Source organism: Pinus tabuliformis, chromosome 8 (assembly GCF_031772625.1).
Source record: "Pinus tabuliformis cultivar Carrire ecotype Pingquan chromosome 8, CPIR1, whole genome shotgun sequence".
In the NCBI taxonomy this organism is placed as follows: domain Eukaryota; kingdom Viridiplantae; phylum Streptophyta; class Pinopsida; order Pinales; family Pinaceae; genus Pinus; species Pinus tabuliformis.
In genome coordinates this window covers 38940578-39084756 of record NC_142294.1, presented here as the reverse complement: position 1 = coordinate 39084756, position 144179 = coordinate 38940578, and the positions used below count along the sequence as shown (strand labels likewise).

The 144179-nt window shown below is 40.1% G+C and overlaps 1 protein-coding gene across 6 annotated transcripts; it reads left to right on the top strand.

Moving 5' to 3' along the window:
- Window positions 1-24592: 24592 nt before the first annotated feature.
- LOC149234019 (nascent polypeptide-associated complex subunit beta-like) lies at window positions 24593-137558 on the top strand. Of its 6 annotated transcripts, none has more exons than XM_089371719.1 (7): window positions 107242-107369; window positions 108283-108345; window positions 136019-136086; window positions 136342-136490; window positions 136715-136771; window positions 136980-137018; window positions 137249-137558. In XM_089371719.1, the coding sequence occupies exons 3-7, from the start codon at window positions 136019-136021 to the stop codon at window positions 137401-137403; spliced, it is 468 nt and encodes a 155-aa protein (XP_089227845.1). In that variant the 5' UTR covers window positions 107242-107369; window positions 108283-108345; the 3' UTR covers window positions 137404-137558. The 6 variants fall into 6 exon arrangements, with proteins under 6 accessions (XP_089227846.1, XP_089227842.1, XP_089227845.1 ...); XM_089371717.1 differs by lacking the exon at window positions 108283-108345 and adding an exon at window positions 107527-107559 and having other exon boundaries at window positions 107247-107369; XM_089371718.1 differs by lacking the exon at window positions 108283-108345 and adding an exon at window positions 107527-107589 and having other exon boundaries at window positions 107247-107369.
- Window positions 137559-144179: the final 6621 nt, after the last annotated feature.

Here is a 144179-nt window from a genome sequence, read left to right as displayed (position 1 = left end):
GAGACGTGTTAAGTACAAGAAATGTTCTTCTTCAACAGAAGTAGTTGGTAATAATTCAATTGCCAGTTTCCATGTCGTAGATGAGCTGGAAAGGAGTAAAATCAGTTGAAGTTTTTGCTATGGTACGGTATGCCAACAAGGTTGGATAAAGCATTAGATGCCAATCTCGTTTATGAGTCCCGATAATCCGTTTAATCATGGTGGCTAAAACCTTGTTAACAGCTTCCACTTGGCCATTTGCCTGTGGATAATATGGACTAGAATAGTCATGACACAGTCCTAGCTTCATGGTAAGATCAGTCATCATATAGATTCGAAAATGGATACCATGGCTTGTGACGATGGCTTGTGGAACTCTGAACTCATAAATTACATTATTGAACACAAAAATGGATGTTGTTTCACCATCATCCTTATATGTGGGAATCACCTCGACCCATTTCGTAAAATAATCTATCTCAAGGATAATGTACCCAAGCCCTCGAGCTGAGTGAGGGTTACATGTAATACAGTCTTTGAACATAGAAGACCATAAATACCCTACGTGCATGATCTTTTGAGTAGTGGAAAACTCTGACATATGAATGCCACAAGCTATAGAATGGCAGCATTTAATGCCTTTTCGGCTTCTCCATGAGTTAAACATCATTGGAAAATAGAATCAGCACCACAACAATAAAGTGTATCGTCAACAATATTATATTGCTGGAATTGATACCAGATACGACAACGATCAGTTCAACTCAGTTTTGGCCGAAATGTCTAGGTCTAAAGATAAATGACGATATCTCCATACCTGGGATCTAAAGCATTGATTAGAAAGAGGAATTCATCTCGAAAAGAATCCTCTGCCACATTTTTTGTTTCAGCACAGGGAAAATCACACAATAATTCAGTAAATACTAATTATTTCTTATATTTCAATCTAATGAATTCTACATTGAGTTCTTGTAGGATGACTATCCATTTGGAATACTTCCCCCCAACAATTGTCTAGTAAGAATGTAAACCATGGGGTTTCAATTGGAAATCACAGTAGTTTGGTGCAATAGAATGTAGTGACAGCAACGTTGGACAACTTGAACAACTGCTAATGCCAATTTCTCCACATGTGCATATTTTGCTTCAGATTTGGTCAAATTACGACTTAAGTAATATATCACATCTCTTCGCTCGATTCATCTTCTTGAACTAGAACCATGCCAATGGTGGCATCGAACGAAGCTAAGTATAAAAAGTAATCTCGGTGATAATCGAGAGGATGCAACAACATTGTATGGGTCAATGATATTTAAGTGCATCAAATGCCTTTTGAGCCACATCATCCCAAACAAATGAGATGCCCTTTTTCAAAATTGATTAAAACCTTTAGTCAAATAGGCGTAGTTCTAGTTAAATCGACGTAGAAAATTTGCCTTCACTTGCAAACTTTGGAGTTGGCGAAGATTGGAAGGAGGAGGCGGATTCATAATAGCCTCAAACTTCAATAGATCAACACAAATGCCTTCCTTTGAAATGAAAAAATCCTAGCAATCGAGCAGATTGCACATAGAAAAAACACTTATGTGGATTCAAGTGAATATTGTAATGACAACATCTGATAAAGATTATTGTCCAATGCATTGGATGGTCTTCATGTCTTAGTGAATGAGCTGGAAAGCCATCCAAATAAGGTTGTACAATATGCTTGATATTGTGAAATGCATAAGACATTCCCGTTGAAAAGTTGCACCAACGTTCTTCAAACCGAATGAGAGTTTTAGATAGGAAAAAGTCCCACATGGGAAGATGAATGTGGTTTTATGTTGACCAACTGGGAGTATGTTGATTTGATTGAGGCCAAAAAATCCAACCATAAATGAAAACATTTCATTTCTGGCACATTCGTCAATGATTTGATCGATATATGGAGTAGAATAATTGTCTTCTAGACAAGCCTTATTGATATCCCTGTAAACGAAGCATACTATAATGGTTCCATGTTTCTTGTTAACAGGTACGATATTGGACACCCAATTAGTTAAGGGAACCAAGTAGATGAAACATGCTTTGAGCAGTTTATCGACCTCATCTTTAATCGCAACATATTTTCATGGATGCATCGGACGTAATCATTGCTTGATAGGTTTGTCATCCTGGTAAGTGTTGGGTAGCAGAAGCCCCGCGCAATGGTCAGGGGGCACGAAGCCGGACATTTTGGGTAAAGTTAGGGTAAAGACTCCGCTGAACTCGTGGAGCGCGAATTGTAATAGGTTGAGTCAAAGGGTAGTCCACCCGAAAATAATGTAAAGAAATATAAATAGAGTCGGCCCGCACAAGGGTCACGGGCCAGGGGAGGGTATCAATAGAGCGAGGCTCTATGAGGGAAAGGTAGAGTTTTGATAAGTATGAAATGTAATGGGTACTTGAAGTAGAGAGATTGAAAGCGTCTATAAGTCTGAGTCAAGGGATAAGGGTAGCAGGTAGAGGTTCTGCAGTTGTGTGTGCAAAGGCCTGGAAATTCCGCAGCTGTGTTCGCGGACCCCTCCAGATGAGGGCACAGGGTGGATCTAGATGTATGAAAGATAAAGTGGAAATAAAGATAAGTTTCTTCTGAAATCCTGTGTTTCTTCTGGGCTGTCATAACATCTGTTTGATTTAATCTGTTTATGGCTTAAATGAATGTAAATCTGGGATCATTTTTATGCGCAAATCAGCTGTGTTGATCAAATGTTTTCTTAAAGGCCTTGATAATTGGTAACTACTTCATCTAATAAGAGAAGCGCACTAATAAGAAAGAGATAATCGAGTTGGATCTGTGTGAAAACCAAGCAACGCAGAGCTGTAAATCAGTACGCGAAACCTCTAGACCCCACCTAGACATCCCTAGGGTGCGGAAACCTAGTTCCAGCACCCTCCCCTGCTACCTCAGGTGAGACATCAGTCCACGCTCCGCGGGCTATTGTTGAAAGGGCCAGTAGCTGCGGGATTTGTTGGGCTAAATAATTCTTCTGAACCTGGGTCAGGCCCATATAAGCCAACAAATGGTTCCGTTGCTGGGACATGGGATCTGCCTAAGGGGTGTCTAATGTGGGAACATTGGAATCCTACAAAGAAAGAACTCGAAGATTGGTGGGATCTGAAGCTCCACGAGTTCACAGTTCAGGAGAATAGGAACTTGTGGATATCAGAGGAACAGTGGTTGGATCGCTATATATTCACGGACATACATGAGATCTTCTTTGTAACATTCCCGATAGAATTGTATGAGTGGATCGCAAAGTTAGTTGATAGTGTGGGAAGGTGTAGATTGGACCAGCCCATAGTGTGGACTCCAGAATTGGTGCGAAGGCTAGAAGCCATCGAAGATAGACTTGCACACGTGGTAGACCACTAGTTAGATCAGATCATAGGGGGATTTATCACTGAATTCGCGATAGATACAACCGTAAGTTACAGCAAAGCAGAAAGGCACTTTCTCCAAGGACCGCGAGGTAGGTACATCAAATCATTGAATACTTCGATTAAGATGTTGTTGTGCAAAAAACAAATTCTGCGCGTGTATTGATGTCTGGGGTAACGTGGAGTGGAAAGGGTTATCAAAGAACAGGAGAAGTAGAGAACAGCCCATTGATTTCTGTCTCACGGGAAAGCGAGGAGGATCTCACTAGGTTCTTGCCAAGAAGTGCAGTCTGGTTGATTAAAGAACGCTTCCCACTAATACCACCTCCGTCTTCACCTGCGTCGAGTCCATCCACACCAACACCCTTGCCACCTCCTCCACCAAAAGCTGGGATGGCGACCGCAGTCAAGTTACCGAGATTTCAAGGAGTAGGGAATGAAGAGCCAAGTCGATTCTGGTTTGTGATAAAATCTGTATGGGACGCGCAAGGCATAATAGATGAAAACATTAAAAAGGCTAGCTGGTCAGTGCACTACAGGACCGCGCGCTGACATGGTACATAAAATACTCAACCAACCATCTGAATGAGGGATTAGTGACGATCCAAGACACATTGAATAAAGACTTTGGCCGACCAAAGTCTGAAGCCCAGTCGGTCATTGGATTCAAATAGATAGCAATGTTACCTAGTGAAACTCCGTGGGATCTGGACTAGAGATTAAAAATTACTATTCGTGAAGCGAACATGACCTTAACAGATGGGCAACATTGCGCGTGGTTTGTGGCATCCTTGACGCCCCATTTAAGGATGGCTTTATCACAACATAAGATCTCAACCCAAGCCAAGGCACTGGAGACAGCAATGAGGTTACACGCGACCCCAATACCAGACCCGGGGTTGGGAGTTCAGAAAATCGATGCGCAACTTCAAAACTTGAGCCTGGAATTACAGAGTCTGAAGCAAGGAAGAATGTCCCAACCAGACAAATGATTGGAGATAGGCTGTATTAAATGTAAAAGCCAAACGCACGACAAGGACCATTGTCCGGTTTTCTCAAACTATCTGGTAGGAGGAGGTCCGATGTTGTTAAAAGTAGAAGTACAAGCAGGACCAAGTATGACGCAGACGCTTTGGTGCACGATTTGCCAAGAGGGAGGGAAGCATGCGACAGATAACTGCCACCTATTACAGAAGTACACACAGACCTCACAATAGTTTTATTGTAACTTTTGTCGATTGGTGGGACACAATGAACGAACATGTTGAAGTTATGACTTAATGCTAGAAAGAACCCCAGCCTACCGGATGCAGGCTGAAGTGCAGGGAGGATTTCAAGGACATGGTCGGGGAACGATATGGGGGGCTAGAAGGGGCCAAGGACAGTTAATTTGTTATAATTTTGGTGCACAGGGACACTACGCTCGCCACTGCGCTAACCCAACCAGGATCTCATGTCCCTACTGTGAGCAATTTGAGCACGAAATGGTGGACTGTCAAACCTTAATTGCCCAGTTGAGCGAAAAAAGAGTACTTGATCCGGATTTAAACAGGAACGCAACAAATTACAGAGGTAACCATATACACAAAGATGCAGCGGAAATAATACTTCATTTCATTAATGGAAAATACTGAAAAATGCTTACAAACAGAAATGGCAATAAACTAGCTAGGGCGATGGTAGCTTATCTCTGAGAAGAGATGTGATGGCTACATGCCTCTGAACTGTGTTACAATGAGGCTCGAAGGCCTATTTATTGTTGAGAAACAATGGAAAACCCTTAACATTCCAAAACCTAACCCTAGGAGATGAAACGCCAAACTGTGGGCCCCGTTTGGGTAAATTGGTACATCAACTTCCCAGGGTCGTAACTTTGGCATACGATCTCCGTTTGACGCGTACAATAGCTCGTTAGAAAGATCTATCCGAGCACTACCACTTTGGGAAGGCCAACATCGGTCCAATTTCCCAAAAAACGTCGTTTAGGGCCTCAAAACGGCTCCAGAAGTTCAGGACCCGAAAAACTGCTAAAAATAATAAGTTGTGCTACAATTAAGGAAACTGAAAATGCTGAGAAAGACAATGGTGGGGGTCCAGGTGGACTTGGCAGGTGGCCACCAATATCCACCTGGATCATTCCTCCCCCCTTAGGAAGCAATGGTCCCCATTGCGTTGAGCTCCTCCATGAGATGAGGAAACTTCTGCTGAACTTGTTCCCTGGTGAGCCACTTGCCCTGCTGAAGGAGTTGGCCCGCTTTGACAACTCGATACAGTTGGATATCCTGTTGGCGAGTGTTCTTGATCTGTGTGTCCATGATCCGATCAGTTGCAGCTTGTTCCATGCAATCTGGATTTAATTCTGTGGGTTTGAGCTGTTCTGCAATGTCGGATGTGTCTAGCAATGGTGGAAAGTATGGCCGAAGGCGGTCCACATTAAATACTGGGTGCAGGCCAAGGAATGGGGGAATGCTGAGCTCAAATGCATTGTCTCCCATAGCCTTAGTAATGGTGTAAGGACCATATCGGAGTGGTCTCAATTTTCGATAGGCTCCAGTAAGGCGTTCCTTTTGCAAATGCAACCAGACTTTGTCGCCCACCTGAAACTTGTGTGGCACCGGATGTTGATCATGTCGCTGCTTGTACTTGGCATTTGATTTCTCAAGAATGTCATGGACCTGCTGGCGAATATGTTGGATGCGCTCAATGAAGCTGGTGGCCTTATCTGTTTCGAACTGGACATGAGCTGAATTCATGTGAGTAGCTGCAAGTGGCATGGCCACATCAATGGGGCATAGTGGCTGGAATCCCAAACCCACCTGAAAAGGGCTATGGCCAGTGGAGCTGTGAAGAACTCGGTTGTAGCTGTGCTGAACGTAGGGGAGGCTCTCGTCCCATGTGCGTGGATGCTTTGAGTTATACATGCGCAGAATGTGCACAATCATCCTATTGACAACCTCTGTCTGGCCATCAGTTTGAGGATGGAAGGCTGTGGACTTCGTGAGTTTGGTGTCAAGCATTGACCAGAGACTGGACCAAAAGGTGCTGAGAAACCGACTGTCCCGATCTGAGATGATAGACTGTGGGATCCCAAAGTGCACCCACACTCGTTCAAAGAAGAGTTTAGCAGTGGCTTCTGCTGTGATATTCTTCTTGCAGGCCATCATAATGGCCATCTTTGAGAACCTGTCGACGACCACAAAAACACAGTCATTTCCATGCTTAGTGGAAGGAAGGCCTGACATGTAATCCATGGAGATGGATTCCCAAGGTCGACTAGGGGTAGGCAACGGGGTATAGAGGCCTTGCTTCTTAATGGTCGGTTTGGCAATGGCACAGGCAGTACATGATCGGATGTACTTCCCAACATCCTGTCGAAGATTCGGCCAATAGAAATAGTTTTGCAGTACTGCCACTATTTTCTCGACCCCGAAATGCCCAGCAGCCCGACTGTAGTGTGCTTCCCAAATCATCTTGGCACGCTCGCTTAAAGGAACACAGAGGTGACCGAGGTGGCATAATAGGGCATCCTGGAGGTGAAAATCTGCAACCTGCCGACCCTCCAAGAGTGTCTGGTATGTGTGGTCGAATTCTGGGTCGCTTTTGTAGAGAAGTGGCCAATCAGAAGTCTCATGCCCGCAAGAGTTGAGCACGGTGGTTAGTGCCATGATCGGTGGTCGACTGAGGCAATCTGCAACATTATTGGTGCTGCCCTTTTTATACTTGATATTCAAGTGAAACTGTTGCAAGTATGTAGACCACTTCTGATGGCGATCATTCTGCAATTTCCCTTGGGTCTGTATGAACTGCAGAGGTCGGTGGTCTGTGTGGATGATTGTTTCCTTCCCCAAAATGTAATGCTTCCATTGTCGGCAGGCCTGTACAATGGAATACATCTCTTTATCATAAGTGGGGTACTTCCGGACTGTGTCTGAAAGTGTTTCACTGTGATATGCCACTGGATGTCCATGTTGAGTAAGGATTGCCCCAATAGCATAGTCAGAGGCATCTGTCTCGACCTCAAATGGTTGTTGTAAATCTGGTAACGCGAGCACTGGTGCTGTGCAGAGGCGATCCTTCAACTCCCTGAATGCCTTCTGTTGAGATTCAGACCAAAAGAATTTTGCTTTCGCCCCGCCCTTGGTGACTTGACTCAAGGGCCAAGAAATATGAGAAAATCCTAACACAAACCTGCGGTAGAAGTTGGCAAGACCTAGAAAGCTGCGGAGCTCTGTTAGAGTGGTTGGAGAGGGCCAATCTCGAATGACTTGGACCTTGGCTGGATCGACATGCACCCCCTGTTCATCAATGATGTATCCCAGATACTGAACCTCGGTCATGCCAAAAGTGCATTTCTCCAAATTGGCACATAGCTTGTGTTGCCGCAGTGTTTGGAGAACCTGTCGGATGTGGTGGAGGTGCTCTTCCCAACTCTGGCTGAAGATCAGAATGTCATCCAAGTATACTACTACAAAGGAGTTGGTGAATGGCCGCAAGATGTCATCCATTAGCCTCATAAAGGTTGCAGGAGCATTCGTCAACCCGAAAGGCATGACCAACCATTCGAAGAGGCCCTCCTTGGACTTGAAGGCAGTCTTCCACACATCTGAGGGTTCAATTGGTACCTGGTGATATCATGACTTCAGATCGATCTTGCTGAAATATTTCGCCCCCTTTAGTTGGTCTAGGAGGTCATCAATCCGCGGGATCGGGTACCTATTACGGACAGTGATCTTGTTCAGCGCCCGATAGTCAATACAGAGTCTCCACGTCCCATCCTTCTTCTGTACCAACACTATCGGGCTCCCACAGGGCGAAGAACTCGGACGGATGTGACCTTTCTGCAGGAGCTCCTGAATTTGCCTCTTGATTTCATTGTTCTCCAGAACGGAGCGCCGATAAATTGGTCCATTGGGTAGCGGCGCACCTGGGGTCAGATCGATGGAGTGCTTGACTTGACAGTGCAGAGGAACCCCTGCCGGGGAGGTGAAGATGTCTTCGTACTCCTCCACAATCTTGTCCATCTGTAGCTGCTGTGCAGAGGGACCCCGTTTGGAGGCCGCGGCCACTGTCTTCTTCTTCCCTTGAGGGCGTATCATCAGGAAAACAAATTTCCTGGTTTTGGAAATGATCTTACTGCATTGTTTTGCAGTAATCAAAGAGATGGCGGCAGGTGGTGCTACCTCTGGTATCCTGAACAACTTATTTCCCAATGTAATAATAACAACACGGGGCCTTGATTCATACACAGCATGTCGCTTCCACAAGTATGGTTGTCCTAGTAATACATCACAAACTTCAAGGGGAGCAATGTCACACAATACCTCATCCGTGAAGGGCTTGATGTTGTATGGAAGGCGACACTGTTGGCTCACGCGAAGATCTCGCCCTTGGTGAAGCCACCCAATGGTGTATGGTTGTGGATGTGCTGTGGTCGGTAAGCCCAACCGCTTCACGACCTCTGCCGAAATGAGGTTCTTTTGACTCCCGCTATCAACAATGAACTGTATCGGGAAGCCCTTTACCCACATCTGGGAGTGGAAGAGACGCTCCTCCTCCTCTGGATCTTCGGGTTCATTTTTCTGGATCTTTGCAGTAGCAACAGTGGCGCTGGGATCCGCATCAATGATCTGCTTCCCTTTTTCATACCCCTTATCGGGTTCTGACTCAGAGTCGAAACATGCATCTGATTCTGAAACCTTTAGCTCAGCCACCAGTGACTGCTTGGCCCGACACTCACTTGTGTTGTGAGTGGAGCTCTTATGGAACTCGCACCATTTTCCAGTGTCCTTTCTCGGCTTCGCGGCGTTGCTCTTTGCTTGCATCTTCGGCTGGTTGTCTTGGGCTGTCCCGCCTTGGCTTTGTCCTTTGTTCTGTGGTTTAGGGGCACCTTTCCCCTGCTTTGGATTCGCAGATCCAAAGTCTCGCTTCTTTTGTTTAAACTTCTGTTCGACCTTGACGGCATACCGGTATGCTGCGCCGAGCGAGGGGATGTTTAGGAACTGTATTTCTTCCTGGATGTACTTGTGCAGGCAGCCACGGTATTTGAGTATCAAATGTTGCTCTGAATCCTTGATACCCAACTTTGTGCGAAGGGTATGGAAAAGATTGGTGAACTCCGGCACGTCTTGGTCCCTTCCCTGCCGCAGCGTGGTCCACTTTATGTATTCATCCTCATAGCTTCCGACAGGGTAGTACTGCTCCTTGATGGCATCCCGGAACGAATCCCAGGTGGGTGCGGCTGAAAATAGTGAACCAGTACTTTCATCCTTCTGCTCGCAGTAGGTTTCCCACCAGTCCTTGACGTGGGGGGCTGCTTTGAGAAGAGCAAAAACAATCTTTTCCCGACTCGAGAATTCATGAACAGAAAAATAACCCTCTAGCAGATTTAACCACTTATCTACGGCATCGGCGTCTATCTGACCCTCGAATATGGGGATTTCAAAATTAACTTGTACCTTAAAGGGTGTGGCGTTTCCAGAGGAGCTGCTGGAAGCCGATGCGCCGCTTCTGGGTAGCCGCTGAAGGATCTGCGCAAAGCTGTCCATCATCGCGTTCCGTTGTCGCTCGAGCGCTTCTTCGAGCAAGATTTTGATGGGATCTCCTGCCCCCTCGTCTTTCTTCTCGTCCGCCATGGGAGGCCGTCGGGATTTGCGAGGCTGGTCTTGCAAAGGTTCAACCAGTTCAAGCCCTAACTCCTTATATCCCGACCTTGTTGGGGACATGCAAAGAAAAACAGAGAAAAAGCAGACCGCTCTAATACCACTGATCCGGATTTAAACAGGAACGCAACAAATTACAGAGGTAACCATATACACAAAGATGCAGCGGAAATAATACTTCATTTCATTAATGGAAAATACTGAAAAATGCTTACAAACAGAAATGGCAATAAACTAGCTAGGGCGATGGTAGCTTATCTCTGAGAAGAGATGTGATGGCTACATGCCTCTGAACTGTGTTACAATGAGGCTCGAAGGCCTATTTATTGTTGAGAAACAATGGAAAACCCTTAACATTCCAAAACCTAACCCTAGGAGATGAAACGCCAAACTGTGGGCCCCGTTTGGGTAAATTGGTACATCAACTTCCCAGGGTCGTAACTTTGGCATACGATCTCCGTTTGACGCGTACAATAGCTCGTTAGAAAGATCTATCCGAGCACTACCACTTTGGGAAGGCCAACATCAGTCCATGGACCCATGTTGCCCCCAGATTTCCCAAAAAACGTCGTTTAGGGCCTCAAAACGGCTCCAGAAGTTCAGGACCCGAAAAACTGCTAAAAATAGTAAGTTGTGCTACAATTAAGGAAACTGAAAATGCTGAGAAAGACAATGGTGGGGGTCCAGGTGGACTTGGCAGGTGGCCACCAATATCCACCTGGATCAGTACTCCAACCTCCACCAACCCAGAATATCCAGATGATGCGCGTAGAACCTCGCGAAGAGGACCCTAGTATAAATATGGTTCTAAGAAGCGGCGTAACGGTAGGAGGAGATGAAAGCGGGAAAAGGTGCGACACAACCATGCATGAACATAGCACTGGGTCAAAACAAGGGAAGATACAGCCAAGAGAAGCTCAGCAAGGCTTCGCGGAGGTATCTACACCAGGTAGGAGGGATCAAATGGAGTCAGGAATGGACTCTTCCATGATCACTACCTTTCTTGAAACTTGCATGAAGTTGCTACGTGATCGTAACGTCATGCAAGGATTGCAAGAGCTGATCACTAGGTGTGCCGGATCTAGTGAACTCCAGGATGTCTGGAAGATAGGAAGACATGCTATGCACACCGGACGAGAGATGAGACTGATAGCACAAATTGGTGACTATGAAATGGATCAAGTCATCCTGGATTTGGGCTCAGATGTGAACATATTACCCAAACAAACTTGGGAGTGTATGGGCAAGCCCGCACTACAATGGTCACCGATTCAATTACGAATGGCCAACCAACAAAAGATCTTGCCAATGGGTCGATTGCAAGGAGTGATGGTGGATATTGATGGTGTGTGTTAGCTCTGCTACATGTTGCCATTATTCGAGGAGCCGAAGTAAGGTCGGTCCTCAGTTTTGCTTAGAAGAGGCTTGTACTGGTTATCCTCATCTTCCCCTTCACCTCACTCATTCTCTTTGCACCTTCATTTCCTGGGCTTATTGTTAAAAATTACATAAAAGAACTTTTGCTTTTAAGCCTGAACGCTAAGTTTAAAACCTCATAACGCCGCTCCCACACGACCCTACGCCTCCTTAACCCATCGTCGCCTGTTGATCATAGTCATCGATCACCGCATCCTGATCCAACAATTGCCCGCCACATTCAAAGAAAACCTGCTCGGTTGAACCTCCATCGTCCGATCACCTCCGTCATGATCAGATGACGATCGCTCGTCCCGCATCCGCAAACCAACCACGCGATAACACGCGATGAAAAGCAGTTTTCTCGCCCCTCTGCTACCACACATCGCCCTCCAAGTGGGATCGCTCGCCCTTGTACAGTTACCACCCGACGATCCACCGCCGAAACCACTTTCCCGCCCGCTAACTCCCGCGCATCTCCTTCATCCAATAGCAGTTGGATCTACCCGACTAAGATCCAATGGCCTGTGATCACCCCACTCCCATCTCCTCTGATATCCCTATTGGCTCATCTCCGCCGTCTGTCCGCCCGATCCAATGACCGATATTGCTCTGCCACCCGAAAGGACGAAGATAATCAATTTTCAGTACCAGATGCATTTCCTCCTCAACAACTACATTCGACGGACAACATGGCTGATAAGGAAAAGGACAGAGCCGAGCAGGTAAATGCATTCATCAGTTATGGGACTTCATCCCATATAACACTCCACCTACCCGAGAAGGACAGCAAAGCACCCGAGAAGATCAAATCATTCACTAAAGCAGGCAAATTGCACCAAAGACTCCATCAGGCAATTAAAGCATTTGGTGGTCAATTATGACCTCCTCATACTTAGAATGGCCGAGTGCCTTTGTATTCAAACTCTATATATACCCAAAAAATAGATGTAATCAGGGTTGATGGTTATTTCTTTGATGTAAAGTTCAACTTCTGGAGACTGTAACTACTTTGATACTTGCAACGTCTCGTCTTCATTTTCAGCTAATACAAGCTTCTTTTGATGTTAATTGCTCACTTTCCATTTCTATTATGTTCCACGCTGTGCCTATTATGCAGTTTTCCTGAAATCTTGATGTTAGCACTAGAGGAGCTGTCATCCTACCTCTGTGTTAAAATCTTGCATGTATCAGTGAATGTGTTAATCAGGGTTCTTTTCACTCAGTGACAGAGAGTTGTCATCCTGTCTATGCACTAGGGAATTAGATTTGCAGACCTCTTTACTGGTTGCAGCGGGCCATCACATGGTCTTGTGCATCTGCTGGTGTGGTCAGTATTCCCCATAATCACCCAATCCTTAAACTGTCAGTAATTGGTGGTCTAAAGCCTTGTAATCTGGGGGTGTTTACACATGTCTAGAGTTAAGCATAGTAGAAGTGGTTATCTGGCTTGAACAAGCATCATTCCTTCCATTCAGCCATTTCCAACATTAAGTTGAATTTGTAATTTTCCCGAGCATCTCTAAGCTACAACCTAGGAGAGTTTCTTGGGGTGATAACATAAATTGGCATCGTTGTCGGGGAGAGGAGGTTGAAGCTCAGCTTCCCTGGGAGAATGACACAGTTCCATGCTTTGATGATAGACAAAGTCTGGACACATTTATGGTTGTAATCATCTATCTGGCGACTCTACTGGAGGACCAACCTTTAGCAACTCCACATTACAGTTCTGGCTCAGTTTGTGAGGCATACCCAGAGAAATCCTCAGAAATCACCAGCTCACCCAGTGCTTGACCCTGAGAAGATTGCTAAGCAAAAGAAAACTTCACAGAAAGGAGCATCAGGATCAGGAAAACCTAAGAAATCTTATGCATCTCTGAAAGAGAATATTATAGCTAAGGATATACAATTTGAAGATTTAGAGCCTAGCATTGTTAGTAAAGAAATACCTTCAAAGATTCATAAATCTCTTGTTCAGCCAGTTCCCCTTTGGATCTCAGTCCAAATAAAGCCTCCCATATAGTCCATCATATTCCTTTGTGTCTGTCATCAATATCATTACTTCCTACCATTCAATCTTCCAGTATCCTTCCACTTACCCCAGTCATGGCAGGCCAACAAGCTCCCACAAAGATGGAAAGAATCATAGCTGCTAGGTATGGACCCCTGTTCTTGCATGTTCCTTTGAATGCCATGCCTGCATGAGAATATCAGAAATATATGCCCAAGTTCACTGGTACAGAGGGAGTAAAAGTTGAAGAACACCTTGAATCTTTTTATAGTTATGCTAATAACCTGGATATCAGTGAGGATGATGTGTGGATGAGAGTATTTGTCCAAAGCCTTGATGGAGAGGCTAGAAAATGGTTCAGAGAATCGCCCCATAGGTCCATAGCAGACATTGAAGCATTGGATGATGCATTACTGAAGCAATGGGGAGATAGAAAAGATCTGCTCTATTACCATACAGAGTTTGGAAACGTAAAGAGGGAAAATGGGGAATCATTGCCTGATTTTAACAAAAGATTTAACCGTATGTATAGTAAGATGCCAGCTGAAGTAAAGCCTACCCCCACCTCTGCCAATCTCACTTATGCTAATGCTTTTGACTCAGATTTTTGCCTTCTTTTGAGAGAAAGAAGATGTGCCACTCTAGCTAATATGCAAGATGCAGCACTGGAAGTGGAATCAAATATTATGGCTGTAGAAAAGCTTAAAAGTCATGCTGATAGAAGAAGACAGAGAGGTGAGGCTTCTTCTTCCTCTGCTTCATCTTCAGAACCCAAATTAGATAAGATGACTAAAATGATAGAGTCATTAGCTGCTGAGATATCTAAGCTGAAAGTTGAGCAGACCTCTGGAAAAGCAAGGCTTCCAAACACATTTGCTCCAAGAAATCAAAATCTATTTAGAAGAGCAAATGAACAGTTGCAAATCATTCAAAGGGGTAAAGAAGTAGATGAAGAAGGCTCAGAGCATCCAGTGGCATTTTTCAGCAAAACATTAAGGTATGCGGAGCTAAAGTATGATATCATTGAAAAACAGGCTTATGCTCTTATCAAGTCTCTGAAAGCTTTCAAAATTTGCATTCTACACTCCAAGATAATTGCATATGTACCCTCTGCTGCAATAAAAGATGTTCTAATGCAGCCTAATGCTGATGGAAGAAGGGCTAAATGGATTGCAAAACTTATTGAATTTAACATAGAATTGAAGCCCACCAAATTGGTTAGAGGTCAGGGCCTTGCCAAATTATTGGCTGAAGAAAATTGCAGAATATTGGACATAAATCTCATGGGCACAATTTCAGAAAATGGTCAAACAGAAGAAGAAGCAGCTGAACCAGGGAAAAGACAGTCATTGGCAGAAAATCTAGCTTCCTGCAACTGGTACTCTGTAATAGCTCGATTTTCGCTGAAGCTAGAAGTTCCTCCAGGCTTTAGTTCAAGCCAAGCCAGAACTATCAATCTTAGGGCAACCAAATATTGCATTCATGAAAATCTACTCTACTGGAGGGATCCCTCTGGAATTATTTTGAGGTGTCTGGACAAAGAACAATCCATAGAAGTCATGTAGCAGTTCCATTCCAGCATATGTGGAGGACATCATTATTGGAAAACTACAACCCACAAGATTCTCAGAGCTGGGTACTATTGGCCCACTTTATTTTCTAATGTCTTTTCATTTGTTAAATCCTGTGACAGGTGCCAAAGATTTGAAGGGAAATAGTAATTGAAGTCCCTGCCCTTGAAACCAATACATGCAAATGGCCCTTTTCAGCAGTGGGGTTTGGATTTCATTGGAGAAATCAATCCACATTCTAGTGGCCAGCACAGATGGATCTTAGTAGCCATTGATTACTTCACTAAATGGATTGAAGCAATCCCTTCCAGAAAGGTTGATCATCATGTGGTCATGAGGTTCTTGATAGAGAATATCTTCACCAGATTTGGGTGCCCACATAAAATAATCACAGACAATGTAGTAACCTTCAGGGCAAAATAATTGGTGGACATGTGTGACTCAATGGGCATTAAGCTGGTTCATTCCACCTCATATTACCCTCAAGGCAATGGTCTAGCAGAATCTTCCAACAAAAGCCTGATAAGGATAATTAAAAAGCTATTGGAAGATAACAAAAAGATTAGGATTCTAAGCTCAAATATACACTGTGAGGCGACAGAGTAACCACCAAGAAATCCACAGGGAATTCTCCTTTCAAGCTGGTATATGGCACTGAGGCTATATTCCCAATTCAGTTAACCCTCCCTGTGGCAAAGTTCCTACAAGAAGAGCAGAATGAGGAAGAGGACATGGCAAAAAGGATCACTGATTTAGCAGAGGTACATCAGATCAGAGAACAGTTGGTTGAGAAGTCAGCAGCACATCAGCAAAGAATCAAGGAAGTTTTTGACAGAAGAGCCAAAATAGATAATTTCCAGGTTGGAGATTTGGTTCTGAAGTGGGATGCACTGAAAGAGAAGAAAGGCAACCATGGGAAGTTTGATTCTTTTTGGACAGGGCCTTTTATCATCTCTCAGATCCAAGGGAACAATACTTTCATACTACAAAGTATGGGAGGAGAAGTAGTTTTTGATGGCCCAGTTAATGGGCGGTTTTTGAAAATTTATGTGGTTTAAGGTCTTCTAGCCTTAAGGTTGTAAATATGTTATTTTATTAGTCTTTAGTATAAGATCAATTAGACTCCATGCCCAATGTAACACTAGGAAATTTTGCAAATTGGTTTTCACAGGAAAGGCATTGATCTGCAAGTTCTTGAGACCTCACAAGGAGGATCTCATCCCCAGAAGGAGCCAGTGTTAGCTCTACTACATGTTGTCGTTATTCAAGGAGCCGAAGTAATGTCGGTCCTCAGTTTTGCTCAGAAGAGGCCTGTACTAGTTATCCTCACCTTCCCCTTCACCTCCTTAACCCATCGTCACCTTTTGATCATAGTTTTCGATCACTGCATACCAATCCAAAGGTTCCCCGCCACATTCAACAAAAACCTGCTCGATTGAACCTCCACCGTCCGATCACCTCCGTCACGATCGGACGGTGATTGCTCCTCCCGCATCCACAAACCAACCACGCGACAACGCACGACGAAAAGTGGTTTTCCTGCCCCTCTGCTGCCACGCGTCACCCTCTGAGTGGGATCGCTTGCCCTTGTACGATTACCACCCGATGATCCATGGCAGTGCGATAAATACTGCCTGCCGCTGAAACCGTTTTCCCGCCTGCTAACTCTCACACATCTCCTCCATCCGATAGCCATTGGATCTACCCAACCGAGATCCAACAGCCTGTGATCACCTCGCTCCTGCCTCCTCCGATATCCCTATTAGCTCATCTCCGATGTCTATCCACCCAATCCAATGACCGATATTGCTCCGCCACCCGACTACTCTGCCCACTGTGCAATCCACGTACTGTAACCATTCTATGCTCCCGAAAGGATGAAGATAATCAATTTTCGGTACCAGATGCATTTCCTCCTCAACAACTATGTTCCACATACAACATGGCCGAGAAGGAAAAGGACAGAGCCGAGCAGGTAAATGCATTCATCAGTTATGGGACTTCATCCCATATAACACTCCACCTGCCCAAGAAGGACAACAGAGCACCCAAGAAGATAAAATCATTCACTGAAGCAGGCAAATTGCACCAAAGACTCCATCAGGAAGTTAAAGCAGTTGGTGGTCAATTATGATCTCCTCATACTTAGAATGGTCGAGTGCCTTTGTATTCAAACTCTATATATACCCAGAAAACAAATGTAATCAGGGTTGATGGTTGTTGCTTTGATGTAAAGTTCAACTTCTGGAGACTATAACTACTTTGATACTTGCAGCCTCTCATCTTCATTTTCAGCTAATACAAGCTTCTTTTGTTGTTAATTGCTCACTTTCCATTTCTATTATGTTCTAGGCTATGCCTGTTATGCAGTTTTCCTGAAATCTTGATGTTAGCATTAGAGGAGCTGTCATCCTACCTCTGTGTTAAAATCTTGCATGTATTAGTGAATGTGTTAATCAAGTTTCTTTTCACTCGGTGACAGAGAGTTATCATCTTGCCTATGCACTAGGGAATTAGATTTGCAGACCTCTTTACTGGTTGCAGCCGACCATCACATGGTCTTGTGCATCTGCTGGTGTGGTCAGTATTCTCCATAATCACCCAATCCTTAAACTGTGAGTAATTGGTGGTCTAAAGCCTTATAGTCTGGGGGTGTTCACGCATGTCTAGAGTTAAGCATAGTAGAAGTGGTTATCTGGCTTGAACAAGCATCATTCCTTCGATTCAGCCATTTCCAACATTAATTTGAGTTTGTAATGTTCCCGAGCATCTCCGAGCTACAACCTAGGAGAGTTTCTTGGGGTGATAACAATGTGAGTACCCCGGCTGATTTTGAGGTCATAGAGATTGTCGTTGACAGCAATCCCTACCCTGCACTGCTCGGAATTGATTGGGCCACCGACATGAAGGGATCATTAACTTGAAAAGACACAAGATGACATTCGAAAAGAAGTCCCTACAGGTAGTAGTTTCGCTGGATCCATCGGAAGGGGAACGTTATACTGAACCCGTACGCGACGAAGGAAGTGACAACGAACTAGATTGCATTTATCAAATAACAACGCAAGGCTCAAATCAACTGCAATCCGTCGATAATAAGAGAACCTCAGGGGAACAGGATAGTATCTACACTATGGATCTCGAGGAAGAGACAGAGCGATGGCAGAATCGACTGCAAGTAGTTACGACACTCAACTGCAATAGGGTGACTCGATCGGTATGGCGCGTAGAAACAAAAGAAAGGTCCCGACCAAATGAGGATGGCGCGACCAGCGAAGCACAGCTCGGCCCTCCTAGAATATTATGCGGAATGCGGGAGCAACCCAGTACACGGAAAGACAAGTTGTGCGCACGCAGAAGTCGGGATGTAGCTTATAGTTTAAAGTTCAGATTAGAAGACATGCGTGGTGGCCACAATGGCATCAAGCAGTAGAGCGAAAGATACAGATGCGCAAAACACAGGGTCACAACATCGGGAGGGACCATCTCTCTACAGCCCAACTAACCACTGCTGGTGCAGCCCACTCCACCAATGACAATGTCCGCGACAGTGTTCAGCAACTTTGGAAAACCATTTTACATGGGAAAATATGACTTGATAAGTTAGAAGAAACTAGGGCCCGACTTCACGCACGAAATAGGAAACTGGACAAAGCAATTGTGGAATTGCAGCGAGGAATTGCCTAACTGGATTGCGGAAAGGAATTACCAAAGGACAACGATGTGGCTGGATTTCCTACCCTGTTACAAGCACTGAACCCACTAGCATCGTCATGATTGCACCCAAAAGAACAAGGATGCAGACACCATAATTCAATAGTAGGATCGAGGGAACGTATAAGGTGCTCACGACCCGGACTAGTCGGGAAATGGAAGACCTATACTAGGGGTTCTCCTAGCTAACTATCCGTCAGACACCCAGCCCCAACGCCCCATGCAGTTGGAAGAGGGCACAGGATAATAAACTAGGTTGTTGTGAAGTCGCATGACATAACCATCGCATACATACAAAAACCCCATCTACATCCTTGGGGATTTTCAACCGCAAAAGAAAGATGGAAAATGACCATTGCAAGTACTATTTATGAAATGATGCCCCATTTAAAGCACTACGAAGCTGACGGCGGGCAATCGAGGCAAAGGAATAACTGTTGAAATCGCATTTATGAACTACCGCAGGGACAAGCCGCCAACTTGGAATGTCGAATCATATATAATCAGAGTCAGGGTTACGCCACCATGTCTTACCACTCTACAAAAAAACTCCCTAGAATCAACAGCATGATGAGTGATGAGCAATTCACAAATAGTCCATGGTTTCAGGCATTGCCCAAATATTACCAAGACGCAATTCTGAAGGCACGAGATCCTACCACCGACAGGCCGCAGACAGCCACACCGCAGGCCACTGAGCTCCCCAAATCTCCCTGGATGTCGCGAACCAAGAAGGATCCTCAGAGCCCCGACCCAGTAAGAAGGTCGCCTTGGCATCTACAGTCTGGAAAACTCACAATGGAAGAGAAGGCTAAAACTGTGATAATTGAAAGCGAGGATGAAGATGAAGGTCCTCCCACATACGTCGAAGAAGTCCTCCCTGAAGAAGACCCCATACAGCCAGTACGACGACCTAATTATGTGCCACCAAGCAAAGGGAAGGCCAAAGTACCTACAAATCTAGATGAAGTTGACTCTACCATCAGCACCCCGTCGCTACCAAAGGGTGTGCCAGTGGAGAACTCGGTGGTTGGCCGTGTTGCGACAATGAAGTTCGAGGATTGGGACCTTGCAGATAGAGTAAAATTTCCCCATCTCGCGACGAACGCACTAATGGACCAGAAGATAGAAGGGGCAGTGACAACCCTATAGCCAAAGACGTGGTTAAAAAAGGTGGACAAAGTCGGGTTACTCTGTCTCTTGTCCATTCCTCACTTTCTCCAGCCCCCTATCACCATGTTGGTCATCAAGCAGCTACTCTGTTTAGTCCATGAGGATGTCTTATGGGTTGGTAAACCTGTTCGTATCATAGCGGAACTGGTTCATCACGTTTCGCACCTACCTTGCGATGGGAGAGACCCTCAGGAGATTACTGATAAGGGTAACGATGTCGCGATGATAGAATGACTGAAAAAGAAGTACCAGCTCGCCAAGGGACAGTGAGGGTATCTCATTGATAGTATCTCAGACAATGCAGTTTGTGTTGCCACCCAATTACTGGCAGGGAAAGTCATGAGGAAATGTTGTGGCTCTGAGGTCCCCACTGTAGTTATCGCTCTTACTGAGGAATGTGTAGCTGGTGTACAGTTCAACTGGTCACAATTCCTTTGCGAAGAATTTCAGACCAATTGTCGCGACGTGCAAGAGGAAGGTATGAGATTCCATTATGCATGGCTACTTCTATCCATCACGCTGGTCGCTACTGACCTACCTGAGGAGAGCCAGTTTCCAGTCTTAGATCCAGAATGACCTGATGCCACTCGATATGCTTCCCTTTGGGCGACAAGGGACGCAGGATGAATTTATAATATCAAAATCTTTTGGATATTGATGGACGCAACTGTGCGGCAGTGGATTAATCAATTACCCCGCTTAACTGACAAGATATATGAAAACATGAATCACATTGCCGAATTTAAAGCAGACATGCATCATGTCTACATCAGGGCCTGGAAGGACCCGACCCAGGCATGGAAATCACTTCATTTTATCGCCATTAACGATGTTATTGACGGGATTGTAGATACTTGGCCAATGGCTTGGCGCAGACCCTTCGCGGAAGAACATGACGAGGACGCTATTCAAAAGAAAAAGAAGGAAGCCAAGCACGCGACACAGCAAAAGTGGAATGCACTATTAGCTGTGCAGCTAAAGCATCTCGGAAGACGACACTCACAGCAACAGGAAAGATCCACTCAGGCGAAGAGACATCAACTAAGAACAAAGGCAGCTAAAAGGAAACCACCCAGCCGGACGCAACAGATACTCCATCCACTACTACGGGGACTCCTTTAAAGCGCTCTGCAACACCTGAGCGGTTGAAGCCACAGAAGAAGGTGAAGGCATATAAGACAAACAACGAGGTGACCACCCTAACCAGAGGTGACCTGAATGACATCAAAAATGTTGTTTGCGAGGCCATGCGAGATGTAATTGATAAAGCCATGTTCGAGCAATAGATTGTGTTGGGGGAGCTCCATACGCAGTTACAGACATTCGGAATCCATGTCGCACCCACACATGACAACACTGCTACAAAGGGTTCCGGTATGGCAGCCACGGAGCCATTACTGAAGACCCAAGTCACCTGTGTTGTCACAATTATGGCAAGCGCGTTGATTGTCAACAACGTGGCGGACAGAGTTGTGCTGGGATGGTTTATAGGACTAGGACTCAACATAGCCGCTTTACCACGCAAAAGCTTGCAACAGCTTCAGGACAGCGCCACAAGAGAGCTCCGCGCTTGGGAAGGTCATACTGAACAAGTCCTCCAGGAACAGAAAATAAATCTCGAACAACTGCACATCTAACGGGATGAAGTTGTCACACAAAACCACTAAATGCAGCAGATTCTCGCGGGAGCTTGCTCAAGTGCCCCTGAATTGGAGATTACGACCGATCTCCCTATTGAGATCCAAGTTCAGAAGTTGGCTACTGGGTTCTATAATGCTAAGGAGGAGGTTGCGCGGATCCATCAGGAGCTTAGTGTGCAGATTGCAAAATTAAAATTGCAGGCTCAGCCGACGACACCCCCTGAGATCGTGGAGTAGTGCACGAACATCCTCACCGTTGCCCACGAAACGATTACTAGAACAATGAAGGAATGTGCGGACTTGTTCACACAGTCCATTGTTACACTCACGTCCCTTCAAGAGGACCCAACCCTTCAGCGCTTGGAAATCGAAACTCAGGAGCTTCAGGAAGCTTATGATAAGATCAAGGGAACCGTGTCGATTGTCACTATCACACAATGCCTGGCTAAGATACGGGAGGCACAGGACCTAAAGATCCAAGTTGACACAGCCCGACAAAAGGCAGCTGTGGTTAAAGCTCGTCTCCAGCCATGGCTGGATGAGGCTTTTGCAGTATCGACCACCATTGAGCATAGGGTAGCTTAGATGCAAAGCGAGTATGACATCATTGAGGTAGCACCACCCGAGACTAAGATGACGGCCACCTGCATGGAAATGATGCAATGGATGGCAGAAGAATTTTTTGTTGGAACAAGTGAGGCACAAACGATGCTAACTGCCCTATGCGAAAAGATCACCGCGCCAGCCGAGTGACATGGGACGAGTCACGATGATTGTGTTGGGGGACTGTTGGGTAGCGAAAGCCCCGCACAATGGTCAGGGGGCACGAAGCCGGACATTTTGGGTAAAGTTAGGGTAAAGACTCCACTGAACGCGCGGAGCATGATTTGTAATAGGTTGAGTTAAAGGGTAGTCCGCCTGAAAATAATGTAAAGAAATATAAATAGAGTCGGTCCACGCAGGGGTCACGGGCCAGGGAAGGGTATAAATAGAGCGAGGCTCTATGAGGGAAAGGTAGAGTTTTGATAAGTATGAAATGTAATGGGTACTTGAAGTAGAGAGATTGAAAGCATCTGTAAGTCTGAGTCAAGGGATAAGGGTAGTAGGTAGAGGCTCTACAGCTGTGTGCACAAAGGCCTGGAAAGTCCACAACTGTGTGCGCGGACCCCTACAGTTGAGTGCGCAAGGCAGATCTGGATGTATTAAATATAAAGTGGAAATAAAGATAAGTTTCTTCTGAAATCCTATGTTTCTTCTAGGCTGTAATAATATCTCTTTGATTTAATCTATTTATGGTTTAAATGAATGTAAATCTAGGATCATTTTTATGCATGAATCAGCTGTGTTGATTAAATGTTTTCTTGAAGGCCTTGATAATTGGTAACTACTTCATCTAATAAGAGAAGCGCACTAATAATAAAGAGATAATCGAGCTGGATCTGTGTGAAAACCGAGCAGCGCGGAGCTGTAAACCAGTGCGCGAAACCTCCAGACCACACCTAGACATCCCTAGGGTGCGGAAACCTAGTTCTAGCACCCTCCCCTGCTACCTCGGGTGAGACCTCAGTCCGCGCTCCGCGAGCTGTTTCCGAAAGGGCCGGTAGCTGCAGGATTTGTTGGGCTAAATAATTCTTCTGAACCTGGGTCAGGCCTATATAAGCCAACAGTAAGTCTTAATTTCATGTACTACAATGCTCACGTCAATTCCTAGCATTTCCTCATAGGACCAGGCAAAAATGTCATGAAATTCTTGAAGTATAGACTTATATGTTTGAATTTCTTTGATTCAGCATGAGGCGCCTATGTGAATATTTTCAATAATTCATGTTTTAACTAAGATGTCAATGGTAATCGTTGCAGATATATTCCCCAAATTCCTTTCAGACTCAACTTGAAAAACCTTAAATGGGTGATTCTGGACTATCTACCATCTCAGGTGAAAACATAGTTAAAAAATCATTCTCGATGATGATGATGGTAATAGTTGCATGGAATTTCATCTAAAGTCATGACCTACATGATACTTTTGTCAGTTCGAAAAATATAGTAAAAAAGATTAGCAATTGAAATTGGTTCTAACCAAGGTAAAGGATAATAATCATCATTAATCGCATTCACTTGATCAAGATCGGAAGATGAAGGATCGAAAAATGATTGCACTTCCTGATAAGCCAATTCAAAAAGGATCAAAGGCATCTCATTGCCATATGAGGCTAATTCAGACTCTAAAGGCACTATGCATGGATCAAAAGATTCTATAGCACTTGATGTAAACATGTTAACCTCAACAAGGTTAAAAGGAAAATTTGGTGGAGGCATCGCAAATGTTCCCATCGGTGATGAGTCTTTGAGGTAACTAACACCAATAGCCTCATAAAGAGTATTTGTTTCTCCGGCAAAAGGTATGCTACTCGTAGAGTTAGGGTCTCAAGTGTAGTAAGACTATTGGTCTAGTTTGACAATTTTCCCCTTGTGAGGAAATTGTATCATTCAAAAAAGTGATGACACCACTACTGACATAGTGTAGGTCCAACTTCGACCAAGGAAAAGGTTGTAATCGAGCTGAGCATCAATAACTTCAACTTTGATCACGACCATTTTACCCTTTAACTCTATGGTCAAATCCTTCAGGATGCCATAAGGACGAAAATCCCTTCCAACAAAGGCTTTCAAAGTAGTAGGTGATTGATTTATGGTTGGAGAACCTAAATCTTTCCAACAAGCAATCAACATAATACACGTAGAAGCTTCTTCATAAAAAACTATGGGAAATACCCGTTTAGTTTTAACAAAAACTAGAATATGGAATTCTAGTTGATGAGGGAGTCTCGGGATATGACTCTCAAGATCAAATATAATTAGGTTAGAATCATGTGGATCAATAGCTCCTATAGCTTACAATAAAATATTTCACTGTGTCGGGCATGTTTGAAGAACCTCCAGAGCTGACATTGCGGAAGGAGACATGGCCAGGTCTTCAACAATGTTATAATTTCATGCAGCTCTAGCATGCGGGTTGAACGCCGATTTCCAAAGCACACCTTTGGGATGTGTTTGGATCATCATGTCAGGATTCGATTTCTCGATCTGTAATGGTTTAGATGGAGGAGGAGGAATTGAATTGGAAGGTTGACCAGATGAACTAGCCTCATTTCCATTGTCAACAGGACCCTTATGCCTGTAATATTTGGATCTTGTAGCTACCATAACCTGTTGTGTAGACATCATCGTGATATCTTGCGATGTGTAAGAGGAAGATGTGTTATGAGAAACCATTTTTCTATATTGAGAAGGGAATGGATCCTTCAAAACAGCGGGAGTTGGAGAACCTTTAATGAATTTGGAAACCTCTGCCTGATGTGGGCATTCCTCATATAATGATCCTGATTGAAATAAGGCAAGGATAGCGAGGTTTTCATTTTTCATCACTAGGCTTAGTTTTATCAAGTTTCTCTTTTGAAGAAGCATTTTTTTTCGATTTACCTTTCCCCTTATTCTTACCTCCGATTGATTTTGACTTGCCGGTAGATGATTCTACGACATTAAACTCAGAAATAGTTTCCAAACAAAAGCTTTCAGATGGTGTATCTTGTATGGCCAAAGTTTGAGTACTTTTAGAATTTTTATTTTTCCCCTTAGACTATTGGATAACATAACCTATTATTCCATCAAAAACATTAGATCCTATAGGAGATGTAATGATTGGTTCACCCATAGGGCGCGGTAAATCGGAGATTTTTTCATACAATGTGCCAAATTGAGTGTAGACTAAGTCTTAATACTGGGCACGAGCAATTACCTTCTCTTACATGATGAAACCCCCCTTAGTAACATCCTCGGTAATAACGGGAAAAAGTGACTTCATAAACCACTCTGCTAAAATCTGATATTGAATAAAAACTTTGACTAACTGACTTTTACGTCTCCATTCATGAATATGATCGGAAATATGAGTCGATTTTGATTGTTTCAAAGAAGTCAATAGTTTGGTACCAATATCATAACGGATAGGTAACTGAAAATGGGTTAAGAATGTTGTTGTTAGGAAGTTAAAGTTCTGGATAAAGGCATGAGGTAGCTCAATGTACCATTTGTCTGTCGAACTAGTTAAAGTTCGTTGGAAAAGGCAAAGACAGATGGAATCATCAATTATATAATTTGACGCACACCAAAGATGATATGTCATCACATGATTAGATGGGTCTTCTCCCAATTTGCCTACAAATTTGGGAATGCCACTCGGTAACTTGGTAGGAATCGTTATCTAATAAGGATAAAAATTAATAGGATCGTTGGTTAAATGGGATAAATCTAGTTAATCTAGGGTTACAATAAAGGTAAATAATGGTTAGGGTCTTGTGGTAAAGTTTGATAACCTTGCTGATTAATACCAACCCCTGGAGGAGGGTACCCAGGATAAACTGGAATAGCTTGTGCAGTTGGAATTTGAATTCCACCAGGGTAACAAGGGTGAACCATACCAGGTTGAGGTTGAATAGGGACTTGATAAGTATGACCGAGGTGCGATTGGTTCATAAAAGGTTGAGCTTGACCCATTTGACCTAAGTAATATTGCCCTTGTACCTATTGAAATTGCAAAGGCTGACCTTGAACAAATTGGCTTTGAATAAGTTGACTTTGAATAAATTGACCTTGAAAACATGGATTTTGGAAAGTTTGAACTTGGAAAGGTGGACTTTGAAAACCTTTTCCTTGAAAAGGTGGAACCTGGTAAGCTTGACCTTGAAAAGGTGGGATTTGGAAAGCCTGACCTTGAGAAGGTGTTTTCATTGTTCCTACAATGGGTTGCCAAATAGGCATCTTTGGTATAAACTAGACCATAAGAACAATTTGATAAGTAGAAGCATGTGGGATTACCTGAGTAGTTTGAGGAACATATATTTGAGGGGTAATTGGAACGGTCGTTTGTGATACTCCTGGAATAGGTGTCTGAGGAGAACTTGGAACCGGCTGCGAAACAGGTGTTTGAACAGGTGTCTGTGGTGAACTCTGAATAGGTTATTGAATTGGTTGTTGAACAAGTGTTTGAGGAATTCCTTGGACAGGTTGTTGGACAATTATTTGAGGAATCCCTTGAACAGGTTGTTGGACAGGTACGACAATACTTGGAATAGGTATTTGAGGAATAGTTTTTCAAGTAGGCTGAACGGTTTGATAAAGTGGCACTTGTGGATCTATTGGACCATACTGTTGAGTAAAAGTAGGATTCCAAATAGTGTTCGTCCCAGGATAAGGAGTACCAAGTAAATATTGATTTACAACAAGTTGACCTAGATCGATGTGAGGTATTTGACCGTAAGTTTCGGTAAAAGGTTGACCCCAAGCAATAGGTTGTCCTCCAGGTGGAGGATAAGGTGGTTTCCCCCCAGGCTGGTAATAAACACTAGTCGGGGTTACTTGAGGGTTACTTGAATTACCATAAACCATGTGAATTTTTTGGTCTAATGTTGTAAGCACTTCAGGCATGGAAGTCATGCTCTGAACAGTAGATGTAGATAAACCAGATGACCAAGTAGAAGGTTGAGGAGAAGAAGAAACTCCTGAAAAGGTCCTAGTAAGTGACTGGTATCCAAGAGGAACTAATGGACCACCATACAATAGTGATTTCGGGGAGCTAGTAAACATAGATGAATCAATGGTTGACTCCCAATAGGAATTTCTAATATTTGAGGTTTCTGCGAGTTTCATCATTGTTTAGATTATCTTCTGGATCCATCGCATAAGGATTCTTTTTCATCGACGTTTCGAACCAGCAACGGTGGTTCATCTTCAGGATGTGAAAAAAATATTGAAAGACTGGTATTATTTTTCCAATTATATATAGAGATGCTTAGCCAACTCTCTGCATCTCTTTAGAAATGTAAGGTCAGTCTTCTTTTTCATTAAGAGCCATCTATTTCGTTCAAATCTGCGAAATTCTTTCAGAATCTCCCTTCCGTATTGGGTGAGTATCTTGTCTTTGAGGTTTCTGCGAGTTTCATCATTGTTTAGATTATCTTCCAGATCCATCGCATAAGGATTCTTTTTCATCGACGTTTCGAACCAGCAACGGTGGTTCATCTTTAGGATGTGAAAAAAATATTGAGAGACTGGTCTTATTTTTCCAATTATATATAGAGATGCTTAGCCGACTCTCTGCACCTCTTTAGAAATGTAAGGTCAGTCTTCTTTTTCATTAAGAGCCATCTGTTTCGTTCAAATCTACGAACTTCTTTCAGAATCTCCCTTCCGTATTGGGTGAGTATCTTGTCTTTGAGGTTTCTGCGAGTTTTTCTAAAAAGAAGACTGACCTTACATTTCTAAAGAGATGCAGCGGCTAAGCATCTCTATATATAATTGGAAAAATAAGACAAGATACTCACCCAATACGGAAGGGAGATTCTGAAAGAAGTTCGTAGATTTGAACGAAACAGATGGCTATTAATGAAAAAGAAGACTGACCTTACATTTCTAAAGAGATGCAGCGGCTAAGCATCTCTATATATAATTGGAAAAATAAGACCAGTCTTTCAATATTTTTTTCACATCCTGAAGATGAACCACCGTTGCTGGTTCGAAACGTCGATGAAAAAGAATCCTTATGCGATGGATCCGGAAGATAATCTAAACAATGATGAAACTCACAGAAACCTCAAAGACAAGATACTCACCCAATACGGAAGGGATATTCTGAAAGAAGTTCGCAGATTTGAACGAAACAGATGGCTCTTAATGAAAAAGAAGACTAACCTTACATTTCTAAAGAGATGCAGCGGCTAAGCATCTCTATATATAATTGGAAAAATAAGACCAATCTTTCAATATTTTTTTCACATCCTGAAGATGAACCACCGTTGCTGGTTCGAAACGTCGATGAAAAAGAATCCTTATGCGATGGATCCGAAAGATAATCTAAACAATGATGAAACTCGCAGAAACCTCAAAGACAAGATACTCACCCAATACGTAAGGGAGATTTTGAAAGAGGTTTGCAGATTTGAAAGAAACAGATGGCTCTTAATGAAAAAGAAGATTGACCTTACATTTCTAAAGAGATGCAGAGAGTCGGCTAAGCATCTCTATATATAATTGGAAAAATAAGACCAGTCTTTCAATATATTTTTTCACATCCTGAAGATGAACCACCGTTGCTGGTTCGAAACGTCGATGAAAAAGAATCCATATGCGATGGATCCAGAAGATAATCTAAACAATGATGAAACTCGCAGAAACCTCAAAGACAAGATACTCACCCAATACGGAAGGGACATTCTGAAAGAAGTTCGCAGATTTGAACAAAACAGATGGCTCTTAATGAAAAAGAAGACTGACCTTACATTTCTAAAGAGATGCAGAGAGTCGGTTAAGCATCTCTATATATAATTGGAAAAATAAGACCAGTCTTTCAATATTATTTTCACATCCTGAAGATGAACCACCGTTGCTGGTTTGAAACGTCGATGAAAAAGAATCCTTATGCGATGGATACGGAAGATAATCTAAACAAGGAATTTCTAACACAGTTATTTTTGGTCAATAAAAAATAATGTGTGGCGGTGACAAATTTTGACTTAAAAAACTCAAAGTGGTAGAATACCAAGGGTTAGATCAAAAAGGAGAGAAAGTAACTTTTGGTTCAAAATTTTCACTACCAGTAAATGGATAATGAGGTGTTTCTGTCTCTTCGGTAATATCTTCAATGCTAATTAATCCAGGAGGTAATTCAGTCGTAATTATCGGCTTCCTTTGAGGTGAAGGTAGCTCAGGAGTAGGAGCTATAAAAAATGAATGTGATTAAGGTTGAGAAACTTCAAACTTTTGTTCTACATTTGTTTCGATTAGTTCAATATTTGAAACTTCATGAATATCAGATTCAATGTGAACTACTTCGGTAATCTCTAGGCCAAAGTGAACTAAGCTTGATTTTATTTCTTGCATTGGATTCACTTCGGTTTCTACTGTCTCATATTGTAAAATTGTTGATGTTTCATGTTCTTCTGAGGCTTTTGATCTTGTTGACTTTGACCTTTCAGTTTTTATCTTTTCCAATTGACTAGGTGTGTATTCAGGAGGTTTACCTTGCATTCTACGTGACTGCCTTGGTGATTCAGCCAGGATGAAAATTTATCACAAAATCAAACAATATTCACAATCCAATTCTAAGGTATTTAAAATGTAAAAATAAAAAATTTAACACATGTTAAAAAATCTAAGGATTCAAATCACGCAAACAAGCTTTTCACAGTGAAATTACTAGTTGGTAATGAAATCCAACGTCGCAAAAATCAAGGTGAAAAGTGGTTGTAGATAGAATGAGTGGAACTAGTTACACTGCCAACCTGCTTAATGAAAAAACTATGGTGCAAGTAACTTCACTTATGCCATCTCGAGTGAAGATTACCCTCCAAAAATTCCAAGTGAGCCTAGTCAACGTCTGTTCCAAGTACAACAAGATCTTCCCTTTGTCGTCACCTCGGGTAATAGCCCTAGGATTATCGTCACTAAGCTTACCAACTACAACAATTCAACTTGGGCGGAAAGTCGCAAATCATTTGTACACACAGGGCAGAGTAACAAAGCTCAATCCCCTTGAAAGCTCCTCAACATGGTTAATTAGAGGTTTACTTTCAAGTGACCCTGTGTAATTTTCGACACCATTGTAATACGTGTAAATCATTGTACCATAGAAAATCAAGTGGGTATGACGACTTCGCCAGGTCTGATATGATCTCGTGCTTGACGCCTTTGTAAGGGGAGCTTCCTAGAGAAAAAATTGAAATAACTGGATTTATCTCCCTATCACAAGATTCTAGTGTTTGTTTACATCTTTGGAAATTTTACTCACTTTCCTATTCCAAATCCCTACAACCTAATCTACTGCAGGTGGAAAAGAGCCCCAAGAATAAACATTCTAGGTTGATTTTAATTAGCATTAATCTTAATAGTTGTTGTTTACTCAAAGGTAATGGATGTGAAACTTGATGAAATTATGACTTGACACAATCCTAATGCAGTCGAAAAATGATGATGTAATATTTTTGTTTCAATGAAAATCTATCTAAAGCAAGGAAAGAGTATTTCACTTTTTCAACTAAAATGTAAACAAAAACTCTAAACCCCACTCTAACCCTTTTCCTGAAATGTAGATATCTAATTACAAATCACCTGAATATTGAAAACAATTTCAAATTTTTACTTTGCCCAATAACACAAGAAAACAACAAATCTCTATTTTCATACAATCACTCAGAAATTTGAAAAATGCAACAAGAAACCAATAATGACTAAAAATGATTTTTCTTTAATGGAATGCTATGAATTCACTTGCAGCAAAAGTATGGTTCATGAACACTTCAACAACAGAAAGAAAAATGATTTTCCATTTCGAAACTAATACAAGAAGTATTTTTCACAAACAATACCTAATCTTGCAAATCATTGATTTTGACACACAAATCAAACTTTCGCAAAAGAGCAAACTGGACTCAAAACCTGATGTAATCGACAGAAGAAAGATAGACAGTTAACAAGACAAGACTAACAAACCTCTCTTTTGATAAATCGACCATTCATCGAATAAGACCTTACCCTAATTTGCAAAAAGAAGGCTATCACAAGCAGAACTCTTCATAATACTCAGTCATATTGAAAATTACTTAGAGGAGGTTCGAAAAGCGTAAAACAACAGGAAAAACCAAAGGTTTAGATTTAATGAGGATATAACTAATTTTTTCAAAAGTTCTAGGCATGTGCGCAGGCTCTGGAGTAAACTGGTGCGAATACGCTTTGTTGCTAAAATGAAAATGCGCAAAATTGTGCATTGTGCCTAAATTAAAAGTGTGCATAGCGGGGAAATTTAGAAAAATAAAAAATAAATCAAATCCAACCCTCAATCCAAATTTCTAAAATCTCTAAACATTAAGGAAGTCTTTTGCAGTAGGTTGAAAAGGTCAAACAAGGAAAACTAAATGAGATTGAAATAATTCCCTAGTAGAATCGCCAATTTGTTATGCAGACTAATCCGTCTTGCATATAAGAGAGATCTCCCTCGACTTGAAAGAACCCTAGTAACAAACAAATATGAATTGCTACCTTTCTCTATACTCTAATTGACTGAAAGAAAATACAATGATAGAGGCCTCTTACCAATTTAACGAAATGATTGATGAGCCCCCTTCAAAGCTTTCGACCATTCTCTCCTCGTTGCTTTAGATATCCTCTCGTCGCTCCCCATAACTTCTCCATAATGTCCTGAAAGATATCTGCATAGATAGAGACAAACAAGAAATCAAAGCATCCAGTATATAACCAAAGAGATAAATGGACTAATTAACCAATTATATATCATAAATTGATCAATACTCAATCAAAATCTATGTAGGTGATTAAGGAATCCTACAAATTAGATCAACAAAGATGTAATTGAGAAAGAGCAATTGCTTTTATATTCATAAATTGGAGAAAAGCATTACAACCATATAGCCTTCATGTTGCAAGTCCCTTCTACAATCTCCAACCCTCTCCCTTGCAATAATAGCCTTCCAACCTAATCTCAATAGCATAAACCTACTTCAACAGTCCTCTCCCAATCCTCATAATTGTAGTAGCTTTACAGGCCAAGAATGGGAAGTTTTTGATCCATTCTCTAAGGGATGAGATCCACTAATACTGGGATAGAGGTTCCACAAAGGAAGGGGAGTTGCTCCATGATGGGAGGGATCAATACTGAATAGGCACCCATTCAAAGCTTGTTGGTTGGGATAGATGCTACCAACAATGCTTCTAGACTTTATTATTTATTTTACATTCGTTAAGTCATGTTCGCAGGTCACAGTGTAAGACAGTACGTACTTATGCGCATATTTTAATGGTCTTCTCTGCGTATGCACAAAAATCAACTAGGGAACTGTGCAGGTAGCCAAAAATAAGGTTTTGTACCATGGGATCCAGGAATTCCACTTTCTTTGGGATGATTTAGATTCTAACTTTGCAGGGGAATGTTCTTGGGACACATTTATGGATAGTGAAATATCCAAACCAATGGTCATTTTCCTAATGCGACAAAATGACGTGTAACACTAGTTGCCTTCCTTGTTCACCTTAGCTCTGATACCATGTTGGAAAATTCAAAATGGAAACTTATTATTTAAATTTTCCTTAACCTTAATATTTTCTTGTGAAATTAATTAATCTTCTTTTGTTCTTTAGTTAGATATTTTCGTCAAACAAATATCAAGAATGAAATAACAACAGAGGGCACATAAATTAGGCTCTCAACCAAGGCAAAACCCCTCCAAAGGGAAAACCCGATAAACTATTCTCTTCTTATAGAATTTGATTCAAAATGAGACCCAAATCCTAGACCAAGTCCTTCTCCAAATACCAAGTTTTCCCTCCAACAATTATTTCCCTAATTATGCACCAACCAGCTTTAAACTGCAACTTCAATGTGCCAGCTTCAATACCGCAACTTCGACCCTGCAATTTTTACCTTGTAGTTTCCACAAAAACCCTAATTTGGTTTCCTCTTGCGACCTTCCTAGACCAAGACAACTTCTCCTAAGGTCAATGAGGTCAAGGTAGGGTATTCTTCCTTCTAGATACAAGATTCTACACTTCGTCCTACCGCAACTCAGACCTACAACTTTGGCCTCCTACCCTAAAACTTCGCACCTCTGAGAGAGATGGAGCCCAAAAACAAGATATTTTGTTCTTCTTTCTTTCTCCCAGACATTCACTCTTCTTCTTCCTGCCTCCCAACTACAGATTAAATTATTTCTTGATAGATCGAACATCTTGAGTGAGTGAGTGTTAAATGAGGTCGAACTGCTTCTTTATATAGTTTTTCCAAGGGGTCAATTCCCTCCTTTAGGTCGACTTGTAACTATCAAAAATGATTTGTACTTTTGGAGTTTCCAGGAATTTCTAGACTCAAAATAATTATTTTTACAATTACATTTTGCCCGTAAGGGTCTTATAAACATGATGTTGACTCCTTTGACTCATTACAATAAATCCTATGACCTAAAAAACCCTAGAAGAACAAACAACATGATTTTACCTAGAAGACCATCAATAAGAAGCATGAAACCCGTGCTTTAACATAATAACTTTTTCTTTTTCTTCTTTTTTTGTTACATAATATACAAATTGAAATGAGTACAACAACAATTATGAAGACCGAAAGTAGTTACATTCTTCAACATTTATTGGGTTGATAGAATACTTGATAAAATTCATTTCATTTTTTTCACGCAATGATAGAAAATGGGTAAAATCTTCTTTAGGAAAATAAAAAGAGAGACATTTTAAAGAATTGAAAGTGAATATTAGCAAGACACATGTCTCATTAATGCCTAATTTGCAACAACCATTTTAAATTGAGATTAATGCAAGTTGGTATGACATGGGTGGTTTCCTTGTGCAAGAGGAAGACCCATAAATTTTCTCTAAATTGTTTCACATTGTTGTTTTGAAATATCCCACATGTGATCAAGAATATTATGCATTAGTGCAATTTGTGAAGAAATTGAAGCATTATCTATTGAGTAAGGAAATTGTGATCCATGCCAACCACCAGCTACATCAATTGTAGAGTGAATCAAATTGAACCAAGAAATGTATATCAAGTGGGTGGGATTCCTCCAGTGATTCCATTTATTGATCAATAAGAAGGGAATGACTAAAAATATATAAAATATGTTGTTCAGACCACCCAAGACGATCTCAACTATGGGCATAGTAATATAAATTCAACCATTTACTTGTGAAGTTTATGAAGAAGAGTACATAAATGAGGCTATTTTTACCTACATTGATTGTATATGATCAAGATTCCTTATTTTTGGCCACCTTTTGGACAAGATTGTTGGAAAGAATGAACACAAAATTGAATCATTGTGCAACTTTCCATTCCAAATAGATGATAGGCAAAGGTGGTGAACATAATTATGGTGTATTTGTTGAGATGCTACAATTGGAAGCATACAAAGGCTTGGGATGCATATTTGATTTATAAGCAACATGCTTGTAATAGGGTAGTGAATTCTTCCATCCAAATCCCACCTTTTGAAGTTTGTCTCGACTATTTTGCACCATCATTTTTTGATGTTGTTTATGGCCAACATTAGGAAAAGGAACCATGCATGCAAGAGGAGGCAAGAAGAGAAAACATATTCATGAAAATATTTAGGTAAATTCATAAAAAAGTGTAAGAGAAATTAGAAGGAAGTCAAGGAGAGTATAAGTGTTTCCCTTGCTAGCATTGGACAAGTCAATCTATGTTGGAGACTATGTCTAGCTATATCTTATCAACAAAAGACTACTTGGAACATCCAGGAAGCTAAAGTTACTGGGGTACAAACATTTTAACATTGTTGAATAAGTCAACAACAATGCCTTTCCACTAATCCCACCACCACATATGCAAATGTTTTGGGTAGTGAATTTGGAAAATCTATGCATCTTTAAGCTATCTATGTTGGATAAGGAGGAGGAAGGGATTTCACATTAAGTACTCTTGAGTTAGAGAAGGATTCAATTTGCAAGCTACGATTTAGAATACACACAAGGGGAAATAAGAAATACAATAGACTAGACTCAAGAGATAATTATCAAGGAAGAAAAATTTGGCATGAGAGGGACAAAGTTGATGGTTTCTTCCATCGTCTTCTTTGTTTGTAGATTTTGATGACTAGAAGCCTACAAACTATAAAGATGTAGTCTAAAAATAATCATGGAAATTGAATGACAATAAAAGTAATGATGCTTAATCAAATTAATGATTACCTCATATTTAAAAGGGTGAACATATCGAAGGCACTAGTGGAGATTATACCCTGGTTTCATAGGTTGAAGTCATGAGTAATGCGACCTTTAAAGGAAACAAGATCACTCCAAACTAAGAAAGGTAAATTGCACCACCATATTTGGATGACATTGCGAAGATTTATATGGAGGATATCACTACACTTAGAATGAGAGAATGATTGTGCACATGGAGATAAGGGTTAATTGCACCAGCTAAAGTGAGGTAGTTCACATCCCTTAGAATGAAGGCACATAAAAACCTCTTAGATTGATGAAAATCACACCAAAATAGGTGACTGTGCTCACAATCACTTGGACAAAGGGATATCACATTATTAATATAGATTGTTACAATGGTGGTAAAAGGAAAAAATGTTGATTAGAGTAAAGGTCTCTTAGATGGTCGGACATAAATCCCTCCTCTATGTATTGATAAGAAGTCTCACACCACATTGAATAAGGTAACTCACACAATTTTAAGTGAAGGATAATTATGTTAGTTCACACCACTGTAAGCAAAGCGAGTCACTACCATTATGATGAAGGATGTATCACATCAACTAAAACAAAGGCAACACATGTTTTCATAAAGGAATGTAGCATGCTTGATCTCTTTTATCCAAATTGGATCATTATATTGTTTGGCATCCATATTGATGCATTTGGAGTGGAAAAAGTGGAGGAATTAGCTCATGGGACCGTTTTTACCAGCAGGACCCAGTTTGGCGAAATGAGGTTTGAAACCTTCCGGAAGCGTTTTGAGGCATCAAATGACATATACACATATACTTTCCAACGATGCAAGAAGTGCACCAATCAGAGTCCTTATGCAAAATTTATGCCACTCAGAAGTTGACCTTCCTGTTTTCACACCTATAGTTCGAGAGGATGCCGAGTCAGCCCCCGTTATTTATGGAAAAGGGGCTAGCCACATGTTTGTGATGTAAAAATCTCTATAAGAGTCTATTTTGTAACTCTAGTTAAGATTTGATGTAATCAAACTTAACCACTAGTAGGCTATTGAGTTGTGTTATAATCGGGCCACTAGGAGGAAGAGGCATTCCATTCTTTCAAGAGCATATTCTTCCATAGTTGAGAAAATATAGGTAGGAGAGATAGGAGATAGAGCACACACAGAGGATCTATGCACTATAGCAGCCCAAAGGCCACACATATTACTTATTTGTACATGCAGCCATATTTCCAGATAGAGAAAGAGAGCAAAGCGGCCTCACCATCCAGCTGAGTTTTCTCCCAAAAGGGTTTCCTAAATAGCATATCTTGTGTCTTGTGTGTGTGTTCTTATTTTTTCGTTCTCTGTTTTTCTACATAATTTCCATTCACATGCATGCACTAATTACAGTTAAATCCACATATCTTAAAGTTTAATAAACTGTAATAATGTAGAATTTCCAGAGTTTTAATATAATATTAATAAATCTGTTGTGAAGAACTGTCCAGTGGAATATCTATGGTAGTTTACGGATCATTTGGTATCAGAGCAGATTTCTTTGGGTATTTTATGGAGATTACATGGATCTAGATCAGCGGGGCCTAAAATCATAAAACCCTAATCATGGGCAACGAATCTGTCAATGAACCTTGTGATCCTGCAGAGGTCAAGTTTTCACAGCTTGAACAATAAGTCACGGATATAAACCACAATGTAAACCTCCTCTTGGAAGCCCTAAACGATAAGCTAGGGATATTTGGAGAAGATGGCGGTTCGAATGGAGAGGAAAAATTAGAAGGGGGGTCAGGAGATCTGGAAGAAACTGAGAACCAACTGAAGAAAGAACCTGAAGAATATTAACCTAGTTCAAATTCCATGAATCAATCCCTGTTCAAAATGGAAGAAAAAATTGATATCAAACATAACCACGGCGAGATCAATGCTATGAAGTTGAACCACTGGTCGTAGTAATTGGAAGTTTATTTCAGCATCCATCGTATTGAGGTAGGGTAAAATATCTCATTCGTGTGGTTGAAATTAGAGGGCCATGCACTAACTTAGTGGGAGCCACACAGAAACCCTGAGGTTGGAGGGAGAACCTTCAGTGACTAAGTGGGAGGATTTCAAAACCCTCATTAAGTCATAGTTTTATCCCATTGGGTACGTGGAGGACCAGTGGATCCAGTGGCATTACTTCAGGCAAAAGTCGGGCCAAAGCATGCAAGAGTACACCACATAATTCAGAAAGATGGCTATAATGTTGGGTATCTCTCCAAAGAACCCATATGTACTCCTCAAGTATTTGGGGGGTCTACACCACCATCTGCGTGAGCAAGTGATGTTGTTCAAGCCCAAATCGGTAGACGAGGTTTGTGTACAGGCACAGTACCTGGAGAACATAGGCCTAAAAAGAGAGAAATCAAGTGGATTGAAGTAGAAGGAGAAATAAGGAGCTTCTAAGGAGGGAAGAAGAAGAAAAAGGGGGGAAAGATAAAAAGACAACAACCACAACACACCAGTGCAAAGATCCTAGCTGCCAAAACACACCAGCGCAAAGATCTTAGTAACCACAACACACCGGTGCAAAGATCCTAGCAACCATTGCAACATTGATGGCCATACAAAGGAGAAGTGCTTGAAGCTACATCCAGAGCTAAACCCGAAGAACAAGAAGAAAGATAATAAGAAGAAGAATCTCATGGCCATTGATTCGAGCAACCAATTTGAAGGCAACTTGGACGTGGATGAGAAGATCATTTGTACATCAGTGCAGGAGGAGGTGAATCTGAGTAGCCTTTAGCAACAACAAGAGAAATAAATGACCAAATTATTCCATATAAAAACACAAGTCAAGAAGACAAAGATTTATGCTCTGTTTGACTCAGGATTGTAGGAAAATCTCATTGTAGTAGTGCTGGTAAAGAAGTTGGGGCTGGAAGTTTGTGATCATCCAAACCCATATCCATTAGGATGGGTAAATGAGGATGCAAAGTTGAAGGTAACAAAATAGTGAAAATTTATATCTTCTATCAATGTTGATTTTATTGATGAAGTAGATCTGGATGTGGTTCCCCTTGATGTATGTGCAGTCATGTTTGCGAGTCCATACATGTACATGTGTGATGGAATATTCATGAGGAGAGCTAACTAGTACCGACTCATTAAGGATGGAAAATCGTTCATCATCAACGCGCACAAAGGCAAGTTGAAAATTTCACTAAATTGATCAGTTCCAGAAAGAAGTATGTTTTATTGTTTTCAAGAGAAAGTTAGTCTGAAGAGGATTCAATAAGAGGCAAGGCATTCCTTGAGGCTTGTACTAAGAAATAGAAACAACAATTGGAGGAATTGTTATGGGCATACAAGGATGTGTTCCGAGAACCTAAAGGGTTACCACCTAAGAGAGAAATGGAGCATGAGATCCAACTATTTCTAGACTCCCCATTTCTAAGTCTTTGGTTGTACATGCAGTATAGAAGCAATTGAGGTGAAGAAACAATTACAACAGTTGTTAGAACAAGGTGTCATTCGACTGAGTACATCACCATGTGGGTCACCCATCATCATTGTAACAAAGAAGGATGGGACCTGGTGAATGTGTATATATTACAGGTCGTTGAATAAAATCACCCTCAAGAACAAATATCCCCTACTTAGGATAGACAATCTACTAGATCATTTACAACAAGCAAAGTATTTCACCAAGATGGACTTGAAGTTTGGATATCACTAGGTTCGAGTTAAAGAAGAATATACATGGAAGATCGCCTTCAAAACTAGGCAAGGTTTGTATGAGGGGTTAGTTATGCCATTTAGCCTATGTAATGCACCAACTACATATATGAGATTAATGAACAATATATTGCACCCTTTTATAGATTCATTTGTTATTATCTATTTGGATGACATACTAGTATATAGTGCTACTTGGGAGGAGCATATTTCACATTTCATGCAGGTGTTGGAAACATTGAAGAAGCAACAACTGCTAACAAATCTCAAGAAGTGTGATTTTGTGCAGCACTCTTTGGCGTATATGGGGTATGTGTTCGGTGAAGGGGAGTTGAATATAGATCCTTCCAATATGGAGGCTATCATGAAATGGTTGTTGCCTACTAATGTTTATGAGGTCAGGAGTTTCATTGGGGCAACACAGTACCTGAGGAAATTCATAGTCTCATTTTCAGCAGTAGCAACACTACTCCACGCCATAAAATCAAGTGGCAAGAGTTTCCAGTGGGGAAAATGTCATCAGAAGGGTTTCGAGGAGCTAAAGAAGAAGATCAGTCAAACACCATTTATGGCATTACCAAAATTGCAGTGACCCTTTGAAGTGGAGACAAATGTGAGTGGGTATGTTATGGGAGTTGTCTTGATGCAAGGAGGAAGGCCCGTTTTCTACCATTATGAAATATTTCATGGGGAATTTCTTAATTGCCCTACCTACGATAAGGAGCTCTATGCCATGGTGCAAGATCTAAAGAAGTGGAAGCACTATCTAGTGGGAAAGGAGATAGTAATATACATAGATCACCAGACATTACAGTACTTGCAGGCCCAAAGTAAGCTACAACAGAGCAGGTATTACAAGTGGATGGGGTTTTTACAACAGTTTCATTTGGTGATCAAGTATAAGAAGGGCAACACAAACAAGTTGGTTGATATGCTTTCAAGGCCACCCACATCAATGATTACATCTTTGAGGACTCTTATGAACATGGAGTCATACACCCATGATGCATACAAAGAGGCATATTTAGAAGATGGGGACTTCAAGGAGGTGTATCAGTAGTTTTAGAGTCAGAGTCATGTGAATGATGGAGACAACACCATTAACTACCATCTCCAGGATGGGTTACTCTATAGGCTGGATACGTTATGTGTTCCTAAAGGTGAGCATTTGCAATTGATTAAAAAGGCTCACACTTCTAAGGTTGCAGGCACTTTGGTGTAGGGAAGGTTGTGGCTAACTTGCAGAGGTATGTAAATTGGCCCAAGATGCAAGAGCAGGTATCTAAGTTCATAAAAGGATGCATGCCTTTTTGTACCAGTAAGCCTAGCAACAGGAAATAGTGTATGTATTGTCCCTTACCTTTACCTACTCATCCTTTGGAAGCATTTCCATGGACTTTGTGGGAGGTTTACCAACAACCAGGAAGGGACATGACTACATGTTCATGGTAGTTGATAGGTTTAGCAAGATGTGTGTTCTGGTGCCCTGTAAAAAGACCATCAATGAACAAGAAGCAACAAACTTGTTCTTTGGACAGGTCTAGGTGCACTTTGGGATACCAGGGAGCATCATTTCAGACAGGGACACAAGATTTCACAATGCATTATGGACTACATTGTGGGAGGAGATGGACACAAAGTTGAAGAGATCTACAACATTCCATCCACAGACATATGGGCAAACAGAAGTAGTCAACAGGACTTTGGTGCAACTTCTAAGGGGATACAACCAGAAGCATCCGAAGACCTGGGATAAAAATATGGTATATATACAACATTATTATAACATAGAAGTCCACACTTCTATAGTAAAGTCCCCATTTGAGAGTTGTTTTGGATATTTTCCACCTTCACCTTTGGATATTTCATATGGGCAACAAGGAGGAGTGAGGGAAGCTCTTACAGGAGATGCTTTGAGGGCTGAAAAAATTATATATAAGATAAGGTGGATCCATCCATAGGTACAGGAAAAATTGAAGAAGTCACAAGAGAAGTATAAGTCAGGAATTATCAACACATAACAGAGAAATCATTCAAGGTGGGATACTGAGTATGGCTACAATTGAACAACGAGAGGTTGCAAGGGTCTGGTAAGAAAATCAAGGCTCTAAAGTATGGTCCCTTTGAGATACTGTAAAATGTGGGTGATAATGCCTATTGACTTAGTTTACCACCATATATACGCGTTTACTTAGTTGTGAATGTAGAGAATTTGAAACTCTATGATCCTTCCATGCTAGATAAGGAAGAGGAACATGTCCTACCTTCTATGGAGAGTTTGGCACTAGACACTCAGGAAGAGTAGACTGAAGATACAGTTCTGCAGAAGAGGTCCAAAACTACAAGACAGGGGCAACATGACCTTTAGTAGATTGGGTTCAAGGAACAACTTCCAACCAAAGCTAAATGGTACACTAGAGAGAAGGTGGAGGAAAAATTTCCTCATCTCATTAAGTGAAAGATTTTGGGGACCAAAATCCTTCCAAAATGGGGAGGTATGATATGAATTGGATCATTATATCTTTTTTCATCCATATTGATGAATTTGGAGTGGAAAAATTGGACGAATTAGCTCATGAGACCGTTTTTACCAGCACGACCCAATTTGGTGAAACGAGGTCTGAAACCTTACGGGAGCATTTTGAGGCATCAAACGACGTTTTTTGGGGGTAAAATTTTGTCAATTTTGCAACTACACAAGAAGACCTTTTCATGTTATTCTACACACAAAGACCTTTGCAACTGCACAAGAAGCACGTCAATCAGAGTCCATATGCAAAAGTTATGCCATTAAGAATTTGACCTTCTTGTTTTCACACCTATAGTTCAAGAGGATGTCGCGTCAACCCCCATTATTTATGGAAAATGGGCTAGACACGTGTTTGTGATGTAAAAGACTCTAGAAGATTCTATTTTGTAACTTTAGTTAAGAGTTGATGTAGTCGAACTTAACCACTAGTAGGCTATCGGGTTGTGTTATAATCGGACCACTAGAACGAAGAGGCATTCCATTCTTTTGACAGAATTTTGTTCCATACTTGAGAAAAGATAGCCATGAGAGATAGGAGGTAGAGCACTCAAAGAGGATCTGTGCATTGTTGCAGTCCATGGGCCACAGGAATTACTTCTTGTGGTGAAGTAAAATTATAAGTGCGGACACGAACGAATTCCTCTAGCCCAATAATAGGTCTAGCCATAATAGATACATTCTATGGAATATTTCCTTAGGTTAGAATCAATAAAGAGGTCCTACCTCTTGGTTGCTTATCCTACTTGATGATGTCCTCACTTGCTCGCTCTAGCAATCTCTCGCTTCTTTCTTCAAGCTCCTGAAACAAGTAAACAACAACAACACACAAACATAATAATAGAAAAATTGCAATTCAACCTACTTAATAAGTCAAGAAGCATTAAGACACGAATATGTAATATTACAAAACATGTAGGAAATCAATCGATAGTTGCATATCTTAATATCAAAGAGAGATTACAACCATTCGTCTTGACGTCGTAGTCTTCCTCTGACAAGACCAAGTTCCCACACACTTCTACTAGCACTTCATGATGGCTTTAAACAACAATAGTTTAAAGACTCTTCCCTTTAGGCTTCACTCTAAACCAAACACACTTCTCCCTCACACAACTAGATAGCTACAACTAGTAATAGCTTGCTTGTCTAGTATATTTACACTCAGCCAAAACCCTAACTCCGATTTTCACGCTAGTCACCAGTTTGTGCTTGGGAAGAAGAGAGGTTTATGTAGGAAAGATGGATGCGAGATGGATCCTCTTCTCATGGGAGAAGGACTTATCCCTTGGGGTAGTTCCATCATTATATGAGAAAGGGCCCAAATTGTCATCCTCGACCCCATCCAACCAAACCATTTACCAGACTTCTGTTACGGAGCTTCTAGAGATGGAAGCTTTAGCTCTAATTTAAAAAAAAAATCCATAACAAGACTGGCGTGACTGGAACACAACTCAGTCGCACTGATCAGCACAGGGAATAGTGCTAATCTCTGCACATTGGCATGGGGAAGACAAAGGTCATTAGCATCGGTCTTGTAAATTGGGAAAAACAGAAGTTTCAGGGGAAACGGTGCAAAAGGGAAATGATCTGCTCATGAAGAGGGACATAATGGGAGTTTCTCCATGAAGGCAAAGCATGCAGGGTTCACTGTAGAGGTCCTCCAAGATCAAGGAACGCCGTGTATAGGGACAGTGACAGAATTTTGTGTAATAGATGCCCCTAAAGTGTGAAGGCTGAGCCGGAGTGAGGGATGAAATGCTTTATAAATCAGTGTAGAGAACCGATCTGTCGTCGGAAAACCTGCAAGCAAGTACATATACATATACATAAACTTAGATATTTGTCAAATGATACATGAATTGTGGCATGGAAGTAGCCATCCAGAGAATGATCATGTAAATGGATCCAGGCATGGGTGCAGCCATCTGTCAAAGAGGATCATAATGGAACCAAGGTATGGTCACAACCATACAATAATGAGAAGGATCACATATGATAACTCATGGTCTGGTCATAGCCAATCATCTGAAAGAGACATGCATATCATTATAACCATGTCACATTACTTGGCAACCTGGAATTTTTGTAATTTGAGTTGAGGATCTTGTGCTCCAACACGACCCAATCAAAGTATAGGTTCTAACATGCGAATAGATGTGTTGACGTCGAACATGCTAGAAAGTCGCTTGATTACCAGTCAATGATGTAAACTGTTAACAAGTGCGAGAGAAACCACCAATAATGACAATGGCCGTCAAGGTACTATCAGCACAATTCACGGAATGTGAATATAGGAACTTAAGTAAAACACCTATGAAATCACTCGATCGAAAGCCAATGATGTGAACTTGTTGTCGAGTACGAAGAACTTGCCATTAGGGCATGCAAGCTCTAAGGTACTAGGAGAGAGTCTCTTGATCAACTTCCCGGATAATGAGTCGATGTCAACGGAAAGCGATTGTGTCAAAGGAGGGCCATAATGAATCCCACATCATCGACGCGAGATGAGAGGATGTAAAATGATTTTGGATGATACAGAGAAACAGAGGTAAGTGTAACTGCAGAAGGACAACTCTTGAATATATCGGCGACACAACTGGAAGTTTGGCAGCTTTTGGATGCATAGGATCGGTGGTCATGATGACATAGCAGAGATCAAATGGAAGGCAAAACGAAAGGCCCAAACCCAGGAAGGTCAATGATACAGAGGAGGATGTCCCAACCCGACATGAAGCAAAGAGTGTCATGTTCAAGAGTAAGCTGTCTGATGAGCCCCAAAAATGGACAATTATTTGGGCTCATTCAACCTCCTAATTTGACTTAATCCACCATTCTCATTAGTTTATTGCATGTTTTTGATTATATTTATGTTAATAGAGTGAATTTGGTTAGTCATTATGCCAACAAGTCTAATGGGTGATTTGTGTAGCCTTTTTGGTCAACTTGGAGACAAAATTGAAGGTCTTAATGAGCACTTGGCAGCCAAATTCGTTGGAGAACAAGCTAGAGGATTTGTAGGAAGGTGTCCCCTTCATTTATGGGCCCTTACCTCGAATTCTCCACCATCAGCTCGGAGTTCAAGGGCCACCAAATCAATCAGCACAAGGGCAGCCAAGCAAGTCAAGTAGGACTGTTGTTAACTACAAGTCTTGGGCAGCCGAGTTCCTAAATTTTAGGAGGATTGTTGGGTCCTCAAATTGTATAAATAAGAGGGCTTAAGACCTCATTTCAGTAGTCAATTTGGTTAGCTAGTTAGTCAATTTGGGTTTTTGCTCTTTGTAAGCCAGTTTTGGCATGATGTTAGACTCATGATTATTTAATAAAGGCAGGCAGCTTTGGATTCAATTCTGAGTTTTTAAGGGAGCTATAGCTCTCAGGTTAGGGCCCAACCTGAGAGAAATAGACCTCCTCTTCCTTGTATTGTTACTTGTTTCCTTGCAGCACTTTATTTCCTCTGTTTTGACATGCATTTAAAATTTACAGTCTGCTGATTTGATTTCTTTTATGTGATTGAGTAGGATTAGTTTACAGTTCAAGTGCTTTCAGTTGCTTAGATTAGAGTAGGAGGATTGTAATCCATTAGAGCTCCAAAAAAGGTTGATAGTGCACTCGCTGCCATCTCTGTTTAGAGATTGGGGGTGTGGGCTGTACCAACCACCAAAAACGCAGTCTTATGCTTTCATGCAAGCTGCCACACAGTCATTGCAATTGTAGATCCATCCATGCATTTTTCTCTTGAGCACTACTGCTTCGTTCCAACACCATGCACGATTTTTCTCCGCACTTCACATTGTTGTTCATTGGTTTAATAACACAGTTAGAATAGGTTGATGGAATTTTCGGTTTTGTGCAAGATATAGAGGATTTGTTTCTTTTACACTGCATAGCATCACGTTATCGTGTTCTTCTTCTTCTCAACCACGCCTAAAGCCACCTGCTCGACCTCTGTTCAGCTCGTTAGCCTTCCAACCCTTCTACTTCTCACGTAGCTCCATCTTTTTAACTTCTCATTGCTTCCACCCTTCTATCCACCAACCAACTTTACCCATTCTTTCTCCATCTTATTTCTCTGCCCCTGAGCCATCACAAGCTCCATCTCCATCTTACCTATCCACCCATACCGCTCCATCACTTCACCATCACCCAAAACTCCCACGGTAGGACATCCTGTAGAAGTTAGCAGACTTCCTGTAGAATTCCTGAGTTTCCTGTAGGATCCCCTGCAGACATCCTGTAGAAGCCCGCAAACTCGGTTGCCGAGCATCTGAACGTTGTGGACTTCTGTGGACTGATGCTAGGGATCCCCTGGGACCTCTCCTAGCCCTCCTGACCTTTCCCAAGATTTCTCTCCCTTCGTACCACCTCTGCACAGCCAAACCCTAATAAGAAACAAAACCGTAATCACTCCAACCACTTAAGCAAAAATACAAAAACAATGTTCTTTTTAATGGAAGTAGTTTGAGTTCATGCATTTCACATCACTAGAAGTAATGGCATCATTTTTAGACATTTGCACTCTCACTATTGCATCATAGAGGTTAAACTAGTCATATTAGGGTTTACTAGGGTTTCCATGTTTTGGTTGGCTTTCAGTTCATTTTTGCCAAGTAGATTAATTTCCTTTGAGATAGCCTTCGTCCATCATTTAGAAAGCTTCTTCTGAGAGCATATAGAAGTTGGCTTGAGCCCTAGCGGACTTGTGCCAGCTGACCAAGTGACAGCTGCGACAAGAGCTAGTACTTGTGCATACAGCACCGTCGCTTCCAAGTTTGTACGAACTACCGGGTTGATAAAATTAGAGATAGGAAGCTCTAGGAGTTGTAGCATTATTGCTACAATACTGGAGCCCACCACTGTCGACATTGTTAGGTAAACTTGACTCAAGATAGAGTCAAAAGTTGACCAGGTTAAACAGTGATGGTTTTGGGGCACATGGTATTGTGCACCCATGGTATTATGCCCATGGTATTACATGTAATGGAGCCTATAAATAGTGATGGTTTTGGGGCACATGGTATTGTGCACCCATGGTATTCTGCCCGTGGTATTACATGTAATGTAGCCTATAAAAGGCTGGAAGGACTTCATTGTAATGCAAGGGCCTGGAGGTGAGCGGTGAAGGCTCACTTGGCCGGATTGGCTAGGGTTTTGGCCAAGGATAATGAAATTTCATTATGATTGGGTTTTTCCCCGATTTGGGGTTTTCCCGGATAAACATGTGTGTTTATGTGTTTATGGTTGCTGCTAGTTATTTTTATATTTGTTTCTCTTAGTAATTCTCCGTAATTAATTTGCGTTCTTGGGTAAATTTCTTAACAATTGGTATCAGAGCCAAAGGTTGTGTATTGGCTTCAGAAAAATGCTTTTGTTTCCAAGGGTTATTTAGCCTGGTAGACATAGAAAGGATTGATGCATAGTTTGTTCGCAAATCTAATCTAAATGCAGCCAAAACAAGGTTCTACAAAGGCAGATAGTGGAAGGTCATGTGGACTGTTCCGGAGGAGTCGAAGGTCGATATAGATCCGCGGTTGCAGTGGCAACGTTGATCGGAGGAGCAGTTGTTGTTGCGGGATCTTTCGGCAGCAATAGAGAGAGCTCGAAGCAGATTTGTGTCTCTACGAGGTCGTAAGCGAGAAAATTCAAGTGGCGTGGAAGAGAATGCTGATGCTATGGATATAGATCAAACAAACAAGAAGCATCGCATGTTATCACGCTCCAGATCCAGATCAAGGCCTCCTGGTGAAATCACCCTAGGCAAGGGTTTCAAGGACTCATCTCATAAATTAAAGGGAGTTAAACTTGGCAAGAAGGCAACGAAGAAACGAAACAAGGATGCCTGCAATTGAGAGAGGATGGATTAGAATCACAACAACAATAAACAAAAAAAATATTGAAGTCGAAATTATTGCATGTAAATGGGCATACTACTGTAAGACCTGGTAAGGCATGTGTACCCCTTCGTGATCACCGGTAAATTCTGGGTTAGACCTAGGTGATAGGGAGGATGTCAGGTTAACAATATCCCAGGTAAAAAACTCTGAGGGGGGTAAGAGCTAGAGTGAGCGTGATTTTCTCACTTAGCAGGTTTGGTTGGAGTTAGTTAAGGAACCCCAAGTCAAGTTTAAGGGGGGAATATTGTTAGGTAAACTTGACTCAAGATAGAGTCAAAAGTTGACCAGGTTAAACAGTGATGGTTTTGGGGCACATGGTATTGTGCACCCATGGTATTCTTCCCGTGGTATTACATGTAATTGAGCCTATAAACAGTGATGGTTTTGGGGCACATGGCATTGTGCACCCATGGTATTCTGCCCGTGGTATTACATGTAATGGAACTTATAAAAGGTTGGAAGGACTTCATTGTAATGCAAGGGCCTGGAGGTGAGTGGTGAAGGCTCACTTGGCCAGATTGGCCAGGGTTTTGGCCAAGGATAATGAAATTTCATTATGATTGGGTTTTTCCCCGGATTTGGGGTTTTCCCAGATAAAAATGTGTGTTTATGTGTTTATGGTTGTTGCTGGTTAATTTTATATTTGTTTCTCTCAGTAATTCTCCGTAATTAATTTGTGTTCTTGGGTAAATTTCTTAACAGACACGACTCGGTAGATTTCCAAAGTTTCCCCCCACCATTTCTAGTGAGTACCCCAATTATTTTTTTATCGCAAGCTTGAAGGGGATAGCATATGCTTGCACTGTAAGTTCATCCTTCGGATGAATCGGACCTAGTAAGTTTAACGAGCCCTGTGAAGGAGAACCTCGTGTTCATCATGGTGATGAATCCAATTCCGTTTGATAGTTTAACGAGTCCAAAAAAGGTGTAACTTGGTATATTTTTCATGTTTAGAAAGTTTGAAAAAGACATGTAAAAGAAAACTCCACATGGTCCCTTTTCGTACATTTGTCTCTCTCGAGCCTGAAAAGGTAGAAAACAATACTTGAGAGAACCGCTTGACCATTTTAATCAAGGAGTACCTTTTTTGTAAATAGTGCCTCCCATCCCGAAAAGGGGTAACCCTAGACTGGGCACATGACGTTTCACAGCCATTAACAAGTTCGAAACGACAAGGGCTCGGCCATCTTTTCATGTTTAAAGGGTCTGAGAAGAGTTGAAAGTGGACCCCCCATTTTTATTTTCTTTAACAAATCAAAAAGGGAAAAAATACTCGGCAATCTTTTCATATGAGTTTAACAAGTCGAGAAAAGAGCTGAAATGCGACTCATCGCCATCGTCAAACATCCATCACCTGTCGCTGCACAAGCAAGGAAAAGTGTATTATTGAGTCCTTAAGGCAAAACAGGTCAAAAATATTTACAAAACCTGATATTTTCATGAAAAAATGAATAAAAAGGGGAAAAAGTAAATATATTTTTACCATTTACCATTTTACCTTTGCAGTGAATATTTTTTACCCACTTTTGCCCTAGTTTTCCGGAGCGGATTGTGGGAAATCCGAGAGGTCAATCGAGGAGTCATTAGTTCCAGGTAACAGTCGAAGCCTTGAGCTCCATTTTCATGCCATTTATTTATGCTTTTAGCACATTTTTAAAGATTTTTAGGGAGGTTTTTGAGACATTTTTTCGCCCTCGGTCAATGCGATTTCTGGGCAGAGGATCGCGCTAGCTGAGGGTTATTTGCACGACCATCTACGCCGATCGGTGAGATTGTTTCTAAAACAGGCGCACCGACGCCATGGATAGGGAAAAATGAATTTTCTCAAGAACTGACTGTTAAAATTTGAATTTTATGTGTCAAAATTGATGATTGACTCAAATAAATGGCTTTTGTAGGAGAGAAATTGTCGAAAATGGTGGATTGGAAGGAAAGAGAACACAAAGATGTGGACACCCAGGTAATGAATGATCCAAATTTCCTGGAGACTTTGAGGGCTTGCGAGCTCCTCAAATTTTTCCTTACACTAGGGATGCGGGCCCACTCGAATTGCTTCGGTATTTGATAATCCTTTGGCACATTAATCGTGAGATTTTTGTCATTGGGGACCAGGAGCTAGAGTTGACAACTTCATACATCTACTTCATCACTGAGTTGTCTCACAGAGGTGAGGCAGTGAATTTTTATGGGTCACGCCCGGTCAGGGCATGCGTATCTTCCCTGCTTGCCGCACATTGTCCTGAGGCCCTGAAATACAAAAGTGGGAAGATTGAGATTTCCAGTGTGCGCGATTTGACACTGAGGGTTCTTCTGTTGACCATCAACAGAGTGGCGAGGTCCCAGGCAAAACATGAGACTAATAAATCAAAGTTCCTTTACGCTATTGACTGCACATCTCCTACGATCTTCAACTAGGTAGAGGCCATGAAGATGAACATCAAGTGCCAGCTGTCCAAGGCCAAGCTGGGCAATTTGGCCTCGAATCAATACTTGTGACCTTTTTCTTGGAACAAGTGCCATTGTTCCAGTATCAATTGACTGAGGTTGATCCTCTTGCACCACATGATCTGCGGATGGCTCGTTGGAGTCGTTTGATGCCCAGGATCACTGGGGGTCAGCAGATATCCTACCGACGAGCATTATTTTCATGGCTATGATGATAGAAAATCATCGTGGAGGACTATTCATACAACAACACTGATTTCCTTGGAGACCCAGATATGCCCTTGCCAGATGGGAAGGACTTTAATGAAGAAGGTAAAAACCAAACCAAATTTTTTATTTTGATGTTTTTAATTGTTTTTAGTATATGCATGCTTATAACATTTCTCTTGTGTATGCAAATGTTGGACCAGATCGGCCAACTGGGATGTCCCCGATAGCCAAGTGCTATCCCCGTCCTGTTGATATTGTCGCCCCTTATCAGGAAGGGAGCGATAACGAGGAGGAGATTGCAAGGAACTTCGAGGGGTTGACTCATGGTATCCCTGAGTATGCTTGGATAGGAGACATGCCTTGACGATACCATAGGGACATAGTGGGAGTCTCAGATCGAATCCGTTGATTGCTGAGTCGCGTAGTACGAGCTATCTCATGCTATCATGACCACCATGTTGAGTAGTTCCTAGGTCAAGTACTTACATTTTTTTGAGGCTTGCGTGCCACGAATGTTATTACATACATACATATTATTTTTTTGGGGTTTTGATGTTTCAAACATTCTCACATATGTATATATGTTATATTTTCCTGTCTATTATGGTACAAATGGTTTGTCTTATCTTTTACATGTTTAACAAATGTCTATCCAACATGTAATTAGCTAATGCATCTGTTATTGCATTCATGTGTCTAGGAATATGATGATATGTAATATAATCAAAAAGCCTTTCCAACAGATGGATACGAAGATACATTTGTAATATTTGAGGGTTCCTGACGGAATATTGCCGGTTGAGGTGAAGGACGACAAGCTGTGAATCCAGGTTGACAACCAATTCTCTGATGCCCGAAGCGATGGCTTCTGATAGCAGTTCAATGACCACACTGTACTCGGAAATGTTGTTGGTTGTACGACCAAGGAAGATACCTTGAAGGTCAATCAACTCACCATTAGGGTTGTAGATAGCCCATCGCGGATGATAGGTTCTGGGTACTTCAGCAAGCACCATCAGCGAAACCGACGTGAGGAGCTACAGACATCTGCAAAGCAAAAAAAGCATAGTAAACAGGAAGGTTGTTTGAAAACTTATCACACAAAACCATGTTGTACAGAAATGAATCACACACTAATGTACATAAGTAACCATGCAAGATGACCTAAGCATAGTACTTTTTTAGGTAAAGCCCGTTTCGGGGCTTATCGAGAGGATTTCCTTCATAATCAATAAGTTCATAGGCTCCTTTCTGCAAAACACATTTTACAATATAGGGGTCGTGCCACATGGGTTCGAACTTTCCTGCCCACAACTTATCATTAGCTTGGTCGTATAGCAGGACCAAATCACCCTAAGAGAAAGCGCGAGGGAAAACCGACTGGTTGAAATGGGATTTGACCCGTTTCTTTTGTGTTTCGATGACCAAGTTAAAATGGGATTTGTCCCGTTTCTTTTGTGCTTCGATGACCAAGGCAACGAGACGACGAGTCCCATCCAATTGTTCTAAATATAAGAGGCATTCCTCTTGAGGTGATGTTTTAGGGAGGAGTTCAATAGCTAACTTAAGTGAAGGAATCTCACATTCGATCGGCAATATTGCTTCCAGACCATAGACCAGCTGGAATGGTGTGAAACCAGTGGCATATTTGGTTGAAGTTCGGTAGGCCCACAAAGTTGAAAAAAGCATGAGATGCCAATTTGACTTGTGCATCCCAATAGTACACTGAAGCATGGTGACCAAGACTTTATTCACGGCTTCAACTTGGCCTTTGGCCTGAGGGAAATATGGGGTTGAGCCATCGTGGTGCAAGCCTAATGCAGATGTCAGTTCTGCCATCATGTAATCTCTAAAATGGGAGCCATGATCTGTGACAATGGCTTGGGGTACGCCGAACCTGGATATAACATGGTTAAAAAGGAATTGAGCCACCATCTTACCATCTGTCGAATATGTAGGCATTTCTTCAGCCCATTTGGTGAAGTAATCCATAGCAACGATACTGTATCCATGCCCCCCGGTTGAACGAGGGTTAGATGTCATATAATCGATGCCCCATTTGGCAAAGGGACCAATGGTAATGAGGGGGTGTAGGTGAGCGGGTGGGGCGCGCATCTTGCATTGGTAGATTTGGCATTCGTGACACTGGCAGACAACAAAAATGCAGTCTTTGAAGATGGACGACCAAAAATAACTAGCGCGAAGAATTTTCTAAGCTGTAGCATAACCAGACATATGACCACCACATGCCCCGGAGTGGCAATCATTGAGAAATCTTTCAACTTCCTCAATCGTGAGGCATCGGCAAAGAATAGAATCGACACCGACACGGTATAAAGTATCACCAATAATACGGTAGGGTTGAGAATGATGTTGAATCCTTCGACGAGCATCTTTGGTCAGCGCAGACCAAAATGTGGAGATTTCGAGATACACGATGATATCACCATACCATGGATCAAGGGTGCTAATCAGGAAAAGGGTCTCACCTAGGAGGTGTTCATCTGCGCCAGCAGGGAGAGCTTTGGAGGGAAGGGAACAAATCAATTCCGCGAAAACAAGTGACTTCTTAGATTTCGACATAGTGAAGACCAAATCGAATTCTTGCAGGAAAATGATCCATTTAGAATACTTGCCCCCCAGAAACTGACGAGTCAGGATGTAGGTCATAGGGTTGCATTCAGAAATCACTGTAGTCATTCATAAGAGAATATAATGTCGAAAACGTTGAACAACCTGGATGGTGGCCAAAGCCAACTTCTGGACATATGCATAACGTGTTTCAGTGTTGAGGATATTCTGACTCAGGTAGTAGATCATGTGCTCAGCATCTTCGTCATCGTCTTGAACCAACACCATAGCTATGGTACTAGGGGCTATTGTTGGTTGTGGAGTCTGATTATCTTATGTATTCAAAGGTTTTAGCCGGATGTATACCCTAGGAAGACTGTACACCCCTCCACGTGGGGGGTGCGGGGGGGGACTTTTCCCCCCTGCGAGGGTCTTGGGGGGGGCTAATCCCCCCGGTTGGGGGGTCCAAGGGCCAGCGGTCCCCCAGCGAGGGTTCTTGGGGCACCGCCACCGAAGCTAAAAATAGATGTAAAATTGCCTTGTAAAAGTATAGTAATTTTTTGTAAATATGGGTCGTTCATTAGGCGAATGATCTAACGATAGAAGTTATGTTTAATTTAGGGTTTTTTTCCCTAGAAGGCAAGCCCTCACTATATATGAGGGAATTGTATTACGTATATATAGATCTGGATTCTGAGTGAGGAAGAGAGAGGAGATTGAGAGCGAAGAGGGTGTTACAGCGGATCTACTGTAGGTTGTATCTCTTCAGTTTTCTAGATAATATAAAAGGAAGGACTGGTTGTTTCTCCATGGACGTAGCCCAAACTGGGTGAACCACGTATATCTATGTCTCTCTTGTTTTATGCGTTTTCTGTGTTTATATTTCTGCAATATTTTATGTGTTCCATTGCTCTGTAATATATAATTTTCTAACAACTGGTATCAGAGCTAAAGGTCTATTTGGCTGATAAACTGGGAGAGAAGGGTTCCTGGTTCGAGTGGGAGCAATGGCGGAAGATGGTAGGTTTAGGGTCAAAAAATTCAACGGCCAAAACTACCAGCTGTGGAAGATGCAGATGGAAGACTATTTGTATCAGAGAGATCTATACCTACCATTGAGTGGAAAGACAAAGAAGCCGATGAGTATGACAGGCACAGAATGGGACATTCTGGACAGAAAGGCACTTGGAACAATACGACTGTGCCTAGCAGCATCGGTAGCATTTAATATTTCAAAGGAAATGACAACACAGGATTTAATGTTGGCATTGGCCTAACTGTATGAAAAACCCTCGGCCTCAAATAAGGTATTTCTTATGAAGCATTTATTTAATATGAAGATGTCAAAAGGTGGATCTGTCGCAGATCATTTAAATGATTTCAATACAGTTACAAGTCAGTTAATTTCTGTAGGGATAAATTTTGATGTTGAAGTTAGGACTCTATTATTTCTGTGCTCATTGCCAGAAAGTTGGAATGGTTTAGTTATGGTCGTTAGTAACTCTGTATCCGGATCTAGTACTTTAAAGTTTGATGATGTTGTTGGTGCAATCCTTAGCGAGGAAATGTGACGGAAAAGCTCCAGTGAGACATCAGGTAATGCTTTGACGGCAGAGACTAGGGGAAGAAAAATGGAAAGAGGAAAGAGCCCAGGATATCGCAGTAAGTCAAAAAAAGGCAGATCCAAGTCCAGATCGGGGATAGTGTGCTGGAAATGCGAGAAGAAAGGACACCTGAAGAAAGACTGCAATTCTCAGAAGCGAAAAGAAGGAGACACGCAGCAAGAAACTAATCATGAAGCGAATGTAACAGGTGATGTGTTGCAAGATGCTTTGATTCTTTCATTAGAAAATATTATTGATGCATGGGTGATAGATTCAGGGGCCTCATTCCACGCCACACTTGATAAGAAACATTTTCATGATTATGTTCAAGGAGATTTTGGACAAGTTCGATTGGGTGATGATAAACCTCGTAAAATCATTGGAATGGGTACAGTTTTCATAAAACAGCAAAATGAAGATCAGTGGCTATTGAAGAAGGTAAGACATGTTCCAGATCTGAAGAAAAATCTGATTTCAACAGGGCAGTTCGAAGGTGAAGGTTGCGTAACTACTTTCACAGATAAAACCTGGAAGGTCACTAAAGGATCCCTGGTAATAGCAAAAGGAGAAAAGGTTGGTACATTGTATTTATGCAATGGTATTTCTAATTTTGTTAATGCTTTAACTTCTACAGGAGAAGATACAGCATTGTGGCATCATAGGCTCGGGCACATGAGTGAGAAGGGGATGCAAATTCTTCACTCAAGAAATTTGTTACCAGGTTTGAAGCATGTTGATTTAAAATTCTGTGAGAATTGTGTTTATGGAAAACAGAAGAGAGTCAGATTCCTTAGAGTTGGGAAAGAAAAGAAGAGCGAAAAATTAGAGCTTGCGCATACAGATGTATGGTGACCTGCTCATGTATCATCTCTTGGTAGCTCTCGTTATTATGTTACTTTTATTGATGATGCAACCAGAAAAACCTAGATTTATTGTATTTGAAGTAAATCTAATGTATTTGATACTTTCAAGAAATGGAAAGCTTTGGTTGAAAATGAGACAGGGAAAAGGTTGAAGTGTCTCAAATCAGATAATGGAGGTGAATATTGCAGCATAGAGTTTGATAGGTATTGTTTAGAGTATGGAATTCACAGAGAGAAGACAGTTCCAGGAACACCACAAGAAAATGGTGTGTCATAAAGGATGAACAGGACAATCATGGAGCGTGCAAGGTGCATGAGATTGCATGCAGGATTGCCTTTACAATTTTGGGCAGATGTTGTAGATATTGTTGTTTATCTAATAAACAGAGGGCCTTCAAGTTCCTTGGATGGTGGTATTCTAGAGGAGGCATGGACAGGTAAAAAGGTAAACTACTCATTTTTAAAGACTTTTGGTTGTGAAGCCTTTGTCCACATTAACAAAGAAAATAGAACAAAGCTTGAGGCAAAATCAAAGAAATCTACCTTTATTGGATATGGTGTTAATGATTTTGGTTATTGCTTATATGATTATGAAAATCACAAAATCATTAGGAGCAGAGATGTAATATTCAATGAAAAGGTCTTGTATAAGAATCAGTTACGGGAAAAGAAACAAGAAAAAGAAAACAGAGAATACATAGTGCTTGACGATATCACAGGAAAAATGATGGTGCCTCAAAATCATAATGATCAACAGTCAGAACAACAACCACAATAGCAACAAGCACTTCAAACACCTGAAAGTGGTGTTAGAATATCTACTAGGATAATTAGACCCCCTGAACGATACTCTCCTTCATTATATTATGTATTGTCAACTGATTTTGGTGAACCAGAATGTTATGAAGAAACAATGCAGGTAGAAACTAGGAAGAAGTGGGAGCAAGCCATGAAAGAAGAGATGGACTCCTTAGCACATAACCAGACTTGGGACTTAGTCAGGTTGCTTGCAGGAAAAACAGCATTGCAGAATAAATGGATTTACAGGCTGAAGGAAGAAGATGGAGGAAAACAGAGGTACAAAGCTAGACTTGTGGTGAAGGGGTTTGCACAGAAGAAAGGTATTGATTTTGATGAAATATTTTCTCCTGTTGTTAAAATGACTTCAATCAGAACTATTTTAAGTCTAGTAGCAGCTAAAGATTTTCATCTTGAGCAGTTAGATGTAAAGACAACCTTTCTCCATGGGGATTTGGAGGAAGAGATATATATGCAGCAGCCACAAGGATATGAGGTAAAAGGGAAGGAGAAACTAGTGTGCAGGTTGAAGAAGAGCTTGTATGGCTTAAAACAGGCTCCAAGGCAGTGGTATCTAAAATTTGATAGGTTTATGTCTGAACAAGGTTATACTAGATGTCACTCTGATCATTGTGTTTATCTCAAAAGGAAAAATTATGGTAGCTATATTATATTGTTATTGTATGTAGATGACATGCTTGTTGCAGGTTCTAACATGCAGGAAATAAATGTGCTCAAAAGAAAATTGGCAAACTCATTTGCAATGAAGGATTTGGGTGCTACAAAGCAAATCCTTGGTATGAGAATAACTAGAGACAAGAAGAATCACAAATTAACATTGTCTCAAAGTGAGTACATAGAAAAGGTGTTGAAAAGGTTTAATATGCATAATGCAAAACCAGTTAGTATACCTTTGGCTAGCCATTTCAAATTAAGTAAGGAGGTGTGTCCCAAGACTCAGGAAGAAATGGCTCATATGTCTAAAGTTCCATATGCATCAGCAGTTGGAAGCTTAATGTATGCAATGGTATACACAAGGCCTGATATTGCACATGCAGTGGGAGTTGTAAGAAGGTACATGGACAATCCAGGAAAAGAACATTGGATGGCAGTGAATTGGATTCTCACGTATTTGAGAGGTACCACAAATCAAGCATTATGCTTTGGTGGTTCAAACATTGCTCTATAGGGATATGTTGATGCAGATATGGCAAGTGACAGAGATAACAGGAAGAGCACTACAGGATATGTATTTACTGTAGGTGGAACAGCTGTCAGTTGGGTTTCAAAAATCCAAAGTGTTGTTGCATTTTCAACAACAGAAGCAGAGTATGTTGCTGCTACAGAGGCTAGTAAAGAAATGATTTGGTTACAAAGGTTTCTAGATGGATTGGGTAAGAAGCAAGAGTTGGGCAGGTTATACAGTGACAGCCAGAGTGCCATAAATCTTGCAAAGAACTCTACATTTCATTCCAAGACTAAGCATATACAGCTCAAGTACCATTTCATACGGTTAGCATTGGAAGATGGACAGTTGAAGCTGGAAAAGATACACACTAGCCAGAATCATGCAGATATGTTAACAAAAGTTGTAACTAGGGAGAAACTCAGAATCTGATAAGTTTCAATTGGTCTTCAAGTATGATGAAGAAGATGAGAAACGGCCAGGTCCAAAGTGGAGTTATTGTCTAGAAAATGAAGCAACGAAGGAGTTTCTATAATCAGTCTCCAAGTGAGAGATTGTTGGGTGTGGAGCCTGATTATCTTTTGTATTCAAAGGTTTTAGCCGGATGTATACCCCAGGTGGATTGTACACCCCTCCACGTGGGGGGGTGCGGGGGGACTTGTCCCCCCCGCGGGGATCCGGGGGGACTAATCCCCCTCGGCGGGGGTTCGGGGGCAGCGCCCCCATAGCTAAAAATAGATGTAAAATTGCCTTGTAAAAGTCTAGTAATTTCTAGTCAATCTAGGCCATTCATTAGGCGGATGATCTGAAGGTAGAAGTTATGTTTAATTTAGGGTTTTTTTCCCTATAAGGCAACCCCTCACTATATATGAGGGAATTGTATTGCGTATATATATATCTGGATTCTGAGTGAGGAAGAGAGAGGAGATTGAGAGCAAAGAGGGTGTTACAGCGGATCTGTTGTAGGTTGTATCTCTTCAGTTTGCTGGATAATATAAAAGGAAGGATTGGTTCTTTCTCCGTCGATGTAGCCCAAACTGGGTGAACCATGTATATCTATGTCTCTCTTGTTTTATGTGTTTTTTGTGTTTATATTTATGCAATATTTTATGTGTTCCATTGCTCTGTAATATATAATTTTTTAACAGTTGTGGCTAGGTAAAGGAAGTAATCTCGATAATAGTTCAGTGGATGCAATAGAGGAGCATTTATGAGGACAACCTTAAGATCATTGAAAGATTTTTGGGCTATCTCGTCCCATGCAAAGGGTGTTCCTTGTTTGAGCAACAGGGTAAATCCTGTAGCCAGCCTGGCGCAATTGGGTATAAAACGACGCAGAAAATTGGCCTTTCCCTGGAGGCTCTAGAGTTGGTGCAGTGAAGATGGAGGGGGTAAGTTTACAATGGCCTCAACTTTTAGCAGATCCAAATGAATCCCATCCTTGGAAATGATGAAGCCGAGGAGTCATCCTGATTCCATGCAGAAAACACATTTGTGTTGATTTGACCAAATGTTATAATGTCTGCAGCGTAGAAAAATATACCGAAGGTGGTTTGGGTGATCTCGTCGCTTACGAGAATGGGCAGGAAGGTCATCCAAGTAAGGTTGGACAATGTTGCGAATATCATGAAACACATAGGACATTGCCCGTTGAAATGTGGCCCCAACATTTTTTAGGCCGAAAGGGAGCTTCTTGTATGCTAACGTATCCCATAGGCAGATAAAGGTTGTCTTCTCTTGATCAACCAATGCGATATTGATCTGGTTATAACCAGAAAACCCATCCATAAAGGAAAAGATCTCGCTCCCGACACATCCATCAATGATTTGATCAATGAAGGGAGTAGGATAGTTGTCTTTAGGACAGGCACAATTAAGTTCTCGATAATCCACGCAAATGCGGATCATGCCTTCGTTTTTATTCACCGGGACAATATTGGACACCCAGTCTGTAAGGGGAATGGGATAAATGAACCCAACTTTGAGAAGCTTTTCGACTTTTCCCTTAATATCAGCAGCCTTTATAGGGTGCACCGAACGAAGCCGTTGGCGAACGGATTTCATATTCGGATACATTGGTATATCATGCACCATAATGTTGGGATTAATGCCAGGCATTTCTTCGTAAGACCACGCAAACACATCACGAAATTCCTGAAAAAGACGAGTATATGTCCTGATCTCATATGGAGAATAATATACCCTGATATGAACGTGTTCAGCGACGCCAGGTTTGATAGAAATGTCAATCGACATCATTTGGGTAATATTACACAAATTTCCTTCTGACCATACTTCATGAGTAACAGCCAGTGGTGGAAATGGAGAAGAGGACTCTTCGAAAGAGGTAGACATGACCGTCGGGGGGGGGGGGGGGGGGGGGTAGGAACGAGGAGTGGTGATGAGTATCGATCCATGGTGGTTCCTCAAGGGACATGATTTCCATGATACCTTCATCGGCGAGGAAGGTCTCGGCTAAGGGATCAGAAGATTCAAAAGTCCCAAGCCAAGGGGATTGAGAATACACATCGAGAGAGGTCTGCGAGATATGAGAATCAAAGGATGTAGAGCTTGCATCCGAAACAATTTCCACGTAATTGACTTCGGTGAGACTAAGCAGCATGATGTCGCCCCAAGCATCAACCAGATCTAGCGTAGGTATGACCCAGGCATCAGATTTGACCGAGATCATGTTTACGGAGGCAACATGAGGAGGTGGGAGTGGAAAAATCCCCATTAAGGCAAAATCTTTGAAGAGACCTACCCCCAGACTCTCAAAGGGAGCACTAGAGTGCTTGACATATGGTACGTTGCCATCAGACGAGGAAGAGGCAAAGAAAGACAGCTAATAAATGGTGACAATCCTCCCTTAATGGGGAAAACGGATCACATGAAACAAAGAGGAGGCCGCAACATGCATGGCGTGGGTCCAACTCCGGCTAAGTAGAAGATTATAATTGAGATTAGCGTCAACAATCTCTACTTAGACTTGTATTGTCTTTCCTTCCAGGGTGATGGCAAGGTTGGGTAAGGCACTGGAGGGTTGCGAATCACGCCCGTCGAAAGCTTCCAATGTGTTCAAAGACTGATTCAGTGTAGGGAAACCAATATCCTTCCAGCACGCAGTTGACATGATGCAGGTAGAAGCACCTTCATCAATGACAGTGCGGTGGATGGTATTTTCATTAATGATTACCTGAATAAGAAAGGCAATCTGATGAGGGAGTCTCGAAACATGGTTCTCTAGATCAAAACAGATCAAATTAGAATCGGTTGGATCAATGCCCCTGATAGTTGACAACAAATATTTATGCTGCCATGGATAGCTTTGGAGTACCTCGAGAGCTGACATAGCGGATCGTGTCTGAGCCAAATCTTCAACAATATTGTAGTGCTGAGTGGCTCGGGCGTTGGGATTGTATGAGGATTTCCGTAGCACACCATGAGAGGGTGGTCGTGGAGCGGAATCAAGGTTAGGGCACTCGATTTGCAGAGGGATAGAACTCGAGATAGAAGAAGAAGGTGGAGCTTCTTTTTCTTTCCCTGCTGTGGGAGCTGGATTTTGATAATCCTTCAATCGGGTAGCCACATTAACGGGCATGCTCATCATGAACACTTGAGATCTAGAGGAAACGGATCGGGGTTGGTCTACCATCTAAGTTTGCTGAGACAGAAAAGGCTCTTTGAGGACAGTAGGGGTCCCCTTGAGCAAATGACTAACTTCGGATCGTCATGGACAATCCTTAGTATAATGATCCTCCTCGCAAATGAGGCAAGGATACTTAGGTTTATGTTGCAAAGATTCACCGCTAGACAATTTGGGAGGACCTTGTTCCGGGGCATCAACTTTAGCTTTGCCTTTGCCTTTGTTTTTTCCTTTCGAGGATTTTTCCGCTATCGTAGATTGGGAAGTGTGGACCTCTGAGGTTTTACTAGGGCCTGGAGGGTTTTGAGACGAACTGTTGGGAGCAGTATTTGAGACCGACTTCTATTTGGAAGAAGTTTTGGCAGGGGCCTAGGATACTGAACCAATAACTCCATCAACAGGAGAAAAAACATGTGACTTCGATGTTGCGGGATTAGATGATGGCCGCGGAGAATTGGGTAATAATTTGTATAAGGTGTCAGACTGAGAATAGACCAAGTCCAAGTACTAGGCACGAGCGATGGCTTGCTCTTCTGTGACGCATCCACCCATGGCTATATCGCGAGCAATGGGGGCTAAAAACGATTTGGTAAACCATTCAGTGAGAAATTGATCAGCTATCTCAAACTTGATCAGTCGACATCTACGTCTTCATTCATGGATATGATCATAGATGTGTGTCGTAGTGTCTTGCTTAAGCGATGTGAGCAGATAGGTGCTCTTTTCATAACGAATCAGTAGCTGAAAATGCATGAGAAAGGCCATGGATAATGACTTGAAGCCATGAATAGTACTTCGAGGTAGCTCGATGTACCATTTTGTTGTGAAACCCATGAGGGTTCGTTGGAAAAGATGAAGACGAATGGAATCATCCACGTATGAGTTCGACGAGCACCAGAGGTGATATGTCATCACGTGGGCCTGAGGATCTTCTTTAGCTTTTCCATCAAACTTTAGGCAATCACTTGGTATCTCGGATGGTACCGGAGGCTAGTACGGTGAATGAAGAATCAGATCATCCATAAGACGTGATACATTCGACAACTCAAGTGTAGCCAAGAAAGATAATTGAGTGTTAAAAGGCATGGGAGGTCGATAAGCGGGCCCATAAGGAGGAGCCCATCCCTGCTGGTAAGGATTTTGACCCCATTGTGCAAGATTTTGGCCATATGGCATCTGAGGCTACCCCCATTGCAGATTACCTTGACCAAAGGGAGGATTCGAACCTTGAATACCTTGAAACTATCCATGCATAGGTTGTTGATAGGCAACGTATGGGTTAAAAGGCTGTTGAGCCTGTTGACCTTGGACATATGGGTATGGGACCTGTTGTACTAGAACATAGGGTTGTTGGGCCTGTTGTCCCTGAACAAGAGGGTTCTAGACCTACAGCCCTTGGGCATAAGGTTGATACGCTTGTTGCCCTTGGATGTAGGGATTATGTACCTGGTGCCCTTGGCCGGTAGGATTCTGAACCTGTTGGCATTGGACAAGAGGATTTTACACCTTTTGTTGCAGGATTTGACCTTGACCTTGTCCCTGCAAGAGTTGCCCTTGTTGATAGGTATACAAGGGTTGCTTCTGCCCTGGTTGGGTTTGCTGTTGCAAGGGTTGACCTTGCGGTTGCAAAATTTGTCCCTGGAGTTGCAGAGGTTGGCGCTGCGAGGGTATGGGTTGAGAGGTATGCAAAGCATATTGAATCTGCTGTTGCATAGCCTGCTGCAACTGTTGAAAGGACTAACCTTGCGGTTGTTGCCAGTGACTTTGTTGCAAGACAATCTGCCCTTGTTGTTGCACGAAAAGCCCTTGCTGCAACAAAGGTTGCCCTTGCGGTAACAAAGGTTGCCCTGGTTGTTGCAAAAGTTGTCCTTGTTGTTGCAAGGGTACTTGAACAGTGCCTGGGAAATTACTGAATAGAATCTAGCCGTAGCCAAGCTGGATGTACTGCCCAGATGGGATGGTGTAAGGTTGATTAACCAATCCTTGAGAACCGTATGGAACGTAAAGATTTCGGTATTGGACCTGCACCCCATAGGGCTGTTGATACTAAAAATTGCTCGATCTAGACAGACCACCAGTATTCTGGACCTGTTGGTACTGGACATTGCTTGATCCAGTAGGGTCAGCAGGGTTATAAATAATACTAGAAGAGGGTTGGTTTATACCAGGCAGGTGAGCTTGTGTGCCGCTCACATTAGTGACACCTGACACCATAAAGACATTCAGGTTTTCCCCCCTAGGCGGTGGCACAATATGGCCACTGACTAATGGGATAAGAGAATTGGAAGAGACAATCTTTGAAACCACCGGTTGAGACTGATGCATAGCTGGGATCGATGATACATGAGTGTTCGGGATGATGGGTTGCACCGAGATTGAAGTAACAACTGGTTGGGAAGTCGTGTTCATGACGAATGGACCTGATGTAGGTCTGACACCTGACGCCCAAACAGAGTTATGGTAGAGCGATGAGGCACTAGGTGTGCCTGAAACTAAGTGCCCTAAAGACACATAGCCGGGTGGCAAGTTGGCCGGAATACCTTCTGAATAAGGGAAATCCTCGGGATGGAACTGCAACTACAAATCTTTCCCCTCAACAGTGTGTGGAGTTGAGACTTCGAACTCATCTGGAGAAGTGACTGGAGCATCACCTTCAGGTTCCATGTCTGGAAACAAATGACGGTGAACAACCGAACGTGTACTGGGGGATAGTTCCAAAGGAACACCCAGTTTCAGTTTTTGAAGGGAAATTTGCATATTATATCTTCAATAAAGGATAAGTAGCCTATAGAAAATCATGCCATCTCATTGGAACCAATCGAAAATGGGTTGCAACAGTCTTTTCAAGTTTTTCACGATCCAATAGTTGATTTGTTGGATGATGTCTGCAGTCAAAGTCCTTCTCCACTAGCTAATTGTGAGATTGAAACAAGTATTGATACAAACTTGATTCGGCAGCCAGTTTCTTTGTCATTTTCAACAGGAGTCTCGTCACAAAGCTTAGATGAAAGTTTGCATTCATGGTATGAGGAGGAGAAAAGTAATCCATCGGATGAGCTAAGTCCCAATGCACATGAATTTCAAGATCCATATGCAGTATTTTTGGAGTCGGATAGAGAATCCATATTATTCAATGGATATGTTTACAAGTTTTCATGGAAGTTTTCAGTAGTTCTCTCTTGTTGTCATAAGAAAGCGCTTGCGGAGAATTCAAACAACAGCTAGAATGCTTACTTGGTTGCATTGGTTGTTTCATTTCACATGATCAGGTGATGAATTGTTATGAAACCAGATCTAACATGAATGGAACAATTAAAGTAGGTTTTATTGAATAAGCTCCATTTTGAGCATATTTTCTAGTTTTTCAGTTTTGTTTTTGTATTGAGTCAGTTTCAAGTCAATTTGTGTCTTTGAGTCATCAGTTTTCAGTCATCCATTTCAGTGTGTATTTTTTACTCCATGCCCAATGGATAAGGCTGCTTGGTCTACGGTGTTCTTGTCACCCCAAGGAGCTACCATCCCCAATGGAGCCAATGTTAGTGTCAGCCTTTGAAGCCTTCCATCAGTGATCAAATATACTCTTACAAAGTGGTCTCAGTGTGTCAAAGTCAAATTTTGTTATTTCAGTGAGTCTTCAAGTAAAATTTGGTTACTAGGTATTAGGTCTAGGGTTGTTTTCACTCCTTCTAAAGTCTTCCAAGTATTGGTCCATGTCACCATTCAGCTTAGTGTACCATCATTCAAAGAGTTGTCATCATCATTTCAGGTTCCAATGGGTCATTTTACACCTTGTTCGTGCTTCAGTTGTACTTGGGTATGCGTCATTTCCCTCTCCTAGGGTTTTGAAGGTAATTTTTCTTGGATGGTCAAATAATCAACAAAACTTGTACCCTGATGCTCATACACCTTCCCCTATCCTTAATATACCTTCTTAAACGCTTCCCATCACTCATATCCCTCAAATTCATCATTTTCCCACAAACCCTAGTTTATTGTTACAATTTGACAATTTTCTAGGCTAGGCCTGTGTTTTGCCCTTTTGGACCCCTTCCCCTCACTCAATCTTTGAAATTCCACTTTACCTTGATTCCTAACATCCCTCCCTACTTCCTAAAATTTTCTTAAGAATTTAGAAGCCCCTTATCCCCTTCTTTTCCCTTCATTTCCACAAATCCCCTGTTCCACACATCGGGATAGGTTTTATTCAAATGATGTTTCTGAAAGAGAAGATGAATTTGACAATAGTGAGAGAGGTTTTTGTCCATCATTGACCCCAAAATAAAAACCTCTTTCAGTTTTTACACAATTTTCATGGTTTGGGAGAAATGTCGAAAACATCATTGGCCTCAGGAGGATTGTTGCACTTCTGGAGTGACCTTGGTAAAATCAATATTTAACCTAGCTAGCATGACCAAATGACTTTCTTGATGATTCAACTGATAACTAGATAGAGAGAGCTTTCCAATGAGCTATCATGAGCTCAATTTGGAGTTGAGGAAGAGCTTCAAAAGTTGACTACAACAGCACTCTGCATTCAGGCAGTCTCATTCTGCACATTTTGACCAGTATTGGAATTTTTTACTTTTGACAGGGAAAATGAGCTCCAAATTTAAAAATTCAAGATGTTTTGGAAAGTAGACTCGACAATCTTTCCAATGAGCTATCACACGCCCAATCTGGACACCGGGAAGGCCTCCAAAACTGGTCTACAAAATTGCACTGCGCATTGGGAGCTCAGTGCTGCACATCAGAGGGGCGCTGCGCATTAGGCAGTTTTCTCCTGTGTTAATTTACATTGGCGCTGCGCATCAGAGAGGCATTGTGCATTGGTGAGCAGGCAGTGTGCATTGGCCAATAACACTTCAAAACCCTCAAACTTCACCTCTAATCACCATCATTGTTGCATTTCTCTTCCAATCAAGTAAGTAACCTCACTTTTGATCTCACATAGGGTTTTTATGCTATAATTGTGGTTTTAGCATATTAAAACTAAAAACCCTAGTTGTCTCCTACCAAATTTCTCACCATTTCTAGCTCTTGTCACTTGTCTTCATTTTCCCATTATCATTTGCCCTAAATCTACCCCTTGATCCCATTTTCCCTAACCTATTTTCCCTAAGAAACTAATCCCTTTATGAAACCCTAAGCTCATACATCAAAACCCTAGGTTCTCTATCCATCCCTCTCACTCCCCTACCTCACCTCATCACTATTGTTCCTTTCACAAGTCTCTCCATACTCATCTTTTCCCCCCATCTATTATCCACCATTCACCATATCATCATCACATCATCCCATAGAGAAAAGCATAGAAAGAGACAGTGACCCTGATTTTGAGGAGGACACCCTAAGTGACAGCTCTAAGGAAAGGAATTTACAGTAGGTAGACAAAGGGAAAGGAAAGGTCCCAGGAGAAAAGCTTGATGATAATGTTGAGAGGGAGTTTCAGCTTGAGGAGCATGATGATGATGTGCCACCTCATCACACTCAGGTAATTGATCTTGAAAGCCCATCATTAGATCAAAGCATGCTTTTGAAAGAGAAAGAGGCTCACATTCACATGTCAAATGATAAGTTGGCTAGAGCTAGATATATTATCAATTACCTAGAGCAGGAGAATAAGCAGTTAGAGGGAAAACAAAGCCAAATGGAGTTAAAGATGCTAAAAATTCAAAGGCAAAGCAACAAAGAGGATCTGGTTCCCTTGACTCCTATTGAACAAGAATTGGAGCATGATAGAGAAATATGGCTTGAAAGAGTTAACATTGACCTTGATGGGCTTCTAAAGAAAGAAAATAGAGACAATAAGATGCTAAGGCATATGTCCCACCATTATTTGACCTGGAATAAGATATGCAACATAAGGATCAAGCACCTTAAGGCAAGATTAAGGAGGGCCTTAAAAGGCAAAAAGAAGGATGAAAAGCTCAACATTCGGCTGATGTGACTTTAGACTAACAAAGTAACCCATGATGCAGTTTGAGCCAAAATTGGGCAAATTTTGAGACAATTTTGTCATTTTCCAATTTTTGAATTAGAAACACAGAAAATTCTGGCTGATGTGCAGCACCGGCATTGAATTGGTGCATATTCTTGACAAATGGCTTATAGATTTGGATTCAGCATCAAAAAATAAGCAAACCCATAAAGTTTCATCAATTTTGGAGAAGATCTTGGCCACCAAAAGGGCAAAAAAACACTCAAAAAATGCCCTCTCTGCCACTTTTTGGACCCACAGGAAGCAATCTTGGGAGAATTGATTTTTGAAGGGGCAAATCAACTCCAAATAAGGAAATTCAAGATGTTCCAGAAACTAGACAGGTAGGGCTTTCCAACAAGCTATCTTGGGCCTAATTTGGATGAGTGGAAGGCCTCCAAAAGTAGCCTTGAAGTGGTACTGCGCATTAGGCTCAAGGCGTTGCACATCAGGCAATTTTTTGTCAATTTTGCCTAAAAGTCAAATTTCGCCTAGTTTCTTCAGCAGTTGACTTCTTCTTCTTTTCTTGGTAAATTTTGCATGGTAAATGATGTAATATGATGTAAATATTGATGGAAAACACTTGATGGGGTAGATACATCAAATCAAAAGTGGTTTTGAACTGAATGTATCAGTTTCCTTAGTTTTAGAGGCAAGTTGTTCCACTGCCTATTTTCTTGTTCCTAGTTTATATGTTGTTGAAACAGCTCCTTGACTCATGGATTCGACCCTTGATGACTAGCATGAGTTGTTTGATGCCTATATTATGTTTTCTCTTAGTCATTTGAAAAGGTTGGACTCTTTTGGAAGTGGTGCACTCATTGTATACTTGTATCAGCAGTTTGGCAAGGAATAAAACCAGGTTTTGTAGCTATTTTTGTGGGATTCTTGTGATACTGTGTTTTTGTATTGTTTTTTCTTCTGGAATGAGTTTTTATTATGTGTTATATGTTTCAAAAGCTTTTCCATTCTTCTAAACTAAATGAATCGAGATAAATAGGCAAAATACATTGATAACAGTGCTTTGCCTTGGGAATGCATTTAGTTCTTAATGTTTTCAGCAATTTGAAGAGGATTCATGGTCTCCACATGCCCTCCTCAACCCCTCAACAGTATTGAACCAAGCATCTCACTTGATTACTAGTGCATAAACACTTATCTACCTCACCCCACAGAACATGTATGCATCCTTGATTTGATTTCCCAGGCCTAAGCTACCTGCTCCATTTGATCCAGCAACCAAACCTTCAAAATCAAACAAAAACGCTAGAGCTACTATACCTAACCTAAAATCTATATTCAATTCAATCATCTCCATTGAGATTGACAAGGAGAGAGCCCTCTCCCGACCTGGTAGGGCTAGCTACCAGGTTAAGCGTGGTTTGTGATTATCCTAGGATTGCCTCCCTTCAGCCTGAGGTTGATCTAGGCTCTAACATGATCGTTAATGTCAAATGCACCTTAGGTAAATTGAATTCATTTTAGAGTTGATCTTGAGTTAAGTTTCAGTTTTCAGGTCTTAGCGATGCTACTCGAAAAACCTAAAATGCAACTAAATGGGACAAGACCCTTTCAATTCGATGAAATTCCTACACTAGAGAGGGTAGAAACTACTCAATCAAATGAAAACAATCAAGCAATTGAAAACGAAATGATTTTTCACTACTTCACTTTTTCAAAAAAATAAACTAAAGAAAAATGCATTCCAATTCCTAATTTCCTGACAAGCACTTATCTATTAGTCCTTTCGAAATGAAAAAAATTATCTTCCTTTCCAAAAGTTGATGCAATTATAGTTTTTAAGATATGCGAATCATAATGATGCAACAAGCTAGAATTTCACACTTTCTCATGAAACAACGAAACAAACTTCCGCATACAATCTTTCAATGAAAAAAAATTCGAGACTATGAGCTCTTCAAGCAAATGAAAACATGAAAAGGGAAGTTCATTCAAATCGACGAAACACTGACTTTGCCAAAGGCAAGACCGACAATCTAATCTATGCCGAAAAAATATGTTCAAACTAGTAAACAAAGCTTTTTCAAACTTGTGCAAAAAGAGGCCAAAGTCGTAAGAGGGACCAAAAACAAATGCAAGGAGCAAACACACCCACAACCGGACTCGATGAGTCCACAAGCTGCTGAATGGACGACTAGCTACACGTCCTAGTGTCATTGGCCACTCAATGACTCGATCAATCAAACAACAAGTTGACAAGCCTACAAGCAAGCAAAACCAAATGAAAAATAGCTTTCTAATCAGGGAGAAAACCGTCAAAAAGACTCACAGGGTCAAAAACACAAGAGCAAAACACACTGGCCAAGATTGGGGTCTAATCCTAATCTTCACTTACAGGGGTCAGCGCGACTGCCTAACTGACAACAAGCACCAGAGGCGGGTCGGCACAACTGTTCCTCTGCAATTCTCGTTGATCAACGCAACTGTCAGCTGATTAAACGCGTTGTCTGAGGGAACTAAAAAAAAAATCAAAACAGGAACCAAATCTGCTACTATGGATTTTAGACCTAGGCCAGTAAATAGGAGAAAAGCAACAGAACAAAAGGGAAAACGCGAAAATAGCAAAGTTCTCATGAAATCATGAAATCCAAGATAAACAAAAGGATGGGATCTCCCCAGTGGAGTCGCCAATTTGTGGGGAAGTAAAATTATAAGTGCGGACACGAACGAATTCCTCTAGTCGGATAATAGGTCTAGCCACAACAGATACATTCTATGGAAGATTTCCTTAGTTTATAATCAATCAAGAGGGCCTACCTCTTGGTTGCTTATCCTGCTTGATGATGTCCTCACTTGCTCGCTCCAACAATCTCTCGCTTCCTTCTTCAAGCTCCTGAAACAAGTAAACAACACAGCACATAAACATAATAACAAAAAAATTTCAATTCAACCTACTTAATAAGTCAAGAAGCATTAAGACATGAATATGTAATATTACAAAACATGTAGGAAATCAACCGATAGTTGCATATATTAATATCAAAGAGAGATTACAACCATTCATCTTGACGTCACAGTCTTCCTCTGACAAGACTAGGTTCCCACACACTTCTGCTAGCACTTCATGATGGCTTCAAACAACAATAGTTTAAATACTCTTCCCTTTAGGCTTCACTCCAAACCAAACACACTTCTCCCTCGCTCAACTAGATAGCTACAACTAGTAATAGCTTGCTTTTCTAGTAGATGTACACTCAACCAAAACTCTAACTCTGATTTTCACACTAGTCGCTAGTTTGTGCTTGGGAAGAAGGGATGTTTATATAGGAAATATGGATGGGAGATGGACCCTCTTCTCATGGGAGAAGAACTTATCCCTTGGTGTAGTTCCATCATTATAGGGGAAAGGAGCCCAAATTGTCATCCATAACATGACCGACGAGACTGGAACACAGCTTAGTCTCACTGATCGGCGCGGGGAATAGTGCTAATCTCTGCACATTAGCGCGAGGAAGACAAAGGTCATTAACGCCAGTCTTGTAAATTGGGCAAAATAAAATTTTCAAGGGAAATGGTGCAAAAGGGAAATGATCTACTCATGAAGAGGGACATAATGGGAATTTCTCCATGACGGCAAAGCATGCGGGATTCACTGTAGAGGTCCTCCGAGATCAAGGACGGGGAGTACAGGGACAGTGACAGAATGTTGTGTAACAGTTCTTTGTACCTGCAGCCATATTTCCAGACAGAGAAAGAGAGCAAAGTGACCTCACCTTTCTACTGGGTTTTCTCCTGAAAGGGTTTCCCACAGAGCATATCTTGCGTCTTGTGTGTGTGTGCTTATTTTGTCGTTCTCTATATTTTTGCATAATTTCCATTCGCATGCATGCACTAATTACAATTAAATCCACGGATCTTAAAGTTTAATAAACTGTAATAGTATAGAATTTCCAGAGTTTTAATATAATATTATTAGATCTGTTGTGAGGAACTGTCCAGTGGAATATTCACGACAGTTTACAAATCATCTTGTATCCAAAATTATGTGATTTGACCCAAAAAAACATCATTCATCCTTATTGATGTGAATGAATGATAGAGCTTCGTGTTAAATAATGTGATATGATGGGAAGACAAACGACCGCATGTATGGGTGAATGAAACATTTGGTATATGGAATGTCAAATGAATGCACATTTAAAGGGTCTCAAAGGGAATTCAAACAGTCATTACTCAACTTATAAATTTCCCTTCAATAGTTAGAAATGATAAAATTATCGAAGAGAAAATTAAATTTACCGAGACAAACATTAAAACAACCTACAACAAATCATAAAACATAAACACAATGTTTTATCCTCGAAAATCCCAATCCAAAGAAAAACTAGCTAACAAAATTCTATTAGTGTCCTTGGCTAGTGCAAGGAAAAAGTAAATCTTGCGCTTCATGCAAGAAAAAAATCTCTCTTTGCTCCAAACTCACAAAACCAAGTGGATTCTCCACAACATAGTCAATTCATAAATTAGCCATCCAACAAATTTGTGCATACAAAGGTCAAGTATTTAATAACATTGTTCCAAATTTAAACTCTTTTTCAAGTTGCCTCACTATGGTTGCAATCAACGTTTCTAGGTATTCAATTAAGTTGCAAATTGTTAAAAATCAACTTTAAACAATTTCAAAAGGCATACCAATAAAACTCCATGAACTAGAAAAGAGAATGTGTGCTACAGGAAATTGTTTGTGTGGTTGTCAGAACTATAGGTTATCGAAACTTTTTTGAGACAACTATTTTTATTATTTTCCTTTTCCACTCGATGGGTGATGGAAGAATCAAACATAATCCACCTCTCCACAATGCTAAAAAATTATCACTGCACATCTAAGTAGTTCAGTTGGTTTTAATTCAATAAAAAACACACAAAGGTATGATCTTAATCCATTAACAAGATTTCATCCATTAACAATTGACACAAACCAAAAAACCGTGGAAATGAAAACAAAGGTTTTTTCCTCAAATCTTTATTGGTTTTCCTTGAACCTTCACACTCTCCAAATCCTCACTTGACAAACTTGAGTTCAAACTTTTATTACAACATCAGAAATTTCAGATCTCAAACAATAGAACCTGCATTTATATTTTGAGTAGGAAATCTAAGTGATCCTACTTCCACTCAACCACTAATTAAACTTGACTCAACTATCACTTAATAAAAATATTGAATCTCTTCTTTTTATTTCCCCTAATCTATTACAAAAAAAATTCAAATATAAATATTTGTTCAAAAAAATCATGAATTATCGACTTCTAGAAATCTAAATGAGAGATTTGCTTGATACCCTTGCATCATTAGCCAATACCTGGCCAATCCTGTCAAGTGAGCCTTCATCGCTCACCACCCCTAGGCCCATTACAATGAAATTTTCCCAAGCTTTTTAAAAGGTTCATTACATGCATTCCATCGGAGCAAAACCATGTGCCCAAAACCACCATTGTAGACCAAGTAACTTTGACTCTCTCACTTAGTCAAGTTTTACCTAATAATCCATTCTTAAAACTTAACTTGGGGTTTCCCTTGACCAAATCCAGCCAAATTGGTCAAGTGAACCAACCTGCTTACCTCCAACCTCCACTCCTCTCAAATTTTATATCCATGGTATAATTTGTCATGCCACCTATCACCTAGGTCAAACTCTAGAATTTACCGATAATTTCCCAAGGCTACACATGCCTTTCCAGGTCTTACAACAATGTGCCCATTTAAATGTAGTAAAAACATTAACTCCATATAAAATAATAATATTTTCTTTTCATTTTTGTTATAGCCATCCTCTCACCCGATGATCTCCTCTCCAGATCTAGCTTACGTGCTTGTTCTCCCTATGAATATGTGCACACCGATGTTGAAAATGCAACAAGAAATTCCTAATTTAATTTTTCCTTAATTAAATTAGGAGAAATTTGAATTCTAATTTCAGTAAAATATTTGGAGGAATTTAACTAAAGTGATATGGCACTTATCATTCAGTTAAATCAGTTAGTTCAAGTAGGAGACACTTGAGTTATGTTTAGTTATGATTAATTGCTAATTTCTAGCAATCTATTTCAGCTCATTTGAGTTGTTGTGAGTTTAGCTAGTTCTGACTGATTAAGAACTAGTGGAGGATCAAATAGTGGGGTGTCTTCACCAGTGATCAACTTGTTAAATCATTAATCAACTCAGAATAATTGATGCATCCAGATAACTCAAGTTACCCAATTGAGATTGGAGTTCAAAGGAAGTGTACTATCAGTTGTAGACAATTCCAAATCGTATAGGTGGTGCATGCAGTCAAAGAAGTGCCTACATGGATTGTACAGTCCTGGATGGAGAATTTCCCTAAATAATAGGGGCTAATTCCTTGAGAAACAATGCAAGGAAATAGGGACTTAGGCAGGCTGAAATTTGGTTAATTATTGACCAGAGCTTGCTTGTGAAATAGTGAGATATATTATACTAGTGCAGAGGTTGCTCTGGCTTGAGTAAGCATTTTTTTTCTTCTATAGTTTCTGATGAATACAATACATATAGGAAGGGGTTTTTAGAAGTTTCTTTCCCCTAGATAAATCTTTGAGCATATGTGATTGAATCTTGTCTCATGTTTATGTTCTGATTTCTCAATCGATTAAAGTTGTTGTCCGTTGATGAGTACAGTAGATTCAAGTCTTTTGCTTTAGTAAATTACATTAGTAGTTTGAATCTACAGGGAATTTCTACATGGTATTAGAGCAAGAATCATAATAGGAGAAAAAAATTCGAAGTTGTCTTTGTAGGTGAATTGAATTTGCAGGATCATTCTTCGGAGCTAACAGGATGTCTTTCTATGGCCTGAGACTCGAGTATGCCCTTAAGAGTAGCTTGAATTATATTGCTTGGGAGGACAAGATGGAGGCAGTATTGTAAGATAATGAGATGAAGGAATTCATAGACCATGATATCTCAAAGCCTCGAACACCTGGTTCTAAAGATCTAGTAGAATGAAAGAAGTGTGTAGAAAAGGCAAGGAGGATCATACTAGAGGGAGTTCAAGATCACATTGTCTCGAATATCCACGAGAAAGAGACTCCATATGTAATTTGGCAAGACTTTATAGACTTGTTTCAGAACAACAATGACCACAAGAAGCTGGAACTGAAGGACAAGCTTCGAAAGATCAAGATCGAAAAGGGCGACACAATACCATAGTACCTGAGCAAGTTCACCCAATGTCGAGATGAACTTGGGAGTGTTGGTATTACAGTTTGAGAAAATGATCTCGTGAACCTAGCCCTTCTAGGCCTCCCCAAGAGGTGGCACAACTACCAGGATTTAGTAAATGGGAGGGAGAAGATACCAAATTGGGAGCGTCTTTGGTCATATTTCGTATAGGAGGAGGTCAGGAAGAATACTAGAGACCAGGCCTCATCCAAGGTTGTGGATGAGGATAATTGTGTGTTGGCTATAAACGCACACAAAGGGAAAGGGAAGAAATCCCAATCAAAAGGAGAATTTGGTCAAGGGGGAAAGAAGAAAGACTTGTCAAAAATCAAATGATTTCACTGTCATGAACTGGGACACTATGCCACGAAGTGTCCATATAAGAAGGCAGGCAAGAAGCCCTCAAGAGGAGCGGTAGGTGAAGCTTTGGCTTCTGAATTCGAGCTTGATTTCACCCTCATAGCTTGTATAGTGAGTACGATGATGGGTAGTGTGTAGTATCTGGATAGTCGAGCCTCATTCCATATGACAAGAAATCGAGAATTATTCAGTGACTTGGAGGAGAAGGACCTCCAGATGCACATCGAGATGGGAGATGGTGGAAGGTATAACGCGACTAGTATTGGTTTAGTTACATTTCAGAGGGAATATGGCTCCCCTCTCACATTAAAATATGTCATGTATGTTTCAGGTTTGAAGAAGAATCTTGTTTCAGTTGTTATGTTGGAAGACTATGGCTATGATGTGATATTTAGAAAAGGGAAGGCTTCCCTTAGACACATTGCCATAGGACAAGTGAAGCAGACCAAGGTTCGTGTGAAGAACCTCTATAAATTAGATGTAGAAGATTATGCAACATTGAGCACAAAATTAGAGAAGGTGCAGAGCCAAGGCATCGATGAATTATAACATAAAATACTTGGCCATTTTCATGGTGTTTTGAAGACCATGCAACATATTTCTACAGGACTTCCCGAAGGAGCACTAGAGCAGTGAGATACATGCAAAGGGTGTACTTTAGGGAAGTATATAAAATCCACCTTCAATGATCGGGACAATAAAGCGCAAGCAGTCCTCGAAAGAGTTCACTTTGATGTGTGTGGACCTTTCTCGACAGCCTCCACTACTAAGCATAGGTATTATGTAATATTTGTAGATGATTTCCCATGGAATTGTTGGAGCTTTTCCATGTAGGAGAAAGGCTAGACATTCTCCAAGTTTGTTGAATTTAAAGCACTTGTTGAGAAAGAGACTCACATGAAAGTGAAGGCTCTAAGGAGTGATAATGGTGGAGAATATGTGTTGAATGAGTTCAAGAACTTTTGTGCAAAAGAAGGAATTCAATGGGAGTTTATAGCACCCCACAACTCATAAGAGAATGGGGTGGATGAGAGAAATAACAAAAGTATTGTGGGAGCTGCACGGGCCATGTTGCATGACCAGAGCCTACCGTTGCACTTATGGGTTGAAGCATGCAACATAACTATTTATTTTCAGAACAAGAGTCCTCATCAAATTATTGGCATGAGTACACCAGAGGAAGATTTTTCAAGGAAAAAATCAGATGTGCCACACTTCAAGATCTTTGGATCATCAATTTACTGTCATATTTCCAAGGACTCAAGGAAAAATCTATAGCCTACAGTTGAGTTAGGCATATTTATGTGGTACACTGAAACACCTCACAACTATCGTGTGTACATACCATCTCTCAAGATGACAGTTGTTAAGAGAGATGTGAAGTTTGATGAGGAGAATGCAATGAGGTGTTCCCTTGAGAGGCAACTTCAGTTGCATTCAGTTGAGGAGATTTTAGCTCCAAAAGAAGAACCTTAGGAAGTTGTGGAGCAGCCACAAGCAGAGGAGCAGAGAGTGGAGACACCCACTCAAGCAAAGACATCCAGAGATGGAAGGAAGCACACCAAGGAAGTTGACAGATTATTGCATGATGCTGGAGAGAATGTGGGAGCACCCACATCACAATGTAGGCAGAGGAGGTCACCAAATTGGTACATTGGCTATATGGAATTGATGAGTGAGATTGTAGAGACTGACCCATCCTCATTCGAGGAAGTACTACAACAACCAATATGGGTTGATGTTATGGTAGAGGAATATGATTCTATTATCAAAAACAATGTTTGGGAAGTGGTCCCAAGACCAGAGGACAAGTTTGTGGTAGGTTCGAGGTGGATCTACCAGGTGAAGCAAGTAGTATATGGAAGCATCAAGAAACAAAGGCCATATTTGTGGCCAAGGGGTTCTCTCAAGTGGAGGGAATTGACTACGAGGAGACCTTTGCTCCAGTAGTAAGGTACTCTTCAATTAGATCAATTCTAGCACTTGCAACACAAATGGGATGGAAGATCCATCAGATGGACGTGAAGACAACATTCCTCAATGGAGTGATTGAGGAGGAGGTGTACATTGAGCAACCAGAAGGATTTGAGACCTTCCACATAGAGTCGCATGTTTGCAGACTCAAGCGTGTACTATATGGATTGAAATAAGCACCTTGTGCTTGGTACACCAGGATCAACAACTATCTTACTGAGTTGGGCTTCACCAAAAGTGAAGTAGATGCTAACCTTTATCATATTGTTGTTGAAGGTAAATTATTGATTATAGTATTATATGTTGATGATTTAATTTTAACGGTGATAAGAAGTTGATCAAGTCTTGCAAAGAGGATTTTGTAAGAGAATTCGAGATGGAGGACCTGGGGCTCATGCATTATTTCCTCGGTATGGAAGTATGGCAAGGAGATGAGGAACTATTTGTCTCTTAGGGAAAGTATGCCAATAAGATACTGAAGAAGTTCCACATGGAGAGCAACAAATCCATGGAGACTCCTCTAGTAGGGAATTGGAGGAAGGAAGATGCTACTTCATGTGAAGTAGTGGAGGCAATCATTCATAGTAAGTTTGTGGGTTCACTCATGTATTTGGTGAACACACAATCAAACATTTGTTATGCAGTTAACTAGCTTAGTCAAGTAATGGTTAAGCCAACCAAACTTTATTGGAAGGCAACAAAGCATGTGTTGAGATACCTCAGAGGCACCACTTACTATGGTCTTTGGTACAAATAGACAGAGGGAGTGAAGCCACAAGGCTTCAAAAATGCAGATTGGGTGGGGAGTCCATTAGACATGAAGAGCGCATCAGGAGGAATTTTCAATGTTGGGTCAACAATAACTTCTTGGTACAACAGGAAGCAGAGATCTATTACACTTAACTCAGTAGAAGCAGAGTACATGGATGCAAGTCAAGCAACATGAGAGGCGATCTAGATGAGAAAGATTCTTGTTGGGTTATATGGTCACATGATGGATCCTACTGTGATTTACTATGAAAATCAGAGTTGTATCAAACTCTCTCAGAATCTATTTTTTCATGATCGATCCAAGCATATCGACACCCGATATCACCATCTTCAAGAATGTGTGCGAGGCAAATCATGTTGTTGGAGTCCATTCCTATAGAGGAACTTGATGCAGATATTTTAACAAAGGCTTTGTCAAGAAGCAAATTCAAGTTCCATAGAGGTAAGATCGGGGTATTAGATAATCCCTTTCTTGTTGAGAGGAAGTGTTGAAAATGAAACAAGAAATTCCTAATTTAATTTTGCCTTAATTAAATTAGGAGAAATTCGAATTCTAATTTTAGTAAAATACTTGGAGGAATTTAACTAAAGTGATATGGCACTTATCATTCAGTTAAATAAGTTAGTTCAAGTAGGAGACACTTGAGTTATGTTTAGTCATGATTAATTGTTAATTTCTAGCAATCTATTTCAGTTAATTTGAGTTATTGTGAGTTTATCTAGTTCTAACTAATTAAGAACTAGTAGAGGATCAAACAATGGGGTGCGTTCACCAGTGATCAACCAATGAACTCATCAATTGTAGGTTTTAATCTTGTACAAAAATTACCTGCAGACAAATTCTAAAAACATAAATTAAACAATGACGAGAATATAAAAAAAATACACAGAGTTTTTCCCCTAGATCCAAAAACTGAGACTACCATATTGATTTTTCATTATGTTCCTTTCAATGTTATAATACATGTATATACATGTCGAAGCATTCGTAAACCCCAATCCATTAACCCTGGATTAAAACATAACTATAGTTCCCTTTACCGGATCTACAAAATACCACGGACAGAAAACCATCATGCCCAAAACCATGTGAAAAACCAATGCACAAAACCATAGGTAGGTTTGCCTACCTAATATAGGGTCCAATTTTTTTTCCCGGGGCGCTAGGGGGCTATGCTTGACACGTGCAACTAGTCATGGAAATAATATAACACACACCCAACGTTCTCCCACTTTTTGTTTTCTTTTCCACATAGGGGGTAATAAGAGAGCTTAGTCATTGGTCCAACCCTACAACACCCACTGTTTCTCTACACCAATAAAACTTCTTAGTTCTCATATACTTCGTCAATGCATCTGCAACATTCTTCAAAGTGTCCACCTTTACCAGCAACACCTTTTTGTCCTCAACCATATCCCTCACAAAGTGATACTGAACATCAATGTGCTTTGTCTTTCAATGATAAGCAAAGTTCTTTGCCAAGAAAATTGCATTTTGGCTGTCACAGTCTATCCTTATAGCTCATTGTACTAACCCCATACTTGAACACGATCTTTGCAACCAAAATTCTTCCTTGCTTGCATGAGTGGTTGCCATGTATTCTATCTATGTAGTTGAAAATGCCACTACAGACTATCTCTTGCTCATCCAACTGACTGCACCTCTAAATAGGTTAAACACATACCCACTTGTAGATCTTCTTCGATCTAGATCTCCACCCCAATCTGCATTAACAAAGCCATGGATATCCAAAATTCTATCTAATCCTGGTCTCCCTTGGTAGCATAGACCATAATCACTAGTGCTACGCAAATACCTGAAAACCCACTTCACTATTGTCCAATGCTCCTTCCCTGGTTTTGACATAAACCTGCTCAATACTCCCACTGCATATGCAATGTCTAGTCTAATACAAACCATTGAATACATCAGGCTACCGACTGCACTTGCGTATGGAGCATGAGACATGTCCTCTTCCTCTTTTTGTGTCTTGGGACATTGTTCAACATATAAATTTACACCTACAGGAATAGGAACCTTCACCAATTTACTATCTTGCATATTAAACCTTTGCAGTATTGTATATGTTGTACCTCTGAGATAGTAGTAGGTCAGCTACCGATGCTAGAGCGTCTAAAATAATTGTTTTGGGGTTTTTGGTTTTAGTTTTGGAAGACCAATGAATGAAGACAAATGTAGAATTGAGATACTTAATCCTTTGGATAATATTAATATCTCAGCAAAGGGTTGCTATAAAGCTTTACACATTGATATGGATCAAATAGTGGTGAGAAGAAGACAAAAAATAATATGATTATCACAGTTTCCAGACTATAAAACAGAACAATCATAAGTATGAAAACCTTCTAAACTACGTTCCAAAGATTCAAGGCAGTATACTTAAGCTTACAAAAGATGCTGATGATTTATTGATTAGAGGGGATTAGCTAAACAGACAGTTCATTAATCCATTCTCTTAATAGATGATCACTTCATGAGCTTATTGGAATAAATTGAGACATAATTATTCCTACCTATATATCTCTATAAGTCATAAGCATATGAAGAAAAACATAATGATTGATAACTGGAAAAACTTACAGGATAACACAAACTATGTAAAACCAAATTCAGAATCCTCTACTTTGAATTAAGGTTCCAGAAAGACTGAGTACATCAAGTGTCTAGAAAAGATTCCTTCAAAGGTGAAACCAGGTTCAAAGTAGAATGAACAGTCACGACTTAACAAGTAATGAACCCCGAGCCTTTAACCTTGAACCCATAACAACTTGAGAAGAGAGTTATTTATACAATAATGAAACTAAGAAAATATGTTATGAAACCAGCTCACAAAAAGGTAGAAAAGACATATCAATGCCTTAGAATTCAGCCTCTTCGATGGAGGCAACCTCCTTTACATTACATAAATGAACAATTCTTAGATGATTCAAATGACAAAACCTCCTTTCTATATATAGGAGTCTAAGGGGTCATAATATAACCAAGCCGACCTAACAATAATAATATAAGGGCACAAAAATAACAATAGAGGGATTCTATGGGGCACAGTAATAACAATATGGGGACAATAGGGGCACAACAATATTAATAAGGGATACAACTACAATATTAATGGGGGCATCACTAGTATTGTAGGGACCTAACATGCCCCTCTCCTTCAAAAAGTATTGTCCTCAATGCTTGAGTAGTTCTGGATGCTTCTGTATAAAATTCTCATCCTCCCATGTGGAATCTTCAGCACATAAGTTCTTCCACATGATGAGATACTCTGAAATGGATCAATTTCATAGTTCTCGAGTTCTTGTTTCTATGACTGCTTCCGATTCCAATATAACTTTTCCTTCCTCGTCAAGTTCTGGCAATATTGTTTGAACTGGGATCTTGTCGCCTATAACCTTCTTTAAACATGAAACATGGAAAACTGGGTGCACTCGAGACGCTGTAGGAAGCTCCAATTTGTATGCCATAGTATCAATCTTTTGCAACACCTTGTACGGACCATAATACTTTTGTGACAATTTGTTATCCTTCTTTGCTTGCTTGAGGGACATTTGTTTATATGGTTGTAGTCGTAGGAATACCCAATCACTTACATCAAAACTTCTTTCACTGCGATGTTGATCTGCCTGTTGTTTCATTCTATTCTGCGCCAACACGAGGTTATCCTTTAAGAATTGGAGAACTTGTTGTTGATGCTCGATGTGATGTTCCACTGCTTGAACCTTAGAATTTTCTCTTAAATATGATGTGATGGATGGTAGCTGATATCCATAAAGTGCCATAAATGGGGTCATTTTTGTTGCAGTATGGAAGGAAGTGTTATACCACCATTCAGCCAGAGGCAACCATTTAACCCATTGTGTCTGTTTATTAGATACAAAGCAACGAATATATCCTTCTAAACATTTGTTTACTATCTCTGTTTGCCCATCAGATTGAGGATGATAAGATGAGCTATGAGCTAACTGAGTACCAAGACAAGAAAATAATTATGTCCAAAAATTTCCTGTAAAAATGGGATCTCTGTCACTTACAATAATTTTTGGGTTTCCATGTAGCTTTTGAATTGTTTCCATAAATGCCGTAGAAATTGTATTGGCTTTAAATGGATGTGATAATGCACAAAAGTGTGCATACTTGGTAAGTATGTCAACTACCACCATGATGACACTCTTTCCCTCCGACTTGGGTAAACCTGTGATAAAATCCATTGAAACCTCCTCCCAACATTGGCTTGGAATGGATAAAGGTTGTAATAGACTTGGTGTCTTAATTGTTTCAGCTTTATTTTGTTGGCATACCAAACATTCCGCCACAAACTTTTGAATATCTGATTTAAGGCCATCCCAAAAAAATTCCTTCTTAGCCCTGTGGTAAGTTTTTAAAAATCCTGAGTGCCCTCCTAAGGGAGAAGCGTGCAATTCCAGAAGAATCTTTTGTTTGAGTTGAAAATTCTTACAAAGGTATAAGCGATCTTTGTACCATAATGAATCATTTTTCTAGCTAAATGTATAAGGTGTACTGGAATCTTGTTGTAACTTTCGAATAAGTTCCCACACTTCTTCATCATTCTTCCATTCCTCCCTTGCTTCGTTTATCCAATCTGGTTGGGTAATAGAAATGGCGCACAACAATGCTTCCACATCCTCATCCTTTCTTGAGAGTGCATATGCCACAACATTTTGCTTCCCTTTTTTGTATATGATTTCAAAGTCATAACCCAACATCTTTGTGACCCATTTTTTTTGTTCTTTAGAGGATAATCTTTGTTCTAAAAAGTATTTCATGCTATCATGATCTATTTTTACCTTGAAGTGTCTTCCCATTAGGTAGGGTCGCCATTTCTTAAGTGCATGTAGTATTGCCAACATTTCCTTCTCATAAATACCTTTGTGTAAATACTTTCCCCTGATTGGACAGCTTTCGAAAGCAATGGGTCTTTCATCTTGCATTAAAACAGCACCAATTCCATTTCCAGAAGCATCACATTCCACAATAAAGGATTTTGTGAAGTCTGGTGTAGCTAAGACCGGTGCTTGGCACATTGCCTATTTAAGATCTTTGAAGGCCTTTGTTGCTTCTGGAGTCCATGAAATGCATCTTTCTTCAACAATGTTGTTAGAGGTGCTGATATTTTCCCATAATTCTTAACAAGCTTGCGATAATACGCTGTCAACCCAAGAAATCCTCACAAATGCTTTATGGATGTGGGGATTTCCATTCCTTAATGGCTTTAATTTTGCTAGGGTCTACCTTAACTCCTTCATGAGATACAATATGACCCAGATATTCCACCTCTTGTACTCCAAAGAAACATTTGGATCTTTTTGCATATAATTGTTCCATTCAATGTGTTCAACATGATCCTTCCAAGACTTGCTATAGATTAGTATATCATCAAAAAGTACTAGCACAAATTTTCTAAGGAAGGGTTTGAAAATGGAATTCATCAAACTTTGAAATGTAGAAGGTGCATTGGTAAAGCCAAAAGGCATGACCAAAAACTCATAGTGACCCTCATGAGTTCTAAATGTTGTTTTCGGAATGTCTTGAGTCTTCATTCTGATTTGATGATATCCTGAACGAAGATCGAACTTGGTGAAGTAAATTGATCCATGCAATTCATCCAATAATTCATCAATGACGGGAATGGGAAACTTATCTTTAGTAGTGAGCTTGTTGAGCTCCCTATAATCCAGACACATGCGCCATGATCCATCCTTCTTGTGCACCAATACTACTGGAGTAGAGAATTAACTTTGGCTAGGTTGAATTATACCAGCCTCAAGCATTTCTACAACCATACGTTCAATTTCACTCTTTTGGTCATAGGGATATCTGTACGGCCTAATGTTTGGAGGAACACTTCCTGGAATCAAATGAATAGCATGATCATGATCACGAATAGGTGGGAGATCTTTGGGAGTATCAAATACCTTGGAATGATTGTCCAAGGCTTTTTGGATATCTGGAGCAATAGATGAATTCGATGTGGAAACATCTAGCGAACATAATTGTGCAATTACACCTCGTTGTTCCTTTTTTAGAAGCTTTGTCATACAGTTAGAGCTTATTATCTTTCCCAGTTTCCCTGCAATACCCCTTAATTCAACTTCCTTTCCTTTCGCATAAAATTTTATGAAAAGTTCTTGAAAGTTAAAAGCTATTGTACCCAAGGATTGTAGCCATTGGACTCCTAGTACAACATCAACACCTCCCATTGGAATGGAAAGCATTGGGCTTTTCAATACATATTCTCCCATGGATAGCTTGATATTATGGCACTTTCCAGAGTACTTTATCGTTCCTCCATTTGCAACCATCACTTGACACTCTGGTGCTAGATATAGGAAGCAATTCAATTATTTTGCTATCTTACAATGAATAAAATTGTGGGTACTTCCTGAATCAATCAACACTATTACCTTTTTCTTCTTGATTTGTCCTTCTATCTTAATGGTTTGAGGAGTGATAATTCCAGGCAATGCATTACAAGATATGGTCGGATTCCTTTCATCTTTATCTAGGCTTTGTTCCTAGAGTATATCCTCTTCTTTTGACCTTTCTTGCTCTCTTTCTTCTTCCTCTTCATAATCTATGTAGAATAATTTCTTCTCAGCACACTTATGACTTTTAGTGTATTTGCTATCACAACTGTAACAAAGCCATTTGGCTCTTTTTTCTTCCAAGTGTTGTGGTGTCAACCTTATAGGTTGTGGAAGGCTAGGGGCAACAACACTTCCATCTTTATAGTTGTGAGTGGTATGCTTCCTGGTTGCTATAATTTTGCTTTCCATTTTCCTTGCTACCCTGAATGCCTTCTCTAATGAATCAGGTTCCCAAAGGCGAACATCATGTTGGATATTATCCTTTAAAGTCGCTATGAACACATCAATCCTATTCTCCTCTGGAATATTTTTTACCCTTATGTTCAATTTTTGGAACTCCTCAATGTGCTCCATTATTGAACCCTTTTGTTTGAGACTTATCAACTGGCTAAAAAAAATGTTGCTTTTTGTATTCTCATATTGTGCTATCAATTCTTCCGCAAAAATTGCCCAAGTGATAATTTGTTTACTAGAGCAAAGCCATTGATACCATACAAACTGATTTGATTCCAAATATAAAGTTGCAATATGTACCTTTTGTGTGTTTTGCACATTATTGAGATCGAAAAATTGCTCCATCTGTAATATCCACGTTGCGGGACCCTTGCCATCAAACTTCCTCATATCGATTTTTGGAATATGGTGGGTCTTTGATCCAACATTAAAGTCTATGGAATCACGATTAACACTTCTTTTGTTTTCGTCATGAGTTTCCTTTACTACCCTTTCACCATTAGTGACCATTTCTTGTAGCAACTTATTCATATTTATCTTCAATTCTTCCATCTTATCATCCATGCCATCTATTTTAGCGTCCATGCCATTCATCTTAGCCTCCATGCCATTCATATTAGCTTCTACGCATTTCTTTAAACAATCCATCTTAGCTTCTACACCTTTCTTTAAACCATCCATCTTAGCTTCTACGTCTTTCTTTAAACCATCCATCTTAAATTCTATTACTTTTTGTGCAAGTGACACTTGTTGCACTTGGTCTCGTAATTTTGATATATCATGTTGCATTTCTCCCTCTTCTTCATGAGTCATGCTAGAGCTTTTAGGTTGGTTACTAGGTGTTTGCATTTTCTTTCCTCGGAGCATCAATTACTGATAATAATGCTTTACTATGCTCTTTGAATTCCTTCAAACTAATTTTTCAAACCAAGCTTATGAAAAAATTAAAAAAAAAAACTACACACCTTTTTTCACTTTGTAGGAGCTTGATATTGAATCTGATGTATCTCTATAATTTTGGATCATCCAGTTCTGAAATTGCAATCTGTAGTAGCCCTCTGCGTCCTCTTTCCAATGTCACCAGCCTGATCCAAATCGGATTCTCCAAGGAAGAGTTATGCACAATCTCCCAAGATGACCTGATTATAGACCTTTCCAGAAGAGAAAACTTGTATGAAGTGCCACGTGTCACTGTTTCGACCTTTGGCTCTAAAAAATATATACAAGAAACTACAGTCCATCCTCTTTCTGTACCTTCTTACAAAATTTCAATCCGATGCTCAAAGAGAAAGTTATGACGATTTTCCCCAGGTCACCTGTTTGGAATGTAATTCAAGAGTCTGCAAAAAGACCAACTTCCTCAGATCATATCTCCGCAAATACAGTGCGAAAAGCTCTGAAATTCGGACCCGAGGTTCAGTGTGATTTCGTCTCAAATGGGTTTTTTTCTCTTCTGAAACATCGTAGAAAAAAAGTTATCGCAAAAATTCCACGATGACCTATTTGGAGCAGTGAAACCCTAGAATCCAAAGCTCTGATACCAAATGTTATGAAACCAGCTCACAAAAAGATAGAAAAGATAGATCAATGCCTTAGAATTCAACCTCTTCGAGGGGGCAACCTCCTTTACATTACATAAATGAAAAATTCTTAGATGATTCAAATGACAAAACCTCCTTTCTATATATAGGAGTCTAAGGGGTCACAATATAACCAAGCCGAACTAACAATAATAATATAAGGGCACAAAAATAACAATAGAGGGATTCTATGGGGCACAATAATAACAATATGGGGACAATAGGGGCACAACAATATTAATAAGGGATACAACTACAATATTAATGGGGGCATCACTAGTATTATAGGGACCTAACAAAATATCCTAAAACTGATTAAGATTTATTCTAGGAAAGGAAAGATCTTCATACAAGAAGATAGGGGCAACTATTGAACTACTTCTTGCTCTCCCTTTTATTCAGGTTGTGCTGGCTTTGTTGTTTGATATTTTGCCCTTTAAGCTGCTTGATTGTTTGTATCCTTTATGCTGGTTGATTCCTTTATTTGATCTTTCATCTGATATTGTTTAAACTCTGTGAATATCCTTTGACCCTGCTGAGTAACCTTTACTGTGTTCCTTTTACTTTTACTGTGCATTTCAGGCTTTTACTGTGCTTTTCAACAGTAAGATCTTCGTATTTGTCTTCAAACTATATGCAAGCTTTCTTTTTGTAAGCCTGGAACGAGAGTTTTTACCTGCAAAACACAAAAATTGTTAAGAAAACCTAGGTGACAGAGAAGGACATCAATGGATTTATTGAGCTCGAAAGGATATTGGAAGGAGTCCAGAGTGTATCGGAAGGTAAAACAATGGTTTTATTGGTTGCAGAGGCTTATGGAGGCTTCACTGTGTAAACGGGCGAAACAAAGCCAAAATGGTGATTTTTGCATTTAAACGGAGAAAACAGTTTACTTTTTGAATTATAGGGCAAAGTGCACAGGCCATTTTGTCGTTATGCGGGAGGTGGTTTTGGTTTTCATCGCACCACTTATGAGGTGCGGGTGATTTTGGGAGGGGTCACCCGATAGAATCTAAACCTGACACGTAGCAAGGGGTGGGTAATGCTCGGACAGAGAGCCAACCCAAAATTGCTGAGGGTCGTTAGGTTTGAATGCACGTGATTGGATGGTGGTGGAGTGAAAGAGTAGCGCGGAGGGGCCCAACGATTAATTATGGCAGTATGGGCTTTATTATGGGTTAAAGACTAAGATTAACGAAGTTTATGTTTAAACAAAGGTTTAGGTTGGTTCTTCGTTTAAATCATAAAAACAATTTAACAAAGAAATCCTTTGCAAAACACGGTATGGCGAACTTGAAATAATATGAACTCGGGTGGATAAATGACGTCGAGTCTGGGTTCCCATCACATATTGCAATCGCAGTTTAGTGAAGGAAAGGCCTATCGCAAAGGAATGCGATAAGGACTCGACGCGATATGGAAATAAAATATGAAATATATTTGCGTCGGGTCCAAGTTCCCATTGCATATCGCAATCATAGTTTAGCGAAGGAAAGGCCTATCGCAAAGGAATGCGATAAGGGCTAGATGCGATATGGAAATAAAATATGAAATATATTTGCGTCGGGTCCGGGTTCCCATCGCATATCGAAGATCACAATGGCAGAGGGTTTATGTTTCAACGGAGACTTGCGATGAAGGGCAGATGCAAAATGGCAATAAAATATGAAATATATTTGAGTCAGGTCTTGGTTCATCACGCATCGCATGTCACAGTGCGGAGGAAAGTGCATTCATGTTGAAAGGCTTGCGATCCACCGATATGCGATGTTTTATTGAATACATAGTTTTATAATAAAACTAATGGTTTTAGGATATTTTAATAAAGGGAGTTAATAATATATGGGAAAGGGAACCTTTAGGGGTTTAATACTATAAGTTAGCATTAATATGAAACATGAGCGGAAGGGGAAATACACTAAGTATAATGCTTTTTCATGAGTTATTTGCTTTTCACATATATACATCAATACTTAGGCTAAACATCTTTTGTGGGTTTTTTGGGTAAAAGGGGATTTAGCATGGGGTTTTCACTTTTCCTAGGCAAAAATGATTTTAACCTTAGGAAAATGGGTTTTTTATGGAAAATGAATGAATATGAATTGTATGAAGGTGAGAAGAGGAAATTAGTAAATAGAGGGATGAATGGGGATGAGGGAAGTTAATTAATTGATTTTGTAGACCTTCATTTGCTTTGTGTAATTTCCTCATGGACATAGAAACATATGGTAAAACATGATAAATGTACATTTTGTCCAATGAATTATCATACTTCTGCAACCTTTATTCTACTTCTCCTTTGCTTGTCCTATCATTTTTTCTTCACGTAATGGGTGCATTTAAGCTAGCAAACCCTCTTCCTTTCTGTTTATTATAAAAAGTAAATTATCTAATTCTAACCTTATAACATCCAAGGGCTCAGATTAAATTGATGAGCACCTTATTATTCTCTACCTAACTACTAATCTGCCAAGATTAAACAGTTTGGCGAGATCTTTATTCTCTAATTATAACATCAAATTTAAAGCATGAAGCAGTCAAGATTAAACTATTTTACTGTCATGGGTTGTGGCATTTATGACAAGATGCACACAACCATTATTTCGTGAAAAAATAGTAGTGGCATTTAGACTTGCTCACTTTCAGAGGTTATTTGTTTTCTTTTCTTTCTGACCTAACATTTTCTTTTTGTCTTGAGTTTTTAGAACATCTAACCTAACATCATCTTTGATATGGACATCATCATCAAGATATTTTCAAAAATGTTTTATTCAATTTTGTTATGTCCATATCCTAACTTAACATTTTTCAAATATTCTATCTTATAAAAACCAAAAAATGCTACAACAATCTCGACATACTTCTTCTTGGAGCTTCCTCTTTTCCTAATCTTGTTTAATTTCCAGGCTCAAAATATAGTTTGCACCACCAAGATCATTCATGTCAAATTTGGAGGACACTTGGGTCTTCAAATCCTACATAATTTATGTCATTTCTAATCAGCAACACATCATCCACATATAAGACTAGATAAATAACACGATCACTAATTAATTTAAAATACATACAGTGATCCGCTTTGCTTCCGATGAAGCCATGTCCCCATATATATGTATCAAATTTCTTATACCACATCCTTGGTGACTATCTTAACCCATACAAAGAAATTTTTAACCTGCATACCAGTTCTTTCTTTCCCTTCACCATAAAGCCTTCAGGTTGCTTCGTGTAGATCTCTTCTTCCAGATCCCCATGAAGAAATGTTGTCTTCAGTTCCATTCGTTCTACTTCAAAATCAAAAGCAGCAACAACAAATAAAAGTAATCTAATAGAAGCTACCTTGGCAACAGGAGAAAAAATATCACCAAAATCAATTTCGACACCTAAAATAACCTTTTGCTACCAACCGAGCTTTGTATTTCTCCACCTTGCCTCCTGCATTCATCTTCTTCTTAAATACCTATTTGCTTCCAATGGGTTTCCTTCCAGCCAATAACGCCACCAGATCCCAAGCCTCATTTTTGTCCAAAGATGCCATTTCATCAACCATGGCCTCTTTCTAGAGTTTTCCATCCTCTGGGTCTACTGCCTCCCTGATAATTCTGGGATCATCGTCAGTAATAGTTAAAACAAAATTTAACAGAAAGCAAATGGACTATACCTTTATGGTTGCCTTCTTTCTTGAATTGGTCTTCTCATAGTTGGAGTTTGTGGATCTTCATCTTCTGATTCATGTTCCGTTGTAGAGTCTGGTTCTTCCTCCTTTAGATCAAACTCTATCTTCTCAGGTTCCTTTGGTAGGACTTTATGTTTAATAACATCTTTCACCTCTCTAAACACCACATGTCAATTGTACACAACCTTCCTTGTTTCTAGGTTCCAAATCTTATAACCTTTTAAACCATCCTTATACCCAATAAAGATGTACCTTTCAAAGTTACTATCCAACTTGGTTCTTTTCTCCTTTAGAACATGTATATATGCATCACAACCAAATACCTCAGATGTGAAAGAGGGTTTCTTACCAGTTGTTACACAGTAATTTATCACTGCCTTCCTGTCAGTCACCCTGCTGTGTCCAGAAGTCACAATCACTAAGTGTTTGATCCCTGAACTGGCTTAAAACCCATTTTTCCAAAGTTTTGTGTATCAGCGCGTCTGTTCATAAAATAACCGCGATGACCAGCGCCCCGCAGTGTATTTCGTGCGCTGCCATCGCGGAAGAACATCACTTTTCCGCGATGACACACAGCGCGGCTTTCACATGTCCTTCCGCGCTGACATGACTTGTTCAGTTATTGTTATGTGCTGACAGCGCGGCAGTCTCCATATAATCCGCGCTGATCCAGTTTGGGCGAATTTGTTCAAACAACCAGCCTTCCAGATCTCTCCAGGCTTGGTTGTTAGCTTTGTGAATATCGACTCCCTTCTGTGGCATGTCTGTTCGACCCTTTGCAACTACTCCCCTTGAAGATAAGCTCATCCTTCCACCTTTTTAGGAGACTCATTCTCCTATATAAACTTCCACCATTACCATGAGCAGCTAGTTAGAAAATAGCTAGACTTAGCTTGGATTATACAAGAGCTTGTAGTGCTCAGATTGCTGCTATAGGTGTGGTGTGTTAGGAGTGGAAGTGATTGATTGCTTTGGGAAGTTTGTTTGTGACATTTGTGTGAGAGAGAGAGACTAGTTTGTCTTGGGAGAACCATCCTCAAAGGTGAATGCTTGAGATACATGCTGACTGATCCCTCCTGAGAAGTTTATCGACGTCAGAACATTTGGTTGTACTCTTCTCTATTCTGATTAATAATAGATGACTGCTATTATTGTTCCATTCTCGTTTGTTTATGCAATGGATAAATGTGAATTATGTCTTTTCTGACTGGCATATAGTTACTTTTACTAGATTTCACGCTTGCGTTTGCTTTCCCTTCGTGTGTGCAGGTGTCCGTTCGCGAGGATCGCGGAAGACTATGACCAGCTGAAGCGGAGGAGCAAGGGAAACATCACCTCGACAAACGACAGCGCAGGAATCCAAGTAGGTGCTCCTTACTTCTTGTCTAATTGTAACTAGGAACATGCGTGGCAGCATTGTGTGATTGTTGCTAGACCCCTGTTGGGCTAGTAGGGATCGCCTCTATCCGTAGAGGGGATTTACCTTCTCAACAATTTGGCGACTCCGCTGGGGAGGGGCCTTTTTGTTTTTTGAGTCCACTTTTGTGTTTGGCTTTGATTGATCTCTTTGTGGGTTTTTGGGATTATCTTTTGTGGCTTATGAACTTTCTGGGTGTTTCTGGAAAGCGTCTTTATTATTTAAAAGCTCCTGCCTTTGGTTTGGGAAGTTTTTGTTTTGGTTTTCTTTGTTTTTTACTCCCAGCGCGTTTTATTTCGGAACAGTCGCGCTGACATCGCGGCCCTGTTCTTTTGGTTTTCTCTTCATCGCGCCTGTACGTCTAACAGTCGCGCTGACCTCGTTTTCAAGGGCAGCGCGCTTTATTCGTGTTCTTCCGCGCTGACATCGCGCCCCCTCTTCTTTGCGATTTCGGTCATCGCGTCTGTGTGTCTTATATCCGCGCTGACCTCGTTTGTCTTAGGGCAGCGCGCTTTTTCCCTGACTTTCCGCGCTGACGTCGCAAAGTTGCTGAAGGCCTCCCCCTGTCAGCGCAAAGTTGCTGAAGGCTACCCGCGCTGAGCCTGAAAAACTTTTTTTTGTCCAATTTGACCTCCTGAACCTCTTGCTGTGACTTTCCCTGCTTCTCCCCACTTGTCTGATGACTTGTTTTTCACTCTCTGAACTTTGAACTGTTTGATTACGAAGCTCAACTCCATAGGTTTTCGTTTTGCTTGGTTTTAAGTTTGCAAACAACTTCCCTTCTAGCTGCTTGGTTCACGTTTTCGTCCTGACTTTCGCGATTACTGGATTGTGTTTGAGTCTCTAATTGACTGGTTGCAACTCTGGTCCATCGGATGTTTGCTTTTCTCTATTTGATTTCACGCTCTGAACCCTAGGACATCTAGCGGCCGTGTGTGTGTCAAGCCTCCCGCAAGGATCCCTGTTTGCTTGATTGACCAGCGCGTTCTAGACTCGCTTTTCGCATTTTTTCAGTGATTGTTAGAGTGTATTGGTTTGTGCTTCCAAGTGATCTTTTCCGCTTCCTCCTTGCTTGCAATCCTTGCTTGTTTTGCAGAGCTTAGATCACATAGCTCGTGCATTGCCTTGTTTCCTTCTGATTTCGAGACTTTGGTTGAGTGTTTTGGGAACTTCGTGTGCTCTCATTAAGTAGTTTACTTGGTGTTCAAGTTCCTCCAAATTCCTTTAGGTGTGTTATGTCACTAAAAGAAAATGAATTAGTAGCTTATTTTAAAATTCGAGAAGGAAAAGAACATTTCATTGATTTCCATTTTCAAAAGAAAAGTTTCCTTTCCTCGCTTTAGTTGCATTTAGCTACTTATTTGTTTGTTTTCGTTTTGTTTAAAAAATTCTTTGCCCTCTCATAGCTAGAATTCATCAAATGAAACGAAATTCTTTTGCATATAGATTGCATCTAAGTAATTGTGAGCGAACATACGATAGAGCTTGAAATCGAAACTTAATCTCAAGATCAACTATAAAATGAATCAAATGAATCTAAAAACGCATTGGAACTAAACGCAAATATTTAGAGGTCTAGGTTAGAGACGTGTTCCGGCGTCTTAAAAAATAGTCACTGTTGTTTCACATTAGGTTGGGTGATTCCTCCTTCTGTGACTCGATAGTGGTCTAATACGGACTGCGCTCCCACGTACCGTCGAGTATATAGGGAGACCCCACTAGGCTTTTATCCTTTATCCATAGGAAGACGAGTCGGCCGCCCTACAATTCGCAATGCAGTGAACACATCATTCACGAAGATTGACCACCCGTACCCTAAAAAGTATTCTGTGGTTTTGCGAAGAGTTTGGCACACCCTCTACCTAGAGTTCCAGAGCAGTCACTTTTGATCCTTTTCGGACTCCCTAAACGAAAAGGTGCCTGTGAGCGTCTTGTCACTTCGTGCTCATTAAACATTCGAAGGAGACTGGAGTCATCTTTTCGTCCTTTTCTCGACTCCTGAAACATGAGAAGGTCAAGTTTAATTCCAGTGTCTTAACAATTTATTCGGCCTCGATAACATTACCTGGTTAGATCTTGTGTGCGCTAGCCTGAGTAGGTTTCGTGTTCGTCTGCTATGGCAACTTTTCCGGGATTCACTAACCCAGGTTCCCCCTCTGATGGGAATCCAGGACAATTCCCTCCTCTTGGGAATGTTGGTGCTCCGTACATGGCGACGTTGTCCCTACCAGGGTTAACTGTCGGGTTGCCTGTGTGGTTGTTTTCAACCTCTTTGGTCCCTACCGTATCGGCTGTTAGTCCATCAGTCCCTCCACCTGAACAACATCATGTTGATCCTAAGGTGGATCTCTCCCCTTCGACGCCTACTTCTACGTCATCCTCTTGTACTTCGCCTGGTGAAATTCTCGATGGGAGTAACCAGGTGGATAAGAAGAAGAAGAGGAAGACCAAGAAGAAGAAGTCCCCTAAGGGAGAGCCTACACACACAGTCCCCCTCTCAAGTCCAGCTATCCACTCCAGTGCACCTGAAGTCGGGTCACCTTCTGCTCCTCGGCGGAAGGTCAAGTTTCCTTGTCGATTATGCAAGGAGGACCATCTGCTTCGTGATTGTCCTGGCATTCCCAGGGTATTAGAAGTTTGGTCTCACGATCCGGCCTGCCCTTCATTGTCCACTGATGATCATGGCGATGCTACCTCATCAGTTGGGAATGGTAAGGAGAAAAGGAAGTTTCGAATCCCCTGTCGACTTTGTGAAGGCAAACATCCCCTTCACCTTTGTCCACTCATGGATAAAGCCTCTGCTGTGTTGGAAAGTCTTGCTGCTCCTCCGAATCCATTTCCCGCTGGTTATCAACGTCTTTCTGCGACTGCAGATCGCGCCCCTGTTGACAAAGAGATTGCTTCAGATTCCTCTCTTGTCCAGGCTCCTCTTCCCGAACCTGGCTGTCCCCAGCCTGTTCCAGACCCGCCGTTGGTCGGAAAGGGTGTTGATTCGAGTTCACCTCCTCTCAAACACTTTGTTTCGGAAGAGAAAAATTCTCATGTTCTTCTCGTCTCCTCAGATTCTCCTGAGCTTGATAAAGGTTCTCCTGAAACCTCTCCGGAGAATTTCGATTCGGTTCTTTCCGAGCAGGGGGGCAACCATATGGTTCCCCCACCAAGTAGTTCGGTCATTTCCTTTGATTGGAGTCGTTTGACTACCCCTCCCCTTCCATCCCACGTGCCTTTCTGGGTCACCGCCTATGCTTGCAATAAGGCGCTGCCTGGCACTGTGTTAGACGAAGGAGCATCGGTTAGTCTTATGCCCGTTACTACTTGGCAAGCTTTGGGTTCCCCATCGCTTGTACCTGTCGCACCGCATCTCACCGCGTTTGACGGAGGAACGAGTCAGCCATTAGGGATCCTTCCAAAGTTTCCTATTACTTTGGGGGGCAAGACTGTCTATATAGACATCTCAGTTACCCAAGGTTCTTTAGACTTCAGTCTTCTCCTTGGTCGTGATTATGTGTATGCCATGGGAGCCCTTGTTTCTTCACTTTTCCGTGTGGTTTGTTTTCCACACGATGGAAGAATCGTGACATTCGATCAATTATCGTTCGTTCGTCCACAAGCCCCTTCGGCGCACTCGTCCTTCCCTCCTGGCTTTCATCCACAAGTTGCATCTGCCTCGCCGCAAATCAACTATGTGGCCACCTACCCCGTGCCCGTACCCAGTGATGACACCATCGTGCATAGTGTCCTGGGGGCATTAGGTCCTGATTTCCAAGATGTCGGCCTTCCCTCCGGAGCCACTTTCTTGGGGGCCTCCACTTCCCGTTCATTATGATGAAGTCGAGATGGAGCATAGTTCCTTTCCGGTGTCAAGCTCCTTAAAAAATGAAACCAGGTCTGATGGAGCATAGTTCCTTTCCGGTGTCAAGCTCCTTAAAAAATGAAACCAGGTCTGGTGGAGCATAGTTCTTTTCCAGTGTCAAGATCCTTAAAAAATGAAACTGGGTCTGGTCGGAGCGTAGTTCCTGATCTTGTGTCAAGCTCCTTAAAAAATGAAACAAGGGTTACGGAGCATAGTTCACTTTCCTATGTCAAGCTCCCTAAAAAATGAAATTGGGTCCGGTCGGAGCATAGTTCACTTTCCTATGTCAAGCTCCCTAAAAAATGAAATTGGGTCTGGTCGGAGCATAGTTCGCTTTCCTGTGTCAAGCTCCTTAAAAAATGCAACTAGGTGTCCGAGGATAGTTTTGATCTTGTGGCGACCTCGAGGATAGTTTTGATCTTGTGGCGACCTCGTTAAAAAATGCAACAAGGGTTACGAGGATAGTTCTTTTACTGTGTCAACCTCATTAAAAAATGAAACAACCCCTTTTTCCAATTGAGTCTTTGATCTAAGTCGAGTCTTTCTAAGCTCTCAAAGGTGAATCTTCATCCCATCCACTGTGTTGAATGCAATGAAGCTTGGGGGGCATGTACCTTGATGTGCGTCATTATGCTGGGGGCATGCGAACTCATAACAAGCATAGTTTTTCGTTTCAAGCTTGTGTAAACATGAAACATAATCCAAGCAGAGTTCTCCATGGTTCAAGCTTGTGTAAAAATGAACCCATACCCGATTTACATCTCGTGATTGCCATTTTTATCCACTGATTTCTGCTAGATGAGCCTTGGTTGTTTCATTCCATTGCTACCATCTCTTTGGCCGATCATATGCTCTCACTTGGTTGTTTATCCTTCCCTGAGGAACCGCAGCGATGAGTGGTTTTATTAGCCTACCTCTTGACCATTACATGTTTTGAGCAGTTCCACCATTGCCGGAACCAGTTGCTACCCTTTATACCACTCGTTCCTCTAGGACGAGTCGCCTTTAAGCTCTTTTCTGACTCGTAAAATGTGAAAAGATTGCCGAGTATTTTTCCCTTTTTGACTCGTTAAAGAGAATAAAAATGGAGGTCTGCTTTCAGCTCTTTTCTGACCGTTTAAAGATGGAAAGATTGCCGAGTTATCCCTCTTGACTCGTTAAAAGTAAAAAGAGGCGGTCGTCTTTAAACCCTTTTCCGACCGTGTAAAAACAAAAAGATTGTCGAACCCTTGTCGTTTTCGGTTCGTTAATGGTTACGAAATGACGTGATACCGATTACTTTTTTACTTTTTCAGATCGATATCACTACTCATGAAAAGTACTCCTCGATCGTAATGATCGGGCGGTTCTTTCGAGCATAGTTTTATACTTTTTCGGGCTCGAGAGACACAACTGTACGAAAAAGGACCCCCCTGGAGTCTCCTTTTCCGCTGTCTTTTCAGACTCTCTAAATAAGAAAAGGAGCCGAGTTTTTCCTTTGTCAGGCTCGTTAAACACTCAATGACATCGGATATTGTCAACATGACACACATCAAGCATATGTTATCCCCGTCAAGCTTGTCATCCAAAAATAATCGGGGTACCTGCCAGAAATGGTTGGGAAAATGGAACAGTAATCATAGTCGTGTCGGCAGTATGTCGCTCTTGAACATGGCACTCTTCTGCTTCGTGTCTGGGTGGGATCATCTCATCTTGTTTTTCACTAGCCTCCGTGGGTTTGGGTTATCCTGTTTTGACCTCTCATCTGCTCATTGCCGTCATCATCTTATCCGCTGCTCATTTGATGTCAAGTACTGCCAAATCCATTATAGTGCCGTTATATGTTCAAGAGAAGTTGTCCTCTGCCCCAATGCAACCTCGTTCGCTATCTCGTCGCAAATCATTATATCTCTGTCTCGTGTCGATGATGTGGGAATCATCATGGCCCACCTTCGATCAAGGCCACTTCTCGTCGACTTCAACTCATTATCCGAGAAAGTGACTTAGAGACTCTTTCAGGTGCCTTGGAGCCTGCATGCCTCAATGGCAGGTTCCTCGTGTTCGACTTAAGGTTTACATCATTGACCTACGATCGAATGATTCCATGGGTGTTCGACACCAGCTCATTGATTCACACGCCACGGATTGTACCTATAGTACCTTGAGGGCCATTGTCATTATTGGTGGTACCTCTCGCGTCTGTTAACGGTTCTCATCATTGGCCGGTAATCAGACGATGTTCATGCATGTTCGACTCCAACCCCTGTATTCACATGCTTGGACTTGTACTCTGTTCGGGTCGAGATGGAGCGCAAGACCCTGGATCCTTGCTCACTGTGGTCCAGGTTGCGATTTTGTGGATAATCATTACATGACTCATTGATGGATGGCTGCGCCCATACCTGAGTCTTCATGGATGGCTGCGACCATACCTTGTCATTATTATTATGGTCTCTTTAGCTGGGTGGCTGCGTCCATACCATAGACCAGTCTCGCATGTCTTTTGGATGGCTGCGCCCATGCCTAGACTGCATGTATATGATTGTCAGAGATTTTTCGGTACTTCCTGGTGGTGTTCCAGTTCGGCGTGTGTTGTAAAGCATTTCACCCCTCCCACTCTCTCGGTCTTCATGCTTTAGGGGGCATCTGTTACACAGTAATTTATCACTGCCTTCCTGTCAGTCACCCTGCTGTGTCCAGAAGTCACAATCACTAAGTGTTTGATCCCTGAACTGGCTTAAAACCCATTTTTCCAAAGTTTTGTGTATCAGCGCGTCTGTTCATAAAATAACCGCGATGACCAGCGCCCCGCAGTGTATTTCGTGCGCTGCCATCGCGGAAGAACATCACTTTTCCGCGATGACACACAGCGCGGCTTTCACATGTCCTTCCGCGCTGACATGACTTGTTCAGTTATTGTTATGTGCTGACAGCGCGACAGTCTCCATATAATCCGCGCTGATCCAGTTTGGGCGAATTTGTTCAAACAACCAGCCTTCCAGATCTCTCCAGGCTTGGTTGTTAGCTTTGTGAATATCGACTCCCTTCTGTGGCATGTCTGTTCGACCCTTTGCAACTACTCCCCTTGAAGATAAGCTCATCCTTCCACCTTTTTAGGAGACTCATTCTCCTATATAAACTTCCACCATTACCATGAGCAGCTAGTTAGAAAATAGCTAGACTTAGCTTGGATTATACAAGAGCTTGTAGTGCTCAGATTGCTGCTATAGGTGTGGTGTGTTAGGAGTGGAAGTGATTGATTGCTTTGGGAAGTTTGTTTGTGACATTTGTGTGAGAGAGAGAGACTAGTTTGTCTTGGGAGAACCATCCTCAAAGGTGAATGCTTGAGATACATGCTGACTGATCCCTCCTGAGAAGTTTATCGACGTCAGAACATTTGGTTGTACTCTTCTCTATTCTGATTAATAATAGATGACTGCTATTATTGTTCCATTCTCGTTTGTTTATGCAATGGATAAATGTGAATTATGTCTTTTCTGACTGGCATATAGTTACTTTTACTAGATTTCACGCTTGCGTTTGCTTTCCCTTCGTGTGTGCAGGTGTCCGTTCGCGAGGATCGCGGAAGACTATGACCAGCTGAAGCGGAGGAGCAAGGGAAACATCACCTCGACAAACGACAGCGCAGGAATCCAAGTAGGTGCTCCTTACTTCTTGTCTAATTGTAACTAGGAACATGCGTGGCAGCATTGTGTGATTGTTGCTAGACCCCTGTTGGGCTAGTAGGGATCGCCTCTATCCGTAGAGGGGATTTACCTTCTCAACACCAGTCCCTACCTGTTATGAAACCATCTCACAAAAAGATAGGAAAGATAGATCAACGCCTTAGAATTCGGCCTCTTCGAGGGGACAACCTCCTTTACATTACAAAAATGAACAATTCTTGGATGATATAAATGACAATACCTCCTTTCTATATATAGGAGTCTAAGGGGTCATAATATAATCAGAGCCGACATAACAATAATAATGTAAGGGCACAATAATAACAATAGTGGGCTTCTATGGGGCAAAATAATAACAATATGGGGACTACATGGGCACAACAATATAATAAGGGGGTTGTACTAATAACAATAAGGGGTTACACTGGTAGTATAGGGACCTAACATGCTCCTCTCCTTCAAAAAGTGTTGGCCTCAACGCTTGAGAAGTTCTTGATGCTTCTGTATAAAATTCTTGTCCTCCCATGTGGAATCTTCAGCGGGTAAGTTCTTCCATTTGATGAGATACTCTGAAATTGATCGATTTCGTAGTTGTCGGGTTCTTGTTTCTGTGACTGCTCCAGGCTCCAATATGATTTTTCCTTCCTTGTCAAGTTCTGACAATATTTTTTGAACTAGGATCTTTGCAACTTTTGAATAAGTGGCCACACTTCTTCATCCTTCTTCCATTCATCCCTTGCTTCGTTTATCCAATCTGGTTCGATAATAGAAATAACACAAAACAATGCTTCCACATCCTCATCATTTCTTAAGAGTGCATCTGCAACAACATTTTGCTTCCGTTTTTTGTAGATGATTTCAAAGTCATAATCCAACATATTTGTGACCCATTTTTCTTGTTCTTCTAAAGATAATCTTTGTTCTAAAAATTATTTAAGACTATCATGATCCATTTTTACCTTGAAGTGTCTTCCCATTAGGTAAGGTCGCCATCTCTTAAGTGCATGTAGTATTGCCAACATTTCCTTCTCATAAATAGCTTATTTGAGGGACATTTGTTTGTATGGATGTAACCATAAAAATACCCTATCGCCTACATCAAAAATTCTTTCATTGCGATGTTGATATGCCTGTTGTTTCATTCAATTTTGCACCAAAGTGGCTTTATCCTTTAAAAGTTGGAGAACTTGTTGTTGATGCTCGATGTGATATTTCACTGCTTGAATCCATTTCTTCTTGATATGTCCTTCTATCTTGAGAGTTTGAGGAGTGATAATTTCTTCCAATGCATTACAAGATATGGTCGGATTCATTTCTTGATGCTCGATGTGATCTTTCACTTCTTAAATATTTTTCTTCTTGATATGTCCTTCTATCTTGATAGTTTGAGGAGTGGTAATTCCGACCAATGCATTACAAGATATGGTCGGATTCATTTCTTCTTTTTTGATGTGATCTTTCACTTCTTGAACCTTTTCTTCCTCCCCTCCATAATCAATGTAAAATAATTTCTTCTCACCACACTTATGACCTTTAATGTATTTGTTATCACAATTATAACAAAGCCCTTTTGCTCATTTTTCTTCCAATTGTTGTGGTGTCAACCTTGTAGGTTGTGGAAGGCTAGGAGAAACAACACTTCCATCTTTATAGTTGTGAGGGGTAGACTTCCTTGTTGCCATAATTTTGCTTTCCACTTTTCTTGTCAACTTGAGTGCATTCTCCAATGAATCAGATTCCCAAAGATGAACCTCATGTTGAATGTTATCCTTTAAAGTCCCTATGGAGACATCAATCCTGTGCTTCTTTGGAATATCATTTTCCCTTATATTCAATTTTTGAAATTCCTCAATAGGCTTTGCCATTGAACACTTTTGTTTGATATTTATCAATTGAATAAATAAGTTGTTGCTCTTTGTATCCTCATAATGTGCTATCATTTCCTCCTTGAAAATTGACCACGTAACAAGTGGTTTATGAGAAAATCCCTTTATACCATAAAAATTGATCCAGTTCTAAATATGAAGATGCAATACACACCTTTTGTAATAGTTATACCTCATGTAGATCAAAATATTGCTCCATTTGTAGTATCCAATTTACCAGATCCTTGCCATTAAACTTCCTCATATCGCCTTTTCTTTATTTTGAGAGCTCGATCTTGAAACGATTGTAACTCTGTAATTTCATATCTCCAAGTTTTGAAATTACGTCTTGCAGTAGCCCTCTTAGTCCTCTTTCTAACCCTGCAAGTCTGATCAAGATTGGATTCTGCAAGGAAGAGTTATGTCAAATCTCCCACGATGACCTGATTATAGAATGGTTCAGTAAATCGAATTTGTACGAAGTCCCACGTGTCACTATTTCAATCTTAGGACCTGAAACCAATACAAAGAAAACTACAGTCTATTCTCTTTCTGCAACTTCTTACGGAATTTCAATTTGATGCTCAGTGAAAAAGTTACGATGATTTTCCCAAGGTCACCTGTTTACAATGTAATTTGGGAGCCTACAAAAACCCTAAATGTCTTGGACTATATCTCCGAACATATAGCAAATCAAGATCTAAAATTCGGGCCCGAGATTCACCAAAATTGCGGCTCAAATTGTTTTTAATGTCAGAGTCTGAAACTTCACAGAAAAACAATTATAGCAAAAATTCCATGATGATATGTTTGAGATGGAATTCTGGAGTTTTCAAAAACCTTAACTTCCTCAGATCATATCTCTGACAATATATTGAGAGAAGATCTGAAATTTGGACTCGATTTTCAGAACAATTTCGGGTCAAATGGGTTTTTGTTTTAGCTTCTAAAATTTCGTAACGAAAAATTTATAGAAAAAATTCCACGATGACCTGTTTGGAGCAGCGAAACCTTAGACTCCAAAGCTCTGATACCAAATGTTATGAAACTAGCTCACAAAAATATAGAAAAGAAAGGTAAACACCTTATAATTCAGTCTCTTCGAGGGGGCAACCTCCTTTACACTGCACAAATGAACAATTCTTGGATGATACAAATGACAATACCTCCTTTCTATATATAAGAGTCTAGGGGTCATAATATAATCAGAGTTGACATAACAATAATAATGTAAGGGCACAATAATAACAATAGTGGGATTCTATGGGGCACAATAATAACACTATAGGGACTACATGGGCACACCAATATAATAAGGGGGTTGCACTAATAACAATAAGGGGTTATACTAGTAGTATAGGGACCTAATACTACCTCATGTGGAGTCTTATCCTCCAGCGCTGATGAAGGTGATCTATTAACTAGGTAACATCCAATCTCCACCACCTTTACCCATAATTGTTGTCCTAACCCAGCACCACTGAGCATGCTTCTTTCCTTTTCCATCAACGTCCTGTTCATTATTTCTGCAACTCTGTTTTGCTAAAGTGTGTATGGAGTAGTCTTTTGCCGTGTTATAGCACACTTCTTATATAACTCTTCACATTCCTTCTTGTAGAACCCTCCATCATTATCTGTCCCCAACACCTTTATCTTTTTATCTATTTGGTTTTCCACCAGAGCCTTATATTCTTTAAACCTGTCAAAGCCTTTAGATTTCTTCCCGACGAAATATATCCATGTATTCCTTGAGAAGTATCTATAAATGATACGCAGTACATAGACTTACCCAGTGATGGAACCGACACAGGTCCAAACACATCACTATGCATAAACTCTAATATCCCTTTCGCCCTCTTAGCACTAGAGGGGAAACTCACCTGATTCTACTTCCTATATACATAATGTTCATAGAAATTGAAATATAGAGAGAAATTAGACATACCTTCTACCATACCATTACTATGAAGTATTCGAAGGCCCTTCTCTCTAATATGTCCAAGCCTTTAATGCCATAACATGGTCTCTTCTCTAGAGACCACTAGATTTTCTGCTCCACTTTCAGGAACCACAAAACTATTGCACACATCAATAACAATACTACATAGAAGCTTGTACATAGTTCCAATCCAAACTCCTCGCATCAATACCAATGCTCCCCGAACCATCTTGCAAGTATCTTTCTTGAACACTATTCTTACACTTGCATCATCCATATTGCTTATAGAAATCAGATTTTGGCCAATGCAAAAATATGTAGAACACCCAGAAATGTTCTAATCCTACCACCTTGCAACTTCAGCTTGACTTTTCCGCGTCTAACGATTCTAGCCTTCCTTTCATCCCCTAAGAAGAAATCACCACCATCATATTTCTCATACTCGCAAAACCACTCCCTATGGGGAGTGAAGTGAAAGGGTGCACCCGAGTCAATCAACCATGCCCCATGAGCTACATGTGTACTTGAAGAAGAAGCCAAGTACACATTCGCACCTTCATTTGAGGTGGTTTTCACCTCTACAGAAGGAGCATCACCAAATCCCTTTCTTTTCTACATTTCCAGCACAACTTTATAGGTTTTCTTGGAGATTTAGATCTCCCTCTAGATTTAAGTCTCCCAATCGAGGACTTATTTTTGTTTATGTTCTAGGATCATTCTCATACATACAAGGCATCTCCATTTTGGCTCTCCATATTTTTCCGTCCCATCTCCTCCGACAACAAGGATGAGACTATTTCATTAAACTTCAAGGTAATTATATTGCTACCTATTGCAACAACCAGACTATCCCACAAATCTGGTATAGAACACTGTAAATTGATGCACTTATCTTCATCTGAAATTTTAATATCAATAGATAACAACTGGCTTACCACAATATTAAAGGTGTTCATATGCTCTGTGATCGAGTCTCCATCCTTCATCCTTAGGTTATACAACTTTTTCGGTAGGAACAATTTGATCACCAAAGACTTAAATTGGTATAAAGTCCCTAACTTGTCCCACAAATCCTCCATTGTAGCTTCCCCTGATACATTCAACAATACTAAATTTGAGATACACAACTGTATTGTGCTCTTTGCTTTCCGATCCAACTTCGTCTGGTGTTCATTTGACATTATCATTGGTTTAATACTTGAATCTACTGTGATCCACGAATCTTTATCCACCAGCAGATCCTCCATCTTGAGTTTCCACAACTCAAAACTATGACCACTAAATTTCTCAATCTTTATCTTTCCACTACTCGTCATCTTCTTTCACCAGATGAATCGATGCCACAGATCTCCCACTCAATAGGGTCTACCAGTGGCCCGAGCAAAACCCCTCAACAACAAAGGCATCCCATTGAAGTTGAAACAACTCTAATACTAAACGTAGGTTTTAACCCTGTACGAAAATTACTTGTAGACAAATTCACAAAACAAAAAATAAACAATTATGATAATATAAAACAAATAGACAAATATTTTCCCCTGGATCCCAAAACTAGGACCACCATATTGGATTTTCATTATGTTCCTTTTAATGTTACAATACATATATATACATTCTGAAGCATTCATAAACCCCAATCCATTAACCCTGGATTAGAACATAACCGTAGTTCCCTTGACTGGATCTACAAAATACCATGGGTAGAAAACCATCATGCCCAAAACCATGTGCAAAACCCATGCACAAAACCATAGGTAGGTTTGCTTACTGAATATAGGGTCCACAAATTTTTTCTTGGGGCGCTGCCCTGGACCTCATGCAGGAAACCCCCTGACAAAGGGGGCTTCACCCCCTTGCTACGCTGGGCGCGTGCAACTAGTCATGGAAAGAATATAACACACACCCAACATCAATCAACCCAGAATAATTGATGCATGCAGATAACTTGAGTTACCTAGTTGAGATTAGAGTTAAAGGGTAGTGTATTATCAATGGTAGACAATTCCAAATCGCATAGGTGGTGCACGCAGTCAGAGAAGGGCCTACAAGGATTGCACAATTCTAGATGGGGAATTTCCTTAAATAATAGGGGCTAATTCCTTGAGAAACAATGCAAGGAAATAAGGACTTGGGTAGGCTAAAATTTGGTTAAGCATTAACCAGAACTGGCTTATGGAGTAGTGAGATAGATGATACTAGTGTAGAGGTTGCTCAGGCTTGAGTGACCATTGTATTTCTTCTCTATTTTCTAACTAATGCAATACATATAGGAAGGGGTTTTTAACAATTGCTTTCCCCTAGATAAATATCTGAGCATATGTGATTAAATCTTGTCTCATGCTTATGTTGTGATTTCTCGATCAATTAAATTTGCTTTTTGTTTTAGTAAATTACATTGGCAGTTTGAATTTACAAGGAATTTCTACAACCGACCTCTAATTTTCTCTTCCAGTTCCATGTTCATGCACTTCAAGCTCATCACTTGGGCCTCCTCCTTGTGTAGCCTAGACAACATACCCTTCAACACGACACACAACAATATGAACCACACCATGAACTCGAGCTAAAATCCACACACTTTGTGTTTCCATTACTTAGGAATTTATTTTCCTTTGGCTCTTCCATTGAATTCAATTTCTTCTTATTGCCATTCTTTTGTGCCTCTCTCTCCCAAGCTAAATAAACCATTGGTAATAAAGGCATCCCTCTGAAGCCAACCTTTGGCTTTGATATATCCACCATATTCAAGTAGCCACGCTATAAATAAACATTTGTCTCTCATCCCATGTTAAAATTACTGAACATAAAATTAATTTTACCGAGAGAAATATTAAAACAACCAGGTACAAATAATAAAACATAAACACAATGTTTTATCTCAGAAAATCCAATCCTTGGAAAAACTAGTTAACAAAATTATGTTAGTGTCCTTGGCTAAAACTTGAGCAAGTGAGCCTTCATCAGTCACTCCCCTAGGGTCATTAAAATGAAGTTTTCTCGAGCCTTTTAAAGGGTTCATTATGTGCATTCCACAGACACAATACCATGGACAACAAAAACCATGTGCCCAGAACCACCATTATAGGTTGAATAACTTTGATTATTTCACTAAGTCATGTTTTACCTAACAAGAAAAAGGGATTTGTGGAAAAGGGAAGGAAAAATACATTTAGAATTAGGGAGTTACCACATAAGATTTCATAGTGTTTTCAATGAGTCGTTGGAGATAGTGATAACAATTGGAGACATAGAATGAAACTAGGTTAGAGTTTGATAACCCAACATAGAATGAAGCTAGGTTAGAGTTTGATAACCCATTCCAATTCTAAATGAATATTGCAAGTTGAGATAGAGAAAGGAAATTTTATTGATAATACTCTCTACTCACTAAGGCCATTGTAATATGTAGTTACCTTATGTTGAAAGAATCAATCTTCACGTAATCAAAGCCATTCCATTATTGGAGTTTCCTCGAAGTGGGTTTCTCTAAGGTAAATCTCTGTGTTGAACTGTTCACAGGGAATTATGTTTAGTTTATGTTATTTCTTTTATGAAATTATATAATAGAATTACATTTATAAATTTTTATTAAACAATTATAAAGCTAGTTGAAGAGAAGTTATGATGGATTGTTTAAAGGGATACCTCCTATATATTATAGATAAATACAAGATTTATTAATTTCACAATCCTAGAGTGTAATGCTATATTTTTCTCCACTTATTTGATTAATGGATAAGCTTTCTTATGCTATGTTGATGTTTTAATTGTGAATTGATAACACACCTAGTTTTCTACATATTTATAGTTGTTTTGTAACCTTGAACCCTCTTTTGGGTTTTTGGGATGTCCTCCACACTATATATCGAAGGCTTCAATGTGCACAACAAAATAGGATTCCCAATTATTCTACACCTGGGCCTCAACTATCTTCTCAAAGTGGATTTGCCTAGTGAAATACCTAAGCAAAACATTCTTACATCACGCTTTCACATGCAGTTTTAAATTTATCAATATTAGTGAAAAGCGGGGTGCTTTTAAACTCATCATTTCATTATATACATTTAAGACACAATTGTAGGTTTGTTTTACAACCATGATACTCTTTGCCACCTGTAATGTTCACTACCACAAAAAAAGGGGTGTAAGTGATAAAACAAGTTATAGGTTAAGTTTCTAAAAAGGTTATTAGGAATAAACTTTGTATGTATAGAGTTTGAAAGTGGACATAAATGTAAAGATATACACATACCTTAACATCTATATCCTTGTTTCGTGCTCTTTCATTTATTTGAAGAGTTATTTTCCAACATTTTATGTTTTTGGAATATTACTAAAAAGGCCTTGGTTTGTCCACGAGTCAATGGTATGTTAGGGTTTTAGTATGTCATGACCTACCCCACTCAAATGACATGCATAAAGAAAGGAAGGACATTAGTAATCCCCTTTATTTGGGTGCAAGTCTCAAATGATTTTGGTGGAATTGTTATCCTTTAAACCTCAAACCTCCACTCCCTCACGTTAAAAAAAGGTTTGTTTGTTTGTTTATTATTTTGGACTATAACATTTACTCCAAACTCTCCTATCTCACCACAAGAATCTATTTATATCTATAGAGATGAGAGTTTATGATCTATGAATTAAACCTAAATCAATAATGAAATTTTTTTTACTAAACATTATAAATTTAAATTTTATTATTTAATTATCTTTATTACAAAATTATACTTCCTTTTTATATACCCAAAACACTATAAATTAAACGATGGAAAAAATATTTACTAAACATTATAACTTTCACTTTCAATATTATTATCTTTATTACAAAATCGTAATTCCTCTTTATATACCCCAAATGAATTAATAAATAAAATTCTTTCATACTATAAAACTTCATAAAACTAAAATAAAATTGATACCAATAAAAATAGATTTAATACTTCATGCACTCTCCTATTAACATATTATCTTATTATTAAAATATATGCCTTTTAATGTGTTCATAACTATAACATCCTCTCAAACATTATTTTATAGTTCTGCATTCAAATTTAGGTGATTCTTAATGATGGGAGAAAAAGCTTTTTAGTGCCAAATTGGTGTTCATCATCAAATGAGTTGGCATGAAAAAATAACATGTAATTATTCCGAAAAAGCTTAAAAAATATATAATACATATTACTATTTTATAAATTATATATATATATATATATATATATATATAATTTATATATAATACATATTACTATTTTATAAATTATATATATATATCTAATTTTATGAAGTCGGGGTGGGCGAGGAGAGAGGAGAATAGGGTAACAAGGTCAAGCGTGCTTTAGGGCGTGCATATATAGTTGGCTTGGAGGCGCCGCAAATTTATGATCCCATTCTTTAGCTCCAACAACAGCGAAGCCGATTTCCAAAGGTATGTAATGGGAGTACATCCATTATCGTGTCCTTCATTATATTTTTTTGCTGATAATAATGTAAAGGGTTTCTGGTTTTCAAACTGAACTAGTACTTCACTTGCTTTTTCTATTAATAATAACAATGCAACGTTTGTTGGGGTTTGTGGTTTTCAGCCCTAACTAGTAGTTCCGCGGGCATTTCTGGTGGTATGGCATTTTTTTCCTTATTTATTTGATGTGAGTATATGTTCCTAGATGGAATGGGGAGCACTTTGTAGACTGGTTATAAGGAAACGAGAAACTTTTCAAGGCCACGAAATTTTTGCAGACAGAAATTGTAGAGTTCTCATGTTTCTATCAATAACTTTAGCCCATAAATGAATCAGTTAATGGGTTATAGTTTGCCGGTCGGTCATGGTTTCCCGGGTGCGACAAGTAAATTGTTTTACCAATTAACTTTTTTTCCCCTGGAATTCCATGAATTGTTTTTTGTTTTCCCTAGAATTCCATGAACTGTCCACTAACACAAACCCACCTAAACCTGTGTTTGTTTTGTATTCTTTTTCGAGGTTGCAAAGCCTGAGAACCTTGTATTGATGATATGCAACCTCACACCTGAAAGATCCATAATCTTGAGGTGTATATCACACCTGGGTTTAGATGGTATGGCTAGTCTCCATATTCAATACACTTAATGCACTATCTAGTCAGATGCACCCTTGAGGTGCTTATGCACAAAGAGTTGAGAGGTCAGCTTTGTCTGTGCTGCAGAATGTACTACGCTTTTCTTGATACAAATACCATGGCACTCTTTTATAGAATGGGAAATATATATATTTACTAAGCTTATCTTTGTTATTTTTGTTCATAATATTAATCTCTTTAATATTATAACCAATACCTTGGAAATCACGTGTTGATGATTTTCAGGTTGTCAATAGAGACAAGATTCTGAATCCCCATATCCTATGAATTGATACAATAAAAACCCTGGTATTTATACGCGCTCATTGTAATTTGCTAGGCATTATATAATACCCTGCCAAGATGGGGTAAGTCATAATATCAGATTGCAAAAGTGTATTGAGTCTTTATATATATATATATATATATATATATGAATGGGAGGTCTTCACAAGTCACAGGTTTATATCTATATATATATATATATATTTACAATTTCTATATATATTTATTTGTTTATTTCAAAATTTCAGGATTGCAAAAGTGTATTGAGTCTTTTTTATAGCTATGAAGGGGAGGTCTTACAATAGAATCCTTCAAGTTACCAGCCTGATTGGCTTGTTGCACTACACTTCATCTATATATTCCAGAAAAGAGGGAATCCTTTGAAATCCTTTTTCCAAAAAAAAATACATAACCAAAGAAAAAATATGTCCTGAGAGTCTGCACTGCAAGTTTTGGTTTGAAAGTCTGCACTGTAAAGAGCTTACTTTGGTTTGGTGTTAATGCTTAGGGATATCTATTTTTGTCAATATTACCGAGACTCGCAGACAGACTTATCCATTTGAAATTCATGCTATGTGTGTGGGGCAGATTGCATCAAGATTGCAACTCTGGTAGACAGCATAACACTCTTTTCTGCACCAGTGAACTAATGCCCTGTTGAGTAAATGTTTACTAATTTTAAAGAGCCACTGGATTACTACATATATTGTTGTTACATGTGTATTTGCCTCAGTGACTCAACTGTGTCCTTTCCACTCATTGTTTTATTTGTCCAATGAATATCTTCTACAACAACTGGCGAAGGAGATAACAATGGTCTTGAGATCACAGTGTACTTATCCTTCCAAGGGAAAACAGGTTATGAAATTACTGCTTTAACAGGTTATGAAATTACTGCTTTTTAGAGTCCATAGACGGCAGTGTATGAACATATCAGGTCTTATGCTAGAAATATGCAATGAATGTTTGCAAGTTTGATGCCACGCTCTAGCAATAGGTCCTGTACTCATGCATAATCACATACCATAAAAACTGATTTGAATCTCACACCAAGCATATGCACATAAAAACTCAGAAAATGATTAATTAATAAACAAAATAATTACAGGAGAAATCATAGCCCAATGATTGGCCTCTCATTCCTCACACTCACTCACACACTTCTACATCATACATGCCTCATAGGCTCACCTCAATTTATACAAATGGATTAGAACCCAAGGTAGGTTCTAGATCCCTAAACTAACTCCCAAAATATCTCTTTTGATCCCTAAAATCTCTCATCCAATCCCTTATCCCTAGATAAGAGCTAACTAATCCATAATCTTCTCAAACCTTCCACAATACTCTCGAATCTTCTCCTATTTACAAGAATTATCATTTTCTCTTAAAAACTATAGGAAAATACATTAATTAATTAATCATAACTTTACAAACTAACTCCTCTAATAAACAATTGACCCATGTTAGATGCACCTACATCAGACTCCCTAGGTAAAAGAAAATCATGGTCTCCCGACCATTAGTCTTCATAAGATGATAAAAATCCTCCTGGATCCCAAACTTCAGTTTGTCGTTGATCATGTATTCTGTTATGTTGTTGTTGTTCTGTGGTTGTCTTCTTTCGTCTTCCAGGCTTCCAAACTTTATGCTGTAGTTGTCCTCCCTTTTTGCTGATGTATATTTGTGCAGTCAGATGTATCTTATTGTTATCCTTTCTTTTTCTTTGTTCAATGGACATCTTCTAAGATTCTTTCAACATCAACTTCTTCATTTCTTCAATTTCGATATTTAACTTGTCTTCTGGTTGCACATTATTGTTTGTTTGCTGAACTTTGTTGTCGATCTCTACGCTTCCGTTGCGCCAAATTTGTCGATTTGAAGGCATGTTGTATTCCATCTTAATTTCCTTTGCGTCACGCTCTAGCTTTGGATTGTCCAACCATTCTTCTAAGAACTTTAGTTCTGCTGCAATATCTCTCATGTTGACATTTGGCCCATCATTTTCCAATTCATCAACAACTTGCTTCATTTCTTGTTCAACAACATATCCTGCATCCACACACCAATGGTTAGATTTAAAAACATGAGGTTTGACAGATGAATCTGTCTTCAGGTCTTCATGCTGGTCTTCTGAACAATCTGTAGCGTCATTTGTGGGAATCGAACCCACGTTCATTTCATCATTGTTGTCACCAAGCAATGATCCTTGCTCTGGTTCACAAATATATATGTTTGTTTGGAGTTTCTTTGCTTCTAAGACTTTCAGTTTATGCTTATGTCTTCTTTCTATCAATTGTTTAATTGGCCATTTAACTATTCGTTTTATTACCCATCCGTGTCTTTGTCCTTGTAATAGCTCTAACAACACGTCAAGCCGTACCTTTAATTCAACAATCTCTTTCTCGTCATCACTAATGCTAACTGCTATATCATTATCGTGGCCTTTCTCTGGAAATTGCATCTTAATATTCTTCTCCTTTCGTGAACTTTACTTTGTTCACTGTAACCTACAATTGAATCACTTTGCCAAGTTATCTCCTCTTAACTTGGCCAATGGTTCACTTCACTTGAACCTTCTTTCTGAGCACTCCTTGCTCCTCTGCTTCCTTTGCTGTAACAACTGCAGTATCTCTTCAAATTGTCTTTACAATGACTAGAGTTTTTGGGTGTCGGGCTCCGCCGATCCTGCCCCCATTACATCATCTTTGACTTGACTTAAATTTCTCTTTGACTCCAGACTCTTTTACATCAATTATGCATTAGTGGACCTTGGGTGTCGGTTACAACTGAGAATGCACCCTTTTGTACAATAACTCAATAATTAATGGTGGACTTTAGACTTTATCTTGACTTAACTCAAGCTTTAGACATTGACTTCACATTTGCTTTAGACATTGACTTCACAATTACAACTCTTTTCATGACTCAATAAGCTTATTTCAACAATCCTTATGGTATCACCCTTTACAAAAATGCTTAAATCAAGGAACATAAATCCTTTACAAAGTCTTATATAAATCCCTCATGGCTCTCAACTTATACCTCCACTTAAAATTACAAAACTCTTTCCTTTATAATCCACGTATATGCAATATGGAATTATAATTTTGAATATAAAACACCACCATATATAAAATTAATGCACCTATCCTCTTGTCCACTTATTCTCTCGTCCACTTATTTTATTTCATGAGCATTTTATTAAACCTTCACATATATTCACGTAATGTACCAACTTACCAAAGTAAATTAATTCACCTTCACTTGAATGTTGTCTATGCTGTCTACAATAAAGCGAACACCGGAATTTACGCACTCCATGTTGTCTCCATATCTCACACATGTTTTCAATTATGCCTCTATGTGTAGATGCTTGGAAAACCTCTCCGCCAAATAAAGAAAACATAGTTTTGATTGGAGCAACAGGATCCCTAATATAAGACCGACCATTACTAAAAATACATCTCGCAGACTTCTCGTGACAGTGGAGCCTGATGTTGCAATTTTTGGCATGAAAGATTATCAAAAGCTCTTTGCTATCAGCTTAACACGGTGACTGCTCATGCATTCTATGCATTCAACAGTAATTGGCAGCAATTGAAGAACGATTTCGACTTTAATAAAATTGCAAAACTTGTCACAAAGGAAACCCTGCGAATTCTATTGAGAAGAATCTTATAGATCCATCATTTGCATCGTAGAGCCATCTGCGCTGACAGAGGCAAAAACGCTGGCACGTCCCAAGTAATGTCGTATACTTCTTTGTCATGGCAGTGAGACATTCCTTGGCTTAGCACAAGCTTCTTCAAACCATCAACTCGGTCGCCCATTTCCTTAGTGCCATCTTGTGAATTGCTGCTTGTGTAGGCGATGTGTATCCACCTCGGCCTTGTAACAGATAAAATATATATTGATGAGGCATGATTCACTCGCTCTATCAATCCTACTTTTATATGAATTAGGTCGCACTAATATTTCGTTATGGAAAACAACTCAACTTATAAGCGGTCGGCTTTGATACCAAAATATGATGCAACGCTCTAACCATAGGTCCTGTACTCATGCATAATCACATACCATAAAAATTGAATTGAAACTCAAACATAAAAATTGAATTGAAACTCTACCATATGTTGCACATAAAAACTCAGAAAATGATTAATTAATAAACAAAATAATTACAGGAGAAATCATAACCCAATGATTGGCCTCTCAGCCCTCACACTCACTCACACACTTCTACATCATACATGCCTCATAGGCTCACCTCACTTTATATATTCGGATTAGAACCCAAGGTAGGTTCTAGATCCCTAAACCAACTCCCAAAATATCTCTTTTGATCCCTGAAATCTCTCATCAAATTCTTTATCCCTAGATAAGAGCTAACTAATCCATAATCTTCTCAAACCTTCCACAATACCCTCGAATCTTTTCCTATTTACAAGAACCATCATTTTCTTTTAAAAACTATAGGAAAAATAAGTTAATTAATTAAATCCTAACTTTACAAACTAACTCCTCTAATAAATAATTGATCTAGGTTAGATGCACCTGCATCAAAGTTTGTTGCTATTTTTGGACAAGCTTAATGCCTAATGGTTTATGGATCAGGCTATTGTAAATTTTCTTTATAAATAGCGAAGTTGCCAAGTATTAAAGAGAGGGCCTTCTTGTTGGGAGGATAAGTGGATGTGCGACATTGATGCGAGAGTTGCTTGTATGGCATCTGTCTTTTGGTTAGATGCACCTGCATCAAAGTTTGTTGCTATTTTTGGACAAGCTTAATGCCTAATGGTTTATGGATCAGGCTATTGTAAATTTTCTTTATAAATAGCGAAGTTGCCAAGTATTAAAGAGAGGGCCTTCTTGTTGGGAGGATAAGTGGATGTGCGACATTGATGCGAGAGTTGCTTGTATGGCATCTGTCTTTTGGTGGTTCAGTGTCTTCTCTGTATGAGAATTGAAGTGATCACTTTGGAGTCTCACATTATAATGTAGTCCTTGGTACTGTTTTGGACACATTGGGAAGAGAATGCGTTTTGCCCTCGTGGGGGTTTTCTCTGCGCTAACCTCAACGTCCACCTTTTGTGTTGTTATTTCATTGTTAGCGAATTGTGCATCCAAGTGTGTAGGGCTCGTATTGGCATTTATTTATGCAATGTGCTTGGTTGTTTACATTTTTTTAACGTGATATCAAAGCCATGGTTTGTAGGTTATGCCCTTTGCCCTATTGTTGATGAACAAATGGAAATTGTGACCATGATGTAAGTGTTGTTAAGGCTATTAGGGTCCTATATTTCATAGGATGACTTGATTACAACTGTAATTTTGTATATTAGATGATTGTAAATAATCTTCCATCTTGCAAATTTATTTCCAAAGAAAAAGAAAAAATGGAAAAAAAGACAAGAGGGTATAAAAATATATGAGAAAAGAATAAAAATAAAAAATATAAGAAAATAAAAGAAAAAGAATGAAGAAACCCCACAGAAAATATGTATGAAAGTGAGCAAGTCTAAATGCCACTCCAAGCAAAATAAAAATTGCATCTCTAATACTGTAGAGATTTTCAATGAAGTGTGCAGCGTTGTTTAAATGCCACATCAAAGTTAGAAGTAGATTACTTAGTTTGATCATATTGTTTAAACATGATTAAACTGAATCAAATAAAAATTAGGTTAGGATAGTAAATAAATCAACCACATAGTGTAATCGTGGTTGAATCTGATTAGGTAGAATAAATGGATTAGCCAAATTGTTTAAGCTTGGTTAGTTGACAAACAAATGAGGAAAAAAGGGTTAAAAACCTTAGAAAAAATGAAAAAGGGGCTTGCAAGTCAAAACATGCCCTTAAAATTAATAAAGCATAGTTAGATTAATTAATCACATTATTTAATCGCGATTATCATAAGTTGTAATAAAGTTTTGGATTGGATGCGACAATTTTGTTGTTTGTAATAAGCCGGGCACATTTTTCAATGGCCACGATCTACCCCGCCCGGATCAACAACGAGGGATCGTTTCTGCCCCCCCTCGACGCTTCCGAAGGTTATCCAACAGGGGGGGTCCGGGTAAGTGGTCTCTTCTAACTCACTTTTGCTATGTGGCGTCCCCTCATCTACTTCTCTGCCCCCCTCCAAAACCAGTTACCACCACTACCCCCCTCCGGGCTCCCCCCTAATCCGTTTTTCACTACCGTTGACCGCCCGCATGATCGTTTACCGTCGCTCCACCATACCCCGCCACCTAATCACCTCCCGTCTAATCATACCCCGCTACATAATTGCCTTATGTCATCCTATCTCGTCACGAACCACTCCCATTTTGCCACCTGTCCTCCCCGCTCCCGTCTGTTGATTCTTTCCGTTGAAATCCAACCGTTCCTAATAGAAACATTCCTATATGCAACGGACCCGCTCCATAATGGTCCAAATGCAACAAAAAACACAATTGCTCTATAAAAACAAGAAATGTGCTCAGGTGGCCCCCCTTTCTTTTCCTATTCACGATAAAGATCTGCTGCGTGACTCGACTGCCATCTCCTCCTACCTAGCTATCCAATCAACTACTGCAGAATCCATACAACACTTCTCCAGTTAAGTACCTGTTACGGTAGCAAAATACACGGTGACCAATTTGTTTTTCCCAGGTAACCATTATCTCTCCTATCTCATTTTTTCTGTTTCAGTATGGCACCTAAGGGAAAATCCAAAGCATCCAATGAAAACCCAGTGTTGCCTCCACCCGTTGATTTGGACAATCAACCCTTAGTTGACCATTTATACCAAGTTGCAGAGACCAATTGTGAGTTCGATCTCTACGAACTTCACTTGGCTCAAATAGAATTATCTTGACCTCAACGATGATTTGGGACTGTGGGACTCCCTCTTGCCCCAATTTATTTTTCCCCAAACCTATTATTTCCCAGACTTTGTAAGCTGGTGTCAATTTCGATACATTCCCAACCAAAGGACAGTGGTGGCCCAAAATGGTGAAATCCTTTTTGCCATTAATGGTCATTCAATCTCAGAGATGCTCCAAATCCAAAATCCTGATCATATGCAACCTTTTCACCCAGATTTCCTCGTGGAAATGCACAATAAGCTAGATTCCACCCAGAGGGCCAAGATATTTGAGACTTTCTTACTAGAAAATGCCCAGGCCCCAATTGCCCAAAACAAACCCTTCTTATCCTGCTTCTATGTTCCCTGAGATGACCAAACAGATAGTTTCAATAGTTTCATGCTTATTAGGATACCATTCTGACCAATGGGTCGATGAAATCATCCTAGCCTTTCTTTCTGTGTTTTCCAAAGGTGAGAAGCCTCCTACCATTTTCTGTTATAGTGAGTTTTTAGTCGAGAGAATTTATGAAGAATTCATGAAATTTTCAACTGAAGGAGTCTTCAAGTATGCATCTGTCTTGGTGTATTTGTTTCTTTATTATCAATCAGACAAGTTTTCTTTTCATCTACAGAAGTTAGACAGTCAAGGGAACTCCCAATCAGTGATTCACTGGACCTCCTTGGTCAGAAAGAACAGAACTGAATTCACATTCAATGATTTTGTGGATCAATTTTTGCATATGGCAGCTAGTTTGTTAAACAGTGATGCAGAACCAAGAATACATCCAGAGATCAACAAAATTTTGCACCTAAGTGACCAGACCAAGAAAGGAGTCTGGTATTTATACCAGAGTTATACAAAGATCAAGATATATGGGTGTGAATTCCCCCTTATGAACTCCCTAAGTTTGTGCCAATTCGCATTTTTGCCTTACAATTTTTCAGGCAAATGATCAACATGGACCAGCTACACTTCTTGGTAGCTAAGAAGAAAGCACAATTCAAAATAAAAACACAAATTGGTCCCTTCACATGCAATGCAAGATCAGCAGGACAAGAAGTAGATGAACTTCAAGCACAGTTTTACATGGTCCTATGACCCTTTTGGTATAATTTCTAAGTTGAGGGTAGAACAGAGGTATGCTCCTTATGCCCATACTTCCAGACCAGAGATAGAGCAATTCATGAACCAAGAAGAATGGTAGGAGAATACATTATAGGAGGCCGAAGAACATGTGTTATCAACTTCACAGACACCAGTACCACAGGAAAAGGTTGAAAAAAGACCAAGGGAAACCATTTCCCCTTCAGTGACAAAGATTTCAGCAAAGGATTTCATAATGTACAATAAGAGGCAAAAGACCATGGATGTAGGAGAGACAGAACAACATAGTGTAGAACAAGAACAATCTATTATCTTAATAGGCTCAGGTATACCTTTAATGTCAAATAGAGAGGAGACCGTTCCTATATCTCTGATGACCTCACTAACAATAGATACACGTGTTTCATTACTAATAGGAGAGATGGAACCGAGTAAGAAAGATCAGAATATTTTTGCCATCTACAAAGAAATCAAAGCAAAAAATCAAGCACTCAATGCTACTACATTTTCACAGTTTTGGAAGCAAACAAGCACCACCCAGCATAGGCTTCTTTCGACCTTTTATACTAAGAAGAGAAAAATGCAAGTTGCTTTCTTGAAGCCCAAAGTTGCTCAGCCTTGACCAGCAGATGACTACAAGTAATCCATTTTTTCTTTTGATACATATATGATCCATCCTATAGACCAAATGGACTTCCATAAACAGTCTGGTGAGATGCTTTACAACACTATCACCAATTCAGCTATGGCTGTAGCTAAGCTCCAAGTCTCTGTAAACAACATTCAAGCATAGTTAAAACTGGAAAGGATTTCTTCTCTGGCCAAAGACACAAAGATAAAGTCTTTGGAAGATCTGATCATTAAATTGGGATATGATCCCAACAATATAACAACAATTGAGGAGATTATAAAGAATAAAAATGCAGATATAACAACATTGAGAAAACAACTTAAGCTCCCCTCCACTGAAGATCCACAGACTAAGGAGTATGGAGAACAGGAAAAGCAAAAATAGAATTTGTTCAAAATTATTATTGAATAGAACAATCAAATTGCTAAGATGGAGAAAGAAATGGAAATACTCCTAAAAGAAAAAGAACAACAAGCAGTTTCAGTGCAGGCCATTCCTTTGGCTGTGATTCCAGTGATAGGTACATCGACAACATAGGCATCAACATCAGTAACAACTTCAGTAGTAGTTACAACAGCAGAAGGACAATCCAGCAACACACCATTAGACTTAGCCAAAGCAATGGAAAACATGTCCATTAAAGACCAAGAGATTGAGAAGTTGATTGCAAAACTGAACAATTTGCAAGAACAAAAAATTAAAGTGGATACTGTCTATTTCGCAAAATTACAAAAAACACACAAGCTGACACAAAGGATAGAATATCCAGAAAACCAATCCATTATGGCTAACACCATGGCACAAGCTAAAGAGAACATCTGGCTGGAGATAAATGAGGCCATCACGAAGATATGGCCATCCATTGAGATCATCTTTGAACAAAATATATTGGTGCAAAAATCAAAGAGACTCTTAACAGATGTGAAAAGGGAACTTGGTGTTAGTTTTTGGTAGCATCGGAAGTGCTCTAGCCTTGAAAATTGGTGGAGAGGCTAAGGCACATGAGTTCTAGAGAACCTAGAAATCGTTTGGTGAAATTCCAATCAGATTGTATTTTATTAAAATAATTAATATTTTCAATGGAGTTCCTAAGTCTAAACTTAGGGAAATTAAAATATTAATGGGTATTAATCAAAATATGGGTGAGAATGATCTAGAATGCGGATCAAGTCATGTTTTAATCTTAGCCGTTAATTAGAGACTTAATCTCGGTCTGTTGAAGACTCAACATGAAAAGTATAAAATGGAGGCTTGGGGTTCATTTGGAAATACACAGAGAGATTAAGGAATTCGATTTTTTGAGGTGAGAAGTTTGGAGGAGGAAAATCAATTAGGGAGATCTTGCAGCTGAGGGGTAGAGAGAATCCAGGGGTAGACTTTCCGGAAAATACAGAACAAAGAGGTGAAGAGAGCTTGCAGAGAGACATCGTAGTAGCCGAGAGAGCTAAAGCAGAAAAGTTGTCTGTCACGTAGAATCAAGAACTGCTGAAATAGCCGAAACTGCTGGGAATTGTCGAAACAGCTGGGAGAGCTAATGTAGAGGCAACGCAGTAGTAGGGAGAGTTGACGCAGAAAAATTGCCTGTCACGCAGAATCCGGCACTACCGGAACAACCGAGAGAGCTGACGCAGAGGGCAGAGAAGGTGACGCAGGGTTGACGTAGAGCCAGCACAGAACTAGTCGGGGTTAGCCAGTCTTGTGTTGGATGAGCTGGAATTCTACCGGGTGAAGGGAGGTAAAACTCACTCAGATTTTCTGCCAGTGTTTTCTCAGTAAATGATTGTTAGATGAGCATCCTTGATATGTATTCAGATATTTCTCCTGCATAATAATAAACCCCCAGAACTGCTGCACCACTTTTCTCGCATTGGGTTTCTCTAGGGACTATTGTATCCAAAAATAAGTGTGTCCTATGTATCTTGTTCTTCGCTCTGTTTTTTGTTTCATGAGATCAAATATTTAATTAGTGTAGGCTGTAGAGATAATTTGCTTTAGTATTCAAAAGAATAACTTGATGAATGTAATTTAAAAGTCAAGTAGGTGAAGTAGATTCAGATTTGTTGCAGTAGGGGTTCCTAGAGTCTAGGAATTTTCACATGGTATCAGAGCATTGTTTTTGAAACAGGAAGAGCAGATCCAGTGCTGAGCAGGGAGATCGAAAGCTGCACTTGGCAGCAATTCGAATCCCCTTGAAGGGATTGCAAAATCCTTGCTGGGAAGCAGATCCGAGGGAATCTCTCTCTGAGTGAGATGACAAAGAGGTACGTTTTCAAGTTCGTGAGTTTGTAGAGGCAGAGGCAGATGGAGTGATGCATAGCCTCAGCGCAGTGCTTGAACGATGCAGTTTCCACCGCGACAGAAATCCGTTGGAAAAGAACATAGACACGTAGAAGGGGAATTTTCTCCTTAGAGAACTTTCCGCCAGAAAGTTTGAATTTCTCACTTGCTAAGCAACTGAGCAGTGCTAAGCAGTGGCTAGAGGAGTCAGTTCGACAGTTGGGTGAGATGGCATCGCATGGGCTCAGAGATCAGGATAGGTTGGATGGAGCCTCCAACTATGTCATACGGAAGACCATCATCTTAGCTGTTCTGGAGGAATATGATCTTGAGGCCTACGTCAATAATGTTGTAGTTGTTCTTGCTGACAACGATCAAAATAAGAAGTACAAAGCATGGGAAGGGAAAGAGGCTCATTCTCGATGGAGTACGAGATCATGTGGTCTCAAACTTGCAGGGCAAGAAAATATAGCGCGACAAATGTGGGAAGCCTTGTCTTCTCTGTATGAAGGCTCTTCTGAACAACGAAAGATGTATTTGGAGCAGAAGTTGCAACAAACTTTGATGCAGAAAGGAGAAGGGGTGAACCTCTATCTTCAATGTCTTCAGGACACTAGAGACCAACTTGCTGCAGTATGGTCCACTCCTCAGCCAACCGCGATGGTGAGGATAACCCTGAATGGAGTCTCAGATGAATGGCAAGTTAAGCATATTGGGCAGAGAAAAACTACCTTCATGGAAGGAGATGGGGGCGACTCTTTAACAGGAGGAGTTAAGGAGGGACATAGTGAAGGTCCACCTCTATGGAGTAGCGGGAGTAGCTCAAAGACGAGGAGGAGGAAAACGCAACTCTGGCATCGAAGGGACAACAAAAGCCGAAGTGAAAGGAGGACATTTCGAAGGTGAAATGTTTCAGTTGTGGCGAGTTGGGCCACTATGCATCCCAGTGTCCTTTGAAGAAAAAGGACAAGGATGAGAAACATGATCCTAAGGCTGCTTCAACAAAGATTGATGAGGATGAGTTTGCCATGAGTGCCCACGCATCTCCAAGAGGGAGATGGGGCGATATTGAGCTGTAGTCGGGAGGACTACATGTGGGCAGGATCCTTGAGGAGTCCACCTCTTGGATCAATTCCTTGCTATGGGAGCCCAAGATTCAGAAGTAGCGAGATGGACTTAGTGTCAAATGATGCAGTGGATTGTTTGGAGGACATATGCAATAGCCGAAGACCAGAGACTGATCATCGCAGAGCAAGGTTGGCAGTAATGTAGATGGCACAGTACAGAAGTCAACAACAACACAAAAGATTCAGAGGGTCAGAGACTAGTAACAATCAGATCCCAGCATTCATGGTATTATGTTGAACACAGTTAAGTTCAACTAATTTTGGATATTTTTCAGTTGCTTCTCTTAGCAATTGAGTTGCAGTACGGATGCAGTGTTAGTAGTGGTAGTGCTAGCAACATAGCAGATGCAACATTTGAGAGGGAGTTGTAGTACAGATGCAACAGTGGCAGTGGCAGTGTCATGGGCGGCAGTACAGTAGCGACAACAACACAGTGTTGGTGGCAGCAATAGTGCAGAAAGGAGGTACTTCGAAAACAGAGCAGCATGCAGGTGGACATTGTTGCTAGAGCACTTTCCTTGCTAAGAGGGAGTGTTAGTTTTTGGTAGCATCGGAAGTGCTCTGGACTTGAAAATTGGTGGAGGGGCTAAGGCACATGAGTTCTAAAGAACCCAAAAACCATTTGGTGAAATTCCACCTGGATTGTATTTTATTAAAATACTTAATAGTTTTAATGGAGTTCCTAAGTCTTAGCAATTGAGTAGCAGTACGGATGCAGTGCTAGCAGCATAGCAGATGCAACATTTGAGAGGGAGTTGTAGTACAAATGCAACAGTGGCAGTGTCATGGGTGACAGTACAGTAGCAACAACAACACAGTGTTGGTGGTAGCAGCTGTGCAGAAATGAGGTGCTTCAGAAACAGAGCAACATGCAAGTGGACATTGTTGCTAGAGTACTTTCCTCGCTAAGAGTGAGTGTTAGTTTTTGGTAGCATCGAAAGTGCTCTAGACTTGAAAATTGGTGGAGAGGCTAAGGCACATGGGTTCTAAAGAACCTAGAAACCGTTTGGTGAAATTCCACTCGGATTGTATTTTATTAAAATAATTAATATTTTAAATAGAGTTCCTAAGTCTAAACTTAGGGAAATTAAAATATTAATGGGTATTAATCATAATATGGGTGAGAATGATCTAGAAGGCAGATCAAGTCATGTTTTAATCTTAGCTGTTGATTAGAGACTTAATCTTGGCTATTGAAGACTCAACAGGATAAGTATAAAATGGGGGCTTGGGATTCATTTGGAAATACACACGGAGAGATTGAGGAAATCGATTTTCGGAGGTGAGAAGTTCTAAGGAGGGAAATCGATTGGGGAGATCTTGTAGTTGAGGGGCAGAGAGAATCCAGGAGAAGGACTTTCTGGAAAATACAAAATAGAGAGGCAGCTCAGTAGCCAGGAGAGCTGACGCAAAAAATTTGTTTGTCACACAGAATCTAGAACTGCCCGAGTAGCCGAAACTGCCGGAACAACCAGGAGAGCTGATGCAGAGGCATCGCAGTAGCTCGAAGAGCTGACACAGAAAATTGCCTATCATGCAGAATCCAGAACTATCAGAACAACCGAAACTGCTGGATTTGTCGGAACTGTCAGGAACTATTGGAACAGCGGGGAGAGCTGACATAGAGGGCAAAGAAGGTGACGCAGGGTTGACGCTGAGCCAACACAAAAATAGCCGGGGTTAGCCAGTCTTGTGTCGGATCAACCCGAATTTTGCTAGGTGAAGTGAGGTAAAACTCACTCAGATTTTCCGCCTGAATTTTCTCTGTAAACGATTGCTAGATGAGCATCCTTGATATGTATTCAGATATTTCTCTTGCATAATAATAAACCCTTAGAACTGTTGCACTGGTTTTCTCGCATTGGGTTTTTTCGGGGACTATTCTGTCTTATGTATCTTGTTCTTTGCTCTGTTTTCTGTTTCATGAGATCAAATATTTAATTAGTGTAGGTTGCAGAAGTAATTTGCTTCATTATTCAGAGGAATTATTTGATAAATGTAATTTAAAAATCAAGTAGGTGAAGTAGATTCAGATTTGCTGCAGTAGGGGTTTCTAGAGTCTAGAAATTTTCACACTTGGTACCAGATCCAGTGATGACACTGCCCTAATAAGGTTTTTAAATTCAAAATCCAGAGAAGAATTGGAAGAGCTAGATATAGAGGACAAAACAAACACCATCCTAGAAGTGAGAAAGGTTCTCAATAAGAGAAACTTGATGTTGCAATTAGAGAGAAAATGCAATGGTTTCGAGACTATTATACAAAGGTTTCATAAGAAATTTAATATATTGCATCAGAAAGGTCTCCCTGGTCTAGAAGGGATGGGTGATACAATGATCAAGCTTGAAGATTATCAACAGAAACTGTTCTTCATTGCCAAAGACAAGTCAAAATTTGCTATGGTTAAGGGTACCATTACAAGAAAAACATTCATGGAAGGCCTCAGTTATGACTTGCTAATTAAACATGAAATCAGTCATTTGTTTCTTGGCAAGCCTACCTTTGAAAAATACACAAAGGTAGATGAGACTTATCGAAAGTTAATTAAGTTTAAACTTCCAGATGAGGAGAAATGGACAAAATGGTGTGAGTTACTAGAGTAAACAATCATCGAGCCTCCAGAAGGAAATCAACAACAAAGCCTCTATTTTTCAGATCCAGTCATCACCAACAACTAAGGAAAATAGTGCCAGTAGCTCCAATAGTTTTAGAGTTCCTAGATTTAAGTTCTATTTTTGTAATAAGTTTGAGATATTTTTGCAAGCAATTCTAGATATTTTCCAAAGAAGATATTTTGTAATAATTTTTATAAATACTTTAGATTTCGAAGTATTAGTGTTGGGACTTGTACTGAGAAAGACTACCATTTTACTGTAAAGCTAATCACTGAGATTAAGTGACCATTTGCATTAATACAAGCAAGTTGTTCCAGGATTCATGTGTCATCTATTGGTGAAGTGCTTCTTACTGTTATTTTGTTACTTCTCTGTTTTCATATGTGTTTCTTTCCTCTATTGTTTTAAAGAAAATTAAGTTCAGAATTTGTTTCATAACACTCTATTCTGGCTTAAAACAATATCAATGTTTTCCCCCGAAGTTTAAATATAGAATTCATGTAATAATGCTCCATATTTAAAGTGAATCTTAATTAGTTCCTCCTCCTCCATTTCACAAACTACAAAGATCCAGTAGTATGTCTACCTTGCCTTGTTTCACTTATGCTTGATTATTTCTACAGGCGATCATTTTAAACCCTTTTGACTCCATTGCCCAATGACCTTCCTTTGCTGTTCCAACCAAACCAAATAAAAAACCAAACTCTGAACTTTCACATCTAGCCTAAAATCCCAAATAAAACAAAGCTAAATCTGACAGAGAGATCCCTCTTTGAGTTTAGAGGGCCTAGTTCCTAAACTTAAAAGTGGTTCTGTGGTTAACTTTGCAATTTCTTTCACAACCTTAAGAAATTACATAGTGCTAACAAAGGCAGTGTATTTGTTGTTCGTGACACTATTCAATTTTAAATTTCAGACACTGTGAGTATCCTTGTAGATGTCTGACATTGTTGTCATCCCCTCATGATCAATAGTTGGTCGGCAGGAGCACTATGCAGCAAGCTGGCTAGTAGAATAAAACCTTGTGATGTGCTGTAACTTATGGAAATTAAAAAGAAGGGCACATTATTTAATGTGGAGATGAACATAGGGCCTTGCTAGATGTGTTCTATAATTAATAGTCATAGATTGTTTGGCGGCGAAAGATATCATTTGAAATTTGATGATGGAAATTGGAATTCAAGGGCATGCAGATGAGAAAGGATTCTAGCACAAAGGCATAAATTTGTAGTGTGGAGGCCAATAAAGGTTGACGATAGACTAAGAGGTTTTGTTGCAGGTTTTATTGATGGACAATGTAAAATTATTAGAGCACAAATACAGATCTAGCTGAAGAATAATTGCACAAACTTGCAAGAAATTGAAAAAGAAAATTGGAATCGAGAATGAATTTGATTACACAATATTGGTTTGAGAATCAATACATAAAGCAACTAAGTTAAGCTTAGTTGTACATGCAATAACTATGGATAATTAAAGCTAACTGAAGCTAAGTGTGCTTTATGTTATGTTAATGTGCACATGCACCACATGCAAGCACTAGAGTTAACTAACTAAAGCCAAGTGCACACCACATGTAAGCACTCGAGTTAACTAACTAAAGCCAAGTGCACACATGTAAGCACTCGAGTTAACTAACTAAATCTAAGTGCACATCACATGCAATAACTAGAGTTGAACTGAAGCTAATTAAGGCTAACTAGGTGCATGTACACCAACACCCCCCCTTAAGCATAACTTAGGTGAGTGTGATACAAAATGAATGAGTCTCAGCAACAAGGCCATTTTAGGTACCCATATACAATGCATGAAAAGAGGAAAGAGGGAAAACCCAGTGGGAAGAAACCCCCCCCTCAAAATATAATGCAAAAAGTAGAGAAAAGACAACTGCTAGACAATTGTGTCCTTCAGCCCAAGACGATCTCGCATAAATCGAAACTTTGCTCAATGAAAGTCTTGGTGAAGATATCGACAGTCTGCTTGGAACTGCAATAGTACTGAAGATCAATGATCCCATCATGAATTAGTTCTTTGATGAAGTGCATGAGGATCTCGATATGTTTGGACCGTTGCCGCTGTGCTGGATCTCTGCAAAACTTTAGCGTACTTTGATTATCACACCTGAGGATAGTTGGACGATGGACGCTGATACCAAGCACAGATAGGAAATGTTGTAGCCAAATGGCCTGAATAGTGGCATTGACCACTCCTCTATACTCGACCTCTGATGATAATAAAGCAATGGCAACCTGCTTCTTGCTTGACCAACAAATTGGGTTGGATCCCAAGCTAAGTACATAACTGGAGATGGACTTGCGATCAATGTTGTCGCCAACCCAATCTGAATCTGTGAACCCAATGAGATCCAAAGAACAATTTGGATTGTCCCTTGAACATATCGAAGGATGCGCTTTGCAGCTTTCCAGTGTAACTCATGTGGCTCCTGCATGTATCTGGAAACTGCTCCTACGACATATGAGAGATTAGGACGAGAGTGAGTGAGATAAAGAAGACTTCCCACAAGCTGACGATACAATGTGCAATCAACCAATGGTGTGTCTTTGCCATTCTCAAGCTTTATCCTTGATAAGAAAGGTGTGGCTGCTGGCTTGCAGTCACTCATGTGAAATCGTGCCAAAAGATCTCTAGCATACTTTGGTTGAGAAATGGTAATCCCAAAACCACTCTGATTGATCTCTAGTCCAAGGAAGAAATTTAACAAGCCCATGTCTGTCATAGAAAACCGCTTATGCAATGCAGTTTTAATCTCAGTAATGGCAGAAGCTGAACTACCTGTTATCAAAAGATCATCTACGTAGAGTACTATGATCAACAAGGAGTCAATTTTCTTCAAAAAATAAACATTGGAATAAGATTTGTAGCGTACAAAATTTTGAGATAACAAATAGGAATCTATCTTTGCATACCAACTCAAATGGGGAAGTAATTCCTGACAGTGAAATGGCACTCACAACTCTTGGAGTACTACCATCTGAATGGTATATATTCAGGACTACTCTCCTCAACAATAATGTAATTCCTGGATTTGAGGAATTAATGGTAAGATGCATTTAAGAAGAAGCAAGGATGGAAGAATAGGAAATGCCCACTCTTAAAGGTCATCCCACTGCCTTTTCTTCTCATTCTAAAGGAAGAAACAATTCCGGGGCTAAATCCAAAGGAAAGGATGGACCAAAGGGTGGAAGAAAAGGACGATGTTACCATTGCAATAAACCAGGTCATTATGCAAGGGAGTGTCCTGATAAAAGGAACTCACACCGAGATGATGATCAAAATCCTTCTTTAGGCAATCAAAGAAATGGCAGGTCAAATGGCTGAGGTAAAAGGAGTGCTGGAAATCAAGGAAGAGGACAACCATTCAAGAAGGCAAGAAATTCGAGGTATGAATCTAACACTGTTGACAATAAGCAGGATGAATATTATCTACCAGCTGCTCTATCTACCTTTGCTCCTCCGGACTCGCTGGGAAATTGGCTTATTGATAGTGGTGCCTCAAGGCACTTCACTAGTTACAAATAAGTTCCCCATAATTTGATAGAGAAAGAAACCAACCTGGAAATTGTCCTTGGAGATAATATGAAATATCCCATGAAAGGTGTAGGCAATGTCTCTCTTAAATTGAATCTAGGTAATACAATCCACTACAGGATGTATTATATGTACTTGATCTCAAAAAGAACCTGGTGTCCATTTCGGCAATGGAAGACAAAGGCTACAAGGTTGCTTTCAGCGATGGCAAGGTACGTGTATGGAAAAACAATATTAAAGATGCCTTCACTCTTGGGTTTCGAGTTGATTCATTATATCAGGTCGGAGGAAGTCCACTAGGTGTCATGTCTTGTGACACATCTCTTCAGTCCAAACTATGGCATCAGAGGTTTGCTCACCTTCATTATAAAGCTCTACCTGATGTAAGAAAAATGTTGACCGGGATGCTCGAGTTCAGATTAGAGCAAGAAGGTGTATGTCTCGGATGTGTTGAAGGAAAGCTAAAAAGGGTACCATTCCTCTCAAGCCAAAGCAAGACCTCCAATATATTGCAGTTAGTTCACTCAGACATATTTGGTAGATGTCTGTGAACTCCTTGGGAGGATATTCATATTACCTCACTTTTACAGATGACTATTCTCACAAGATTTGGATATATTCTTGAAAAAGAAGGATGAAGTGTTCTACTGGTTTCAACACTTCAAAGCCTTGATCGAGAATCAAACCGAAAACAAATCAAGATCTTAAGGACTGATAATGGGACTGAATATGAATCTAATGAGTTTCATGACTTTTGTAAAGAGGTTGGCATTAAGAGGGAGACTACTACACCATACACTCCTGAACATAATGGTGTGGCAGGAAGAACCGTATGATTGTGGAAGTTGTCCGTGCTATGCTCCATGATCAAAGACTTCTGAAGTTTCTATGGGCCGAAGTTGCAAACACCGCCGTATATGTACAAAACCAATGCCCCCATCAAGCATTGGGTTTTAAGACTCCCGATGAAATGTTCACCGGTAAGAAACTTGACGTATCTCATTTTAGAATTTTTGGAAGCCTTGTATATTTTCATATGCCGAAAGAGAAAAGGAACAAATTGGGTGCATCTGGAAAGAAAGGAATCTTCGTGGGCTATAGTGAAAATACTAAGGGCTATAGAATCTATGTAGTCGGTCAAAGGGAAGTCGTGACTAGTCATGATGTCACCTTTGACGAAGATATGGCTCTCAGCAAGGTGAACAATCTTCCTACTGTAAGAAACTCTCAAGAAGCTGACACTAGGGAACCGAAAGAAAAAGATGATGAAACAATACCTGATGTGAAAGAACCCATGGATCCTATTGATCCTCCTCCACCTGAGCCTTCCTCTTCTAGGAAGAGGCCTTCATGGCTTAGGGGGACACTTGATGATGTTGAAGGACACACTGCACCCCAAGGAACCTTCCGTGAAAGTAAGAAACCAAACAGGTATCAGGGATACCTGACCATCATGAGCACGATCATTCAAAATGAGCCTTCATCATTCTCAGATGCCGTCAAGCATCAAGTATGGAAGGATGCTATGACCGAAGAATATGAGTCTATTATGAAGAATGATGTCTGGGAAGTGGTTCCCAGACCCCTGGACAAGACAATTGTCACTTCTAAATGGCTTTACAAGATAAAACATGCAGTTGATGGAAGTACGGAAAAGTATAAGGCTCGTTTTGTCGCTCGTGGCTTCTCCCAGAAGGAAGGTATAGACTATGACGAGATATTTGCACCTGTTGCCAGATATACCACCATCCGCTCGATCATAGCCCTTGCGGCTTCACAAGGATGGAACCTACATCAGATGGATGTTAAAACTGTGTTCTTGCATGGTTCGATCAAAGAAGAGGTCTACGTGGAGCAACCCGAAGGATTTGAGATTTATGATTGAAAATATCATGTGTGTAGGTTGAAGAAGGCCCTCTATGGGCTAAAGCAAGCACCCCGAGCATGGCATGAGAGGATCGATAGCTACTTGATGAAGCTGGGATTCACTAGAAGTGAAGCCGATCCTAACCTTTACTTTAAGGTTGAAAATGACAAACCTCTCATACTGGTGCTGTATGTTGACGACCTCTTTCTAACAGTTGCAGATCCTCTCATTCACAAATGTAAGAGGGAGTTGGCTTCTGAATTTGAAATGAAGGACCTAGGACTGATGCACTATTTCCTAGGACTAGAAGTTTGGCAGAAGCCATGGGAAATTTTCCTATCTCAAGGAAAATATGTGGTTAAGATATTGGAAAGATTCGGTATGGTGGACTGCAAGTCCGTAACTACCCAATGGAGCTTGACTTCAAAAAGTTAAGCGGTAGTGTTGTTGGACCTGTTTTACGAAATGCCACCGAGTATCGTCAACTCGTCGGAGCATTAATGTTCTTAGTGAACTCCCGTCCAGATATATGCTTTGCAGTCAACACGTTGAGTCAACATATGGTTGAACCTCACCACATACATTGGATTGGTGCCAAGAATCTGTTGAGATATCTTCGTGGCACAATTACTTATGGGTTAAGATACACTGCCGGAGATGTGAGACTACTTGGATATACTGACGCTGATTGGGCAGGCAGTGTGGTGGACTGTAAGAGCACTTCCGGGTGCTGTTTCTCCTTGGGATCTACTTCGATATCCTGGATGAGCAAGAAGCAGAAGTTGGTGGCTTTGAGCACCGCCGAGGCAGAGTATATTGCTACTAGCATGGCCTCCTGTGAGGCAGTCTGGTTGCGAAAGCTCTTCAGTGAGCTATTTGGATTTACATTGGATACCACCGTGATTCTATGTGACAACCAGAGCAAGATTTGTTTATCAGAAAATTCCGTATTTCATGATCGCTCCAAGCATATCGATATCAGGTACCACTATATTCGAGATATGGTGCAGCGAGGAGCAATAAGGCTCCAACATATCGGTACAGATGAACAGGTTGTCGACATTCTGACACCCCTAGTTGAGAGGGAGTGTTAAAATTGGCAACTAGGGCCAAACTTCATGTGGGTCACCTTATTCATGGATGATAATATTTTTACTAGATTCCTCTCGTCGAGAGGTGTAGGATTGATCTAAAGATCATCCGATTCCAATAAGTATTTATGGAGATATGAATTTATTTTGATTATGGACTAATTGTCAAAGTCGGCCAGCAACTTATGTAGGCTTAGAAGCCCAACAGACGCATCTATTCATCATCAACATTTGCATATAAATACAGGATGTCTCCTCCTCATTTGGACACACACTTCTCATCACATCTCTCTCTCTCCTGCGCAGAAAAAGAGTCTCTTCTCTCTCCTGCACAGAAAAGACTCTATCTCTCACACGTGTGGAAAAGGGACGCAGATTTTAGGGCTGCAACTGCAGATCGGAACTTTGACCAGTGTTGACCAACATTCTCTCTCTCTGGACTGCGTAGTAGGTGAAGTTGACTCTCTTTGGAAGGCTGCATTTTTTGGTGAAGGAATCAAGGTGATCCAACCACCGGTTTGACAGATATTGACTGCCCTAGTTTAGGGCTGATCTAGGGTTTGCTGCTGCTGATGTAAATAAGATTTTTGTACTATTTCTCTGCGCTGAATTATTGAAGATAAAAGAAGATTTGATCAAAGGGTTTTCCCATATTGGGGTTTGTCCCTGGCTAGCTGCTACATCTTGTGTCTCTTGTCTTGGCTTGTTTTCTGTTGATCATTCAATGTTCTATCTGCACTTTACTTAATGTACATGTGATTGCTAATCTGTGGATAATAATAAGGAAAATAAGTAAACTACTCTAAGCATAGAACATACCATAACTTAACATCTGTTAATGTGCACATGCACCACATGCAAGCGCTAGAGTTAACTAACTAAAGCCAAGTGTACACCACATTTAAGCACTCGAGTTAACTAACTAAAGCCAAGTGCACATCACATGGAATAACTAGAGTTGAACTGAAGCTAATTAACGCTAACGAGGTGCATGTACACCAACATACAAGCTCATAGGAGGCCCGATGGACACATTGAGGAGCCCTGTGGTTGTGAATATTGAGAACATGTAAGTTGGCACTAGTGAGTATCTAGTGGACTTTCTCTTGGAGTGGGATTGACAATGAGTTTTTTTTTTGGCAGAGAATGTGCGGTCTCAAAAGCCAATCCTGCAAGTGATCACGTCTTTTTTTTGATATAGGAAGTGGATTGTTTGTAAAGGGATCCTTTTGTTTCGGCCATATATGCCTCAAAACACCTGCTTATGCTAAGGACAATAGTGGTGCACCGCATGGTCCAACTTTGCATGCTATTGTTCCATGGGTTTTTTTTGGATTAGGCACGTAGTTGTTGATGACGGCATCTTGGTCTCTTCTTCTTGGCATGATGATAAAGATTGATAACTCGATAAAGAAGAAGAAAGGAGGTAGAGCCGATTGCCACGGAGAAGGCTGTGAATATTATGAGCATGTTTATGGAGAGTACTTCTGCTGGCCATCCGGGTGTGTTTGCATGTGGGTGTTGTATTTTATACCGAGTTTGTAGATGGTGGGCGAGGCTAAGTTTAAAATAGATTGAAAGAATTGTTGGGCTATACATACTGGGCTAAAAGCCCAAAACCTTAAAATTTGAGTTAGATTTTCACTCATATTTTTGATAGTTTTCTGGAGTTAACTGTGTGTATTAGCTTGAAAGGTCCAACGTTTCTAGGGGACACTCCAGCCATTGTCAGCTATAACACTGTTCACTCCAGAAAATTATGAACAACATGTTGAAATGCTATGATACTCTCCATCAAGTACACAACGTATTAGGGCTCACTGCTCTGTTTTCGGTGTTGTTAGCTTTCATTGTATCCCCTGAAAAAATTTGTGTGGCTGTTGCTCTTTTGCAAGAACACTTCTCTAGATTTGAAGGCTGCATGAAAGTTGATGGTAATAGGGGCAATGTTTTCTGATTTAATTTAGTTAAGTTGTGATATATATGAAGTTCCCTCTCCAAGCTTTTAGTGCATGGTTATATGAGAAAGGTGCTAACGGAATTTACGAAAATAAATTTAATGAGACTTCGATTTTCTCAAGTGTACTATACATATTTTCTCTATAATTTTTAGATTGAAGCAGATTTCAGTGCTGTCAGCTGCGTTGCAGAGAACATTAAGAGAATTTCTAATAAGTGGCTGCAAGATGGATAGCAGTGGGACAACTCGTGAAAATGAACAAAATTTACTGTGTGAGAGAAACTCAGGGCATGATCAGTTATGGTGATTGTTAGATGTTGCAGGAACTATTTTGAAATGTTTTTGCATGGGTCGTGCAAGAAAAATGTGTCATGGCTAAGAGATGTTGAAGTGATGCGTAGAGACTGCACAGGCATGATGGTGATGCTTCAAGAAGGGTCCGTGGAAAGAACTTTGGTTGGTGTTGCACAACAAGGTGTTACTCACCTTTGTAAGATCATTTAATTGTAGTAGATGTAAAATGGTATATGATTGTAGGACATACAGTGGCATGTGGGTGTCGTTCACCAAGGTGTTAGTCACCTTTGTAAGTTCATGTGGGTGTACTAGAGTCTAGATGTAAAAAGGTATATGACCATAAGTGGCAGAGCGGCATGTGTAAACCTTGATTTGGTCATGTGTTAGTAGAGAGTGGGCGTGTTGGTAAAACTGGTTAAGCTCCAGAACTGCTGATGATTTTGTATAGACATGATAGGGAGGTTGTTCACCTGTTATAGAGTTGTCATGTGTTGTCTGTGGGTTCTAGGTCTCCTGATAAATCTTGGTTTGGGTCAAGAATGACCATGTAATTTATGACTCATGACATAGCAGGTAGTTTGGTACTTCTGGAGGAGCACTCGTTGTTAAGGACCAGAGGAAAACTTTGCTGAAGAATGGTGACGTATTCACAACAAGTATGGCATTGTTAAATATTACGCCTATTTGTTGTGAGGACAATTGAATGTGTGATACTGATGCGGGAGTTACATGTATACACTTGTTCAGTGTCCTTTCTGTTTGAGAACTGAAACGATCAGTTTCATGTTATAAATGTAATCCTTTGTATGGTTTTTGAATAGACTGCATCGTTGAAATTGGAGTTTTTTCATGTTACCGGATCCACAAGGTCTTGATGCTGGATCCATGGATCTACATTTTACTATTTTAGTTCTGGATATGGATACAGATCCGCCCAGATCCATGTAGTATCCACCATGAATCCTTCAAACCTAGAAATGGATCCTATGCTGCTGAAATGGATCCTGTGCCAGCTAGCTCTCACATGTGGGATCCCGAGCAAATGATATTAGTGTTTATTTTTTATTCTTTAAAGGATATTTTTACCTGTTTGAAACCCTAAGCAGCAAATATTCTATTTAAACTTTTAGTTAGATTACTTATTATTAATCTGTAGGCTGTATAGCTGTATGAGTAAGTTATTGATTACCTGTACGTTATATAATGCTAATTAATATATTACATGATAATGCTAGCAGGAAAGGTCTGAGACATTAAACTTTTAGTTTCAATTTTTGATAATGCTAGCAGCATAGTTCTGAGAAAGATTTGAGACAATATATAGATTTTCCCCGAGGAAAATCCAGTCAGATCGACCTGAAGGGATCACATTCTGCTGGCCAAACTAGCAGAGCCTAACCCTGAGGGTGTCCAGAAGAATTGGCCCTGTGACCTCCCATTGTTGAGGTACTTAGCAATGGGAAATCCACCAATTGATCTAACCTCAGCTTCTACAGGTTCAGGTGCAGGCAGGAGGACAGCAGACAGACAGTCAGGAGTTCAGGCTACTGATGGGGATGAGGAGGAGGAGTTTCATTCTCCTATGGGAGAAGCATGCTCAGGGAAGAGGAAGCCCAAGTGGCTTCAGGACACCTTGAGAGATGCCACATCTGTTGCTGAGCCGAAGAGGCCGGTCAGAGAGAGTAGACCACCTGAGAGATTTTGTAGCTATATGGCGATGGTTACCAGCATCCTTGACTCTGAGCCTTCTAGCTATGAGGAGGCAGCTAGCCAGCAGGTCTGGAGAGAGGCCATGCAGGAGGAGTATTCTTCTATCATGAAGAATGATGTTTGGGAGGTGGTGCTGAGGCCTGAGGGCAAATCCGTGGTTACTTCCAGATGGCTTTACAAGGTAAAGCATGCTGCAGATGGCAGCATTGAGAAATTCAAAGCAAGGTTTGTGGCTAGAGGGTTCTCACAGGTAGAGGGAGTTGATTATGAGGAGACCTTCGCTCCCGTGGCTCGATATACTTCGATCCGCTCCATTATATCGATAGCAGCAGAGATGGGTTGGAAGATCCACCAGAGGTCAAAGCATATCGGGATCAGATATCATTTCATCAGAGACTATGTTCAGAAGGGAACTGTGAAGCTTGAGTATATTTCCACTGATGAGCAGGTTGCAGATATTCTTACCAAAGCCTTACCACGGGGCAAGCATGTCTACTTCAGAGACAAGATGGGTGTGGTGAGGAACACCTTCCTCGGTAAGAGGGAGTGTTGAAATTTGGTACCGGAGGACAGGTGGTTCCCTAAGGCTTTGATCTTTGGCCTAGGGAAAAGTGTCCAAAAGAATTTAATTTTTCTCCTAAAGTAACTTTATAATTTTTTATAAAGTTAAATCTAATTTGAAAGTGACTTTAAGTGATAAAGTTACTAAGTCTAATTTTAAAGTGACTTTATAAAGTCAATGAAAAATTAGAAAGGAAAAGTGACTTTGGAAATAAATGACTAAGTGGGTCTTTATTAAAGTGGGGTGAATTAAAAAATAGAAAGTGAGATTTAAATGAGCATTTAATCTCAGCCATTGATCTAAATCTATTTCAGCCATTGGATTTAGGGATCACCCAAAAGTCATTTAGGGTTGGGTTAAGGGAGGAAAAGGAGGAAAAGATCATTCATTCTTTCATGAGCAGATTGAAAGAAGGAGAGCAAGAGAGCAAGGGAGATTTCTGGGCGGTGTAACAGCAAAGCTGAAAGCGGTGTAACAGCAAAGCTGCAAGCGGAGTTACAGCAAAGCTGCACGCAGAGTTACAGCAAAGCTGAACGCAGAGTTACAGCAAAGCTGCACGCAGAGTTACAGCAAAGCTGCACGCAGAGTTACAGCAAAGCTGAACGCAGAGTTACAGCAAAGCTGCACGCAGAGTTACAGCAAAGCTGAACGCAGAGTTACAGCAAAGCTGCACGCAGAGTTACAGCAAAGCTGAACGCAGAGTTACAGCAAAGCTGCACGCAGAGTTACAGCGAAGCTGAACGCAGAGTAACAGCAACGCTGCACGCAGAGTAACAGCAAAGCTGCAAGCGGTGTCACAGCAAAGTTGAAAGCGGAGTAACAGCAACAGCAACGGTGTAACAGCAACGGTGTTTCAGCAAGGCTGAGATAAGTTGTAAAAGTCTGTTTGTTGATTTTTTGCTGAACATTTCTCCTACTGTAAAAAGGCATTTTCCAGAAATAAAGAAGAGCTCTCAAATTGGTTTTCCCCAAGAGTTGTAGGGGGTTTTTCCAGGGTCAAATGGTTTTCTCTGTGTTTAAATGTGTTTTAATGGCTGTTTATTACTGCTGATTTTTATTTCTGCAATTTCCAGCATTCTGTAAAATTTCCAGAATTTGTGTTTTCAGCAATATTTATTTTTTCCAGCTTGTTGAATGTATGGTTATGGGAAAGGGCATTTAACTATATGGGAGAAATAAGGAGAAACTGAAAACCGGGGTGGGAAATAAGAAATTTCTACATAGGTGAGGACTCCTCTTAAAATGTTATGATACATAGACTATAGCATGTCCTCAAACAGTGAATGGTATTCATTTACCATCCCAACTAGATGGGATTTTTTAGATTTTAAGGAAGATTGATCATGATGTAGAGTTGAAATATTCAAACGATGAGGATATAGACGCATTTCTAGATATATAGTTAGACTTACTCTACATTATCATATCAATGATCATTGATGAGACACTCATTTCGTATTAATAGTTATCCTTTTTTATAAAAAAAACATGTTGCATCAAGATTTCAGTCTTCAGATTTATGAATTATTTAATAATTTCAATTCTATTGTTGTGATTCATTAATGTTTTTGATTTTTATCCTTAAATATGTTTTACAAAATTAAAAAATATTTGTGTTTTATATACGTGGCATTTTTCCACTGCATCTAGATCCCGGCTTTTCAAAAATATGGTGGATCTGGATCCAGAACTCTATCCGTATCCGTTTCCTGGTAATTTAAAGTTTTGATGACCTCTTGGGGTTATTGTCCAGACTCCACTCTAACCTTAGTCTGCACCTTTTGTGCTGCTGCTCCCTTCTCAGTTTACTGTGCATTTAATTTTCGGGCTCATATTAGCATCTATTTCAGCAATATTCTGGGCTTTTTTGTTTTCTACCACCAAGTAGATTCCATACAAGTACTGTATGTTTTCTAGGGGCAATCTATTTAAGTATTTTAAAATATTATTACAAAAAATGTTATAATCTTGTGTCCTTTTTCCCATGCATATCTTTTGGTTGCAAATAATGGGCATGTCTGATGATGATCACACAATATATGTATGGAACCTCAGATGGATAGGGAGAAACTCATGAAGATGGCTGGTGCAGTCCGCACTGGCGGAAAGGGTACAATGCGAAGGTGATTGTGTGTTCTTACTACTTAATTGTGATTTACAAGTATCTTAGATAACACATATCAGATCACATCACAAGTTTCTTTACGTAGGACAGCAAAACTTATATAACTGATAGGAATTTGAATTATTTGAAAAGATCATTTGTGTATTTCATTTTTAAGCTTGAAATATCTTATTTTAATCTCATGTTGCAATGCCTTTCATTTGTATCTTGTGTCAGATGTGTAAGAGTCTTGAATGTTTTCTTTTCTACACAGGAAAAAGAAGACAATTCATAAGACTGCCACGGCAGATGACAAGAGACTTCAAAGTACCTTGAAAAGAATAGGCGTGAATAACATCCCTGCTATTGAAGAAGTCAATATTTTTAAGGATGACCATGTTATTCATTTTGTTAACCCAAAGGGTAATGCCTTGAGCCAGTTTAAGATGTTTCAGTGAATTCAGACATACTTGTTTTTACTGTTTGCAGACTGTCTGTCAATCATTGTTTTCCTTTCACCTGTCCCAGCTATATGTTGCAGTAGTTGATGGCCCAAAAATAATTTTAGCAAACTGTTTGATGATGAATATTTCGGTTTGTAAATTTTCTCTAATTACTAGTCATTCTGTTTATATTTTTGTTCACAGTCCAGGCTTCTATTGCTGCCAACACATGGGTGGTTAGTGGGTCATCGCAAACAAAAAGTATGCTTCAAAATCTAAACTTTGACTTCTTAATCACCAGTTATTTCTGTATGATATTAGTAGCTGAAATCTGTGCTAGTGTCATAACATACCGCATGTATCTCTCCGAGATAGTACTAAGGTCTAGAGTATAAATTCTCTTGATTGATAATGGTCAATTTTTCCTGCCTCATAAACTGATGTTATTGTTTCGTTATTGTTGCTTCAGAACTTCAAGATCTTTTCCCTGGTATCATCAATCAGCTTGGTATGCAAGGGCACACTTTAGAGTGCTTGAAAATAGATCTCTCTACATTAGAAATTACAGTGTCCATTTGACTATTCTTTTATTTATTCCTACTTAAAGTGTGCCCTTGGTATGCAAGGGCACACTTTAGAGTGCTTGAAAATAGATCTCTCTACATTAGAAATTACAGTGTCCATTTGACTATTCTTTTATTTATTCCTACTTAAAGTCATCTGGAATATTGAATGCAGGACCAGAGAGTTTTGCCAATCTGAGGAAGATTGCAGACCAGTTTCGAAGACCGGAACCAAATCCTGCACAGGGAGTAGATGATGATGATGACGATGTACCAGAGCTCGTTGAAGGTGAGACATTCGAGGAAGCAGCTAAGAAAGACTCCTCTTAAATTTTAATAGATGAGGGGGCATGGGATGTGGAACAAGCTAGACTGAAGCTTTTATTAAATTATTTAGTCTTCATTATTAGCAAATCAATTGTATTCTCAACACTGTTTTTTCTCGTCCAGTCAGAGTAATGAGTTTGTAACTTTGTTGTGTGCGATTGAAAGTCTTTTTGGTGCCTTGAATGCGATTGTTTTCTCCTGTAACTGTTAATAATTTCAGAATTTACTGGTGTTATCTTAAGCCTTCTCATAAGACTAGAAACAGTTTTGCCGATGAAAGTCCATGGAAGACAAGGTATACATGACTTCTCTATATATTAATTTTCTTGGATTCTCTATATATGATGAATTGACCTTCAAATATAGAAAAAAAACCTGAATTGATGTTCAAAAATTATAAATAATTAGAATTGAGCCGCTGGTAGTGGAAGCATAGCATAAGGGACATTATGATGTGAAATGCACTTTAAAATCTGTATATGGAATGATAAGATTTGATAATCAAAGGGGATCTGTGTATAAAATGGAACACATAAAATTTAAATCTTCGGGGGTGTACCAATGCAGTTAATTACAGTTTTTCTTTGGCTACTCAACTCACAATGAGACCGTATTGCTGCATTACATGCCCCACCCTAACATGCTTAATAGGATGGAATTACTGGGTCATACCACATCCACTTTTTCCTTTTTGTTTTCTTGCCATGGAGGAGCTCTATGGCTAGTTTTGGTTTCATTCTGGCCAGCTGCTGGCGGTATTAGTTCTGGCTTTGCCTATTTTATAGGTTACTATCTAGGACAATTACAGAGCTGTCTTAGACAATTTCAGGCTTCCAGCTAGAGTGACCAGTAATTTATAGGCTGGAAGTTACCGGGTCACACCTCGTCCACTTTTTTTTCCTTTTCATTGCAGGCCCCACCCCAATATGCTTAATAGGATGGAGCTACTGGGTCATACCGTATCCACCTTTTGTTTTTTCCCCTTTTTATGTTCTTGCCATGAAGGAGCTCTGTGGCTTTTAGGCTAGTTTCGGGTCAATTCGGACCAGTTGCTGGTGGTTTTATTTTTGGCTTTGCTCATTTTGTAAGTTGCTATCTAAAATCATTACAGAGATGTCTTAGAAAGTTTCAGGTTTCCATCTAGAGTTAGCAGAAATTTAAGACAATTTGAATTTATCTCCAACTACTGGTAACTCTTGCTGGATGCTCTAAACCTGTTTAAACCCAAAATTTGGTTTGAGTTTGATATCTCCCTGTAATCATGGCAGAAACTATCATTACGGGAACACACACCTCATATATACAAACACAAACTTGCATATATAGCTTTTCAGTTTTGCAAAGAAAATTGTCTTTGGAAAAGAGAATTGTCTTAGACAATTTTTGCAGTAAAGATTGTTTCTGCCATGGCTACAGTGAGAAATCAAACTCTTAACAGAATTTTGGTTCGATCAGGTTTAGAGTATCCAGCTAGAGTTAGCAGTAATTTAAGACACTTTGTTTAGAGTGTCCAGCTAGAGTTAGCAGTAATTTAAGACACTTTGTTTAGAGTGTCCAGCTAGAGTTACCAGTAATTTAAGACACTTTGAATGTCTTAAATTACTGGTAACTCTATCTGGACACTGTAAACAAAGTGTCTTGAATTATTGCTAACTCTAGCTGGATACTCTAACCCTGATCGAACCAAAATTCTGTCAATAGTTTGATTTCTCACTGTAGTCATGACAGAAACAATCTAGCTGGACACTCTAAACAAAGTGTCTTGAATTATTGCTAACTCTAGCTGGATACTCTAACCCTGATCGAACCAAAATTCTGTCAATAGTTTGATTTCTCACTGTAGTAATGACAGAAACAATCTTTACTAGAACACATGGATTCTCAAAACTTTTGTTGCACCATCACCTGCAAGGATAGAGAACCCATCATTGTCCCAGCCGTGTTTGCGACTAGGGGCTCTCAGGGAAGTAAGAATGGGAAAATACTCATCTTCAGGCGGGCTTCCTACTTATATGCTTTCAATAGTTATCCGCTCTGCACTTGGCTACCTAGCCTCAACCATGGACACGATAACTTGTACACCAGAGGTGTGTTCTTCCTGCTCCTTATTTGTTCTTTTGTTAAAGGCGTTGTAGAAATCTCTTTGATAGAGGAAAGATATCTCGTCACGAACGAATGGAGGATTCAGTCGATTTAGTAAATTGAAGGATTCCTCGTACATACAAACACTAAACTTGAATAACTAGCTTTTTAAGTTTTGCAAAGAATATCGTCTTTGCAAAAGAGAAGTGTCTTTCAAGAATGTGTCTCATAGTGAAATTTTCTGTTTTGCAAATAATTCATGTCTCAATGCTTACAAATATTTTTTAGATTTTTTAGTGGCACGAGGCACGATTACCGTGGATGTCAGGTCAATGTGCTTTTGTTGGCTACTATTTTGGTCTTCCTATTATAAAGATGTATTTTGGAATCTTCACTCTCCTTTGTATTGAGCTGGAGCATTCTGGTTCCTTAGAAATAGTATATATTGAGATAGAAATCCATAGAATAAACAGAGAGCATATGTGAACAGCGATTATAGATATTCTTTGTAAACACGTCTAGTCTTCTGTTAATGAGTTCCAAACGCAAGATTTACTGGAGTCTTGTTCCACCCGTGTTTAGCTTAGCAGATGACATTGCAATTTTTTTGTTGTAGATTCAGTGCTGTGATTCTCTTTTATTTTCAGAATAAGTTGTTAGGCTAAGACACTGCAGTCATATAGTTACCCTGGTTGCTAAGATTGAACTTTAATTGTTGCGATCTCTCCATTTTTCAATTAACAATTTGTTCAAATTCAAAGTTATGAAGATGTTCCAACTATTGTCCCAAATATTTTTTCTCAAGTTTTTGTTATGGAATGCCCTTTGTAAGGAGTTGGGAATTCTTTTATTTGGTATAGAGTCTCTGCTTTCCTGATGCACAAATATGAGGTCACTTATTCAAACTTCAAACGAGTTTGTATGCTTGCCTGATGCAACTATAACGTCAGTGTTGTTCAAACTTCAAGCAGGGCCATAATTACAGTAATTGTAATTTTTCTACTTGCCGTAAAAAAGCCACAATAATTGCTTGGTTTCTGACTTGCTTACTAGGTGATTTTATGGTGAACTCTGTATACTGTTTTGTTTATTATAAGTTTATATTTTAAGTTTTTTTCATCTAAATCATTTCCTGGGTAAATCCATTGGTCCCTTCCCCTTTCCTCCAAAGATGATACCTGGGATAAATCAAATTCTTCAAGACTCAAGGCCAGGTCAACATCTCAACAATATCAAACATGTCCCAAAGTGGATTTCAATCTGAAAGGGGGAGGAAAGAACTTTTCCTTTCAGCCTCTAGAACTATACCCAATCGACACAACCATACCACTGTTGGGTCAGCTTATATCAATCGACACAACCATACCGCCGTTGGGTCAGGTTATATTAGTTTCCTTTGCCGAGTGTTTGTGGGTGTCAAGGAAATATATTATTGTGAGCTTGTGTTTGAAAATACAAGTTAAAAGCTTGATACTTTATTATCATTTCATGATAAAGGGTAAAATATGAGTGGGTGACCATGACCAGTTCAATGTAAACATTCCAATGTTGAGATATCAAGTTCAGATTTAATGACAGTGTGCTGATGTAGTGCATGTGAAGACCTTTTTTAAGCATCTTTCTATTTCCAAGCAGGAAGGTAAGATGTATTGAGCTGGGAATGTTAAGCAGAAACATAAAATTATTATCTTAACCTTATGGATCGAATACCTTGTAGATCTTTCTGGTTCATGTATTGGATTATCAAAATGTGGGTCAAATAAAAAAAACAAAAATTAGCTAGGCAGCCAAGTGAATTGTAGAACATTTCTACTTCTCCCTATGAAAAGGTATTGAATTCATAAACCAAAGTACAACATCAAGTTAAAGAACAACCATAATTGATCAAACTAACTATTTTCCAATCTCCACGTTTGTAGTTGGTAGTTGGTTTTAGCTTTCCCCTTTTGCACTTATTCATTAAGCTAGGGAATTATTTTTATGGACTTACTGAAAGAAAGCTCCTAGGCGGGCAAAGTGGTAAATTTTTGTGAATTGTTAAATATTTCTACTCTCTTTACCAAAAGACCTTGAATTATTAAACCAAAGTACAACATAAAGTTTAAGAATAATCATCATTGATCCAGCTAACTATTTTCCAATCTCCATGCTTGTAGTTAGTCTTAGCTTCCCCTTTGACTTCTATTGATTGAACTAGGGAATTATTTCTATTATTTAATGAAAGTTTATAGCAAAATCTCTTTTTATCAATGATGATTTTTATATTAATATATTTATCTTTTAATATTTGGATATTACCATCTAATAGCTTCAACCACCTACTTGAGGCTCGCAACCTTAGATTGAATTTTATTTAGTTTTGCTTCACCATTTTTATGGTCAATCAATAACTTTCTTTATCTACTTGAGACTCAACCTTGAATATAACGTTATCCACAATAACTTTATGTACTTGGGACACATAACCTTGAATTCAACATTATCCACCTTTCGTTTCAGCATTCATCGTTACTATGATTAAGCTTGAAATACCATGTGATATTCAACTTTGCTCTTCATGAAATGCTAAATGGCGACCTCAGGTTAATAATACTCCTAGCTAGGAATCACTCCTAATCAAAGTTGGACACTCTATCAAAGATTGTACAATCTAGCATCATCATCACAGTGATCCTCGATCTTTACACTTCCATTCTCCAAGTGTACAAGGTGTTGTCTTCTCTTTTCCTCCATAGTAGCATACCAAGTAGCATTATCGTTTCCAAATGCCACAAAACCTTAGTCTCACATACCTTAGTTTTCTCCCTCCTTAGGGCGAATACATAACCGTAGTATTCACTTGAAATTATTCAAGATCCTAGGACCAAGAACAAATACACATGAATAAGATTTTAATAAGACAAGTTCACCATAGTCTTGCATCATTAACTCAAGTGTGAATACAAGTGTGCAAGTATGATGAAATGACTTTTCTCTCTCTATTTATAGGAGAGTTGAGGAAGGGTAACAATATAAAGTGGACCTAGTCCACTACAAGCATTATGATTTTACATAAGATAGGTCCACATGTTTAAGTCCCAAGGCATGGATGTACCACTGTTTTACAACCAGGCGGATTCAATTCGGAAACGACCGAGTCATACCGAGCCGTTCAAAATTTTTGTGACCAGGCCAGCAACCCGGCTCGGTTGACCGAGTCAACTATGACTCGGCCGAGTCATAGTTGACTCGGTCAACCAGGCCGGGTCCGTATTGACTCGGCTGAGTCAATGAAAGACGGCTGGGCAGCGTAAAAAATAAAATTTATTCACTTTTTTTTGGATTTGTGGTAAAGTTAAAATCAGTTTATGGATTCCAAAGGGTTTAGGTAAATTGTTAAGTGCTTTTGGGGTCCATTTCCCCCTCCCAAACCCTATTTAAGACAGCCAAATGCTCTCATTCACTCACAACAGTCTTATGCATTTGAGTGAGAGTCTTCTTTGAGAATTAGTGAGCAGTTCTTGAGCTTGTTTTGGAGCAGCAGTGAGGAGTCTTGGAGGAGCATTGTAGCTGGAGTGAGGAGCTTCTTGGGCAGCCATTTGGAGCAGCATTGAGGAGCTGATTTTTGGAGCAAGCTTGAGGAGGCAGAGTGTGCCTGGAGGTATTTTTTTCCACCCTTACAAATCTGTTTTTGCTTAGTAAATTTTAGGTGCATATCAAGAAAGCTTAGAGAGTGTTTTTTGTCAAATAAATGAACATTGAATCATTTTTTTTTTCATTTTCAGATTGTTTTCCTAGTCAAAAAATGGCACCTAGAGCAAAAGATCCTGCTTGGGCATATGTTGAAATGGTTGATAGTCAGATGTGTTGCAAGTTTTGCCATAAGAAAATTAAGGCAGGTCCTTGGGGGATTCATAGGCTGAAACAACACTTGGCAGGGATTAAGGGCCAAATTACCGCATGTCCCTCTTATGAAATTGAGGAGATTAGAAAGAATTTGGTGGCCAGCTTTGAAAAATTTAAAGAAGATAAAGCTAGGCAACAAGAGATACAGGCTGAGATTGGGAGGAAGAGGGAGATACAAAGAATGATGGCTACCAACCCCCACTATGATTTTGAGGGTTCTTCCTCTATCCCTCAAACTGAGGCATCCAACCCTTTCCGTTATGTTCCTCCCTCTTTTGGTTCTGTTCAAGATAAGGGAAAGGGTAGAATGAAGGGTGATGTGACTATCAAAAGTTATTTCACTCCCTCCTCTCCATCAGATGCACATGGTCCTGAAGTTAGTAAAGGTCAAATTCAGCCCACTTTAGATGACCATTGGAAGAAAGAATTGAGGGAGACTGCTTGTGACTACATAGCTAGATGGTGGTATGATGCTGATATCCCCTTTAATGCTGCTCGTTCACCATATTATGAGCCTATGTTTGATGCCATACATGCTGCTGGAAAAGGCTTCAAAGGCCCTACTATGCAAGAGCTAAGGGGGGTTCGTTTGCAGAAAGAAATTCAATCCATTAATGAGTATTTGCAAGAGTTCAGGGACTCATGGGCAAGAACAGGGTGTACGATCATGTCAGATGGATGGACTGATCAAAGAAACCGTACCATCATAAACTTTCTTGTCTTCTGCCCACAGGGAACCATGTTTTTAAAATCAGTGGATGCATCTGATAAGGTAAAAGATGGCCACTTGTTGTTTCAGCTATTGGATGAGG

Bases quoted from the DNA above. Each gene is read 5' to 3' on its own strand.
- LOC149234019 (XM_089371715.1), top strand. From the start codon at position 136,007: ATGGAACCTCAGATGGATAGGGAGAAACTCATGAAGATGGCTGGTGCA. The intron at 136,491-136,714 runs GTAATGCCTTGA...TTTTGTTCACAG, and splicing joins TCATTTTGTTAACCCAAAGG to TCCAGGCTTCTATTGCTGCC. The intron at 137,019-137,248 runs GTATGCAAGGGC...TATTGAATGCAG, and splicing joins TGGTATCATCAATCAGCTTG to GACCAGAGAGTTTTGCCAAT.